The sequence below is a fragment of the Chionomys nivalis genome, chromosome 25 (genome assembly GCF_950005125.1).
Source record: "Chionomys nivalis chromosome 25, mChiNiv1.1, whole genome shotgun sequence".
Taxonomy (NCBI): Eukaryota; Metazoa; Chordata; class Mammalia; order Rodentia; family Cricetidae; genus Chionomys; species Chionomys nivalis.
Window position 1 is genome coordinate 33,456,896 of NC_080110.1, and position 122,982 is coordinate 33,579,877.

General features: G+C 38.1%; 1 protein-coding gene across 2 annotated transcripts; it reads left to right on the forward strand.

Moving 5' to 3' along the window:
- Nucleotides 1-12,332: 12,332 nt before the first annotated feature.
- Usp15 (ubiquitin specific peptidase 15) lies at nucleotides 12,333-104,343 on the forward strand. 2 transcript variants are annotated; one of them, XM_057757530.1, is made up of 22 exons: nucleotides 12,333-12,452; nucleotides 26,499-26,626; nucleotides 32,398-32,528; nucleotides 38,911-39,037; nucleotides 42,606-42,751; nucleotides 47,757-47,818; nucleotides 58,957-59,043; nucleotides 65,727-65,871; nucleotides 83,674-83,847; nucleotides 87,189-87,347; nucleotides 87,482-87,706; nucleotides 89,770-89,853; nucleotides 89,943-90,037; nucleotides 90,130-90,321; nucleotides 91,938-92,053; nucleotides 92,225-92,497; nucleotides 92,884-92,954; nucleotides 93,429-93,544; nucleotides 93,993-94,142; nucleotides 94,875-94,978; nucleotides 97,021-97,109; nucleotides 102,386-104,343. In XM_057757530.1, the coding sequence occupies exons 1-22, from the start codon at nucleotides 12,364-12,366 to the stop codon at nucleotides 102,566-102,568; spliced, it is 2,946 nt and encodes a 981-aa protein (XP_057613513.1). In that variant the 5' UTR covers nucleotides 12,333-12,363; the 3' UTR covers nucleotides 102,569-104,343. The 2 variants fall into 2 exon arrangements, with proteins under 2 accessions (XP_057613513.1, XP_057613514.1); XM_057757531.1 differs by lacking the exon at nucleotides 58,957-59,043 and having other exon boundaries at nucleotides 12,339-12,452.
- The last annotated feature ends 18,639 nt before the right edge of the window (nucleotides 104,344-122,982 follow it).

Consider the following 122,982-nt stretch of genomic DNA (forward strand, 5'->3'; position numbering starts at 1 on the left):
TCCTTCTATTTCCTTGTCTTGCTGAATTCCATTGTGTTGATTTCTATTGTAATATAATCAATTATATTGTATTTTTATACTCCCCTAGAAGCTTATCTGTTTTCTAAAGGGACACAGAGAATGGATGTGAATAGGAAGTTAGGTGGAGGAGGATCTGGGAGAAGAGGAAAGGGAAACCATAATCAGGATATATGATGTCAGAAAAAAATTTTTTTCAATAAAAAAGAAGAGTGTTAAACTTCTTTCAAAACCTGAAAGAAACTGTATTCCTATTTATTTAACTTCTGTCTGTGTCTGCACCCTGCCCATAGGCACCCTGCCCCACACTTTTCTGAAAAGGAAGACACCACAGAGAACTCCTGCACACTTCCATCCCCACCCCCACCCCAGGACTCTCCCAAGGGTGCAGGCAGGGGAAAATCCTTCACACCGCAGCCTCCAAACAGCAGTGCAAACAAGCAAGACTGTTTAGAAACTACATCTAATCTCTGTGAGTTCGAGACCAGCCCGGTCTACAAGAGCTAGTTCCAGGACAGGCTCCAAAACCACAGAGAAACCCTGTCTCGAAAAAACCAAAAAAAAAAAAAAAAAAAAAAAAAAAAAAAAAGAAACTACATCTAGCCTCTGAGACTTGCTGCTTCAGAGACCTCTCAGAAAAGGGAAACCTGCTGCTCCTGTACTCTTTTCAGAAGCCTGCCTTCTGCAAACTTCCTCTGCAAGCAAGGGCTCTCAGTTGGCACCCAAGGCCCTGGAGAGCCTTCAAACTGTAACCCTACTACTGACCTCTTCGCTGGCACCCCAAAGCCTGCCGAGAACACAGAGCTGTAATGCTCACAACCTCTGTAGGTTGGCATCATACTACCACAGAGGGGTTCAGATGAATTTTTTTCTTTTTTTACTCTCTAGCCCATTGTGTTTCTGTTTCCGAAAGGAGAGCGAGAGAACCCCCTAGGTGGGAACAAGGCATTTCAAAACGGCCCCTTGCTGGCTGGCCTGGAATTCACTCTGAAACCTAAGCTGGCTTCACACTTGCAGTCCTCCAGCATAGCCTCCTCAATGCTGGGATTACAAACCACCAAGTTCAGTTCCTGTTTCTTCTCAAAATTGATTTATACAGCGTGAAATTAGTGTTTGCAAACACAAAGCATGCTAACAGTAGAAAATTGGGGGAGGTATTTATTTATTTTGAGAGCCTGACAGTTCTTAACTGCCTTAATTTTGCAGCTAGACTGTCTTCTCATGAAAAAGTTTGACATTTATTTTTCTCTGCAGAGATTTCGAGAAATTCACTGTACAGCATCATTTAGATGAGACAGTCAAAAGCAATGTTGGCACTGTAGTCTAAAGTAGTGATTCTCAACCCTCCTAACGCTGTGACCCTTTAAATACAGTTCCTCATGCTGTGGTGACCTCACCATAAAATTATTCTTGTTGCTACTTCATAACTGTACTTTTGGTACTGTGATGAATTGTAGTGTAAATGTCTGTGTTTTCTGATTGTCATAGATAAGCCCCGTGAAAGCATTATTCTAACCCCAAAGGGTCAGGGCCCCACGGGTTGAGAATCACTGATCTAGAGGGCATTTATTACTCAACCTTTGCTCCAGTAAAAGCACAGAGATGTGGGTGTGACTTTTTTCTTATGTGGTGTAGCAACTTCCTCCAAACTGAAACACTGCATCCTAGAGGAAGCTCATTGAAACTCAAGAAGTTCTTTAAGATTCGGGAAGTAAACAAGTCTCAAGAAGTCTGAAAACTGAATTTAGCACATGTGCCAAAGTTTTATAAAGAGTAAGGGCTGCTGAGGAGAGGACATTGCCCAGCTTGAAGAGCTAGCTACCTGTAAGATGGTAGAAGCTCTAGGCTTCTGCTTTCGTGTGCGGCTGGGCCTTTGCTGATGCAACTGCCTTTGTATCATCCGTGTTCCTGAAAGTAACCCCTAACCTCTACTCCTGTAAGTACTCCAATAGGTCATTTCTTCACACAGTTGGTCTCTGGTGGTACTGTAACTTCGGTTTGCGTCAGTGGCCTGTCTAGGGACGACATTTGCTCATGCGTCTGCGCCAGTGTCAGAAACACTTCGATCCCCTCCCACCTTCCACTAACTGCAGTAGATGTAACTTCCTTTTGCTTTTAATTTCCCTGAAAAACCATTCACTCAATAAGTACTTTCCAAGGGACCACGGTCCATATAAAATTGTATCAAATGCCTTTGGAGATAGGATTAAAGGGAGGCAGGGAGGAACAGAGGAGAGAGGAAGGAAAGAGAAAATGAGACTGAAGTATGTTCTTTGATTTCTAGCCTCGTTTTGCTGAGAGTGGTATGACATCCTGGTCTGTGTGTATTTACGGATCTGCCTCTCATAAGTCACCTGACTCAGTTTTCTCTCTGACTGTAACACATGACCGTGATCGTCGGTTTAAGCGGTATTTGACTGCGCTGTGGGTGCCTGTGTGGTTACCAGAATCTTGTTTCTGTGTCTGTGAAGATGCTACCAGAATAGATTAGCATTTGAATCTACAGACTTAGTTAAAATTACATTCACCAATGAAGGTGGACGTTATCCAAAACTTTAATGGACAGACAAGAACAAGAAGGTGGAAGAGGTGCTAAGTCTCTGAGATAGGCTGTCCATCTTCTGTTGTCTCCAAGTCTTTAAGCCTTCAGGGCTGCACGTTCAAATAGAACTACACCACATTTTCCAGTTTAGAGACAGTAGAAATGGGTATCTTAGTCCCCAGTCCTTCATAATAAACATCTTTCTCTATATCCAAATAGGCCATGTCTATAACCTATTGATTCTTTTTTTTTTTTTTTTTTTTTGGTTTTTCGAGACAGGGTTTCTCTGTGGCTTTGGAGCCTGTCCTGGAACTAGCTCTGTAGACCAGGCTGGTCTCGAACTCACAGAGATCCACCTGCCTCTGCCTCCCGAGTGCTGGGATTAAAGGCGTGCGCCACCACATCGCCCGGCCTATTGATTCTTTTGACCGGGTGAACCCTAATATAATGAGATTCACTGGGTGACTATCCTAACTCCCTTCAGCTGCTTCAGAGATTTTACCGCAGGCCTTAGACTTTCTTCTGCATGGTGGATGGCTTTCTGCTGAAGCCTGTCTAGAAACGGTATAGTTACCAACTGTCACTTCTCCCTGGCTTCTTTGGGCACGGCTGAAATACATAACTCATAAACTCTAGGTGTCACTGTGAATGGGCATTTAGTAAAATTCGATGTTAGGATTTGGATGATATTGCCTCTGAAAATTAAAATAATCTCATAATCACCAAAGACTTCCATGTACCTGTAACTTTTCACATTGTCGTCTCCAGAGCTCAATGCTAAAGAGATAAACCTTTTGCATTTTTCCAACTTGTGAGCCCAGAGAACATCAATCAAATTTCTTATTATTACCATCACAGATAATAATAAGATATCGGTGTCTGCTCTGTACCATGGAAGGGGATACAATGACTAATCTCCGGCCTGAATAGACTTAGTTTTGACCCGTTACGTAGTCTGTTCTACTGTTTGTGTTAGTTTTCTACTGGTGCCGTGATAAATTGCCAGGCACCTGTGACTAGAGCCAGCAAAGTGTTTGTCACATGGGTTAGGCTTCTGACATGACTCCTGTGAGGCTAAAATCACAGTGAAGCTGCGTCCCTCGCTGGTGGCTTTAGAAAGGAATTCATATTTCATTGCCCTTTCCAGCTTCTCAAAGGCACCCACATAACTCACCCATAGCTCTTTATCCCTTCTACTACGCTTTTTCCCACAGTCCTCTCACCCTGTGGTTACCCTGGACTCGGTTAGATGGTTAGATAATGCAGGATAACAGCAATTCAAGGTCTTTAACCCTAACCATACCTACAAAGTCCCTTTAGCCGTGAAGACAGAATAGTCACTGCTTCTGAGATTAGAACACGGGAGTCAGTGTTCTGTCCTCCCCATCATAAATTCATAGGCAAAACAACTCCAAATCATGACTTTCAGCTGTCATTCTTATGGCTTCAAGATTATTCATAAACATATAAAGCATGCTTTATCATTTATTCTAGTACAGCTTCTAAGTACACTGTTTCATCCCTAAGCAATCTTCGTTCAGAGCTGGTGTTGTAACACAGGTTGACAATCCCAGCACTCAAGAAGTGGAGGCACAGGGATCATTGGGCATGGTAAGTCTTGGCTATCTGGTGCGTTCCAGCCACGCTAACTTTATAGCAAGAACCTGTCTCCAAAAAACAAAAACAAAGCCAAACAAAAAGAAGTCTTCATGGTAAACACTATGAGTAAAGTCAGACTTACTATCCTTCTTAACCCTTTCAGTAGCTGGGTATCTTTGGTAGGTAACCCAATTTTAACTAAATTGTTTGCTGTTACGTAACAGTTTTGTCATCTTAATGAATACGAATTGAACATTCACATTTAGTAGCAATGTCTAGAGCAGTGTAATTGAGACTTCAAATAGCTTCACATTTATTGAATTCACTGCTTGAAGAAACACGAAATTATCTTTATTTTTTATTTATTTATTTTATTTATTTGTTTATTTATTTATTTATTTATTTTTTGGTTTTTCGAGACAGGGTTTCTCTGTGGTTTTGGAACCTGTCCTGGAACTAGCTCTTGTAGACCAGGCTGGTCTCGAACTCACAGAGATCCGCCTGCCTCTGCCTCCCAAGTGCTGGGATTAAAGGCGTGCGCCACCACCGCCCGGCTGAAATTATCTTTATTTTAAAAGCAGTTAAACTAAATCTTCCAGTATTACAGGACTCGTACTTACACGTGTTCCCCTCTTGCATGATTAAGGAAGGTGGATTAGCTATAGAAGCATACAATGATGTCTTGCCCTTCCCATGAATCCCTTCTGTTGTAGAAATCCTATCCGGTATTTATGTTGCAGTCTTGGACCATTACAAAATTATAAAACATAATTAACATAATCCAAAAGATCCTCATCACTTTGTTTAGGTAGCCAGAATACTACCAAAACAAAGTGATGAGGAATGTTTTTATGATATCGTCAAGCGTGCCTTTCTCCATCAGTGTTTTCTGACTTTCCCCAAGCCTACTACATAGTCAGTAGTGTCTTGCTGCAGAGCCACGACGGGAAGGCATCATTCTGAAGAGTGCCTTGTCACTGTTCCACCAGGACTGGAGCACGGATAGTCTTTAATAATTACTGTTATAGTCTTCTAAAGCTCTTTGTAAGCAGTTTAGATCTTTTTTGCTCCTCCGGCCAAATGAAGAGGAGCACAGTCCAAAGAGAAAAGCTGAATAATTCGCTTTCTCCTGGGAGGAGCCAATGTTAATGTCTCTGGACAGAACCTGAGCGTCACGACTTTCTCTGCTTCACTTTGGTTGTGCAGGTTTCGCAGTTTCACCAGCATAAAAATGGCTTCAGACCTTTGAGTGACATGAGAAAAAGTACAAATGATGAAATACCTAATGCCAAGATCATTGTTTTGTTCAAGACAAGCATCTTCTAAATCACTTAGCTCTCTGCGCCCTGTCTGCTGGGAGGCTCGGGAAAGGAGAAAGGACCCTGCTACTTAAACATTTCTAGGTTTTTTTTGTTTTTTTTTGTTTTTTTTATTCCATGGTTCTGTAACAACCTTCAAGTCTGTCCATAAAGATAAATAACAAATAAAACATATATAAAACAGGGTTTGGAAAGAAGGTGCAGTGGTTAAGAGCCTTTGCTGCACTTACAGAGGACCCAAGTCCAGTTTGGTAACTCACATGGTAACTCACACACCCATTTGTAATTCCAGTTCCGAAGGATACAACATCCTCTTTTGACTCTCCCAGGCACAGGCGTGCATATAGAGAACAAACATACATACATGCAGACCAAACACTCACACATAAATGAAAATAAATGCATCTTTAAAAACATAAAAATGATTTTTCCTAATACTAGCTTTGGTTTGGTTTATATCACTCTTGGTTGGATAGTGTAAGTTATTTCTCTTTGGGAAAAGTTTCCTGCCGTACACAAATACTTCACTTAAGAAAGCTCAAGAACCCAGAGACTATACTTACTCTCTATCAAAGGTCTTTTGTGATGGGTTCTAGACCTATTAGACTATGTCTAACTTGTCCATTGAAATCAGGCTAATTTTCTCATCATATAGCGAGATGTACAGGGAAGTCTATTCTGTACTTCTGGTACAGTACAACCTTTCAAAGCATCCTGTCTGTGTGTGCTTCTGAGGAAGAGGGGACAAATAGCAGTCTACATTAATCCACAGCCCTCATGCTCATGTCCAAGTTAAACTCTCCTGATCCTAGAGAGCAGGAGATAAAATATCATTTGCTCTGGTTCCATTCATTTTAATGCCTTTAGCTGGGGTGTACAGAGCTCAGTGGAGCCCCCCCCAATTCCGTATTATCCCAATGCAGATTTGCTTCGCCCTTTTACTTTAGGCATATCTGAGCCCTGCAAGCACTTGTGTTTTAGCCAATACTGTTTAATCACCTTATGATACTACGAGAAGGCGAATGCTCACGGAGATTAAACAACTTGGCAAAAGTATTTTGTCAGTGAGTGGCACCAAGCCAGACTCAAAATTCAAGTAGTCTGGCTTCCTGGAAGACGTACTGTATTCATTTCACTACGTTTTCATTCTTTTTATCAGAAGCTAACATTTGTCTGGGGCGCTGGTGTGTTTCTTAAGCTTTAAAAGCTGCATCGCGGTGCTTAAAACTTTTCTCCGCGCTCCAAGTTTCAAAACACCGTTAAGAGATTCAGCGTTTTACTACGAGCTATTTTGGTGTTTGTGCTACTCCTCCGCCTTCTCGCTGCCTTCGAGCTGTTCAGGGAGCTGATGGGGAGAGGGGAAATAACAATATTACATAACAGGAAAAAGAACCTGAAAGATGAATAAGAATGAGTGGGTGGTGGGGTTACAAGAGGGGACAACTCATAGAGGAACAGAGAAGGGACACCTGGGACATTAGGTGGATTCTCGCTGATGTTCATCACACCAATGCTACAGAACCATGAAGTTGGGAAAAGTTATCTTAGAGCTGGCTCCTGCTTCCATTCAATCTTCTTAATAAACACAGCATTTTATATTCTCTCTCTGTTCACCCCAGACTGAAAATAACTCACCAGACATTATAAGTTTGGATTTCTTTTTTCCTTTTTATACTCTGACAATTTCACAGGGGTACAAAAACCCAAATGAGTGGATAACACTTCTACTAGAAGCCAAAGATTATGAAATAAAAATTTCAGGACCATGTATAGGAGACCTCCTTATAAGTCTTGGTCAGGTAACCTCAGAGGCCACCATTATAGGCTAATGCTAGGGCCCTTGGTTTGCAAGGTTCTATTGCTTGAAGACAACACATACTTGGGTTGCAGGACACTGAGAAGTGATACCAGATCAGTGCTGGGCGTTTCTCAGTGCCTGCAGGCTAGCTATCACGGTGCTGGGGAATGCAATACAAGCAACTGGGGGGGGTGGACAGTCATCACTGTTCCTATCCAGCTAGAGACCCCAGGAGCCACAATAATTACTTATCTGATAAGATATACCCATTGGTGCAATAGTAGCATGCTAATTATGGGAGTAATGAAGCACTCTCTGATTAGATTTAATAGGTCAAAGAGTCCTCCCTAGAATAGCTCTAATTTCAAAACCGGCACATTTTATGTATGATCCGCTTCACTTATACTAAGTCTTATTTCTAAAGTGCCCAACATTACTCCCTTTCCCTACTCGTACCTGTAGGTTTCTTAATGATCGAGAACAGTACAACAAGTCTAAGAAAGTAACAAGATGGCGTTCTTGCTGTTCAATGATGAGGGCTGGAGTGCAATCAACAGGCACACGCCTGTAATTCCAGCATGCCTGCTCCAAGAGGGGCAAGACAGGAGGATTACTGTGACTCCAGTCTACCCAAGCACATTCGAGTTTCAAATTCAGGGAGAGACCCTGCCTCAAACAAATGGGTGGGGAGTGATAGAAGACACTGACACCCTCTTCTGACTTCTGTTTGCACACACACACACACACACACACACACACACACAGACATGCACATACACAATAAAGGAATAAAAAATATCAATCACCAACCAAAGATTACAATTGGAGAAACTCAACTCAAGGAAGCAACAGTGAAGACAATAATTCTATATAAACAGTGGCAATCCCTCATTTATAGTAAAAATTTCTGTGACTTAACACAATGCAGTTGTTCCTTTATCTACTATACAGGAGGGATGTTAATAGAAGCCATTTTAATTCCTAGAAACTGATTTGTGGCACTTGCTGGTTGCTAATCCCAGCTGAAATAAGGCAAATCCTAGATTCAAAGAGACACCCCATCTCAGAGGAATAAGGCAGAGAGCAATGATGATATTTCGTGTGTTTATTAAATAAACACTTTATTGACTGGCGCCAACTTGTTAGGTCTCTGAGATGATCTCCTAAGCCTGGTATATAATGTGAATGGGCGCATCTTTATCAGGGACCCACTCCCTTGAGCACAGTATAGGTGAAGATTGCTGGGGATTTTGTTTGATTTTTGTTTTTGTTTTTTTTTTCTGCATGACTATAGGTCTCAACTATTCTGTTTGAAGGGAAACTAGAAGAAAGGGTGTAAATAATGCATTACTTATTGTCTCTACTATGCTTATAAAATAGCAGACACACAGCTCTGTCTTTAAAGTCCCGAACACTTTATTGAGATATGATACACAAGCTATACAGTTTATCCTGTCATCGGTACAATTCTTTTCCACTAACATTTATTGATTTGCTATTAACTCCCAAGCAACAAACACACATTGTTTCATTTAACCTTCATTAAAAAAAAAAAAATCCTAAACAGGGGCCAGAGATGGAACTCAGGTGGTAGAGTGCTTATATAGCAAGCATGAAGTCCTGGGCTTGAACCTCAGCACAGATAAACATCCCAGCACTGGGGAGATGGAAGCCGGAGGACTGAAGCAGTTCAGAGTCATCCTCGGGTACATGGCTAACCTGAAATACATGATATCCCCTGTGTTTTAAAAACTCTAGGCTGGCGATTTGGCTTAGCAGGTGTAATCATGATTACCTGAGTTTGATCTCCTGGTGTGGTGATATTTTGTTTGTGCTTTAATGAATACAGGTTGCCTGATGATCAGAGTGTGAATCTAGCCACTAGTTAGCCATAGAGGACAGGCAGTGGTGGCACACACCTTTAATCCAGTAAGTACTAGGGAGTAGGAGGCAGACAGATCTCTGCGAGTTCAAGGCCACTCTGGGCTACACTAGATTGATCCAGTCTCAAAGAGAAACAGAGCCAGGTGGTGGTGCCTCATACCTTTAATCCCAGTACTCAGGAGTCCTATGCCTTTATCCCCAGCACTAGGGAGATGGAGACAGGGCACAGTGAGGAATATAAGGTGGGAGGAGACAGGCGCTCATGGCATTCAGCCTGAGAATTTGTAGAGACAGGATACCCTATTCAGTCTGAGGATTTTGTAGAGGTAAAAACTAGTGGCTGATTTCTTTGCTTCTCTGATCTTTTGGCTTTCACTCTTTAATATCTAACTCTGGGTTTTTATTATTAAGAGCCATTAGAAATCGAGCTAAACCCTGGGACCACATAGTGGAGAGAACTGATTCCTGCAAGTTGACCTGTGATCTCCATGGCAGGCTGCTGCATGAACACACTCAACTCATATACAGAAAGTAAATGCAATACAAATTTTAAGTATCTGTAGAAGGAGCTGCGGACCGGCTCCCAGCTAGCTTTACCCGAAATAACAACACACAAACTGTATTCTTTTAAACATTGCCTGGCCCATTAGTTTCAGCCTCTTATTGGCTAATTCTCACATCTTGCTATAACCCATTTCTAATAATCTGTGTAGCACCACGAGGTGGTGGCTTACAGGGAAAGATCTTAACCTGTGTCCATTTCAGGAGAGCTATGGGGTCTACCTCACTGCCTTCTTCCTCCCAGAATTCTGTTTTGTCTACTCCACCCACCTATGTTCTGACCTAACAGGCCAAGCAGTTTCTTTATTAATTAACCAATGAAAGTAACATATAGAAAGAAGACACACCTACATCAAATATCCTTTAAGATAGGTATTATAGCCGGGCGGTGGTGGCGCACGCCTTTAATCCCAGCACTTGGGAGGCAGAGGCAGGCGGATCTCTGTGAGTTCGAGACCAGCCTGGTCTACAAGAGCTAGTTCCAGGACAGGCTCCAAAACCACAGAGAAACCCTGTCTCGAAAAACAAAAACAAAAAACAAAACAAAACAAACAAAAAGATAGGTATTATACAACTTAAATTTGCAAAGTGAAGTTGTGTGTTTGTGGATACAGTATATTCTTTTCATATCACGTTGCCTCTCTTTGGAAATGTAACTTTGTTCAATTTCATAGAGTGGAGGTGGTGGTGGTTGGGGGTGTCCTTAAGAATGTCCATAGTTAGAAAAATTCAGTTTTATCAAGAGTGGCCAAATAACATAAGAAATGGCAGTAAATGGAAATTACTTTTAGACTGTCAATGAGGTTGAAGTAATACAAAAAAGAACCGTGCAGAAGCAAGCAGTCATAATACTGACACCCACAAAGCAGGACATCAAAATACACTTGGCTTAGTTTGCTTTCTCTTGCTGGGATGAAATCTTGTGACCAGAAGCAACTTGGGAAGGAAAAGTTTGGGTGGCTCACACTGGGAACCCAAGGCCAGAACCTGGAAGACAGAAACTGAGCAGAAACCATGGACTAATGCTGCTTACTGGCTTGCTTTGATGGCCTTGTTCAGCTTGTTTTATTATACAATTCAGGACCACCCGCCCACAGGAAGCTTCTCACTTCCATCATTAAACAGGAAAATGTCCCTGTATTAAGGGGCGCAGAGGCGAGCGGATTGGATCTCTGTGAGTTCAAGGCCAGCCTGGTCTACTGCGTGAGTTCCAGGACAGTCAGAGATACACAGAGAACCCTGTCTCTAAAAACCAAAACCAACCAAGCAAACAAAATCAAACCCTCCCCAGAAATATAAAAATGCCCCATTGACTCGCCCATACGCTGTTGTGATGGAGGCAATTCCTTAAGGTTTCCCTCCTCCCAAGTGACTTTAGTTTCTGTCAACAGTACAACCCTACTTTCCCTGGAAGGATTCAAAACTTTCTGCTAATGCAGCCACGCCCATCTTTACAGCATTCCCACCAACTAGGAGACATTAAAAATGGAGGGACCATTGCCCATCTTTTAAGTTCTCACATACCGCTATACTGGGGTGGCTAGCTTCATTCTTGGAAACGGAAGTTTTGTCACAATTAATTTTGAAACATTTGTCTCTTTATATTTGGAGAATGGTAATACACACAAATACAGAATTTAAAACCCACATACATACACACAAAAAAAATTATTTAAAAAAATACTTAAGCCTTTACGGAGTTTATATCTTAATTCAGTCTTTCATGGAGGTATTTGGAACCTTGCATTCCCAGTTGTCATGTGACCTTGGCATGTGATTTTTAAGAAACTCAATTTCCTCATTTGTAATTTTTGGCTTCAAATGCAGCTTATATTATCTAGTCTTAACTTCGGGAATATACACCATGAAAATTATACTAAGGAAATGCGAATTTAACTGATGAGGCTTTTCCCACTTTTTTAAAAAAAATCCCCTTCAATACCTGGCCTTATTTAATACATCTTCCACTGCCTGTTCACCTAGAAAGTGGGACATGTTTTGCACTGCAGCTACGGGGTGTGGGTGTGTGTGTTTGCGCGCACCACACACAGGAGGAGTCACAAAGAGCCTATGGAAGGTATGAAAAGGTATGCAAGATCCCCACGGGCTGCAAGAAAGGGAGAACTGGGAGGAACCTAGGAAGAGCACTGCGTCCAAACCTTGGTTTCAGAGCGTTCTTTGTGCAAATATTCAGTGTGCTTGGGCTCTGCGGCTGGAAAGGAAAAGCCCCAAGTCACGGAACTGCGCGCTCTCTGCCGTCTCAGTCGGCCCCGCCCTCCGGCGGCAGTGAACCCGCAAAAATGGGTCTGGAGGCGGCTGCCTCCCGAGAGTGGCCAGCCGGACTACGAGGGCCTGGCCATGGCCCGGCCAGGGAGAGAAAGCGCCGTGTCCGGCGAGAACCGTGCAAACGCAGAGCTCCAGGGCGGCTGCGGCCACACCAGGGCAAGCGGACAGCAGCGCGCAGGCGCGCCCAGCCCGCGCTCCCCGCGCCTGGGCGCCGGGCCACGCCCCCCCGCCCCCCGCCCTCGCGTGCCATTTGGTACGGACCTGCCGGCGGGGCGGGGCCGCGGACGCCATTCCCACAATGCTCCGGGGCGTGCCGCCGCTGTCGCTGCCGCCTCCGCTACCGCTAGTGGAAGAAGATGGCGGAAGGCGGAGCGGCGGACCTAGACACCCAGCGATCTGACATCGCGACGCTGCTCAAAACCTCGCTCCGGAAAGGGGACACCTGGTAAGGGAACGGGGTCGCGGTGGCCGCGGTGGCCCGAGGCGGGCGGAGAGCTGGGCGGGAGCCGCGGGGCTGGTGTCTCCCGACTGGGTGACAGGTGCGGACAGGTCCGGCGGCGGCCGCCCGGGCAGCAGATTTTTGGGGGCAAAGGTTGGAGCGGCGCGGAGGGCCGGGGCTCGCGGTGGGCGGTGCGCGCCCGGAGCTGTGCGGAAGCGGCGGCTGAGGCTCGTGCGCCTCCCGGTCCTCCTCCCTCCGGCAGAGCCGCTCCCACCTCGGGCCTTCCTTCCCAGAGATGGGTGCAGTCGGTCCGGCGAGAGTCCGCCACTGGTTTTTTGACAGATCCCGGTCCCGCCGCTCCACCTCTCTGGCCGCGCTCCTCCGGTCGTCCCTTTGCCGGCATCGTCGGCACCCCAAGTTCCCCATTATTCCGATCCTTGTCTTCCGGGACTCGGGCTTTCAGGATGTTTGCGGCGGGTACCACACAGGTGGTCCGTGTCAGGGGGCCACTGGGAAAGGAAACCCCTGATTTCCACTTCCTTGTCAAAAGGAGGGAGCGTTGTAGGGACCTTGGGTTTCTCAGAGACACCACGTGGTCCTGTGCTTTGCCCCTGGCTTGATAGAAGCTCCGGCCGCGGTTCTGTTGAGAAGTGCAGCCCTCCGCCCGGGGTTGAGGGATAGCGCTGGCCTGCAAAAAGTAGATAAGTCCGCTTGAAGCTTAAGAAGCTTGCTATATTCAAACTTGTAAAATACCGAAAGACGCACTGTGCTTACACAGTAGAGGAAGCGTGTGGAAGTGTTAATACTTGTCAGCCAAAGCACTTGGCTTACAGAATTATTTAAATACTTGGATATGTCATATGAAGGGAAAGTACTGTTTTAGGGGGAAGGGCAGTAGTGTGCCTGTTTGTTATTTTTGAAAAGTTTCTTTCCTTTCCTTCTGTCGCCATCCCAGTGGTTTATAGCTTCCCCAAGTGTGTGTTCGGGCACTCCAGTGTGGCTTAGTGGAAGGAGTCTTAGACCTGACTGACTTCACAGTTCCACCTTTTACTTCGCAGAGTAACTTTGAGTCAAATTCGTTTACGCCATTGCCCCTCCGTACCCATCTGTTAAATGGGCAGTAACAATTTTATTGTATTCGTTCTCTATTGCTTGATTTAAATATTCTGAAATATCTGATACGAAATACTACAGCTTAGTAATCTTTTCGTTTCTGCCATTCATTCCTAACGAGTGCTGTGGGAATGGAAGCATTTCCAAGTAAATCAGTAGGTGACCCAAATTTACATATTGATCGAAGTTTGTAAGGCTGCATAGAGTTTCTATAATTAAGACCCTAATGATTTAAAACACTTGTTAAATTACAGCAAACGGTATGATCTTTCAGTGGGTTAAGCCATTATTGCTTATATTCTAGTGTTTCTATCATGTTTATTATTGAGTAGAAATTGGGTATTCCCAGAAACATCAATGTTTTACTTGGCCTATGGAGTCTTCTTCTTCTTTTTTTTAATTTTCGAGACAGGGTTTCTCCGTACCTTTTTTGGTTCCGGTCCTGGAATTAGCTCTTGTATACCAGGCTGGCCTCGAACTCACAGAGATACGCCTGCCTCTGCCTCCCGAGTGCTGGGATTAAAGGCGTGTGCTACCACCTCCCGGCTGCCTGTGGAGTCTTAAAGATAAATTCAAGCTTGTTCTTGTGTATATTGAAGAACATTTTCTAGAAAAGAGATTTTCTCATTTATTGCTCCATACAAATACAGATGTGACTATAAAATAAAATTCTCCATGTTTAAAGTGTGGGTATTTTTCTCTTTAATGTTTTTGTGTGCTGAGTAATACCCCATATAATTGGTGTTGATGTTGCAGTATGATTTAAGAAATAAGTATACTGTGTACATTAAACATTTTATAAAATTGGGTACCTTTTAAGCAAGTATTTTTACTGTAAGCTGTGTTAAAACATAGAAGTTAAGTTCATATTGAGCTATTGTAGTGCTTTGCTTTCATTTTGAAAAGGAAACTGAAGGCCAGTTTTTGGGCAGCAGCTGAATGTGGAAGTTTTACCTTTCTGTTAATTTTCTCTTTTGTGTAAATCAGTAGTTCTCAAACTTCTTAATGTGTTGACCCTGAATATAGTTCCTCATGTTGTGGTGACACCAAGCCATGCAATTATTTTTGCTGCTACTTCATAACTGTAATTTTACTTCTGTTATGAATTATAATGTAAATATGTTTTCCTATAGTCTTAGATGACTGACCTCTTTAAAAGGGTCAGTCTACCCTGGGGGTCATGACCCACAGTTTGAGAACTATTGTTGTAAATGAAGGGCGAAAAGGCAGGCACAACATATTAGGAATTTGCAGAAACCATTCTGATGGTTCATCAAATCAGTTCATGTGTAAATGCGGAGGTGAACCTCTCCCTCTCCCCAAGAAAATGGAACAAACGTGTGGTTCAGAATCTTAGGGAGAGTAATTTGGAAAGTATAATTTGATAATGAACGTACGAATTTTAAATTGGTAGGAACATTTAATGATAATTAGTTGTTGAACTTGTTTGAAATGTAATAGTTTTCTTTTAAATACTTAAAAAACAACCCTTCAGATTGGTGATTACCTTTTATGGATTATTTAGGCAAATCCTGTCATTTTATAGCTGGCCATAGGCAAATAGGACATTGTTTTGGCATGTGCGTATGAGCGTCTCTGAAAACCTGGTTACTGATTGGACTACTAAGAAAGAAAAAAAGAGATAATTCATAATCTTGAATTTAGTACAGATTCTTGAAATTGTGATCAGTTGTGTTAAACTTCACCAATTAGCTCTTGGGTATTTTGAAAATAGGAGTTTCTTATAATGCTAACTAACTCAAATACCTAGGCAAATAAAACCATTTGATTCTGCTTGGATACTGGTTTATGTTTATTTGTAAAGTGAATAATTTTTTTTACCACATATGGAGTACACAAGTCTGAGATGAAGAGAAAAAATTCTTTATAATTGGTACTAGATTTGTAATAAGTTTGTTAACATTGATACAAGAATTATACCTATAAAAAGTGAAGCAAAGGAAGTTTGCTACATAAGGAATAAAACAAACGTCTCATAATATTTGTTAATTTCTGTTTCAGTTCTGACTAGACATTCAGAAAGCCATAAACAAAGTTGAATTAGAATTTAGCAATTACAGAAAAGAGTTGGAAAACTAAAGTTTTGTTTAGGATGGATTAAAGACAACTTTACCCGTGGTGGCTAGTTTCCTGGTAAGACAAAAGGGCTTAATTTTCTTGATTAATCATCTGGTAGCTCTTTAGGACCCTAAGGAATGGTAGTTGGATGAAGTACAAGGAAAGGTATGGGTTGTAAAATTTTCCTTTTTGAGATTTTTCTCACATGAACCCATTATGAATAGAAGTGAAAAGTTTTTCTAAACTTTCTGCCAATCATTTTCAGTATTTCTGTGTTGTATTTATTAGTAATGTGTAGTTAACCACATTAGCTGTGTTGCTTGGTCTTTATATAATTCCTAGTAAATCTAGTAGGTTTAAGATAACTTTGGAGAGTAACCTTATTTTGTGCTTATTTAGCATGCTCATATTTTTGTTTCAATACATTTTCAAAGCATCTGATCAGTGAGGTTTGGACAGGAGACATTGGTTTCCATGTTTAGAGCTTCCCTTCCTCCCTTGCCCCCTCTCTCCCTGCCGTCTCACCTAGGAACCTTTGAGGCTTTCTTTTATTGTTTAGGTTTATAGAACTTTGACTCCAACAAGATAATCTGACAGTCACTAAAAGAAATGTGCTCAGTTACCAAAAGGACACCATTGACATAAATTCCAAAGTCTATACTCACAAAAGAAGCATGGTGTTTGCCTCCAAGTAGGGCATATATTGTATCACTTACAGGAAATGAAAATAGAAAGCAAGACCTTTGAAATAGTGGCATATTAGTAAAAATTAAATAGAAAGTAGTCACATTAAAGCATATTCTTACTTTATATGCTAAGGTAGTAGAGAAGCCAGTTCACTTAGTTTAACCCTTCCTTATGAGCTTGCTAGTGAGTCAAGGGTTAATAAGTTCTTTTTGACTAAGATCTAGAGGTATTCACTGATTTATTTCATAACAGACTTTTTGTTTCCTCCAAATTATGCAGTCTCTCCATTAATATGTTTAAAACATGGTATTTTTACAAAGTGGTTTTGTGACAGTTATTATTCTTGCTTGTATAAGAAAATAGCAGCTTGTGAAAATGTAACCTACCGTTTCACATTTCACAACATGAACTGCCCAGGTGCTATATGTTGACTTAACTGTTCATTTCTAAAATTGAAAGAACTGCTGCTGCTGTTCACATTTGACCAATCAGGAAAGCCTAAACTCAGAGAACTTCATACCGCAGCTGGAATTTGACCATAAGTAGTTTAGATCTTAGGTTCATGACCTTAGATCACTGTACTAGACTGCCTCTTTTAAAGACTCATTTAAAATAGTTCTACTTGATGGAGAAAAAAAGACTTCTTTTCCTCTTTAGAGCTAGGCCATTTTATATTTAGCAACAATTCTAGCATTTATCCCACACTTGTCTCTTGCGTTTGTATGTGGTGGAGTATGTAGGAAGTCTTAGCGTCTTGCTTCTGGAAGGTAAATCCTGGTTAAAGACCAGTAGGCAAATAACTGGATATATGGAGTAACTGTCGTTTTGATTGAAAAGTCTTAAGATTAACTATGATCATTACTGATACAGAATTTAATTATCAGTAATCATAAATTTATATTAGAGATGACAAGGCCCATTCTCATTGCTTCACAAAAACAGTACAACAAACATGATAATAAAGTCTTGTATAGGGTATTTTATTTTAGTATTCTATCCATATTTTAAAAGCATTTGTTTATTGTCGCACACGCACATTAAGTTCTTATGAACAGCCTAGCATTTTAAAAACATAGTTTATAATCCATGTTTGCCAACTGAAAATTTTTGGGGGGTACTGTTTTAATGAATTTGTAAAGTCAAAAAACATTTTTAAGAGAATGGAACCATAACCATGTTGACACCTCATGGGTATTGTAAAAGTCTGTCAGACCTTATGGAGCCACAGTTACTAAACAGTCAGCTGTGCTGTCTCCATCATTGCTTAAGTCTGTTTCCTTATGAATTTACAATGGTTCTTTTCTCACTTGGAGAACCACCTTACTACTAACCATTGGGTAAAGAAGTAAGAGCTTCCTAAAAACAACTAATAAAGGCTGAATGTGAACGTCTGAATTGACCCTAAAAGAAAGTTCTAGAAAATGTATTTGTTTCTCTCCTATAGGTGAGGAATTTGAGAGGAATTATTTGGCTTTCCAGTGGTTCATGATAACGCTGCTGCACATGAACATTATTGACTTGCTCAGTTTGTGCCAGCCTCTGATGTCAATGCCTTCACATGCATGCCCTCAAAGTGCATGTCCTTAACTCCATTGGATTTCTGAGCTTGCTTAGGTACCTCATTATAATTCTAAAATCATAGGTAAGATTAGTAATTTGATGCTGTTACTGCTTGACTGTGACTCAGACAGTGGCTAGTGTACTTTCTTCTTAGTTCTCATATAGAAATTTTCAAAGTGCTAGGGTGTTTTATTTTTTGTTTTCTCTGAGTAGTGTCATTCCATATTGTCCCCTTATTTTCATTCTCTGGGTTATCATTTAGTTCACAATCTATGTCTTATTTATTCCCGTGCAGTTATTCTTTAGACTTTGTCTTATGTAGTCTTTAGATGGGAAGATGACTACATCTTTAAATTTGAATTTCTTTTAATTTTATCATCTAGTTCAATGCCCCCCCCCCAAAAAAATTACTACTAAACAAGGCTCAAATAAGTTTCTAGTAAAACTAGTAATTGGCCTCAGCTCTTAATACGCACTATAGTATGTAAGGAAGGCATCGACAATTTCAGATCTTAATACACATTTTAGTATGTAAGAAAGCGTCAAGAATCTCAATTCTTAGTACACATTACAGTATGTAAGGAAGGCATCGAGAATCTCAGTTCTTTGTGCACATTACAGTATGTAAGGAAGGCATCGAGAATCTCGATTCTTAGTACACATTACAGTATGTAAGGAAGGCATTGAGAATTGCTCTTTAGTAAATTCACATTGTGAAGTAAGGTAGAAAACCCTTTTAGGAGTAATTTGTATTTGATCACTGTTTGTAATCACTAAGGTTCCACATGGACATGTTTATTTTTTAATCAGGAGAGTGGATGCAGGCATGTGCATGCCCTGAGTGCCTGTGAGTTCCGAGAACAACCTTGGCAACTGGTCCTCGTTTCTGTGTGTTGTTCATCCCTGTATGCCATGCTGGCTAGCCTGTGAGCCTGCAGGGATTCCTGTTTGCCTGCTGTCTCCAGTAGGGTTCCAGGGACTTAGTGCAGTTCCTCATGCCCATGTGAGTTATCCCCCAGCCTCCTACAGGGTTCCTTATCACTTTGCAAACAGAAGGAGAGTGCTGAAAGTTCTCCCACAAAAGAACTGAAAATACCAACTGCCCCTTCCACCAGGGTGGACTCTGTGACTTACAGACCCAGTCTGGGGGGGGGGGGGTGTAAAGAAAATTGTTTAGCAGAAGTACCACAAAAAAGGCTTACTTTGTGGGGAAAAAAATTCCAAAGACGCTCACAGACACCCCAAGAGTGTCTTTGAGGCCAGACTGTTCTTAGTTGTGGGGATGGTTCAATCAAAGCCTGAGGATATTCAAGACATAATATATTGCTTTCATGAAAAAGAGCATCAGGGTCTTTTATTTTGGCAAAGATAATTTATTTGATAATTTGATTATTTTCTGTTACTGTCAAGCTATGCTTTTACAGCTTGGCAAAGTAACAAATTAGTCAAGAAATTTACCTTTGATAAAGATAGAAAAATCAAATTCATATTGAATAAATACTGAGCTTTCTGATTCTAAGAGGATATATAAATCTGTGACAATGGTTTACAAAAACATTGCTTGTGTATTAAGAACTTTCTTATATGTTTGAAATAATAAGCATTATTTTATAGAGTGTCTACAGGCGTATAGTGGATAAATAGAGGGGTGATTCTAACTCAGGCAGTCCAGCCCCTAGAAGACTCTAGCTATACCTTCCTGTGAGTAACCGAGCTGTACTCATGAACTCTTTAAAAGTAGATACTTAACAGTATTAAAATCAAGAGGCGCCAGCATTGTCATGCTAGGGAAAGACCATTTTCAACTGTTGTCTATTCAGGGGAACCTTTTGAATTTTCTGTCCTCACTCTGTGCCTTATACCCACAGACATGATGCGCATGGGTTTGGCATTTCTTTTAAGTTATTTACTATTTCCTGTATTCTCGGACTTCAAGTTACACTTTATTTCAAATACATCTTCCTGATTCTTTTCTTAAATGCCATCATATTTACTGTGTAAGTGTGTTTGGGCACGTGTGCTAGGGTACAAATGTAGAGAGTGGAGATCAGAGGACAACTTGCTGGAGTCTACTCATGTTGGTCCAGGGATCAAACTCAGGTCATCAGGTTTGGCAGCAAGTGGCTGTAACTGTTGGGCCATCTTGCCCCTTTCCTTGATTATTGATATTTACTTATTTCAAGAACTCAAAATTTATTCCTGTAAAGGCTTTTGCAAATATAGATGTATATATAATCCCTTCACACATTGTTTTATAAAAACAAATACAACAGCTTTATTTTGATATAATTTATGTACTACACAATATTCCCACTAAGCGGGGGCAATTCTCTGGGTATACATATCATAATCCACTTTAGAATAGTTCCATCGTCCAAAAAGAAACTCCAAATAATTTGCAGTCACCTCCCGATTTTGCCCAGACTCCTTCAGCAACTTTGTTTTGTTTTGTCCTTCCTACTTCAGTGTGATATATTGAAATAATAGTTTAAGTATATGTCAGTATTTCTGTACACGTTATTGTTGTTAATATCTGTTCGCAGGTTTCCTCCCACCCTGAATTTCTTAGAGATGTGAGACAGTATTCACACAGTGAATATTGTATGTCTTTTTACCCTGAGATCTCTCCTGAATTTTAACCTTGTATACCTAAAGGTACAAACACCATTTACTGTGTAAGGAACCTATAAGTAAGAGCTCATATAAGGGCCAGGAAGATGACTGAACAGGAAAGGGGGCTTGCAGCCGACCCTAGTGACGTAAGTTTGAGTCTCAGGATCTACATGGAGGAAAGAGAGCCAGCTCCTGCAAGTTTTCCTCCTACCACCGCATTATGGCATGAGTACACCAACCATATGGGACCGTGAAGAATGCTGGATGCTCGGATGGGTGGACGTGCTGACTATCAAAAAGACACTTTCATTATTTTTATCTAATAAGGTCGAACAAACACTACAACACTCTCAGCAACTGGAAACTGAGTGATGTCCTGAAAAGGTGCTTAAGCCACACTACTTCTCTGGTGAAAAAGCAGTTATCCACACTTAAAGTTCGCAAACATTCAAGAATGTATATTTGGTTTGGAAATACCATTATGTTAAAAAATAAACATTTATGGAATAATAAATGCTAAATTCAGGGCAAGAGTATGCAAATAGTTATCCTCAAGATTATGTGTGCCTGCATATGATGTCATTTTCTAAGAGAGGCTGGTTGTAAGGACTTTCTGTTTATGGGCTGTCCTAATACTTCTTAGTGCTCTTTTCTTTATTCCTTTCCTCCATACTTCCCTCTTTCCCTAGTTCTCCTTCTGATAGAAAAAAGTTATTATACAAAGTTAGATCAGAGAATTTATATACTAAAGGTCAAACATTACTAATTACTGTTTCTCATGTCAGGTAGAGTTGTGGAGTCCTTTTAATTGTGGCTTCTGTGTTTGAGGTGTCAGTGAGTGTATACTTAACTTTCTGGATGAACAGAACAACAATCATACTTGGCCTCCTTCTTGAATTCCTTATTTGTCTTAGCTTAGGTTTAAAAATGGGTCATAAAAATTAGTTCTTTCTCACTAATGGAGTTAAAATGCATAGCAGAAAATAGGTTAGAAATGCCTGAAATCTGAAAGCTATAAAGAAGCAGTAAACCGGGCCATTGGTTTACTTGAAAACTGCATCATAGTTGTCTTTAGTTTTTACTAAAACACTGGAAGTCTGCGTTCTAGAAACAAAATACTTGATTTAATAAAGGACCAGATACTCTGCATGCACACTCGTTCACACGCCACAGAGCTTGTTGGCAGTATCAGATACATCTGAAATGCTCCATTAGTTTAAAAAAAAATGTTCTGACTATTAAGAGTATTAAAAATGACCTAAATTTGACACTCAGGACCCCGTGGTGTAAAGGGAGAACCAGCTCCTGCTTGTGGTCATCTGACTGCCATACACACGAGTTCTATGTTGCTAAATATTTTGCCAGCCCCAAGAAAGTATGGTGTTGTGGTCTGGACAGTAATTTCCAGTGACTCTGGAGTGTAGTCGGTTTTAATTACAATGATGCTGTAGTAGCAACAACAATAACAACCAAATCCTCAGGTTTGTTTTTGTAGGAGTGTGAGGAGGTAAAACTGGAGAATTCCATTTTTAAGTATTTTTATACATATTCAGAAGCAAATTTTAAAAAGCTTTATAGGGCCCAATAAGTGATTTAGCAGTAGTCCCAGATACAACACAGGTAAACAGAAATACGGGGACGCCCCAGGAGGAAGATTAGGAAACTAGAGCAGTGGGCGATGTTTATTTAGTATTTTTGATTTGTATGTATTTATGGTAACAACTTTCAGGTAAAGATTCTTGCTGAATTACTTAAAAGTATAATCTTATTTTAAAAAATCCTGTTTCTCTTCACATACAGTCTTTCTATAACAAGTAAATATATAATAATAAGCTATTATAAAATTACTATAAAATAATAATAAATAAAAATTATAACCTAATTCAGTGAAGCCTAGTTAACCCTAGAAAATGTTTAATTTCCCTTTCAGTTATATGAAAAGAAGAAAAAAAACTGTGAAAACACTGTATGTGAAGCTTTGTAATTCCCTTCATACTTTACTACATATCCATGAATCTGTGTAACAGGATCTGTAGCATGTCCTAAATTTTCCTATGATTATACTGTGTGTGCATATATACATCCCCTTATATGTCATATAGAAAGTATCCTTTTGTGCCCTTTTTCATATAACATTGTAATTTTGAGATTTATTCATCTTATTACATGTACTTGTAGTTTTTGTTTAGATTTTTGTGTAATATTTCCATATGAATGGTATATATCAGGATTTCCCCCAGTTTTCATCATGTTATATTGCCATTAATATTCTTCCCAGTTTATTCTTGTAAATACGAGCCAAGAGTCTTTGTAGGGTAGAATTTAACAGTCTCCCTGTATAATTGTATGATACATCTTCATCTTTAATAGATATTGTCAAGTTATTTTTGAAGTTAGAGTTATTGCTTATTCCTGCATGCTCCTTCTAGCAGCATAAAAATTCTTAATTTACTATACGTAGTCTTCATGTTTAATATTGGCATCTGTATATATTTGCTCGTTTGTTCAGTTTCAGTGAAATGATCAAGAGTTTCTTTGTGGTTAATTTGCACTCCCCTCTTACCATGTTGAGTATCTATCTTATGAATTGTAGAGACCATTTCAATTTTCTGTTCTAGATACTACCTATTTTTCTTTTCCTTTTTTCACTTAATCTTTTTTAATATAACCTGAACCTTTGTTGGCTAAATGCAGTATAAATATCTTCCCTGGTCTATAGCTGATCCCTTTATTTTTGGTGTCTTTGTTAAACAGAAAGTTCCAGGCCTGCAAGATGGCTTAGCATACAAAAGCACTTGCTTCTCAAACTTGATGTCCTGAGTTCCATTCCTGTATCCCACAGGAAAGGGGGGAAATCAACCCCTGAAAGTTGTTCTCTGACCTTCATGCGCTCCACGTGTCCATTGATGTGTGTGTCTCTTTATCCCCTGCTCCCGTGTGTGTGTGTGTGTGTGTGTGTGTGTGTGTGTGCGCGCGCGCGCGCACGATGGTGAACCAAAGACTTATCAGGCAGGTATTCTAAGACTTAGCTGTATTCCCAGACCCTCACATTTATTCTTCATCCATCTATAATTTTTATACCAGCTCTGCTGTAACACAGATTGTGTTTTTATAAACCACATTGCTATGCAAAAGATCCCAGTTAAAAATGACCAGGGATGGGGCTGGAGAAATGATGCCGCAGTGCAGAGCACCAGCTGCTCTTCCAGAGGACTCAGGTTTGATTCCCAGGAACCACATAGCATCTCACAAACATCTGTAACTCAGTTCCAGTGGATCTGGTACCCTCCTTAGGCCCTGCTTGCATGTGTTACACAGACATGAATGAAGGCAAACTACCCATACACATTAAATAATAAAAAAAAATTTAAAAATTATAAGACATATACAACACTCAAAACTCTGTTAGTGATACTTATAAGCCTTGTAAAAGTGATACCACAATTTTAATGTTAAGTAAATATATAAATGCCAAAATAAATATGAAATTTTATTGTGAAAGATGAGATTTGCTTATGGTGGAACTGAGAAGTATTACAACTTGTGGGTTACTATAAATTGGTGCTAGGTGGATTTCCCAGCATGTACCAGGAGATTTTAATAGCAGGTGAGAAGTATTTGGTTTATAACACATAGTAAATTAAGATAGATGTTTGAACCGTGTGTACTTGTACATTTCTGTAGACTAAGTACAGGCAAGTCGTTTTCTCTGTTTACATGTCTCTTACCTCTAGAACACCAGATTTAAGAGCCACTCATTTTCCAGGTCCAATGGTATTTCCCTTGCCTCACCCTCATTCTGCCTGGTTTTATATAAAATACTACTTAAGTGTACAATGCAGTTTGTATTGTATTCAATTTAATTTTATATGGTGATAAGGACTTTATAAGATGCATATGTTGCATTCATATTCACTTGGAGTGGCGTGTGGGCATCCCTACAGCACTCATGTTCCACTTCCGTCAGAGGACAGCTTCTCTTCTTACGTCGTGCGTGTGTGTTAGGAGTGGAACTCAGGTGGTCAGGCGTGGCAGTGTGTGTCTACCCACTTAACTCTCTCATGCTAAGAACTCTTGACATGAGATCTGTCCTGCAGTACAGTATTGCAGCTGTCAGCACAACATACAGCTCATCTGAACTCGGCCCTCATGCGTAACTGAGACTGGATGGGTACCCAACAGCAAGTTCTTTCTCCTCTCCTGTCCCAACATCTACATCTACTCCCTTTACTGTGAGTATTTTACACACCTCATGTCAGCTAAAACTGGTTTATTTCATCTAGCTCAGCCCTCCTGGTTTGTCTGTGTTAGTACATATAGCAGGAATTCCTTCCCATTGGAAGCTGAATAGTGTTTTGTGAGTATGTTCCACATTTTCTATATCGGCTCGTCTGTCTGTGGACATTTAAGTTGTTTCTATGTCTTAAACTAATGCTGCAGTGAACATGGAAATGCATATGTGTTTTCAACATCTTGATATTATCTATCTCAGGAAGTGGGTGGCTGAATCATATATATTTACTCTATTTTTTTAATATTTTGTTTCCCACAATGACACTATTTTGCATTCCTACCGAAAGCGCAAGCGTCGCACTTTCTCCGCCTTCTCCCAGTCTTGAGTGACAGCTGTCCTAGTAGGCGGGAGACCCGGTCTTCCTGCTTGAGTCTCCTGGGTGCTGGGGGTGCGGACACGAGCCGCCGTCGGACATGAGCCGCCGTGCATGGCAGGGAAGTAAAATGTTCGTGGAGAAACCGAAATCCCTGTGACTGAGTTTTTTCAGGTTTTGCTTGATTGACAGGGGTTTTCTTGAATTTTATCATTTGAATTTTTTTATAAAATACTACAGGGGTTATTTTATCCTTTTTTTAATACCAGTACATGACCTTAAGTAGTAACTACTTATTTAATAATGAAAATATTTTGTTAACATTTATTTAAAAGATATTAAATAATACTTAAGTAATTGAGAAAAATTCCATCCCTGTGAATCAGAATTTAAAGCCACAGTTCTCCCAAATTATTCTATTAAGTTCAGTGCAATTCCAATCATAATCTTCATTTTTTTGTGAAACCTGATAAGATTATTTAAAATTCTTTTGAAAACACAAATGACCACATGCAGTTGAAACAATTAGAACAATAAGCTGAAGGATATGTTCTAAACAGTCTCACAATTGAAGTAATTAAAACACTATTGAATTGGGACAATGATAAATGCATAAATGAGTGAAATAGGGAAAATGTCTCTTAGGGTGACATATATCTACAGAGAAAGCAAGTCACATGTTTTAGAATCTTAAATTGCAAAGAAAGAGAAGTCCAAAATTCACTGAGTGACTTTTTTATGTATTTATTGGCTTTTAAAAATGAATTTAGGTGGGGAGGATCATATTTTCAATGGAAAAATGGTCAAAATATATTTTTTGGTTTTTTTAATCAAGGAAAATGAGTTTACTTAAGAATTACTACCTCAAACCCTTGTGCAGTGTGAGAGCTTTGCGTTGCATAACCGGCAGTGGGATTGGGGCACTGCAGGATTCTTTAGATCCCTTTAGGAAGGAAAGTGCTCATGAATATTCTCTAAGAATTAGAAGCATTTGTTAGGTTGGTGCCTTTGCTTTAGCTATTTTCAGACAGAACTGTGGGTTTTTATTTCTCTGGTGATGTATGTGGTAAGCTCAAAAACGTTAGAATGGTGATCCCTGAAAATGTGCATTACACACAGTGATAACACTGTCTCTGGAGCCTCTGTGGTTAGTTCCTATTTTTATGTCAGTACTTGTCTCAAGTAATAACTTCTTATTTAACAATGAAAATCTTTTGTACAAATGAACTCTTTCCTTCCAGGTGACAGTGTGGCTGTAATTTCAAACTGTTCTTGTTCTCAGTGATTCTTTGGGGACATTCTTAATACAAAATGAAATAACAAAAGTAGAGTGATCTGTTCCTATTCTTATGTTTCCAGGTGTTTTAATTAACCATTTTCTTTTTCTTTGTAGGTACTTAGTAGATAGTCGCTGGTTCAAACAGTGGAAGAAATATGTTGGCTTTGACAGTTGGGATAAATACCAGATGGGAGATCAAAATGTCTATCCTGGACCCATTGATAACTCTGGACTACTCAAAGGTATTATTTTCTTCAGTCAAGTTGTAAATGTGTTAAACTTAATGGGTATCTGTGGGTGTAACATGGGAAATGTTAATGTAATACATGTACAGATAGACATTCATTGCAAGTGTGGTTGGTAGGCAGCACACCTCTGTAGCCCTGAACAGCCGGCCAGAACAGGAGAATCACCATGTTGAGTCTGCCTTGGATACATAAGGAGATTCTTTCATAAAAGCAAAAGGAAAAGATACTTGTTGCAGATCATTCTGTAATTATTTGTTACGTATAGGACATATTTTTCTTTTGTCATTTATAATGTGTTCGTGATTTAGGATTTAAAGGTTGAAATGAAGAATGTAAATTATAAAGCGCTGTTTTACGGTTTTGGAGAAATGCCGTAGCACATTGTTTTCCAATGGTTGTGTGATATATTTTCAAAGTAAGTTATCACCAGTATTTGTTTACGTTCTTGACTTTTTGCACTGCCTTACAACCCTCACTACTTGCCAGCGCTTCTCTACCTCAAAATAATTTGTAAGTTCCATCACTCCCACTTAAGTTGGAGTCAGAGGGACTAGATTCATAGACCTGAAATAACTAAAACCCTGACAAGGACTTAGTACATCGTTTCTAGCTTGATCCAAGAACCCACATAAAAGTAGAAAGAGATACTCGACTCCACAATGTTAGTCTCAAAAGTCCATACATGATCCACACTGTGTTTACACATGATGACAACCACAATAATATATGTTTAAATTATTTTTCAGAAAGATTATATAACCATGAAATGTCTCCATTTAAGCAAAAGACAATAAAGAGTGTGCATTTAAGTTCCCAGGTTTCAGTGTGGTTATTAACACCACACATGGCCAAGTTGCTGGTGTTTTACTTCGCATGAAGCCCTGAATGGAACACGCTAGTTCTGATGTCTGAGAGCTGTTAATAGGAAAATACGTGTTGACTGCTGTGATAAAACTGCTTTGCGAGATTAAGAGTAGTGAAAATCTGAGACTCTCTGCCAGGGAGGCTAGTGAAGAGTGAGGCAGCTCCCAGCATAGCTCCTGGCTTGTTGGCAACAGCTGGAGGACTGGGCTTTGTGTCGGCTCTTTCTGTGTCTGAACTGGCTGCTTTGGGTGCCTAGAAGTAAAGAAGGAAGGAAAGTGAGTAAGGAGCTTGCTTTAGTTGTGACAGCTCTGCAGTATTAGGAGGTACTGCTGAACTGCATGCTTGTTCCCACAGTAGAGGAGCAGAGGAAGCCCGTTTCCATGTGCCTGAGTGAAGGGCTGGTTTCTACCATATCTCACTGGGGTGTTCCCAGGGCCAGCCTAGTTGGATAGGGAATTTGAAATAAAAGAGGCTGTGACTTGCTGCACCTATATGTGAAGAAAGGCTCAGACCATGATGTTTTCCACAGAAGGAACAGGTGGAGTAGAGCCTGCCTACAGGTTTCTGACATGTGGTGTGTAAATTAGAAATTAGAGGAAGAATTGATAGATCCTGCACAAAATTAAAAAAGGAATAAAATGAGTCCTTGCAGTTGATGATCTACATGTGAGGGACAGAAAAGCCACAGTCAGAAAACATTTGAAAGACTCATAATCTCTAGTCAGGCTGATGGGTATATATGGACAACATTTACCTAAATGGACCATTTTCTGGGTCATAAAACCTGTCTCAAATCATAAAAAGTTTTTTTTCTTTTACCACAGAAGAGTAAAACCTATCTTTAAGAAAACATTAAGCCCAGTGAAAAAGTAGGCAAAACAATTTTGAATAAATCTTTGCTTTACCAAAAGAGGGGTTGGGGAAGTACCACAATAAAGTTCTTACTGGACAGCCAGGCTTGGTGTTGTACTCTCGTAATTCCTGCACTGGGAACTACAGACCTCGGCCTGCATTTATCCATAAGAAAAGTTCCGCATTAATATTCACATAGTGTTATTTGTAAGAGAAAAACTTGCCAGCAACCCAAATACCTGTCAACATCTGAATGAATAAGCAATGATAGTATATTCATATAAATGAAACCTTACTTAGCACTTAAAAAAACAAATAAGTTGCTGATTGATAAAATATCTATAAATCTCAGACTAGTACAATTAAAACCAAACAGAAAGAGGGCATATTATTTTATGTACATTTATAGAAAATGTAATTTGTTACAGTAACAAAAAGCAGGTAATATTTTTATAAAATTCTAGGAAATGCAAATTAATTATAAACCATAAGTGATAATTATCATAACAGTAGAATCCAGTCAGGCAGAGCGAAGAGATTACATATAGAGAGCCACAGGGGAACTTTTAGGGTGATAGATGGATTATCATTTTGCTAATAGTGATAATTTTATAGTTAGTAGATAGGAGAGAACTTACCCACCTCTCTTTGCCCATATAGCTCATGGCATGGGACACAGCTTTCTTTGCGACAGCACCAGCACTTGAGGACTCTGAAAGCCCCCACAACAGAAGAGAACCAGGAGCTGGAGAGGAAAATACCAGAATGGAAGATTTAGTGAACTGAAAGGAAAAACAAGATAGTCTTGACTATAGTCCTAGCAGCTAGAACAGAGACTGTGTTTGTTATATTTGTGTTGAACAAGGAGGATCATGCTAGGAAATTATCTCCTACACAGTAATGAAGAACCTAAAAGTGGAATTTTCTGGTTCTATTACTACCTATCCTTAGAACAAAATTAATTTGTACATTCAGACCAGAGATGCTCTTTGGACTGTTCAACTATTTTTCCTGTTCAGCCATTTTTGAAAGGCCTGAAAGAGCGAGCTAATGAATATTATCTAGTCCATGCTTGACAAATGTGAGGCCAGCATACAGACTAAACATCAAAGGGCAAATAGAAATGAATCTACATTCTAGTTCATCATGCAAGGTGCAAGAGGGACTGTCTTCATAAATATGCACAACCGAAACTTAGACTCTGTGACTACAGCATATTCTGTTCTATAAAAGGATATGATTTTAGCTGTTAGCCCATTACAGCTGTTGGAATCCCTGCAAGTGTACTAGCCTAATAAATTTCCTCTTCTGTTTAAAAAGTTACCAGTTTGTTTGATTTAAGTAGGTACAGTTTATTGTTTAGAAGTTACATCATTAAGCGGGGCGGTGGTGGCACATGCCTTTAATCCCAGCACTTGGGAGGCAGAGGCAGGCTGATCTCTGTGAGTTCGAGGCCAGCCTGGTCTACCACAGCTAGTTCCAGGACAGGAACCAAAAGCTATGGAGAAACCCTGTCTCGAAAAATCCCCCCCCCCAAAAAAAAAAAGTTACATCATTAGATACAGAAGTGACAAATCAAAACCAAATCCCTTCTCTTTAATTTGAAGGTGTTCTCCACACACAAAGATAAACTTACTTTATTGTAAATTATATTATAATATTATTTATAAAAATGTTACAAATATTTATAATATGTGAGTTCTGTCACATAATCAGACTATATGAGCTCCATTATTGTAAAAAATAACATGTATGTCTTGATTTAAAAATTTTCCCAAGTGTTCTTCCGGCTAGATTGCACTATATGGCAAAGCACAGGGAGTTAGAATAAACATATTCAGGTTTGAATTCAGTCTTTGCAGATTTTTGTATATGGAACCTTGAGCAAGTTATCATCTCTCAGTCTATTTACTAATGAAAATGGAGCTACCTACTTCTTAATGTTACTCGGAAAAAAAAAAAAAACAACCTAGAATAAAATACCAAGGATTTTATTTCTCCCTCTCTGCTTCCCTCCCAGCTCAGATTGTCCTTTGAACAGAACATACTGTGTAGCTGATGGCCTTCATTTCCACCTTCCCAGTGCTGGGGTTAAAGGTGTGCACCACTACCATACCCAACTACCCAACTAATAACATGGTTTTCTTAGAAAAAAAAAAAAGAAAGAAAGAAAGAAAGTTTTTTATTGCCCTTAATTTTATGTGATTACCTGGGGCAAGTTACTCACTGTTTCTGAATACATATATTTTAAGAATTATTTTTGTCTGAATGTACACCTTTATACCAGCAGAGGGCATCAGATCCCACTATTCATGGTTGTGAACCACCATGTGGTTGTTGGGAATTGAACTCAAGACCTCTGGAAGAGCAGCCAGTGGTCTTAACAGCTGAGCCATCTCTCCAGCCCTTCAGATATATTCTTATATTAAAGACACCATTTGACTAGAGAACTTAACAGTAGTGTGTTTGCCATAGTTATCTGCTGTGTGATAGGCCACAGTATATTTTGCTTACTTTGTATATATAATTGTCTTGATCTTTGTAGTTTCTGAAAACAATTTACACTTTACAACCAGTCTAAAAACCTGTGTTTAAAGTTAATACTTAGGGCTGGTAAGATGGCCCAGCTGGTAAAGGTAATTGTCACCTTTGTTATCCTTCCTCTATAGGTGTGCGCTGACACATGTGTGAATATTCCATGCACATACAATAAATGTAGTAATTTTTCGCTACATGTAGTACATGTAGTACTCGTTTTACTTCTTCTATTGAAGATCAGGTAAAATTCAAACTCCAATTTTGTTTCTATATAAAACATTACTTTCTCAAAGTTCAGAAATTCACAGGTGAATTCTAAAAGAATAATTCTGTTACCTTCTTGAGCCTCTTTCCTGCAGGAATAGTACATTCTTATCATAGAAATACCACAGAGAACGGTGTTCCTTCCTTTGATGATTGACATCACCTCAGGTCACGAAAACCTCCTTCAGGTTAGCTGTGAGTCATGGAGCTAGTTCTCTTTCAAAGCATTTAGGAACTCAAGGGACCAAGTAATAAACGAGTCCCAGAATGGGACAGTGACATTGCCCTGACTCAGGAAATTATTCCTAGGCCTCTGCCCTGGATTAAACTGAAGTTCTGAGTTTGGACATTTTTAAAGTACTTCAGAATTCAAATTACTTCTACAAAACCACCATTTCAGATTTGGGGCTGAATCCCAATTGTGGGTTTTCCAGAATAAAATAGATGCTTTACAAAATAAAAAAAAAAAAAATACTTTTCCGTAGGTTTCAAGCTTATGTACATTTGAGTCATTTGATATGTTGTTGGTTTAGTGCTGTAACTGGTTGACATTTGACCAGCTTGTAACATGCCTGTACTAACATGGGACAGAAGGTTTGCAAATTCTAGGCCAGCCTGGGCCTCATCATGAGACTCTGTCGCAAAAAAAGAAAAGAACTATCGATTTGTTCATGAATTTTCTACTTATTCTTTGATCCCCCCCACTCTTGTGTGAGGGATCACTGACACTTAGAATATTTAAAGATTCTCTTCTGAGGGGGGCTGGAGAGATGGCTCAGCCGTTACGAGCACTATCTGTTCTTTCAGAGGACCTGGGTTCAATTCCCAGCACCCACATGGCAGCTCACAACTGTCTGTAACTCCAGTTTCTGGGAATCTGACATCTTCACACCAATCCACATAAAATAGTTAAATAAATTATAAAAAAATTATTTAAAAAAAGATCATCTTCTGATAGTGTTTTAGCTGATATTAATGTATTGGTTTTTTAGGAACCTAAGAAAAATAATGTCATTTTAACACTACTGGTTGACTAATAGCACTTTGAAAATTTTTCAGACAGTGACTTATTTTGAAGAATATTGATTTGAACCTTTTTGGTGTTTTTTTTCCCACCCAGAATTCATTATTGCAAATACTTCAGATTACCTTCATGAGTTTCATTAGTTTGTAGTGTATGTAACAGTGTATATTTAGAGATGTGTGCTGTTTCCTGTTCTGTACTGAGTTTATTTTTTCCTTTGTAGATGGCGATGCCCAGTCACTTAAAGAGCACCTTATTGATGAGCTGGATTACATACTGCTGCCAACCGAGGGCTGGAATAAACTTGTCAGCTGGTACACATTGATGGAGGGCCAAGAGCCAATAGCAAGAAAGGTATATTTGAGAATAACTGAGTATAAATATATTTTGTTAAGTAGCTCACGTTGGTAATTCGATGTATTCTGAAGCCTTCTTAACTTACCATAGGAGAAAAGTGAGGAAAACATTCCTGTGCACTGGATAGTAACAGCTGATAGTGTAGTATAGAAACTTAGCTGCATTCTCACCTCCTAAGGACAGCACTCATGATTGACTGGTTAACACAGAATTAGTATCTTTATTTAACAGTTGAGGACATGAGGACAAAAAGAGGGAGGGACCACTTTTCTATATGGTGCATTGGCTTCTTTCCAATTTAAAAACTAAACTAAACGTTGAAGAAATGTTTTTAACAACATAAAATACTTTAAAAATAAAAATGTAATTTTTTTCAATCTTTTAAAGTTTTACACTTTAGAAATACTAAAAATGAACTTTTTTGGAACTAAAGTGGGTATTACTCTGGTAGAATACCAGATTTAAGGTAAATAAACTGACCTCATATCTATTGAATGATTGATTCTGATTTGTGTAATGTTAATATATGTCATTGGTTTTGTCATTCTTGGAGAATTTAGTGCTCTGACTTGCTGAAGGATAGCCTTTTAAATATGAAATGGCACTGAAAAAGAAATCTCATTGTTTTAAAAACAGATTTTCCTTTAAAATATTTTATATGAATGAATATACAGTGTATTGTTACCCTCTCTTATATCCCCAAACTCACTTTTTAATTGTTTTTTATTGCACTATATATTTCTATATATTTTTCTCCACTCTCTTCCCTTCTTCTCGTCTCTCCTACCCTCCTCAGTGACCCCCATGCTCTCAATTTACTCAGGAGATCTTGTCTTTTTCACCTTCCTATGTAGATTCATGTATGTCTCTCTTAGGGTCCTCTCTGATATCTATGTTGTCTGGGGTTGTGGCCTGTAGGCTGTTTTTTTTTTTTGTTTTGTTGTTGTTGTTTTTTGTTTTTTGTTTGCTTTATGTCTAAAATTCACTTATGAATAAATATATATTTGTCTTTCTGGGTCTGGGTTACCTCATTCAATATAGTTTTTTTCTAGATCCATCTGTTTGCCTGCAAATTTCAAGATGTCATTGTTTTTAGCACTAGTAGTACTCCATCATGTAAATGTACCACATTTTCTTTATCCATTCTTCGGTTGAGGGGGATATAGGTTGTTTCCAGGTTCTGGCTATTACAAATAATGTTGCTATAAACATAGTTGAGCACATGTCTTCGTGGTATGATTGAGCGTCTTTTGGGTATAAACCCAAAAGTAGTTTTGCTAGATCTTAAGGTAGATTGTTTCCTAATATTCCATACTAATCCGTATGAAAGTCGCCATATTGATTTTTAAAAGCAGTTGTACCAACTTGCATTCCCACCAGCAATGCAGAAGTGTTTCCTTTACCCCACAACCTCTCCAGCATGAGATGTCATCCGTGTTTTTGATTTTGGCCATTCTTACAGGTGTAAGATGGAATCTCAGAGTTGTTTTGATTTGCATTTCTCTGATGACTAAGGACTTTGAATACTTCCTTAAGTGTCTTTCAGCCCTTTGAGACATTTTCCTTTCATCTGTGGAGAGTTCTCTGTTTAGGTCTGTACCCCGTTTTTTTTTAGTGGATTATTTGTTCTTTAGATGAACAGTTTCTTGAGTTCTTTGTATATTTTGGAGATGAGTCCTCTTTTCAATGTGGGGTTGGTGAAGATCTTTTCCCATTCTGTAGGCTGCTGTTTTGTCTTGTTGACCGTGTCCTTTGCTTTACAGAAGGTTCTCAGTTTCAGGAAGTCCCATTTATTGTTTCTCTCAGTGTCTGTGCTGCAGGAGTTATATTAAGGAAATGGTCTCCTGTGCCAATGTGTTCAAGTGTATTTCCCACTTTCTCTTCTATGAGGTTCTGTGTGGTTGGTTTTATATTTGAAGTCTTTGATCCATTTGGCCTTGACAAAACTCACTTCTTAAAGAAAAGTGTAGGGCTGGAGAGATGGCTCAGTGGTTAAGAGCACTGTCTGCTCTTCCAGAGGTCCTGAGTTCAATTCCCAGCAACCACATGGTGGCTCCAAACCATCTGTAATGAGATCTGGAACTCTCCTCTGGCATGTGGGTATACATGGAGGCAGAAAGTTGTATACATAATAAATAAATAAATCTAAATTTATAAAAAAAAAAGAAAAGTGTATATGTGTATTAAATTCTTTTCCTTATGCCTGGAGTACATTGTACACTACAAGTTTCAGTATTGCTACTAGATCTACCAACAAATGCATTGCCTTTTTAAAATTCTTAGTCTTTTTTAAAGGACTTATTGAAGTTTGGTTTTTGGAAACTAAGGAAATGAAAATGAAAAGAATGAATCATGGAAAGTTCACACAAAGAAAAGTTTGAGAAGTCTGTTAGAAGTTTATACGTTTGTTCTTAATAGGGTGAATTCAAATTTTTCAACATGTACTTTTTAAACTTTAATATACATAAAATTGTCTGGAATTCTTATAGAAATTTATCTTCCCAGTGTTGGCACACACCTTTCATCCCAGCACTTGGCAGGTGGATCTCTGAGTTCGATGCTAGCCTGGTCTAGAAGAGCTAGTTCTAGGACAGCTAGGATTGTTACACAGAGAAACCCTATCTCAAAAAACAAAAAAACAAACAGAGCAATGCATCTTCCCTCCAAATTGATTCAGTAGGTCTAAGAAGTTGCATTTTACTCTACCCTGAGATAGAGAGAAATAAGCACAGTAACTGTTCTTGTAGAGTCTGGTGTCCAGCTCTGAATTGTATCAATCTCTGGTTACATTAAAGAATCTATGATACATAAACAAAAGTAACTATGTTTTGGAGACTAAGTTTTTAAACTTTTCAACTAAAGTTAGTGTCAGGCACTCTGCCTTAAAATCAAGCTAACCAGAAAACAAGGAAATAAGCAAGAGATGCAGTAAGTGAGCCAAACTGGAAAAGTGACAGTAGACATAGACTGTAAGGGACAGTTCATGGTGACTGTAGACATAGACTGTAAGGGACAGTTCATGGTGACTGTAGACATAGACTGTAAGGGACAGTTCATGGTGACTGTAGACATAGACTGTAAGGGACAGTTCATGGTGACTGTAGACATAGACTGTAAGGGACAGTTCATGGTGACTGTAGACATAGACTGTAAGGGACAGTTCATGGTGACTGTAGACATAGACTGTAAGGGACAGTTCATGGTGACTGTAGACATAGACTGTAAGGGACAGTTAATGGTGACAGACTTAGTAAGCTCAAAAATAAATAACTGGGAAGTAGCACAAAACTATTAAATAAGATCCCGACACTTCTGAAACTAATAATATAAACAATATACTTTTGAGTGTAGTAAAGAGAGCTGAAAAGTGAATTTTTAAACCAGTTGATGTTAGTAGAAAATATGCAATGTAGAAATTATACCAAGAAACAGAATATCTTTAAAAAGTGAAGTTGTACTTGGTATAGTGACTAAGTTTAGTCACTATAAGTACCTATCATTGGAATCTTAGGGCAGGTAGGGCTAATACCTGAAGAGGAAATAGCTGAAGTAGTTCCCAAACTGAGAAAGTACCAAATTACAGTCAGGAAACACTGTTTCTCAGACTGAAATAATATAAACACATAATCAAAAGTTAACAAAACAAAATGATATTCCTCAATATTGTTAGACAAAAGGATACATTGTCCTACAAAAGAGTAAGTCAAAGAAATGATTTCCTAGCGAACAGTGGAAACCAGGAAGCAGTGCACTATTTTTAGCACTGTAAGAAATAATTGGGGCCGGGCAGTGGTGGCGCACGCCTTTAATCCCAGCACTTGGGAGGCAGAGGCAGGCGGATCTCTGTGAGTTCGAGACCAGCCTGGTCTACAAGAGCTAGTTCCAGGACAGGCTCCAAAACTACAGAGAAACCCTGTCTCGAAAAACTAAAATAATAATAATAATAATAATAATAATAATAATAATAATAATAATAATAATTGGCAATCAAGGATTCTATGTCCAAGGGAAGGATTTTTCAAAAAGGAGTAGTTCTTTATCTTCCTGTGTATTTCCTGATGCTGATCACCTAGTTTGGGAATACTGGTGTCTTCTACGCCTGCTGTGACATATTTTAAGATTGAGATGGGAGATCATACAGTGTTTATCCCAGGTGTCTGTTAAGGACATGTATGTATTCTAGGAAGCGCCCCCCCCGGCCCCCCCACCCCAGCCAGTAAAATGAGTTCTAAGTGAGTCTTATGAAGCCATAGCCTAAAACTCGACAGAAACTTTTTGAGAAATCTTAACCCAGATCGCCTAGCTAAACTGCCCACAGATTTTTGGCCCTCAGAAATGATGTGAGATTTTTGTGGTTAGTGAAGCCTTAAGATAATTCATCATGTGTCAGTAGGTTGTTCAAACTAGTTTAGGAACCTGGTACTGGAGTATTAACAAACAGGAACTATGGTGGCTTTGGCTGTTCAGTGATCAGAAAATATGAGTATCAAAAAAAAAAAAAAAAAAAGCCTAAAAGGCTGTGAGCAGACTGAGAATTTGCCGTTTGAGGAGGGTTCCAGTGAAGACTTAGAGGAAGAGTAGGAAGACCTTGGAAACTATGAGGAATATGATCCTTCTTGCAAATCTCTCTACTACAAACTGAAAGATTTTTTAAAAAGTATAATGAATTCAGTGATTTGCCAAAGTGGTGCCTAATATCTGCTTGTACTGCCTATTGTCTGCATAGAAAGATAATTAGCAATTGATCAAATCCTGGGTCATCAGACAAACTCCTGAAATGACAAATGAGAGAAGGTATCCTGTGTGTTTCCAGTTCCTAGTGGAAGTAAGCTAGAAATTAGTAACAAAGAGACACTTGATCCCCCAGCTATTTACAACATTTTAAATGATCATTTTAATTAATCAAAATATTTAAATAATTTGATCATTTTAAATAATCAAAATCAGAAAAGAGATAAAAATCAAAGTTTAAACTAAATGATAATAAAATACAACGTAAACAAATGGTTAAGCCACATGGTTCCTGCTGGCGTGTGCCCGTGATCTCACTTATTCAGTGTTTGGGGGTGGACATGAGCTGCTTAGGTCACATAGTGAAACTGTTGGCATTTCTGCATAGGAGAACCTTTACAACTAAATGCAAAAAGTGGGAGAAATGAAACCGAAAATCAGTTTCTCAGGTCAAGAAAAGGAAATTTCATTTTAGTGGAGAAATATTGTAATGTGGACTTTAGTGAAGCTAAACAAAGTTACAGTTTATAGTATTTTAGGATTTTACTCAGATATGAGTCTCAGTCCCAAGGTTTCTGTTGGTAAGAATATTTGATTCCTAGTTTTTTTTATTATCAAGTAGCTATGAGAAAATCTTAGAGAAACTCAGTAAATTGTTACATTCTTAAATAGTGTGACTCTGTAAGAGGGCTAAATCATCTTGGTTAGAACTTAAAAGTTTTGCCCTGGGAGTTAACTTATTAAACTGTGAGACCTGTGGTCTACAAAACTGTTGTAAAGATTTGCAGCAGACATGATGAAGAGAGCACACCTGAGAAAGCAGTTATGTTGGGTTATCTAAGAAACGCAAGGTAAACTATTTAAAAACCCTGGGCTGGAACAGTTTTCCCTGAAAGTGAAAGAGGAGTTTTGTGATTCCCATATTGACTTTGACGTGAGCCTGCTGTTTCATGTGCGTCTTTGAGCCTCTCTTTTGCCATATCTGTCTAATGTATCACATATCAGGCCAATGACTATTTTCAGAAACAGTGTTCATGACTGAAATCCTACAGTTAACCTTTAGAAGAGCAAAAGGAAATATACTTATTTCAAAGGTGAACCTAATATAAAGTACTTTATTGTCTTATATTTTATTTCTTGCATGCTTGACAGCTTTTCTTTGTTTGTGTGCTACATAGACTTACTAAGTACCCATTTAGAGGTCAGACTAAGTCATTTTAGAGAGTGAAACAAATATATCTATTACAGGGACAGAGTGGTCATTTTAAAAGACATGTTTTAACGTAAATAATAATAACCGACCTTGTAGATACAATTACATAAAGCTTTGTAAGTTTTCCGTGTTAGAACACTGTTAAAAAGGTAGGCATCTGTCTGTATCTTTATTCATAGCTGTATATGAAAATCATATATAGGAAATTGGTTTACAGTCATTTTGATTTAACTTAGGTAAATTTATTGTTTATGGCATACCAAAATCTTAACAAATTAGTAGAATGCCTTTCTAAACTGTTAATGTTTAAAATTGTTTATAATAGCTAATTATATTTTATTGAATATCTAGTTTTTCTGAGGCTTTGTTAAAGATATGTATTACTGTGAGAACTACATTGAGAGAATGCATACTAACTTGTTTTTGTTTTTTTAGGTGGTCGAACAGGGTATGTTTGTAAAGCACTGCAAAGTGGAAGTGTATCTCACAGAACTGAAGCTCTGTGAGAATGGAAACATGAACAATGTTGTCACTCGGCGATTTAGCAAAGCTGACACAATAGGTAATGCACAGTCCTGTCCCAAGTCACTGTTTTTAGAGACCTAGTCGTGGTTCTTGGTTGTAGTCTGCTGTGGTACTAATCTGCTTACAGGTAGATTCATACACACTGTACAGTCTTAGCTTCCGTGCATATCTCCTAGCTTATAGTGGACTAGCTTGTTTCTTACTTTTTTATTAAATGAGTTGAATGTTTGGTCATTTTTAATTTAAGAGAATCAAATTTTAAAATTAGCATTTGAACATTGCATGCCTTGTTTGTAACAACAAAATATAAATTTAAGTAGAACTTTATACCATGTTTCAATAAAATTGGCCAAGAATGGGGAATAAAAAGTCAATTGGTATTTTTTTCATTCCAGGTAAGTAGCCAAGATGGCAGGCTTGATGTTAACTACAGCATATTGAGGGGTTTTTGTTTAATGAGTAAGCTTGAAAAATGTAGTCTCGGGACTGGGGATGGTGGTGGTGCTCACCTTTAATCCCAGCACTCGGGAGGCAGAGGCAGGCAGATCTCCGTGTGTTTGAGGCCCGCCTGGTCTACAAAGCAAGTTCAAGTTCCAGAACAGCTAGGACTGTTACTCAGTGAAACCCTGTCTCAAAAAAAAAAAAAAACTTTAAAAAAAAAAGAGAGAGGAAAAATAAAAAGAAAAACATAGTTTCAACTATCAGTGGACCTAGTTCTCTATATAGCTTTGTATAAAAATTGACATTGAATTGAGCACATTAAAATTTTAATTATACATATTATACATGTTAATAGCTTTAATTATGAAATGTTCATACATGTGTGTGATAGAATGACATTCACCCCCATTGGCCTCTCTTCTGATACCTTTATAATGCACAGTGCTAACAAATATGAACATATTTATCTTCAAATAAAATATTTATTTAAAAGATAAATGATCTTATTGGAAAATACAAATAATAGAGAAACGTGACATGCAGAACTCAGCATGCCAGAGAAATTAGTGTATTGTGAAGTTGGGCACTGACTGAAAGAAAATGAGGGGTGATAGCTGCACTGTATTCGTGGTTTTATAGAAGGCCGCTGGACCAGTTTAGCAAAATAGTAAATCATCATGTATGGTCTGTGACCTCTCCTGCCATAGGCTCTAAGCCAGGTTTACAGCACCAAGCATGAATTTGCTCAACTCTAACAGCCCTTAAGTCAAGTGGGATGGCTGTTGGTCACCTGTAACTGAAAGATGTTCTTATGCTATTGCTCTCAAGGGCTTACCATGGCCGGGTAAGGCTGTTGGACAGTTCTCCCTCAGCAACCTACATATCACCTTGTGGATCTTTAAAAGCCAACTGGAATATAAATAACTACATGTTAGTATAATTAGTAATCATCAGATCTCTAGCAAGTTATAAATTTTGATTTTAACAGAAATGTCATAGAAAATCTGAGTCCATCAGATACCTTTTTTTGATAATTATTTGACTTAAAAAAAACTCATGAAACCAGCAATTGATTTTAATTTCTGCATTGAAAAGAACCATTAGGAAGTTTTTGCATTAAGTACTAAACAAAAATTTATAGAGGATAAATGTAATTTATACAGAATATCTGTTCAAAAAGTTTGATCTTACATTGATTTTAACCCATATACTTTAGATATTCTAATACTTTTTAAGGCTACAGGCATGGAATATATGTCTTAATATTGTAAATGAACTGAATTTTTGGTAACTTGAAATTTCTTATTGTCAAATAGATGTTTTTCAAACTGCTTGGAATTAGAATAATAAGCAAAAGATTTTGTGTGTGTGTGTGTGTTTTCCCTTTGGTCTTTAAAAACCTTAATTGAAACTAATTTTTTTTAAAAGTCTGTTGTCTACCTAGAATTAGGAAATTAAATTCCAATTTTGTGTTTCTAAGTTAATAAAATAGTCTGTTTTCTACCCACACTACCCACATGATAGTAAAATGATAGCAGTAGACAGTTTGAAATAGTTTAGAATATTAGGGCTTAAATACTTGCCTTTGACTCTTTTACTCTCAAAAACTGCTGTAATTGGGTGCTGAGTGTCCAATTAAATTCAACTTCATATGTTTCAGGGCTAATCACTAAATACACAATTTGTTCTAAAGCTACTAAAAACTGTTTTTTAAATAAAAATTAATAAAATTGGTTGAATTCATAAGTAAATATTCCTACAAGAAATGTTCTCCACAATTTTCTGATTTTTGTATTTTAAAAAAAATGTTGACTTCATGAGTAATAGGGTCAGAGTGATATGTGGAAAATACATGCTTAGTGCCTCAGTTTGTCTCCAGTGTTTGACACACACACAATCCCAGCCATTAACTCCCTGTTGTCTTTCGCTGTCATTGTTTTTATTATTTATTTATTTAGAAATCGATTACTGCAGATAGGCAGGGCAGCAGGCTAAGGAGCATCAAGAGCAATGCCTGCCGTTATCTTTAGCTGTACCTGCCCCCTCGGTTAGCACGTGTTGTTTGCAGCTTCTACTTGTTCATTCTCGGACACACTGCATCAGGGCTAACTCTCTTTTTACTCTTTCTCTCGTGGTCTCTGGTGAGTTCCTCACTGCCAAGTTGAGTGATGATTTAAAAGTCTCCCATTTTCTTAACCAGCCAGCAAAATTGAACATCGTGCACTACTTGTCTAGAAACACCACTAGTTCCTTAATTGGGAAGTATTGGTATCTCCATACTTGGCCTCCTCTCCCTTGGTCCATCTCTGTTTTGTTTTTTGTTGTTTTTTTTTTTTTAAATTAACTTCATCTGATTTCCTGGCATAAAATAATTAATGTTCAAATGAACACTGTTGATTTCAGTTTCAGCCACCTTGTATCTTCATTCATGTATGTTAAGAGTTTTAGTTATACATGAAGTTAGACTCTTCCCTAGCCCGCAACCCTCTACTTCACATTCTTCCTGTCTTGGTAATCAGTTGCCTTCTCTTGCAGTTTCTCAGGTAGAAAGTATGGTTGTATCAGGCCAACAATATGGCTCATCAGCTATAGTTGTACTTGCAGCCATGCCTGACAATCTCATAATTCCATCCCTGGAGCTCACATGGTGGAAAGAGAGAACCAACTCATTCAAGTTATCCTCTGATGATGACACCCAGGCATGCACATGCTTCCTCACATACCAATAAATATGCACACACTAGATAAATGTAAAAATCGTCTTTATTTAAAAAGAAATCTCTAAGAAAAATGGAATGTTTGGATTGTTTTCTGCCATCCTACACATAATCTCATAGCATATCTTGGGAATATATTCTCATTCTTTGATGTAAGATGCATTATGAATATGAATATATTCTAATTTTGGTCTTTTTATCATTCTTTTGTTTCTGCTTTCTTTTGCAGTCTAATTCCTCAAATAATCATCTATCAGTGTTAAAATTGCCATTTCCCTTTAAAAACACATAGCTGGTCTATGTATTTGCTTATCTGATTTTGCTATTTTATCATTATTTTATAAATTTATAATGTTTAGACTGGTAAGCATTTACCTCTTTGTAATTAATATACCTATTTTTTTTAAAATATATTGTATTTACATATCTTCCCTTCTTATGTCTTAGATACAATTGAAAAGGAAATAAGAAAAATCTTCAATATTCCAGATGAGAAGGAGACTAGATTGTGGAACAAGTATATGAGTAATACATTTGAGCCGCTGAATAAACCAGACAGCACCATTCAGGATGCTGGCTTATATCAAGGACAGGTATTTTTGGCAATAATTTTTTAAAGATTTATTTATTTATATTTTATTTGTATGTGTGAGTACCTGCGAGTATGTCTGAACCATGTACATGTCTGGTGCTCATGGAGACCAGAAGAGAGCATTGGATCCCTTAAAATTGGAACTGGAGTTACAGGTGGTTGTAAGCTGCCTAATTTGGGTGCTGGGAACTGAACGTAGGTCCTCTGCAAGAGCAACAGATGTTCTAACTGCTGAGCCATTTCTCCAGCCCAATAGGAAGGCTTATTTTAAATGCAGCTTTTAAATTATTTGTGCCTTTAAAAACTTTGTAAATATTGTGTGATACATGATGAGTCTGTCTCTGGCTACCTCTTTCTAACTCTTCTCTGTCCTCACTGGTCAATAATTGTAATTTCTAGTTTCCTTGTTGAGCTTGGAAACACTCTACTTCTTAGGAATGTTTTCACTGAAAATAGCTAATTTTGTAAGATAGATCAGCAGACTACATAAGGATCAAATAGTCTTTTGTCTCTACTGGCCATCTGGAAGTCTGTTGCAACTGTGACTCTCCCATTGTAATGGTATAAAGCAGCCATAGGTGTTGCACAAAGAAGCAGAGACAGCTGTATCACAGTTAAACTGGTTTAACAGAGCTGTAAGCTTAGGGAACCTTAGCTTGTCTATTGCTGTTGGGCCTATCAGCTCCCAATTCGATCTTCCCTTTTGGTATTGTCTAAAATAATTAAATATAATGAGAAATTACGTATACATATATAGTGTTTCATCACAATTAGCAACAGAATCTACCTTGTAGCTATCTCTTCAACTAATTTCTATTTCTTTCCCAGCCCTTGTCTTTCATAATCAACAAGCCTTGTTACCTCCAGTTTCTTACATATTTGTGTAGTCTTACTTCACTAGAATATTCATTCTAAGATGTAAATCTGACTCTTTGCCTCTCATAAACTTGTCCTGGCTCCGTAAAGGTTATGAAGTTTAGACTCCTTAACCAATGTACAAGTCATGGTTTAGCCCTTTGTCTGGTTGTCTTATCTTTAGACTATCCTTGTCTTTTGGTTGCCATAGTATTCCTACAGTGAGCTTTTGAATTCATTGTTCATGTACCTGGTGTACCATTCTTCCCATTTCCCTGCATCTATCCCGTAAAAAATAATTTTAACTGTCAGGTTGCATCAATTTATCCTTCAAATTTCAGCCCCAAAACACAGCTCTTTACCTGTCCTTATTTTTATCAGTATCCATTTATCTTTATTTAAGAAAAATTTCTCCCCTACTTTCTGTGTTGATTTATTAGTATCTTTTAAAAATATAGTAAGTCTAAGGTTCATATTTTGATTAGAGTTTGTTGTTTTAATTACTAGTACCTATTACAATGACTGGTGATTCAATGTGTAGATAACTTTTTTCTGTGAGTTTATTTGAAAATTACTATTAACATCAATAATATAGTTATTTTTAAAAACTCAGAGAAACTGAGATTAATTGTTAGTAAATATCTGCTATATATCAAGTATTATACTAGACTGTCAAAGACAATTTGATTAGCTGGGGAACTAGTCAGGTGTTCCAAGTCTTACTACGCAAGCCTAAGGACCTGAGTTTGATCCCCAGCTGGGGAACTAGTCCATTGTGCTGAGTGCTTGCTATGCTAGCGATGGAGACAAGCAAATCCTGGGGTTCCTAGTTGAAGCAGCCTCATGTAATGGGCAAACCTAGGTTCCGGTGAGACCCCGTCATCAGAGAGCAGGTAACTCACTGTGGTGACTCAGTGATACCTGACACTGACCTTGGCTGCACAGGCTTGTGCCTACACACACGCTCACCTGTACACTTCATTAAAATCTTTTAAAGAAAGAAAGAAATGATGACATTAACCATATAATTCCCTCCAGAATCTCAAAAACATTAAAGTAATGATTTTCAAACTTATTTTTAGCCTTTCTTAAGTGAAACTGAAATTCATTATTCGCAGTAGGAGAGTTGCTTGACTGAAGATCATATAAGACATAATCTCCTTGACAGCTAATGGTTCCCTTCACTTCCACTGGATACAAACCTCTGCCCAGATTACCATCTATTGGTACTTGCAGTAGGAACATAATTTGAAATTGTGTAGAGTTAATTCAGTCAATAGTTTAGGGGTCTTACGAAATGGACATTATTTTCCCCGCACATAGAGAAAATGTAGTCTTATAAAGTTAAAGAATTTGATATTCTTGATGATATACATTTGTCCAGTTGAAGATTAGACTTGGATGAGAGAATTAAGCTAGTTTAATAAGATTAAATATTTGTGAGGACTTGTTCATTTGGGAGGAGGTACGTTTCAAAGAATATAAATTAAGATTTTCAGATAAAGAAAACTGTGTGTGTTCTATGTGTACAGAGACCAGAGGAGAATGTCAGTGTCAGCTTCTCAGTATATACCTTCTTTCTTTGATAGGACTCTCACTGAACACAAAGCTCGCTGTTTCAAGTTCCCAAGAGCCCACCCCACCCAGTGCTGAGTTATAGGCATATGTACCATGGCCAGCTTTTGTGTGTGCATACCAAGCACGCACAGAAGGCACTCTTGGCTACTGAGCCATCTCCCAAACCCAAGAAACACTCTCCTGCCCTCTCCACCTTTACTGTATGTTAAAGAACCCTAATTAGAAAGTGAGCATGGAATTGGAAAGATGGCTCAGTGCTTAATAGCGCGTGTTGCTCTTGAAGAGGACCTGAGTTTGGTTCTCAACAACTATGTGGGTGACTTGCAATCACCTGTACCTCCAGTTCCAGAGGGTTCAATGCCTTGTCTGGCCTCTATAGGTTCCTGGACTTGTGTGCATGTCCCAGTACATACACAAAACTGTACATTACTCAAAAATAAACAGTTTAAAAAATTTTAAGAGAGAAATACAGTACAAAAGCATTTACCTCCCCATGCTGGTGTATTTTTCCCTGTCTCCCTTTGATGTGTGTATAATTTAAATTTGAAATTTTTCTTAAATTTTAGCAATAAGCAAAACATTATTTAGAAAATGATCTGAATACAGAAAATTATTTAAATAAAGGAGTGAATTTTATTCTTGTGGTTTATTAATACTATCTGTAGCTATAAAATGTTGAATTTTAAGTAAAAATGCTATTAAATATTAAAATGTTATTGCTAAATGATAATGCATAACTTTGAGAGTTTTTATAGCTGAAATTCCTTGTTTTAAAATTTCTCCAGAAGTCCCTAATATTTATGAATATGTGGATATGGTTTATGTATGTCACTATAGTTGCAAGTTGTAGTAAAGAAAATCTTTTAAGCTAAGAATCACTCAATAAGTTCTACTTAATAAATCTTTGAAAATAAATACTTCCTATTAAGGTGATAATTAGAAAATTGAAATAATGGATAAACTGGTAGGTAAGGAGAAGAACATCAAAGGGGTCAGGATGGTAGGTGCTTGGTGCAACACACATTGAGTGTATGAAATCCATTAGTCAAAGACAACTTTAGTATTTATTCAACATGAATGCTGTCTCAACAAGTACGTGAATTTTTTGAATGAGTATTTCAAAGTCAATTACATTTCACACTTTATTTTATCCGTTATATTTTATCTATTGCATTCTTTGTGATTATGGTCAAAAGCTAATTTATAAATGGTCTGGAAACACATAGTCCTCCAAGGAGAGTTGCTGTGAGGATGTAGGAAAGCATGCAAAATTGCAGCTATTCATTTGTGGTATACTGTATTTCAGTTCATGTTCTCTTGCATTGTAGATTTACCATGAAAATTAAGATTTTTAATCTCTCCTTAGTAATATCACAAATTAATAAGTATTTTTAAATTAAGATTTTCTTCCTTACATGATTCATCCCTAACAAAAAAATAGAAGAAAAGACCTCTTTTTTTAACCTGGATCATAAAAGGGAATGGCGTTAGGGATTTTTTTTTTTTTTTAAGATTTTTTTATTTATTATGTATACAACATTCTGCCTCGATGTATGCCCGCACGCCAGAAGAGGGCGCCAGATCTCATTACAGATGGTTGTGAGCCACCATGTGGTTGCTGGGAATTGAACTCAGGACCTCTGGAAGAGCAGCCAGTGCTCTTAACCTCTGAGCCATCTCTCCAGCCCAGGGATGTTTTGAGAAAATAAAAAAAGTATGGTTTCTGGTGTGCAGGCATACAGGCAGGCAGAACACTGTATATGTAATAAATCTCTTTTTAAAAAGTATAGCTTTATCTTGGCATGGATCTTTTATTGACCTAGATGATTTTTGTCTATCTGAGACAAGCTACAGCAGGGTACTTGAGTTACTGTAATTTGATTATGGATTCTTATCAGTGTGACTATCAGTTATGTACTTTCATAATTTAAGGCTGGCAAGATGGATAAGTGGGTAAGGGCACTTGTTGCTAAGTCTGACTGAGGCCCATGCACACTGGAGGAAAAGAAATGACTCGCGTAAGTTGTCCTCGCATCTCCATGTGTGATCAAGGCACATACATGCCGATAGAGCATGGGTGCCTACACATATAGGCAGCCATCCATTCTATAAACAAATACATAAAGATAAAAACTATTTCTAATAAAGATTTCAGAATTTACAAAAATAATGTAAATGAATACTAACTTTAAATTATAAGTAATCTATAGTTTGGAATTTTTTGCTACTGTTTATCAATAATATTTGCATAATAATAATTAAATCATGATAGCGCCACTGATAGAACATCTGTATCCTATGTTACAACTGTAGACACAATTTGAAAGCAAATATGTTAAAAACATAAACAACTTATGACCAGTCTATTATTTGACTTACTTACACTTTCTTGAAGTTACAGAAACTGATTTTTTTCTTCTTTTCTTTCCTATCAACACTGGCTTTTATTTCAAGACCATTTTGTCTGTTGCATCCTTAAATAATCAGTTACTTTAGTTCCTTATCAGCTTATCTCCTGAAACTGTCTGACTTGATAGCTGTGCACAAACACCTTTATTGTGTCGTGTTTGCAGGTGTTAGTGATAGAACAAAAAAATGAAGATGGAACGTGGCCAAGGGGTCCTTCTGCTCCTAAGTAAGTGCTTCTCTTGGGGTTTGTTGCATGGTGTTGAAATGTGGATTCAGACACTGAAGTCCAAAATGAGAGCAAAGCCTAATGAATGTTGCAATACATATCCTTTATCTTTTATACTTTGTTCTTGGAGAATGTTTCTAAGTTTACACTTAGATTAATATGGTACAAATTTAAAACCTTCAAGGTAAAATCACTTTTAGAATAAATGATAGTGTAATAAATGTTGTGTATAATATAGTCAGATCCTTAAGTATTTTGTTTTGTTCTCTTGAAGTATTTTTGTGATGTTGAAGTACACCTGTTAGTGAAATGCTTCTTTTATGAAAGACAGCCTGGAGTGAGAGCAGTATTTCCATCATAGAAGTGTCTAAGTGGACAGTGTCTGGAGTATTGTGTTGCTTTTGATGGTAAATGAAGGAAGAGTTGAGAATCTTTTCCATATTGTAAGATCTATCAAAAACACTTAAACCTACTTATATTACAATACATAAACTTCAAATCTCTGAGAAGTAATACATGTGTCTATAGTTGTTCTATTTCTGTAGCCTACAGAGACCCTTTATATCACACCAGGTTCGCTCTGCAAATACTGTGCTACGTGAGATAAATGAGAACTATAGATAGCTTCATATCTACTCACATTTGCTTGATGCCAAATAAGTTCGAGGAAAATTTAATTTTCTGTAACTCAGAATTTCAGGTTCTCTGAGGGATTGTAGATCTGAATTTTGAAAAATTTCAAAAATAATGATGTAATTAAATTACTAATATGTTAAGTGCAGACATAGCAAATTTGTAAAAGCAAACAGCCTTGCCACTTGACTACAGATTTTCTTCCTAAGGAAATGCATCTTCAGTAAGAATGTGCAGTTTTCATCTTCTATGCAGTGTTTATTGGTGTTGTTATTGTTCTGATTGTTTATGAGTTGTTGCCTAAATATATTAATTATGTAAAGGTGTGTATTGCTCAATGCCCTGCTTAGTTGGTTATAAGGGTAGACTTTTGAGTAAAACCAAACTTTTGATAGGAAAAAGTGAAAGCGTGTGAATTGGATCATGGATTTCTTAACAGGTAGAGATTTGGAAATTATGGACTTTTGAGAATATTCACTTTAGTGTTTAATCAAAATCACTGTTTTTGTTTTTCTCACTTACGTTTAGATTGCTATACATTTGCTGAATCTTGAAACAGTTTTTGAAACAATAAAATTGAGTTACATACTCAAATATCATGAGTTCTAAAGTTTGAGAAACCTTTTCTGTATAGAATTGACGGCTTCACCTGGCTCTCTCCTTTTTCCATTCCTTCTTTTGTTATTAAAAAACAACAACAAGGTGTTGCCTGTTGCCTAGACTGACCTTGAACTCCGGGGCTCTGGTAAAGCTCTTGTCTCAGTTCCCTGAAGTTAGGACTATATGCTATAGACCAAGTCTATTTTCAGTCCAAATCGATTTCCCCATTTTAATTTGTTCAGATAGCTGAAATACTATTATGTCAGAGTAAAAAACAATTTTTCAATGCCTAATACACCATACTGATGTATATATTGGTGAATGCAAGTGTAGTACTGGAGTTGCATGGAAGTAAGCTAGAGGACCTACCAGGTTAGTAAGAGTACTGGCAAAAGACGGTTAAGTATCATTTCATCTAAAACAGAAATACACAATAATGTATCTCTGTTGTTACACCGTGATTTACCAGAATATTTTCACTTGTGTATGAAAAGATTCCTAAAAAGCTAATGATAAAAGAAAATTCTCCTAGTTTAAGAAAGCCTATGTAGCAAAACTGAGTAGCAGTAAACATTGTTGTCCATTGTGAAATTTAAACACCCTTCAATTAAGACAGAAGATAGATAAATTCACTATCGACACATAATACAAAAGGACCTTAGCACTAATGATCAAATAATCTTCTTGAAAATCTAGATGGGAAGAGCAAACCAAATGGTTGTTCAGTGCCAAATGATCTGCCAGGAAAACATACATCTAAGTGACATATCTAATGTATGTATATACATATATAGTAACAATTAATGAAAGATGAGGCCGTAAATTTAAAGGAAAAAAGGGGACAGCATATGAGCGGGTTTGAAGTGAGGAAAGAGAAGGGGAAAATGTTGTAATTACATGATAATCTCAAAAAAAAAAAGTCTAGATCAGCAAACTGCTGAAAGCTGTGAGAACTGAGCCGATTGGCGCAGGCCTTTTTTCTTGCCAGGGGCCAGTGATCTTTTCTCAGTAGGATAACTGATGGAGACCTCCAGTGTTGTGGGCCGTGTGATCTCTGAGGCTCTGCTGATGTGGTACACTGCCTTATCCTTGTTAGCACAGAGATGTGATTGTATTGAGGGAGTTTTATTTATATGAAAGCGAAAAGCTTGTATTTATTTTACGAGCCATACATCCGTGAACTCTGGTGTATATTAGTACTGAACTGTGTAGAAAATTAAACAGCATAAATGTGAATAAAGATGCACAAATTTATTTGGTAGACTACTGAGAATTAGTACAATGCTAAGTAAAAGTCCCCTGATGTCACACTAGCAGAAACAAAAAACGCAAATGAGTGAGCTGAGAAAGACATGTCCAACTCAGGATGTGACCCATAGTAGTGTGTTACCTACCACTTGGCAGTTAGGTTGTTCAAACATCTGGATGTGTTCTCTGGAGAATAATCTGCAATATAATACTTTGAATGTAGAATGAATGCATTTATTAGACCCGTAGTGGGCAAGAGTAAAAGAACAAATAGCAGGTAAGTAACATGAAATGGACACAATGACGTCCAGCAGAAGCCAATGAGTAGGGAAGCCAACTGTTATGAAACAGTCTACTGGAGTTCGCTGTAGACAGGTTTTCAAACAGGGCATCTCTGTGCGTGAGCTTCCGGGTTCTCATTCCCACCACAGGCATCTTTGCAGAGATTGCAATCGTAACCCCTGTAGGAAATGTTTTCACTCCCTTTAGCTGTTTGCCTTTCTCCCTTTTCACAGTTACAGAGGCAGAGGGCCAGCCTGACCCATGATGGGGATTTAGAGGACACTTGAAACAGACAAGGGGGTCTCCTTATTCCTAAAGATTGCTCTCAACAAACTCACACGACAGTCTGCAAGTTTAGTTTATAATACATATGAGCAGTCAGGTTTGCTTTGCTTTGGTTTTACAGGTTTTGTTTGGGGTTTTTTAGAGATGTCTTGGGGTTTTTATTGGTCTGATAAAACACTGTGACCAAAAGCAGCTTGAGGAGGAACTCAAAAAAGGAACCAGGAGGCAGGAAGTGGAGCAGAAGCCATGCAGAGGGGCTGTTCACTGACGTGTCCTGCAAGGCTTGTTCAGCTTTCGTTCATGCTGTCTGACCACCTCACCTGCTCAGGGTTGGCACCACCCCCAGTAAACAGAGCCTGCACACATCAATCATGAATGCAGTATAGATTTGACTGCCGTCAAGTTTTATCAGTCCCATTTTGATCATATTGAAACCATTATTAACATTTATGTTAAACCTTAAATTTTAGGGGCCACTTGAAGAAATGTTAAATACTATAAATATTAATAGTAAATATAATTTTACTTAAAACATCTAAATATATTTTAATTAACAGGGAAAGCAACCTAAAATCTGTTAGAAACCACTCAAAAGCCAGGTAGTAGTGATACACACCTTTAGTCTCAGCACTTGGAAGGCAAAAGCATGTGGATCTCAGTGAAATTGAGGCCAGCCTAGTCTACAAACTGAGTTCCAGGACAACCAGGAGTGTTACACAGAGAAACCCTGTCTCGAAAAACCAAAAAAGGAAAAAAGCCAAACCACTAAAAAGCTATTTTAATTAATTTCCTGCTAAATATCAACATGCAATTTGATGTTTTTACTTGTGTGCACATGCGTACACACATGCACATATATATTTCAAATGTTCTGTGCTTATTAGTTGGTTTATTGCATGTATAATCCAGTTTTGAGTATCCAGTTTCTTAAACCTCACAAAACAGTATTTTCAGTTTTACCTTTAAAAAGGTTTATTCTCTTTTAAAAGAAAAATTGGTACTTTTGTCTGCTTTGCAAAGGCAGGAGTGTTAGGGACTGATCCTAATTGATCTAAATGATTGGAAATGCATGGATGTCTATGTTACCTTAACATTTTAAGGTAAAATAATTGTGGAAGCCTTGGGGTTCCTAAAAAGAAGAGAAAGCTACATCAATAAGTTAATGCTTACTTAACAAAAAGGAAGGGAGGGAGGGAGGGAGGGAGGGAGGGAGGGAGGGAGGGAGGGAGGGAGGGAGGGAGGGAGGGAGGGAAAGAAATGGAAGTTAGTGCTTTATTCCTGAGCTGTGGCTCTGGAATGTGAGCGCCCTAGATTTTGACTATATTGTACTATTGTATCTTTTTCTCTGTTGCTTCATTTAGGTGTAATAATTTAAAGCATTTTGAAATAATTGCAGTTATATAACAAGAAAGCTAAATTGGTTTTCTGGAATAATAAAAATTCCTTTTTGTGAAGATAACATTTGAATTCAGTTCATTCATTTCCATTATTACTTAATAATGCTGATAAAAGAACATGTGAGAAGATAGTGGAAAGAGGTCCAAAGCCATTGATAGTTTTGTGTTTCTGTGGACAAGTAATATCAGGAGTTTATCATTAACCAGTTAAAGCATGTGTGACTGAAGATGACCATGCCAGTAATTCTTTTTGTGACTGATTTGCTTGCATGTTCATATATGCATTACGTGTTTGCCTGGTGCCTGCAGAAGTCAGAAGAGGGCATTGGATCCCCTTGGCATGGAAGTAAGGCATGGTAGTGAGCCCTGATGTAGGTGTTAGTAGGAGCCTGTGTCCTGTACTCGTAACTTCTGAGCCATCATTCCATGCCAATGATTCTTACACTTTCCTGCTCTTTGGGATGCTCTGACTAACAGAAATTTAAATTGACAGTTAAAACTATAAAACATAAACTTAATCCAGTGTTATGATATTTTTACAGAGTTCTGCTAGAAAAGAAGAAACATTCTGAGTTATAAAATTGTCACTTTTTGGAAGAATCTATATTAAGCATGTAGGTGGTTGTTTTCTATACCAACTGTATCAAGATCTTCTTTGAAGATTATTAGAGAATAAATCCATTGTATAGCCAGAAGGATAAATAGATAAAGAACTAGTGCATAGAGTTAACTGGCTTAAAATTAAGGACCCATTAGGAAACATACCACACAGCGTATCCATTTTATTTTAACAAATTGTATTGAGATCCTAAGGTTCATTGCACTTTCCTTACTCTTCATATAATTTTCATAAAAAATCAGCTGTGGACCGGGTGGTGGTGACTCACGCCTTTAATCCCAGCACTCGGGAAGCAGAGGCAGGTGGATCTCCATGAGTTCCAGGACAGCCAGGGCTACACAAAGAAACCCTGTCTCAAAAAAAAAAAAGAAAAAAGAAAAAAAAAAGAAAAGAAAATTACAAAAAAAAAAAAATCAGCTGTGGGATGGGTTTTGCTCAGACTTCTAATGTGTAAGATAAGGAGAAAACCAAACCAAAAATGTTGTGGATATAATTTCATAAAAGGAGCCAGAGTGTGAGCATGATGAGAACTGTGGATTTGTGTAGTAAATTATCTTGGCTAATAGGAGACACACAGCAGAAATGTTTCTAAATAGGAACAATCACAAAGTAAAAGTATTTAGTATTTGAAGAGTTGCAAGTTTTCCTTTAAGAACTTGTCTTAGAATAATTGATAGAAATGTAGTTTATGGTTGGTCTTGTTTTAGTTTTGCTAACTTTGTCATTAGATTTATAAAGTTAAGATGACTGTTTTGCCTTGTCAAACTTAGCTGCCTTTTAGCTGCTCAATATTTTGGTGTAGATTTTAATGTATATTAAATATTTAGTTTATTTAACAACAAGTTTAGAAACTATATTTTCATTTTGAAGGAAGACATTCAGGTGTACTAAATTGCATACATTTAATTGAAACATCACATTGAACATAAAATTCAGACACTACAAATGTTGGAATGTTGAATAAGGTTTATTCAAACCACTTCAGCTAAATTGACATTTTACCTTTTTGATTTTTCAAAGAGAGGAATATACTGCCTTATATTGCACCTAGCCTGCCCTGATCAAAATTATTTTTCAGCAAGGTAAATAGCTTGCTCTCTAGTCAATCAATATGTAGAGCTTTAGACATTTCCTTTCTCTTCCGTAGAAAGCCATTAGAAAATGAAGAGTGTGATTTTTAAATTGAGAACAAAGTGTCGCTGCTCACCTTCAGTGAACTAGTTGACTTATAAATAATGTGGCATTAACTCTAAATTTTAGCTAGAATGAGCTGTGTGAAATATGGTTCAGAAGTCTAAATCAGAAACCAGGAACCATATTCATTTAATCAGTAATTCTTTATCTGTAGCCTACATCCATCACTCTTGTTCTAATTTCCTTGGTATTTAAGGAAAACATTTACCTGTGTTTTGTATCAATGCACCCTAGACTTTTCATTGTTGTTTCTTCTGTTAATTCCTCTTTCTTATGCATATAGTAGGCACTAATTTGTTTCCTTTCTAATGTCATTTTCTCATGAACATAAGAAAATTCACCACATTAGGAAACAAACCATCAGTATTCTCCTATGCCTCTTTGAGTTTTTCATTTTTGTTTTCTTGTTTTGATGCACTACCGTCACCCTCTGCCTGCCCTCCAGACATCTACCTTTTTCCCCAAAACTGTCCTTAGTACCATTCACAGTTTAATCAAGTTCTTATTTCTCTGGGAGAAATATTCACATGAAATGTATGAGGTTCTCCCTGACTTCACCGAGTCTGTGCAGCTGCTATGCTTATGTCTTAACTGCACCAGTAATCTTCTGCCATCCGTAGTAGACACCCAAAGTCAGGAAACAGTTCAAAGTGCTATGGTAATGTCAACTTTCCCTTGACACGAGCAGATATTAGTAAGTCATCTGTATTAAGATTTCTAGCTTCATCTAAATTCCTGTTCTTCTTGAATATCATGCATGACACCACATCACTTTGAACCTGATATTTGTTCTTTGCTTTGCATACATAAATATATACATTTTCTGTATTGGTTTTACCAGGTACCATTCAGGCTTCCCAATCCCTCAATCACTTTTCTCATCTAACTAGCACATCTCAGAGCTAGCACCCGTGAAATGGTGTTTCCTAAGCAGTGTACTAGTTGCCTGCTACAGTCTTCAGAGTCTCTAGCCACCTAGAGGACTTCTTTTCACCCCCTCCCTTTCAGGCAGGGTTTCTCTGTGGAGCCTGGCTGTCCTGGAACTTGCACTGTAGATCAACTGTGGCCTCGAACACTGCCTGGCTCAAAGAACTTGTTTTTGTGCGGATTTTATCAGTGTATCATCATACATTAATATGTAAAATACTTAAGAGTAACAATATTGAACAATTATATTTTAACGTCAGTAACATGTTTATAAAGTTAACTGTTTTAAAAATGAAGACATTCAGAAAGTAGCATTAAAACACTTTTGCCAGGCAAACACACATAAGACCGCAAAAGCAGTTAAAGTAGAAACCGTAATATACAAGCAAAAGATCAACAAAACAGAAAAAAAAGTGTTAAAACAGAGCAAAATGAGACAAAAAGTCTACAAAATACCATTGCATTCATTTTCTGTTGGTCATCTACTGCTGGGCATGGCACCTGCCCTGAAGTGTGCTTGATGTACTCAGTGAGAAAATCTGGTTAAGTAGAGACAGCTAAACTCCTACACTTCTGCGTGTAGATACACTGGGTGAAGTGCAGGAAGAATTCAACTATGTATAAACATGTAGTAGATGGAACTTTCAGATGAATCAAAACTTGACATGGGGTATATGTTTTAAATGAGTGATTATAAAATGGGAATCTGAAGTATATCAGTGACTTACAGCCTTACACTAACATCTGTAACGGTCACTTGACACATAGTCACTAAGTTCTTCAGACCTTCAGAACACTGGTATGTTTCATAATGCAACTTTCTTGCAAACTCACATTTTAAAAAAGGAATTTTATGAGAAAAGTTTGAACTTAACATGGTTGGAAAGTCGAAATTCACAGAATTTGCTTGAAAGTTGAGATTTTTGTCACTGTCAGTTCAGTTCTCAGTTGTCAGACTTCTTTTACCTGATTGTAAGTATCTCCAGGTGTCCACGGCTCAGGAACTACAAGTCACACGACAGAGAGTGAAGTTAAGCTTGCAGTTCAGATCTGTGTTCACATTAGCATGTAGCTTATGCAGGCTTCCGTTTTCCAGACAGTATTTAAAGGAAGTGTAGTAGACTGGAGAGATGGTGGCAGACTGGAGCCATTGTGCTTCCAGATACCAAGTTTGGTTCCGAGCACCCACTGAAGTCTTCCCCCAGGTGCTTGTAACTCCAGTTTCAAGGAATTCGACACCTCTGCCTTCTGCTTCTACAGGACCTGCAGTCTCGTGCACACATCCACACACCTATACCTTATTAAAAATATAGAAGTTTTTTCAGAGTCAAGATTTAATAAAAGGTCTTACTGAAATTGTTCTTCACTCTTAGATTGTGCTGTGGCTACTGCTTTCCCATTCATGCGTGTGGGCCAGTAGTTTGACCTGCCATTGACTTTGAATATCCATTCAGCAAAAGCTACCAAATGACATTTTAATAAGGTCTCGGTATTATGAAAATCATTTTAACCTCATAGATGCCTTGAAAGGGTCTTGATACAAATGTGTTGCCCTGTTCACTCTACTTTTTTGTTTTGTTTTGTTTTGTTTGGTTTTGTTTGGTTTTGTTTTGTTTTTCGAGACAGGGTTTCTCTGTAGCTTTGGAGCCTGTCCTGGAGCTAGCTCTTGTAGACCAGGCTGGTCTCAAATTCACAGACATCTGCCTGCCTCTGCCTCCCGAGTGCTGGGATTAAAGGTGTGTGCCACCACCGCTTGGCTCACTCTTACTTTCTTAATTTCACCCTTTATTGAATTCCCCTTTTGTTGTCTTGATAGTTCCCTAATCTATATTCTATTTATTACTGTATTTCTCTCCCCCAGTCAGTAATCATCCTGGAATATAAATCTGATTATGCTGCTGCTCCTTATTAAATTTGTATTACGTTCCATCAGTTGTGTAAAATTCTGATTTCTTCGTAGGACACTAAAGGCCGTCTGCCTTCCCTTGTCCTGTCATCACTGTGTGCCTCCTTTTCAGCCAGGGCACAATTGTTTCTGCAATCCATACAACTGCATGTATTATTCTTTCTACTTAGTTCCTACATATACCTCTAAATGTTTATCATTTTTTTCAAGTTACTTCATGTCACACATCACAGAATTTTATATTAAAAGTTGTTAAGCCCTTAGTGCTTTACATCTGTTTTGCTTATGACATTTCTCCCCACCTGATTGCAAACCTGTTGGAGTCCAGGAACTGGGTCATCTCACACTGTTAGATACACTGAAAACGGAGCATATAGTAATCACTTGATTAGTGAACTTCATAAGAAGTACTACCAAGTACAAATGCGCTCCATGATATTGTATTCCTTTTTAGTATAACCTGTAAGTCCAGTTACTCCTCAATAATAAAAGCTTTGGGCAGGCAGGAAATGCATATGTAAACATATGTCTCTGCTTTATTAAATGAAGCTTACCTTTATTTCCATACTTTTGACTGAAAATAAAATAGGCATTTCTGAAAAAAATATGCTGAATGAAGTTTTGAAAAATTAACATATCCATTTTATTGCTGCAACTCAGATTTTAATCCCGTTAGATTGTTTTCCCCTACTTAAAAGCTCTTACCATGGCCAGCATAGTGGTGTGCATCTTCAACCCAAAACTCAGGAAGAGAAACAGGTGGACCTCTGAGCTTGAGGCCAGCCTGGCGGAGGCACCATGTTGAGACCCTATTTCAAAAACAAACAAAAGAACTTCAGTTATCAAAAGGCAAAGAGTTCTTTCTACTAGTGTTTGAAAGTACTAGGTATTATATCAGCAGCATTCAAGCCTTCAAGTGTGCCCTCCACTGTGTGTGCTCTTACAACCTAGCTGACTGCAGTTTCTGTTTTAGCTTAGTACAGTAGAATGCTTGAAGGCACCTAATTCAAGGACCCCGTCAATGTGCAGTGTTCAGTAGCAAAAACAACTTTCTTCACAAACAAAGGTGTTTTTACTAGGATTTTTGAATTTGAAGTTGAATTTTTCTTATATTTAAGAAATTTCATTGTCCAGCATTTATTTCATATAGCATGTATGTCTGTATATAAGAATAAATGCAAATTAAGTAATTTTGTAGATTAGATTGTCCGGCCTGTTGACCAAATCACTGTGTATTAGCACCCATGTGGAGGAGATTAGTTTTTAGAAGCACGTCCATCACTTAGAATCTACTGTGACTGAGCTAGGACCGCATGGCTTTCACATCCCAGCTAGATAGATAGTCCATAGGCAGTGTAATGTTTACACAACTCATGAGAATTGAATCTTCTAGACACCTATATGTACTTTAATTATTTCTTCACAATAGATTTATTGACTTTTCTCTCTGCCTTTAGCATATGTTTACTATCTAAAAGCCAGTCCTCATGGAGATTCCCCCACCCCAAAAGATGCTGAATTAATGAAGTGTGTATCATAGTCATATATAAATTCTTTAGTTTTTCCAGAGATACTTTTGGCCAGATACTGTTTCTTGGAATTTTCTTTTGTTCTTTCCCCGCACTGACTTCAAGATTTATGAATGGTTAACATTCTCTGAGCCCTGTGTCAGTCTGTGTATAATTACGATGCCCTGCTACCTACTAAGGAAGAAAAGTAGCCTCAGCCCATTAAACATACAGAAAGTGATTGTAAAATGTTAGTAATTGTTACCCTCAGAAATGGATATATTGAGTCATAGATTTATAAGAATAATAGCAAATTTTATAACTTCATAAATTTTATTTGAAAAGGTTCCCTTTTGTACCAATTGTACTTCAAAGGAAAAATATATTGAAAATTAAAAACCAAATGATATATAATTATTTTGACCATAAAATCTGTTTTCCAGCATTCATTTACTACAAACATTGTCATGTTTCTTTTCTTTATTTCATAATTTTGTAATTCATTTTTTATCTAATTTGACATTTTCATATTTTTAAAGGTCCCCAGGTGCATCCAATTTTTCAGCTTTACCAAAGATCTCTCCTTCATCTCTATCAAATAATTATAACAACATCAACAACAGAAAGTAAGCACTGAATCTTAAAAACTCTTTCTTTAATTGGTTAGCCCTATTGTGGTTGCAAAAAGATCTCTTTTATCTAAAATTTAGGATAAAAGTCTTCATGAATCAAAATTTGCTTTCTCTTAAATTACTGGTCAGTTCTTTCACGAGTCACTTCACAAGAAATAAAACACATTTAAAAAACTACCTGACTTAATACAGAATAGTATGTAATCGCTGAAAAGTAAAAAGAACTTTGAACATTTTCTATTCTAAAATTTGGATTCTATTTATTGAAATTTTTTTATAGGACTTGGTTGCAACACAAGCTCATAGGACTACAAATCTCACATGTCATCTTAGTCTGACCCACAATAAAGCATGTGTCAGTGATTCTTAGTTGGAGAGCAGATACTATAGAAAAAGCAATTTTTCTTAATAGTTTCTTTTCCCCATAATACATGGTATTTAAAATTATGTAGTTTGTGAAAATGTGCTTGATTGCTTTTTTCAAAAGGCTAAATATCACTAGGACCTTCCTATAACATCTGACTGTGTATTTACTGCCTTAAAAATTGCGGTTTTGTTTAGTCAGTCTACCCCTTCCACCTTAAATGGGTTTCAGAGATTGAAATCAGGTCACCAGGCTTACCTGCCAAGTATTTTACCTGCTGAGCTATCTCACTAGCAAAACATGCCATTTTTATCTTGCTGGAAAAAAGAAAAAGAAATCCATTTTAATTATAATTTGCTCAGCTACTGTATGAGAACCTTTATCCCAATGGATTGTCCATCTTTATTAATGGGTATGATCTATGTGCACTGTGGTTATGGCTTACACATTAGTGCACTTCACAGATGGCTGCTAATTTATAAACTCAGAAACTTAAACACTAAAGCAGTTTGGGAAATAATCATAAATCTAGCTGTAGTTACATTTATGAGTTTAATTTCCCTATTAAAATCCTCATGTTTTGCTGGGCAGTGGTGGCGCACGCCTTTAATCCCAGCACTCGGGAGGCAGAGGCAGGCGGATCTCTGTGAGTTCGAGGCCAGCCTGGTCTAGAAGAGCTAGTTCCAGGACAGGAACCAAAAGCTACGGAGGAACCCTGTCTTGAAAAATCAAAAAAAAAAAAAAAAAAAAAAAAAATTCCTCATGTTCTGTAGGAACATGGTAAAGTGATTCTGATATGTCTGGATTTTAAGTATATGATAATAGCTAAGAAAATGTTAAAGGAAAAAAATAATGAGAAAGGTTTGTTCTTTAGCATACTACAAAAATACGCAATGTAAACAGCACAATTTCATCTAAGAAGACACATACAGTTATGTGGAATCAGACAACCCAAAACATCTTTCCATGTAAGAATTTGATGCCATCGCAAAGCATTCTAAACAATGAAAAAAATGTTACAGTTATCCAAGAAATACCATCCAAAAGATTGGGTAGCTTTTCTGGATGTTTTTTCTTTAGAACTTTCAATCCAAGATTATTATTAAGCATTTAAAAGAAGGTAAAGAAATGGGGGGAAAAAAAGAAAAAAAAACACTTTAAAATCAAGTTCATAAAGGTTAGAGATTTCCTGAAACAGAAAACTAAATAATACAACCAGGTAATAAAAAGAATTAACTATAAATATTTGCATGTCAAGTTCTCATTAATTGCTTTTGTAAGTTACAACCATAAAAAATTAAACTATGATATCTATTCTTGTAAGGCTTTCTTCTGAGTAGCTGTAATAGTGACACTTTTAGTGAAAAGTTTCCCAGTTCAGATCCAACAAACTTAAAACATATCTTCTTTTCATAATTCATGGAAGCAAACACACCGTATATTAGCACTGCACCGTAGTGTAGTGCAGCATGGAAGGTGTGAATATCCAGGTGCCATATTTCTTTCTCTTCTACACAAAAGCACGTGCCAGCAGGAAAAGCTTCTTGAGAAGAAATATTTTTTAGCCCAGTTTGTATTTTATGTTTTTTAATTCATCAAAATTGCTTTTTTAGGCGATAATGTTATGTTTGTAGTGTTGCTAATGGCTCCCACATCTACAATAAAATAAGTAAATATGCCCTTACACTCATTTTTAAAGCAATTTTAACATTATGTCTAAGTGGTATTGACTAGAAACTGTATTTTGACTGGGGTCATTGTGTTGGTATATGTGGTTTCTTGTTTTTCTGTCTTTGTCTTGTGTTTTTCCTTTATATAATAAAAATATCAAAGTGCACTCTAGTCTCAGAACCTCTGGAGAGAGACACTCCTGAGGGAAAGGGAAGTTGTTTAGGGAATTGTGACAGGAACTACCTTCTAAGGAACTCCACCGTGGTCATTTGTGAGCTTGGAAGTAAGTTGTGTGTATGACTTATCTTTCTGAGTAATGAACAGAATTTAGGAATTTTGTTTTGTGTTGCCTTAATTTTTAATATATGAATTTAATGTATTTAAGCAACTATTTTATATAAGGTTTTTTTTTTTCAATTTGATTTGTAGAAATAAGTAGTAGCCAAATACTTGAGGTGAAAATAGTGTAGTTTCAATAAAAGTAGGTCAACAAGTTAGTGACCTTTCTAGGTAACGTAGTTTTAAACTTCATGTATGTGGAAGTAGTCTCCAGAATTAAATTGTATATTAAAATCTATAGTTATACTGTAGACCTAATTATATAGTAAGAAGAGTAGATACACAAGATTATATGAAACGTAATTACAAGTCCAAGACTTAAATTATTATATCCTAAGAAGTAAAATTTCACTTTCAGAAATAATTGTAACTGATAATGTACAATTACAATTATTCAATTTAAGTTAATAAAATTTGAAACATTGTGAAAAGTCTACTTTTAGAATACATTTTATTTATCCTTTCCAGTAATGTTACTTCTTAGGTCATAAAATATTTTTGCCTCAGTTACAATTTATGAGTACTTTTTAAATATGCCAATTTTTAACTATTAATGTTTTCATTACCTTTATTTTTCTGCCTATGTATTTCATAATATTACTAACATTGCTATTAAAGCTGTTTTAATGATCTGTTGTCTGGATTTTAATTTCATATCAAAGTAGGTGTTTTTTTTAAAATTTGTCTCAGTCTCTTGAAATGAAAATGATGCCCTGTGTGAGAGTAAGTCATATCAGTAACTATAGACTGTGGTCTTCTAGAACTTGCCATCTGTGTTTGCTAAATAACCTAGGTGAAAACGTATCATTAACTGCAATGTTAGCATGATTAAGTATGTGTTTATAATGTCAGATATCAATACTAAATGAAAAGTCAATCAGAAAGCTAAATAAAAGGCATATAAAACGTTCCATTTTTACATAATCACCATTAAAGAAGATTTACAAACAGTATTAACACAGTACAGTATTACAATGCCTACTAACACTTGTGTAAATTTTATCTTTCAAAATCATTAGCAGGAAAGAGAAGCAGAAGCTTCGTGGGCCTTAGGAAAACTTTTCAGGCTTCCATGTGCTCTGTTGAGTGTACAGATAGCTGATAGCTTCTGTCCTTGCCGGGAAGAGCTTTCCTGTGCAGTTAAAATATGTAACATGGAATGTGAATGACCAGGAGAGCTTAATTCATTGTCTTCAGTATCATCATTGTGCTTGTAGACTGTCTTAATCTTTGGGTGAGCATTATACTCATCCCATCATTTAAACCAAAGTATAGACACATCTTAAAAGATTCAGATTTTCTAAAACAACCAGAAAACTGCTTTGCACATAGGTTTTCCCATTTCAGGGTCAATAAAAAGTCTAGAACATCAAAACAGTGTTTTACTTTTAGCATAAGACCTTGATTCTCATTCATGTTCGTGCTGATGAATTATAAACATTTCAGTATCTGTTTGTGTTCCATGTAAGGAAAGACAGCTGAACATATACTTCAGGGATAAGCATGTAAGTGTACTTTCACTGGTTTGATATGTGTGGACACCCATGCACATACATACACGGGTACACTCATGAGTGTGTAGTTAGGGTACTTTGCTCTTTTGCTTTAGCTACTTAAATTTCACAGTCAAGCTATATCTGTTTTTTCTCCTCTGTCAGACCTTTTTAAACACTGTATAGGAGAACTTGGTTTTAATTACATTCTGAGTGATGATACATTAAAGTCCAACAGGTTCTTAGTAAGTTTTTACTTACTAGGACTATAAAATAAAATAAGATATATTATACCACTAGTAATTTAAAAGAGAAGAAACTTGAGTTCTGTCTGTCTTTTTTATAATTAAGTTTAAGACAAAAGCCATAAGTCCAGCAGTTGTTACATTTCTCTGGGCCTTAGAGTGGATTCTTTTTGGAAAATCAGGGAGTTGGTATTTTTGAAGAGAATGAATTTTTTAAGCACTAAAAATATTTATAGTCTTATTAAAAACACTTAGGAGAACTCTGAAGGGGAGTTTTATGGGGTCGTATTAGAGTGGAAGAGAAAAGCAAGAGGGTAACCAGGCTTCAGCTCCAGCTGGGGAATGCAACTGCGGCAGGGAAGAGAGAAAGCCTTGCTTTTCTGAGTTGGAGGTAAGCCTGCAAATGAGCAGCAAGAGGTATGGAGTCCTTCCAGAAAGAATGAGGCGGCCCTGTGGTTGTGGGTGTGCAGGCGTGGGGAGGTGCAGTGACAGGTCAGGAAAACGGACAGGCTTGACAGTGAAGAACCGTAAGCAAATGCATCAAAGCTGGGCTTCTGGAGTCTATAGGACTGTCTGATTAGAGAAGCATTTCAGCATTTGTTCTTGACCACAGTCTTCCTCTTCAAGTGACAGGCCCACTCTCCCTGACTCTGGAGGAAAGGGGCAGCAATGCTTTGTAGTCCTGTAGCCCCTATGCAGTGGCTCTCACCTTCCATCACATCGACCCTGTAGCACAGACCGTCCCGTCCCGCTGTGCTGATGCCAGCCGTACAGTTATTTGGTGCTACTTTATAACTGTGATTTTGCTACTGTTATGAATTGGAATGTAAATATTTTTGGAGATAGAGGTTTGTCAAAGGGGTAACAACCCAGGGGTTGAGAACCACTACCTTTAGGGAAATTTAGAATATTGTATCTCCACTCAGGGCCAGAGATAAAACATCTGTTGATGAATTTCACTAACAAAGTAGATTGCAAAGTGAGTAAAGAAAAAATTTTAAATAAAAACATAAAAATAGCTATGCTTTACAAGGAGGAAGTAGCTGTCCTAGAATGTACCTCAGCCGAGCTCCGAGGTGTTTCTAATCCTAAAAACAAGAATTGGGGTATTGTCCTTTCTTAAAAATTAGTATATGGCCTCCAAGCAGTAGTGCTTCCCAGCTCTCGGGAGTCAGAGGCAGGCAGATCTCTGTGAGTTCGAGGCCAGCCTAGTCTACAAAAGCTAGTTCCAGGGCAGGCTCCAAAGCTACAGAGAACCCTTATCTCGAAAAACAAACAAACAAAAAACTGTATTGCCATGAAAGTTCTCCAAAGGCTGACCCGTGAGTTAAAGGGTCTGACCATGACCTCTGGCCTGTTGATTGTCTGACAAGCCACCTAACAGCTGTGTTTAATCTTGGGTTTACTGTTTTCTGTTGTCTGTTTGGTATGGTGTACATATGTTTACTAAAATCTATTTTAGAATAAGCAATACTGTAATTCATATAAACCATTGTAATCTAGTGAGAGTATAATGTCTAGAGTAACTAAATATTTGAAGCCATGAGAAAATTAAATATCAGGAATAAAGTATAGCCAGGAAGTATTGGTGGAGTTACTAACTTACTGTGTTTATTTGTAAAACTACATTTTATTTGTATCATCATTTACTTCTATCTTATGACCTTGAATTGCATCCAGCTTCATCCTAATGAATAAAAAGGGCGAAAAATATGATTTTGAACTGTTTGCAGAGTATCTCTTAAATAGTCTCATAAAAAGCTATCATAAAAATTAAGAATTCCTCCTTTTCATAAAATTATCTTATATAAAAATAAGAGATTTAACTTATTGACCTAAATCTAAAATTATGCTGATTTCCTAAATTTTAGATTATAGAGTTTTTCAACATATATTGATAGAGGTTTTTTTTGTTTATAAAGTTAAAGTGAGTATTGCAGCAAAGAGAAGCAAAGGTGAGTGAGTGGTCCTGCCTGAATCTGCTTGTACGCAATCCTTTCTGCATTGCTGATCAGAGGCTGCTCTCTGCACTTCCGTGCTAGAGTTTGCTAGTCCAGCTTAGAAGCTATAAATAGAATCTTCCCTGCATCTCTACGTGATGTCACAGTGGCCTTGGGCCTCTTGGTGTTCATCTGTAACTGAAGCCCAACTCTTCCCGTCCCTGCACTTGTCGTCTTACCATAGCAGACTGACTCAAAGCGGACTTTAATGAGATGATTAATTGCTGCGGATGGTGTTTAAAATCTGAGTGTTTTCATTTTGATGGAGCGATGCAGAATGGAGCAAGCCACGATGCTGCTCCCGTTAACCCAGGGTAGAATGATATAACAGTGGGTTCTGTTGAGTGATGTGGCTTCTGATATGGTGCTTTGTTGCTTGGATAAAAAAACACCTTAATTAAGGAGGTTACTTTAGTAGAAAGTGGTATCTCAAGATGTTCCACTTGAGTGTTTAGCAAAATATCCTTAATGATTACCCAGATATTCCCTGCGTATGCTTAAAGTACTCTTTATTGTAACCATATTGTGATGCAATTGGCTACATTTGTATAATTTTTTCTTCCAGTGTGAAAAACTCAAATTACTGTCTCCCATCATATACTGCTTATAAGAACTATGATTATTCAGAACCTGGAAGAAACAATGAACAGCCAGGCCTCTGTGGCTTAAGTAACTTGGGAAATACATGTTTCATGAACTCAGCCATTCAGGTAGGTCTTTCCAAACAGAGTGAAAATTGTGCTTCATGAATTCATTACTGCAAAAAGGATGGCGTTGTTCTGTCTTTATTTTTTTCATGTTGAAGAACTTTATGTTTTGACAGTTTGTAATTCGTGGGATATTTAGGCGTGTACATGTAGCTCATGCTGCTGGTAGTAGGATTTCGACCTGCTTCCCAGTTAGGTAGCATGGTCTATTGCTATATTCAGACTAAATGTTACCTCATGCGAAACATATAATTCTAAGCAGGAAACTTAAATTCCCAAAGGAGAAGCAGACAGTCCAACTCTGAGACAGGCTTTCACTGTGTATCCATGGGTGTCCTGGAACTCACTCTGTAGACCAGGATGGTCTCAATCTCATAGAGGCCCATCTGCCTCTGCCTCCCCAGTGCTGGAGTTAAAGGCATGTGCTACCACTGCCTGACACTTAATCTCTTTTTATAAATAAAATTTCTGTGTTTTTAAATTCCCAAAATAGGGTAGACTATTCTTGATATTTTAACTTAATAACATTTTTGCTTTTTCTGTGAATTGTTAATTTTAAGTCTAATATTTTTGTTCATATTTTAAAATTCAGTCTCCTCTACACAGGAGGTAACCTCCAAAGATAACAGAGTGTGGATTGGTGAAAATACCCACAAATCTTTTAGACTAAGGATAAGTGTTTATAAAGTACATTGTCATTGATCCAGCTGACTAATATTTATAACTTCTTGCACAGTTAAAGTTTAGCTGAACTATCTAGACCAAGAGTTGGCAATAGTTTTAGAACTAGAGGATTCAGGGAACATAGTCAATTTCTGATTTAGTGGGGCCATTTCAGAAATTGCTTGTCTGTCAAGCAGAGGCTGACTAGCTTAGTGAACTCTTCCTGAGTCCTCTGTATGAGCATTGGGTTGACAGGCAAGTCATTGCACCTGCTAAGTCAATCTAAGTGAGACTGCCTTGTTCAGCTAGAATTGGGGTTAGTTAATTTTTGTTTTCTTCTGATTGCAATTAATTGGTAGCTCCTGGTCACTTCTTTTAACATAGTTCAGTCTGACCGTGAGGATACTGGTTTGTAAACTTTGAGTGTTCACCAAACACTCCAGCAGCGGCTGTGTGAAGTAGTGGATATTATTTCATACTTGTGTCTTATTGTAGCTGAAAATTATACTTTCTCTAGCTGAAAATTATACTTTCTCTAAAACAAAGTTCTCTAAAATAAGCTGGAAAAGGGGAAAAACCATGTTTTTTTCTTTCTTTATTCTTATGAGTATCGATGTTTTGCCTGCTTATATGTCTGTGCACCATGTTTCTGCCTGGTGCCCACTAGAAAAGGGCATTGAGCCCCATGGGACTGAAAGAGCAGCCAGTGTGCTTCACTGAGCCGTGTTCCCAGCCCCAATTATTCTATTTATTTTTTAATATAAATGCAGAATCTCAAAGGTAGGGCTTTACTTTGTTCTTTTCAGGGTTTACTCAGGTATTTTTTTCTTTGTAACCTTAAAATCGAAGCCCACTCATGAGCTTCCAAACATTGAAAAATTTCTGCTGCTGCTGCTGATTTTTAATATAACGTCTTCTAGTAATTCAGTAATCTAAAAAAACAGTGATCATTATATAAAATGTTGTAACTATTAATAACTTACAGAAGTGTGTGAAAATTAGACTTTCTTATGAGAATGAGTTATGCTTAGCAGTGAGTGACATACTCGATCACCAATGCCTAAAAACAATCTTCCAAATTACTCAGTGCAGTTACTCGGTCCTTCTACAGACCTGGAAAGCAACTATTAACAGAAGCCCCTGTGATAAGCCTGTTTGCATCAGAGGCACTCACCTTGCAGACACTGGATAGGATTGTTTTCTGTGCTTTCCTCCTTTCTATTTGAGCAAAGGAGATGATGTGTCTCTTCTTGTAGAGACAGGACAGTGAAGAAGGAGAACCTGTGGTCCCACACAGCTGATTTTAGGAAACACTGTATCTGTAGTATACTTGTGAGAATTTAATATTTACAGCTGGAGAAGGAATATATCTCTAATAAAAGAATGTCCTGCAGTGTGTGGCTTCACTAACAGGGATTTTTTTTTGTCATGAAAACATGTCTTCATCTCAGCTGAGGAGAAAGTGTGTAACATGTCTGTTCTTCAGTCTCTGCTAATGAGGAAATTTCTCTATAACCAGTGTTCTTATTAACTGATGCAGACTTTAATGTCTTGTCTATTCTTAACTCATGTCATAATAGAAGGATGATACATGGTTATAGATCATAGGGACATTGTTTTAAGGATCATAAATTAGTGCATCAGATTCTAAAATACAGACTTACTGTGTATTACAGGGGCTAACACCAGCACTGATTTCCAGGTACAGTCAGCTCTCTGTACCCATGGGTTCCAATCAGCCTACTGCATATGTATTTAGCATGTATTTTTTTGTCATTATTCCTGAAACAGTGCAGTGTAAAGGAGCTGAACAGCATTTGCATTGTATTGCTGTGTATGAGGATAGAAAATTACAAAGTATGCCAGAGAATACATAGTTACATGCAAAATCTCATTTTATATAAAAATTTTATATAAAAGATTTGAGCCTCCACAGGTTTTAGTATCCATGGATATTTAAGAACTACTATATACTTCTTACTTACTGAGTGCTACCATAATGGTTATGTCTCTATTAACAGCAGTTAGCAGTAGAATTAAACTGCAGTATCTTGAATTTTTTTTTATTTACTTTAATGTAAGAAAAGTTTGTCTCTAAATATTTTTCCACTTTAACTTGTGTGCATGTGCACATGTGTGTTAGAGAACAACGTCAGAATCCGTTCTCTCCTTCCACCACATGGATTCCAGAGATCAAGCTGAACTGTCAGGCTTGGCGGCAGGTGCTCTCACTTGCTGGGCCATCTCACCAGCTCCTAGTCTATAATTTATATTGGGAACTAGAGAATCTGTACCTATAAAAATAAAATGAGCAAAAACTGGCTCCAACATTCCTCTGTTAATATAACTTATTTGCTTAATATAAAAAGGTTTAAGCTGAATTCCTTTACCAACGCATTTCAACATCAGTCAACATGGTTTTCAGGAAGATTTAAGTTCCAAACTTAGATTCTCTTTTTTTCTGAAAGTAAATTATGGTTACAACATTTCTTCCCTTTCCTCCTCCCAATCCTTCTTATGTGCAACCCCCACTCCCTCTTTCTTTGTTGCTGTTAGTGAATTATGTGTGGGTGTAAACAAGTATAAAAATACAACCTGCTCAGTCCATTCAGTGTTACTTGTTTGTGTATGATTTCAGGCTAACAGGCTGAGAGCTCATCCTTGGCTGAGACTATTTCCCCACTCTCAGCGTTCCTTAGTTGCCTGAGCTCTTTAGCTAGGAGTGGGGCCCCATGAAATTTCACCCTGCCCTGCTAGCTTGTCTATTGGTCATTGTCCAAGTCATATTTAGGCAGCCATGTTGTTAAGGTGTCATGGATAAAGCTTCCTTGTTATTTCTGAGAGACACATTCTCAGCAGTTTCCGAGGTCCTCTGCTCTCAGAATCTTTCTGTCCCCTCTTCCATAATCAGCCCTATATTCTAAATTGCATGTTGGTATTATCAGATAATAAAAATGTTATAGATTTGGGTTGGCAAATTCTCGAGAGAGTGAAAACCGTAATACTTTGTCTTTTGCCAATTTCTTTTAACTGGATACTTTTAAATTCTAGTCCAGGCTATGCTTGTTGATAATTTTTTCTCTTTTAATCCCTGGCTCTCTCCTCCTCCCCCTCTCCATCCCTCCCTTTGTTCTTGAGACCTTTTTTGTTTACTACAAGAAATAGTTTGTGATTATGCTTTTATATGTAATCAATTGAGTTCAGTATTTATGTATAGTTTATGTAGAAACCATTTACAAAATAATATCACTATTTTACAGTGACCTCTAAACTGTAAATTTGGAGCAGGAAAAAGATTAATGAATTGATTACTAGAATCCTTGTTCAGTGAATCATATCTACAAATAAGTTACTAGCTCTCAAATAAACCCATAGTAAGACAGTCTGAGGTTGAATTAGGTCTTCAAATAATAATAACAAGTTTTATCTGTGTGCTCCAGGCTATTTTTATACCATTTTTATTTTCTTAACTTCTCCCTAGAAGTCAATAAGGTATACCTAAGTATCTCTTTTGATTAATAAGGAAATAGAGACAAGGGACGTTTACATGACTGAGGTAGACAGACAGACAGACAAGGGATGTTTATGTAACATAGGTAGATGGATAAGTAAAGTTGAGCTGAGTTCTTATTCAGAACATTCTGTGAAAACCTGTTTTGTTTGGGGTTTTTGTTTTTGTTTTTTTTAAGTGTGCTCTAATCAGAAACTGAAGAAATGCCTAAGCAGTTAAATGCACTGTAGAGGTCTAAATCCTCCAGAAGGTGGTGCCCAGGACCTACGTGGAGGCTCACAGTCATCCTTTACTCTAGTTCAGGGAACCTGGCACCTACTTGTTGTCCTCCATGAACATGAGGCCTTCCCAGTACACATGTATACTTGTAGGCAAAATACTCATGCAGATAAAATAAAAATAATTTGTTAAGATTATGCTAATCAGATGACAGGAAATTCTGTTAGCACCTTCCATTTTGTTGCAGTAAATTACATGTAACAAACTTGACCTTTTTAAGAATGGAGTGTAAAGCTCAGTGGCATTAAGCGTCTTCACACAATTGTGTAATCATATTGCACACATATCCGTGACGCTTGAAAGACTGTAAAATTCACAGGAGTTCCCTAAAATAACACTCTTGTTTTAAGTCATCATAGCAGTTTCCTTGAAAGTTATGTCTACACATAATCATTTGATCATAAGCATGGTCAGTTAACAAACTCAGTAGTTATTTCAGGTAAGCTACATTTGTGATGTCATTTATTAATACTCTGCAAATATTTAAGTCCTGTTTAGTATGCTTTACTCTGGTAGGTACTAATTATTCCGTGACAAACAAAACGGTTTGTTCTGTCAGGTGGATAGTCTAGTAGAGGGAGATGAGTACTAAAGTCCATCATAAGTTATAACGCACATCATGAGGAGGAGAAATGAAATGTTATTGTAACAAGAGTCCTGATAGCTCTTAATTTATCCTGAGTGTCGTGTTTCTCAGGCATTCACATTTGAACTATGACTGAAGAGTAGATGTGACATAGGCAGATGTGAGTTGAAGTTAGAGGGAATAAAGTCCCTGAGATGCACCAGGTTTGAGGAACCAGAAGAGTGCTGTGAGGTGTGTGGCGAGGACAGGTGTACGTGTAAAAAAGACCAAGCCAGATGAAGGAGAGTTCTGTGAACAGAATTGTCTGTGAACGAGTTACAAAGATACTAACAGTTTCCGGCTTCCAAGTCTCATTTCTTAGCTGTTTTCTTTGTTTCTACCCTCAATCCTGCCTGTGAAGTTTCCTTAAACCTGAGGAAACTCTTTCCTGTTCCTCTGACCATTAACACTACGTTTTCATTTGGCTTCACCCTGGGCACAGGGAAGGTGGCTCCTTGAGTAAACTGTTTGCCATGCAGGCTTGAGGACTTGAGTTGGTATTCCCCAGCACCTAAGTGAGATGCTGGGCGTGTAATCCCATTGCTGGGAAGCAGGGAGATGAGGATCCCGAAGGTGAGCTCCAAGTTCAGTGAGAGTCTCTGTCTAAAAAGATAAGATGGAAAGCAACTGGGGGGATATCCATGGTGATCTTGGGCCTCCACTGATATGTGTGTGGCTGGTTGTGCACATACATACACACACACACAACATAGTTTGTCCTTAAAACCATGCAGAGTCCTTTATCATGTAGGCCTGATGCATTATATCCCACCATTTTTCATCAAGTTTACTTTATCTGTAATGATTCACTGGACCAAACATGCTTCTGCTTTATGTCTGTGATAATCTTCTTGTAAGTGTCTGCGTCTTTCCCGTCTGACTTCGCTAGGTCGTTCATGGTCTATTAAGTGTAATAGACTTAGGAATACCAAAGGTATCTCAGAATACATGATCTGCATAATATTTTGAGTATAAAAAAGCCATCAGAAAACAAGTAGTGCTTTACTAAGAAGTGGATATTTTATTTTATTTTACTGCTGTTAGTGCTGTTGATCAGACTCAGTGCCATGCACATGTTAGGCAGGTCTCTACCACACTTCAGCGCCTTTTAAGTTAGCTTTTGAATTTATTTTGTAGAGAACATTACTATTCATCTTGTTTCAGGTTATCTATCCTGCGGACCATAGCAGGATATTACCAGAGCTACAAACATTACCTCATGTCTTATTCCTGTTTTATTTCTTTCATAAAAATCAAATCTACTTTACCACAGCCAAAGCACGCCATTCATGTCCTCAGTGTGTTAGAATCCCGTCCATCCTATTGATACTTTTTCACATGTTGAAATGCTTAAAAAAAAAAAAAAGTCACATGAAATATTTAGCATAATATATACCGGTTATTTATAGTATCTCTGTTATATGCCTGATTTTGTGTTTACTAAATTTGACTGCCTCAGTTTTGCTGACATTGATGTAATAGAAGGGTTATGAGTAATTGCTAAGAGTTTTTCTAAATAATACATATTTTGTCAGGAGAATTATTTCAGTGTTTTTCAAAGAAAACATTATTACTTCGTAGGAAAAGCCTTCTGAGAGAAATAAAATGTAATTCCAGATTCCTTTTATTCTTAACTGTATTATCATTGAATGCCATACTAAAAATAGTAATGCATGTGTTGTAATTACCCTGCCACCTTCCTGAAGTCTGCACACTTTCCCAGCCTATGTCTCCATTGTCCTATACTTAAACTTTCTTTCTTCACTATTTTTTTTCAGCTTTATATACAGGTCTTTAAAATTTTTTAAATGGAGGATAGGACTAGGAGGACCCATGACCTTGAAAAGAATAGTCTGCTCCTTTCACTTTGTCATTGCTGTTTCGGAGTTCTCATTATACTGTGAGCTGTCAGCTAAGTTGCATGGGTAAACACATGGTTTTTCAAACCATACTGCCAGGATTCAAACTGTAGCTCTGCCCCCTTTTAATTGTATCACCCTGGATAAAGAAACTTCATAGTTTCTTCATCTGAGAGAAAGAGCTTAAGACATGCTTGACACATGAATAGTCTGTGTCAGCTGATAATAGTCGGATACTCCTTCACAGAAATTACCTTTTGTTCTTTATTGCCCCTTTACCTTTGAAATTTCAATATCTATTTATATACTGTCCCAAGTATAATTCTTCCTCCTGAGTTTCAACCTTAACATAGAATGTTCAGTGAATATTTATGCCAAAGTAGCTTACAAATGACTCAGATGCAACATGTCTATTGACTCTGGCCCTGACCCTTTATTGGTTGGTTGATTGTCGTGTGACTGACCTAGAACTTTCTGTTTAGACCAAGATGACTCTGAGCTCACAGCAGTCCTGTCTGTCTGCTGGGTTCTGGGATACATTGGATTTTCTTATACTTTGTAATTGCTAACCATTCATCCACTAACCCAAGACAAAACCTGAGACCCACAGTCCCAAGCCCTGTTGACTACATCTTACATGCACTTACATTGGCCGTTTCCTCTACATGTGCATTATTTCAGTACTCAGCTGCTCTTATGATGGGAAACACCAAAATATATCTGCAGGTCATCGCTCATGCGCCACTTCTCATCTTCAAGGCCATTCAGTGTACTGCTTCAAAAAATTCATTGTTTGAAGAAGCAAATAGGATTATTATATGCTTAATTTTTTTAGACAACCTAAGAATAAGATTTAAATTGTAACCAGCTTATCTCTTTAGCCAGATCAATCTAAAGGTCTTTGAGTTCTTAGAATTTATGTCGTGTCAGATTTCTTTGTCTACACTCTGAGCACTCCCCCTCCATCTGTCCCTTATACTGAACGACCTACACTGGTCATTGTGAAAGCAGAGGCTGTTGTTAATCTCTTTTATGTCTTCAATATTTAGTATGGTACCAGATAATAATAATAATAATAATAATAATAATAATAATAATGCTAGCACAGTGTTGCTCTCAGCTTATATCTTGTCTGTGGTGTCACTGAACTGGTCGGTAATGAAAGAGTTTCAGAAATTATAAGAGATCAAAGTCTTCTGTGTCAATTTAATAGAGTAATTTTATACTTTTGTAATAATCAGACGTAGTTTTTTATATGGTGTTTTTAATTTTGTTTGACAAAAGTGCCAATCTTTAGTGATTTGGAAGGTGTTTTTTTCAATTGATCACTCCACAAATTGGTTTGAGAAATACTGCATTAGAAAAAAGTCATTTACCAGACATGTACTTGACTTGTACCTGAGTAGTAGTATTTCTAGAGCTGCAAAAGAGCTACAAAAGAGCTCAGTAATTTAAATAGAACTCTCACATACAATAGTTAACGTCTTGCAGTTGAAAGATAAAAGCATTATAAACAAATATTATGTAAACATTGTAGTTTGTGCCCCACAAATGTAACCAATGTGATTACAAATGGGTTGGACTGCCTTGTTGGTCACAACATGACAGGCTGGACCATCACTGCGTTGCAAGGAATCTCCCTAAGAATGTCACTCTTCCAGAATATTAGTCCTACCATTACAGTTCTCTTGAAATTCTGGTTTTCAGTGATAATACTTGTGGAATAATTGCTTAAATTTTTTTCTTACAAAAGCAATCTAATGCTTCATAATTCATGTTATCACATAATACTTCTGTTTATTGTCAGTGCAGACGTCTTGTAATGAGTTGAGACAAAGAAGTGCATGACTTCATTGTTTCTCTTAACGAGTATAATAAATTAATGTTTTTTCCCATCCCATGCCGTTGAAAGTTAAAACAGTTAACAAATCACACAATTCTTAATATTTATCTAAAAATGTTTCTGTACTGAACAGTATGGAATTATAAATACTGAAAAAAATAAGAAACCATTTTCTTAATTCCTTTTTCTATTCTTAACTCCTTTTTCTATCTTGCTTACAAAAAAAACCCCGACATTTAGTGTCTCAGTGTTAATGAGTTAAGAGGTCATTTCACATTAGAATGAATTAGTCGGCTTTGAAATTAAGTAGAGCTTACATTTTGTTAAAATTATTTGAACCATATGGTTTTTACTTGTTTTCATAAAATATATAAATAGAAATCACTAATGAAGAGCCTATTGCTAAGAATGTTTTTAATTAGCTAATTGCTGTGGAGGCCTAGTAGTGTTAAAACTTGATTAAAATACTCTATACCTAAAGTCTGTAATAGCCTTATGGCCTTGTTGGTAGTGTAGTTTATCACAGACTTGTACATATTCATTCAGAAGTAATCCTCTATTCAATTTCATGTGCTCTTCAGTATGAATGTTCAGTTTCTTGTGCTGTTCAAAAGAATTATGACAACTTTTTTAGATAGAGACATCCATAGTTAAAGGATGTACTTGCTATAAATAATCTGTAGGGTAAATACATACTTTAAAGTAAGGAAGGGGCATACTTACTTAAGTAATATTTTTGATAAATTTAAGATTATCCTTTCTAAATCTTATAGATGAAAGAGGAGGAAAGGGATTAATATTTCTTTGCTACCCAACAAAATGTATGTTATGAATTGTCATACTTCCAGAACTTTGATGATAATTTTTTATTGGATTTGATACAACGTGAAGAAACACCATGAGGAAGGAATAAAGTGAGACATTCAGTGAAGTTTGGTTTCATCCCTATCACAACCTAGGAGTCGCACTAACAGTGATGGTGTAAAAACAGCATCCTTACCTGACCAGAACACTCCCTTTGAGTATGTGTTCACTAGGCTGGATGTGGTAGCAGGCTCTTGTCATCATGTAGGAAGCTGATATCCAGGCCACCCTGAATCATAGCCAGACCCCACCTCGAAAAGATGAGAGACAGCGTGAAGTAGGGCAGCAGGCAGAGGAGGGGGTTACTTGATATAAGATCCCAGTGTTTTCAGTAGAGGTAGCCCATACCATATTGACTACTTGAAGGGGGGGATAATTAGAGCAAGAAATAAATGAAGAAAAGTATATCTGCTTTTATTTGCCCAAATTTGTTCTCTTTTGAAAAGCTTGGAAAATATAAATATAAAGCTAAAAGAGCCATAATTGTATTTGCTTCACAAAGTAAGTTTGTAGGGATCCTTAGAATTTATCTCAAAGGTGTTGAGATCTTGCTTTTCTAGAAGAAATTTAAAAAAAAATAAAAGTATCAAGTTATGAAAAGACTCATTTTTTAATCACCTTGACAAAGCCCTATGTGTGTAGCTCATCTCATGGATGCTTGCCTTAGGCTTCCCAGTGGCTGCTGTCTGGGTGAAGAGCTGGAGGCAGGTATTTTGGTAAGAACAGAGTGTCATTCAAAATGCTCATAATGTTGTCACAGCAAGGAGGACAACAGTTGACACAAAAATCAATTGAAGTAAAAAAGGAGTCTTCAGTCACTCTACTTAAAATTTAGAAAACGTTACCTGAGAATATTCTAAAATGGTTGTAAGCATATATTACTTTGGGTTTTATTTTAAAATCATAAGAAAAAAATAAAAGCAAGTCCCTTATTGGGATTAGGTTTTTATTTTCAGTTTGAAGGAGTAGCTGTTTTTTAAAAAGTGTTGAGTGACATTCATTTTGATCAGTTACAGAATAAGTTGCAAAACTCAAAAGCTTTAGGTAATGAAAAATTAAGTGTGTTTTCTTTCCTGTTCTAGTTACCGGTTTACTAAAGTAGTGAGCATACATGAGCACTTGAGAATTGGGCTACTGGAGCACCTGAGCAGAGAGGGAGTGGTTCACACTCAGCTTTACAAAAGACAACTTTCTCTTTTTGAAGGGGATTACTTTGACTATTTTCCAGGTACTGGGGAAATTCCAGATTCATTGCAAGTTATGGGATGGCTATTAATTATTCATATGTTGTTTTCAGACTTGGTTTTGGTTGTATAGTAAGATTTTGAGTTCTTCAGTTTAATGAAAAAATAAATAAAATAGAAGTTTATTAAGACTCAACATACGTCACCTAAAAGTTTTTTCAGAGAATTAGCCAGAACATAAGTTAGTGAAAGATTAAGTCTTTTACTTTCAAATACTAGTGTATTTATGAAAGGATATGCGTATGCATATAGCAAGAAATATTAGGTGCAGTGCATCCATCATTTAAGTAACTAAACATTTCACATAGTATTCTAGTTTTTAGGATGTTGGGCTAAGTTTTAGATAATTCTTTATAAAATACCTGGTGTTCTGTATTTATTTTACTGTTCTTGAGGGTTGCAGTGGATAAAGTTCTATTTACATTGAACTATATAGCAGAGTGCCCAATAGGTGAGACATTTGAGTATTTAGAATGCCAGTAGAATTTTTGCTTGGTTCCTGGCTAAAGATTTAGAAAAATAGTTTTAACTTATATAGATGTAGTTTTGTAGATATTGAGGCTTTGACAGTCATCATTTTCTTTCATTCTGAAGCTTACATAATGCCTCTTTAAGCCTTAAGAGGACTTTTTGAGCTGGGCTGTGGTGATGCACAGCTTTGATCACAGCCGTCAGGAGGCAGAGGCAAGCGGATCTCTGAGATCAAAGCCTAGCCTGACCTACAGAGTAAGTTCCAGGACATCCAGAGCTACACAGAGGAAACCCTGTCTCAAAAAAAAAAACAACAACAACAAAAAAAAAAAAAACCAGGACTTTTTGGACATATCTAACTTTTGGATAAATATTATTATAAGCAGGTGTAAGTTGTGTCCTTTTGTGTCTCTTCCTCTCCCAATGTTCTAAGGACCATTTCTGGTCTCTACTTGATACTGTTATTCAGCTAACACTTTCTTGGGCTGTTCAGCCAGCGTTGTGCTAGATCTACAATGGTGACTAACACATTGATGCTGTCAGCGAATTGGAAGTACAAAGTTCTCCCTGAGGAAGGAATAAATACTAATTACCCCTTGGTAGACTAAGGTGGGGCACTGTGTGTGAGAGAGCTCTCCAAGGAGTGCACGCAAAGGCTCGTTCACTACATTAAACTAAGGGGTTATAGTAAGACTCCTAATTTAAATTGAATAATAATAAATTTGCAGTTTCCAGTATAAAATATACAAGGACATATAGCCCCTTTGAGAAACAGATATTGAGCAGTCATTTCTCATTGTCATTTCTTTTTCTCCCCCTTATCATGTATTTATTTCTAATTAGTTCTTTGGGAATTTTGTGCAGTGTGTTTTGATCACGTTCACTCTGCTCAGCCAACTCTTCCAGATCCAGGGAACTTTGTGTCGTTTCTTTTTTCATTGTTTGTTGGTTAAACTCATTCAGTTCAATTTATGTTGCCCTTATATTTCTGAATGTGTGGCCTGCCACTTGTCAGGGACTCTCACTTAGAGAAGACTGTCTCTCCTTCCCTAACAGTTATCAGTTGTCAATAGCTCCTTGGCTAGGGGTGACACTTACTGTCCACCTCCATCTCCATGCTGAGTCTTGTGCGTGTTGTCCTGTGTCCATCATCTTTCTGACTGTTTCTCCTCATCAGGAACTTGCTATAATAGCTTTTATACTCAGCCATGAGTTGTCTCCCATCACTCTGTCATGAAAGCTAAATTAGTAAAGGCAAAAAGATTACCATATATACACCAAATATGAAATTTAATTATTCATCCTCAAATTTCTGTTGCTCTTGACAATATGTTACACTGTTACCTTGCATGGAATCAGTTTTTAATATTTAAATATAGAAATATGTAACCTGGTTGCCAAGTACCTTACCTATTCATTAACATAAGTTGTTTACTTTTTCCTCTTTTGCATTGAGTTAAAGATACTATTAAGAATCTCTTTTGTGCCAGGTGGTGGTGCACACCTTTAATCCTAGCACTCGGGAAGCAGAGGCAGGCAGAACCCTGTGAGTTCGAGGCTAGCCTGTTCTATAATAGCTAGTTCTGGGACAGTCTCCAAAGCTACAGAAAAACCCTGTCTCGAAAAACAATCAAACAAAAAACTCTTTTGTCTAGTTTCTGCTTTATTACTTTATTTTTAATTAGTATAGATATTTGTACATGATAGTAATTTCATAATGACATTATCAAGCATGGTATTACTTTATCTTTAATATCATCTTCAAAAAATTTCACCTTCGTTTGAGGAACAAACTCTAAACCCAATTATAATTAAAACAAAACATGGCTTAAGATTTTTATGATTTTTTTTTCCCATACTGGGAAAGCTGAGGGAGGAGGATCAGGGTTTTATATTCAGTTTGGCTATATAATAGAACCATATCTCGGGAAATTTTATATGCATGTGTCTTAATATCAAATCATTTTCTCATATTTGGGCCCCATTTTATTATAAATAATGAGAAGATCTAACTTTCTTGATTTTGATGTTTGACAGTGTCAGTTGGCTGAATGTAAGGAAATTAGTGCATTTACTAATACATACATCTGGTTTTTCTTATAATGTGCTCATATATGCTTTGGTTTTGCTAACAACGACCATATATGTTAAGAAATTAAAGTTTTACTTAATTGTACAGTCAAGGACGTGTTTAGGTTACATACGATACGAAAGACTGTTAGTCCATATTCTATTATCTAGTATTCCTAGCATCTTTTAAGTCTAAGAGGGTAATTTCCTCACTTAAATATAGAGAAACATGCACACACACATTAAAAAGGAGTTATTCTTTAGAACATTATGTGCAGTGGCAGCCAGTCTAAGCATCCTATTTCAATCATCAAAGACTTTTCTCATTTTAAGATAAGATCGTATGAAAACACTAAATGATACAATAATTTCACATCAAACAGCAACACAACCTAGCTTGACAAACTGGCTGCTGCTTTTCTCCCCAAATGATGCTTTCACATGGTTGAACGGCACCTGTGACACAGAGACACTTGGATGCTTGACCTTAATTCTGTCTTGAAATTTGTACCCAAAGTTATAGTAACTGGTCCTTACTTGATTTAAAGAACACAACTTGTAAATGTACCGATACTTGGAAGATTAGAGAAATTTCTGACATCGCTTAGAATTTAAGCTAATGTTATTTGTGTAATTAGTAACATGGTTGGCTAGCTGTTGGATCTCTGTATTCATGTGATTTTATAAGTTGTTAGAGAAACAGAACTATGACATCTCCATAAGTAGTCCAGGCCCCTACGTATTAAGAGTATTTGTATTTCATTCTTTAGTGTGGCAGTACTGTTCAAACTGACTTGTGTCCCTGTGAAAGTAAGAACTGGTCTAGAGGATCAGAACAGGTTCACTGCAAAGCCAAGAGAAAGCTCAGACATAAAGGTGAAATGGGTTCAGTACATATTGTCCTTTTGCTTTCATCCTTGGGTTTTAGGGCGCTTTTGAAGTCATTCATTATAAGCAAATATATACTTACCACATGTGCTAAGATTTTATTAGACAAAAATTGCGTGCTCTGTGTTAAATAATGAGAGAAAGGAATAAAAACTGAGAGAATAAATAAATTAGTAAATACAGGCAAAACATTTTATTAAACATATGTATTTATTATGTATGACCAGTGCCAAGTGATATATTCAGTGCTGAAGATTACAGATATGGAAGTTACAGCCCATGTGACTTAGATTAGCAACGATGTTACAATATATGTAAAACCAGTGCTATAGGGAAAGTGAACTGAGCAGTGTGCAAGCCCAGCAGGAAACATTGTTGAGGATCTGAAAACACATTCCTGGCAGGACACCCAGATCTCATTTAGATGATGGAGCTAATAAGGCATGAAGATAGGTTTTCAGATAGGTGAAGTTGTGCACGTTAGGTATTGAGAGGAAGCATAGAAGTTAAGAGACTGTCAGTGAACAAAGTAATTAAAGGCATTGTCAAGGACATAGATGAATAAGAGACTTGTCTACGAATTGGTGTTCTAGTATGACTGTAAGAAGTTATTAAAGGGTTTTTTGTTTGTTTTTTATTTTTCAAGACAGAGTTTCTCTGTGTAACAGACCTAGCTGTCTTGGGACTTACTTTGTAGGCCACACTGGCCTCGAACTCACAGATATTATCCTGCCTCTACCTTCCAAGTGCTGGATTAAGGGTGTGTGCCGCTACTGCCAAGCCTTTTTTTTTTTTAAGATTTATTTTTTATAAGTACTCTACTCATACAACTTTATGTCAGAAGAGGACATCAAATCTCACTATAGATGGTTTTGAACCACCATGTGGTTGCTGGGAACTGAACTCAGGCCCTCTAGAAGAACAACAGCCAATGCTCTAAATCACTGAGCCCTCTCTCTTACCTGTTAAAGGTTTTATAGCAAGGCAGTAACATAATTAAACATAGATAAAAGACCACTGGTAGAGAGTTAACATTTTTTTTTCAGTTGTATTTGGAAGGTCTTATAAGTTAAGAATACACATGAGCCGGGCAGTGGTGGTGCACACCTTTAATCCCAGCACTGAGGAGTCAGAAGCAGGCAAATCTCTTTGAGTTCGAGGGCAGCATGGTCTACAAGAGCTAGTTCCAGGACAGACTCCAAAGCTACACAGAGAGACCCTGTCTCAAAAAGACAAAACAAAACAAACCATGAATAACTTAGTAAAAATAAAGTTCAGAAATTATTCATGTTTGCACCACTTACTTTTTAGCAATTTAGAAACGCTATAAATTTGGATTTTTGTATAATAATTATCGTAACCCTGACCAAGTCAAATATGAAGATTTGGAACTGGTGCTAGTTGTTATATGTTGCTGTGACTGCCTCTTAGCCTAATTTTCTGTTTTGTGTTTTTCCTACTTATGGTAAATCAGAGGATGCTGCAAGGTGGCCACATCTGTGTTCTGATGTGTTCTCTATTGCCTGACCCTTCCTCCATTGCGGGGTTTATAATTGAAAGTAAAATGTCCTACAAAAGAAGAAAATGAAACTCAAGTGGAGTATAAGATTGTTGAAGCATAAAAGGACTTCAGAACAAGCAGGCAGTATTCTTTCCCTTCCTTACCCTATGTATTTCTCTCTTACTACAAAACCTGTTTCTATACTGTAGGCAAACGTAAAGGACTCTAAAGACCTGCAGAGCCCAACCCGAACCATAAAATAATGACTAAACCTAGTAGTGGTCAGTAATCATAGTTGTTCTAGAGACCAAGGCAAGAAATGAGAAGTTCAAGGCCTGTTTGTGATACAGAATGAGTTCAAGGCCAGCCTCACAGATCTTGTCTCACAACCAGAAGTGCAATGAGAGCACGGGTGGAGCTCAGCCATGGCAGGTGTCCATATTCTCAAGCCTCTTAGATGAGCTAGGAAGAGGGGAGGATCTGATAGTCAGCTCCAGCCGGGATACTAATACATTTCCATCTTCATCTTGAGGGGTGGGGCTAGACTACCAATTTAGACTACATTCAGATTTTATAGATAATTATGATTACTTAGCAAACATAAGTTGATTTAAAAAAAAACGAGTATCGTAATTTACTTGAAAGAACTAAAAGTAGAATATGCCTATTTAGTCTTTTGACCAGACTACGTAATATGCTCTTAATTTAAATTACCTGTATGAGCCCAGCAAGCTGAACCTTTCAGAGCTCCAAAGCTGATTTAACTTAGTTGCACATTATTTCTCCAAAGCTTTGATTTCCATGAATATTGATTGAGACTCTGAACAAAGTGGTGTTTTTAAAGAGTTACATGCAAGCAGCGGTTTCTTATGTAGCACTTTTGTCACTGGACTCCAAGACAAACAGATATATATGGCCGTTTGTATGACTTATGTGATTGTATGCGTATGTGACACATTGCATATTCAAACATTCCTTAATAAAGTAACTTGGCTCTTACTGAGGTCAGATTATATACATCATCAGTTTAAAATGATTCCATCATAAGGTAAAATATTGGGGGGAGTTGTGTTTCTACCATCTTTTAAAATTTTTTTCTTCAGGAATTAATTCAGATTAAGAGTAGAGAACTTTTGCAGCTTTTCTTTTTTTCATGAAAGAAAATTGGATTGTTATTAGAGCTATCAAAAGAACACACCCAGGGTCTGCCTAAAGTTTGTCTTCCTAGGTTACTGGTCAGTACTACCCTTTCTAAACACTGCTGCCAGCCACAGACAGGTTTGAAAACAGTTCCTTTATGGTAAGGCACTACCTGCAAAAGCAGTGAGTACAGTTGTCGTCCTGGTATCCATGAGGTATTGGTCTGAAAACCCACAGACACACAGAGTGTTTTCTGTTATGTGGCTTATATTACCACGTACCCTGAGTATGTCCTCCTGTAGATTTCCAGTCATCTCTGGCTTGCTTATAATGCCTTTACATTGTCCTGGCTAAAGAGTGATGACAAGAAACAACTTTGGTCAGTGTGAATGTGGTTCCCCCCCCCCAAATGTTTTCCTATTTTTAATTGATTTGAGCCCATGGATACCACGAACCATCTGTACCTCTTTTAAGTGATTTTTTTTTTCCGCGTGCACACTATCTCAGTTTTTACCTACTCAGGCTAATTTGCAGGTGCCTGGATGATTAGACAATCCATAATTTCTACCAATCAAGTAAAAGAAGGAAAGAAAACTCTGAGCTTCTCTCCCAGTTAACAGGTAGTTTGCTGTGGTTAAAATTAATGCAGATTTTGCAGCAACAAACATTAGTATTTTTATTTACTTTAAGTAAATGATTGAAAGCTTGGGAAATGAATAATATGAGTGCCTCATTTGAGTGTTTGACAGTTACCATTGATTTTTTTTCTGTATGTGTTATGGTAAATTGATGTTTTTAATTGTGTATGTGGTTACTTTTACTTTAAAATATATTTTGTTCATTGCAGTGTTTGAGCAACACACCTCCACTTACTGAATATTTCCTCAATGATAAGTACCAAGAAGAACTGAATTTTGACAATCCCTTAGGAATGAGAGGTGAAATAGCTAAATCATATGCTGAGCTGATCAAACAGATGTGGTCTGGAAAATTTAGCTACGTCACTCCTAGAGCATTTAAGGTTAGTATGGTAAACTTATTCTCAGCATGTCTGCTCCTGTCCCTGGGGCGAGGGCAGGTGGGATCCTCAGGTGAAAGGGATGAAGTCCCATTCCATCGTCTCCCATTTGATACAGAACTTCAGGACATAGCACAGGATGGGTGGTTAGGACTTTTTGTTCGGCTTTTGTTTTCTTAATGTCTAGAAATGGGCTGGAGAGGGATGTCTCAGAGGTTAAGAGCACTTCTACTTTTCCAGAGAACCCAAGTTTTTAGCACACGAGTTGCCAGCACTAACATCAGGTCATTCGGAAATGTCTGTAACTCAAGCTGGAGAGGATTTGATGCCCTCTTCTAACCTCCACAGGTGTTTGCACTCACATGCAAACTCACACACTCATAATTAAAATTAAATCTTTATGAATAAGGCTATCAATAGAGGGAAGGAATAATAAGACGAGCAAATAAAGAGACATTATGGTTTAAAAGGGTTCAGACTCTGGAAACCCTACATGAATATTTTATGTGATGCAAAGAATTTCTCTCAGGCATGCCATTAAGTCTCAGTAATCTAGCTTATCCTTATGGTTATTGTAGATTGTTCTAAAAAATCAGAATGAAACTAATCTGCAAATTATATTTTCAATGGTTCTTACACTTGGATGTGTGTATGTATGAGGTAGTTACTTCTTAGATCTCACACTCAGTTATTGTAAGCCATAGTCTTTACAGGTAAGTGGCATTAGTAGACCATCTACTAGAGAATATCTTGTTAATTATCTACCAGTTCTTAACAAATGAGTCTGAACTGGAGATGGCTATGCATTCAAGAGTACTGGCAGCTCTTCCAGAGTACCAGGGTTTAGTTCCTAGCACCCACATAGTAGCTACCCACTGTAAATGGAGACTGCATTTGCGTTTCCTGGCTGCCCTGACCCAATCACACAGAAACTATATTAATTATAACCGTTTGGCCAATGGCTTAGGCGTGTTTCTAACTAGCTCTTACATCTTAAATTAACCCATTTCTATTAGTCTATGTATCACTATGTAAGGCTCTGGCATCTTTCTCCTTTGGCAGCTACATGGCGTCTCTTCGACTCTGCCTACTCTCTCTATCTGTCTCTGCTCAGATTTCCCACATGGCTTTACTCTGCTAAGCCATTGGCCAAAACAACTCTATTCATTAACCAATAAAAGCAACACATATACAGAAAGACATCCCACATCAACCTACCATCTGTAACTCCATTTTCAGGGAGGTCTCCACAGGCACAAAGAAAATGCAAGCAAAATTTTCGTATAAGACTTAAAAAATTAAATATAAGGCCGGGCGGTGGTGGCGCACGCCTTTAATCCCAGCACTCGGGAGGCAGAGGCAGGCGGATCTCTGTGAGTTCGAGACCAGCCTGGTCTACAAGAGCTAGTTCCAGGACAGGCTCCAAAACCACAGAGAAACCCTGTCTCGAAAAACCAAAAAAAAAAAAAAAAATTAAATATATGATTAAGAAAATAAATGAGTCCTTTGAGCACTATGTGTGTGCACATAAACAATAAATGTAATTAAGAACAAATTCAAGTAAAAATATGAAGCAGTTAAAAAATCGGACTGTTTCTGCATTTATTCTTTCCCATTCTAAACTTTGGGCAGACTTCTCTAGATTAACCAACCCTCAACAGTTTCATTTTGCTAGATTTTTTTTCTCTTTAAATTTTATGTACATGTACACCTATTAATTATCAGACCTTATTCGTTCTATGATTTAGATTGTATTCCTTTTAAAAATTCTCGTACTGTAAAGACTAAAGAAAATTGTAGATGAACTGTAATGTGCCTTTTGACCCTCAGACCTGTTCTCTTTTTTCATTTGTTTGGTAGGGTTTTTGTTTTGTTTTATTTGTTTTTGGTTTTTTGGTTTTTTTAGATAGGGTATTTTAGTAGCTATAGAGCCAGTCCTGGAACTTACTCTATAGACCAGGTTGGCTTCAAACTCACAGAGATCCACCAGCCTGTGCCTCCTGACTGCTGGGATTAAAGGCTTGTGCCACCACCACCCAACTGTCCTTTTTAAAAAATGGCCAAATGAGAAATTTATAGTTTTTCTTTAGTGACTTAGTAAAATGTTACTAGCTTTTAAGTCTCCAGTGTTTCACAATGTCTTATATAAAATTTTACCATATTTTCATTTTATTTCTCAAGTCAATGTTTTCTAAAACTTAGTTGTTTCAGAATGCTTTTAGAGATATACTTCTATGTATATAATGCTTACACTATTAATATAGCTAGGATGAAAGCCTGTCCCTTGTTATCTGTCTGCCAGTCATTACAGGAAGATCTATATAAGTGATGCCAAATTCCGTAAATAGTGAAGTGCTGATTAATAACAAGTCAATGATCAATATATTTAGAGAGAGTTCTTTTATGTATGTATATATTTTTTTCATTTTATTTTGTTTTACAATGGATTCTTGCTATATTGCCCAGGCTGGTCTCAAATTTCTGGACTCCAGCATCCTCTGTGTTAGCTTCCTAAGTTTTGGTACCACAGGCTTGTTACCATGTCCAGCTCTATTTTTAGAAAGCCCATGTGTTGGTCTGTTTTGTCCCAGATAAAGACTTATCACATGTTTACTGGAAATACAAAAACAAATAAACTGTGTTTGTATGTCTGTGGAGAGTGGGTATATTTGTCTTTATTCCTATTCTATATAAATACAATCATTTTTCATTCTTCACAAAAGTTATTTTTCATAATGTTAAATTAACAAATACAAAACCACATTCCTAGGGAAAATCCAGGATTTGATTCCGTCAAGCCTTTGGTCACGTTTTCATTAACTAATCAATGCATTCTTCATCTTCTGTCTGTATCTGTGTGAAAAGTCCCTATTTTGTACGGTTGACACATTAGCACTGTTTTCATAACCAACACTATAACTCATTGCTTAACAAAATTCATCTAATTGTGTTTTCCCATAAAGTACACTACCACTCACTGTGTTTATGAACTCTAGCCAACACCTTAGCATTCTCCTTGAGGAATGTTTTATACACTAGTAGCCTACCTGGAAAGCACAAAGTATAAAGAATAAAACATAATTATAAGACAAAAATTACAAAACGATGCTGAAACTAAAAGGCAGTATAGCCTCTCCCCCACCAGAGGGGGTTGCATACATCAGGTAACCGATTTTTAAATGGAACATATCTTCAGATTATTAAAATGTGTCACAAATTTGACTGGAGGCATATAAGTAATAAATAGGTAATTTCTCATGCATAAACATATGAATGATGAGAATAACTGTGTGCTTTTTAAGGAATCCTGTCTATCTGATTTTGTGGTTTTGTTTTTCTTTCAGACACAGGTAGGACGATTTGCACCTCAGTTCTCTGGATATCAGCAGCAAGACTGCCAAGAACTATTAGCTTTCCTGTTAGATGGATTACATGAGGATTTGAATAGAATTAGGAAAAAACCATATATACAGTTAAAAGATGCTGATGGCAGGCCGGATAAGGTGAGTAAACTCCATGCTATTAATGTCGCCATTGTGAGTTTTCTCAGATCTTAGTGAACTTCTTGCTATTGTTGTCGTCATTGTTACAAACTTTTCTCACACCTCTTAGTGACTTGTGTTCCTTTTCCTTGTAGGTGGTTGCTGAAGAAGCCTGGGAAAACCATTTGAAAAGAAATGATTCTATCATAGTAGATATATTTCATGGCCTTTTCAAATCTACTTTAGTGTGTCCTGAGTGTGCTAAGATCTCAGTAACCTTTGACCCTTTTTGCTACTTGACACTTCCATTGCCCATGAAAAAAGAACGTAGCTTGGAAGTTTATTTAGTTAGAATGGATCCACTTATTAAACCTATGCAAGTAAGTAATGACCTTTTATTTGTTAATTTTACTTAACTAGTGATATGACTAACATAAAACCTGTTGGTTTCTCCAGCACAATCTAATAATAAAGTTTATTGTGTAATAGATTTTATAAGCCAAATCCTCTGGAAGTTATACCTTTTTAGAGTCATGGAAAGTTGAAGGATGTCATAGGAAAAATAAACTTTGAAATTTCTCACATAAAAGACAACCAAGATGTTTGTTTTATAATTTGAGGTATTTGCTTAAAAGATTAATAGCAATATTAATATCTCTATTTTTCTATCAATTTTTAAATTTATGTATATATGTATCTGCTTGCATATATGTCTGTATACCACATGTGTTCTTGGTACTGGTGAGGCCTAAAGAGGACATTGGCTCCCCTAGCCTAGAGTTACAGATTGTTTGTCAACTACCATGTGGGTGCTGGAATGAAACCTACCTTTGTCCCTAAACAGAGTAGATTTGGTTCCTGCTTTATATTGTTTGCTATAAATTCCTAAGTTAGGGTTCTAGCCAGATATCTCAAATTTGTTGGTACATAATAGAAGTAGAACTGTATGAAAGGTGTCCTTTGAACAGAGTTCTCTTGCCATTGATGCTCGAAGTGTTGGAGTTTATTTTACTCTTAGTAAGAATAGTGTCTACGCAGTGTTCTTAAAACTACCAGCTCCTTCTTTCAAAGTGATGGAAGGATTGAGGCACACCTGCACTTGTGTTCAGAGTTGCACCGTTTAGGGCACATGAGGAAATTCTAGATGGAGATACTCAGTATTCGTTAAACTTACATTCTTAAACTGAAGTGAGAGCGCTCGAGTTTTCAGTGACACAGGGAGCGCCAGGAAGTGGGGAATTGGTAGGGAAAGACAGTAAAGGACTATTTTGGTTTAGGGATTTGTTTGTTAATTTTTTAAGACTTGTGTATATTTTGGTACTCACATGAAGTTAAAGTAAATGGAGAAGGAGTTTAGGTGTCAAAAAAGAAAAAAAGCAAAAGATAGCATTCTTAGGTGTTAGGGTCAGGTGTGCATGGGAAGAAAGATCTCTATCTTCCCGTAGTCTCAGAGACAGGACCAAAACGACCTCTGGACTTGAGGTTTGTAAAGGACAGGAAGCCAGACTTTCCTACTTAAAGAGGCTTCAGTTTTCTAGGTGAAGTGTTCTTCAGGGAGTGAAAGGAGAAAGGAAACAAAATGCTAAGAAATGGGGCAGATTTCAAATAGCTACTGCGTGCTGAGCAAGGGAGTGACCCACAGAAGCAACTGGCAACTGTTGAACTGAACTCTGATTTGTAGCCCACCAATGCTGAGGTTTGAGAAGCTCTCTTAGCATATACAAACTCTATGAGAAAGTTAATATCTCTCTGTTGCTGTGGAGACACCATGGCCACGGCAACTCTTTAAAGGAAACAGTCCATTGACACTAGCTTACAGTCCAGAGGTTTATTTAGTCCATTGTCATCATGGCGGAAAGCATGGCAGCATGCAGGCAGACATGGTGCTGGAGAAGGAGCTGAGAGCCCTACATCCAGATCCATAGGCAGCAGGAAGAGAGGCACAATGGGACTGGCTTGGACTTTTGAAACCCATCCCCAGTGACACAACTCCTAATCCTTTCAAATAACATCATTCTCTGATGACTAAGCATTCAAACATATAAGCATATGGGAGTCATTCTTAATTCAAATCACAGTTCAACGAAAATAGAACTGAGCGGTAAAAACATAAAGATTTTGTTGCAGGGTGGTTAAAATAATAAGAGGGTGGAGTCTAGGTGAATGATATCATGACAGTAGAGAGAAAAGCATCCTAAGGACTAGAAATCTGTACAATAATCAAAAAGAGGTAAGAAGTAACCTATTGAGTGTAAGACCCCAGAAACAGCTTTGTGGTGACAGGTCCAGGAGGTGGGCTAAGGTAGGTCTTTGATTCAGTGAACCAGCGTACAGTACAGCTAGGAAGTCCTCGTGATGGACATTATCATCCAGGAGCTGACACTTGAATGTTGAGTATTTTCCCAGTGCCATAGATTCATTACAATTTCTGTTTGTTTTTTAGTACAAAGTTATTGTGCCCAAAATTGGAAATATACTAGATCTTTGTACAGCGTTGTCTGCTTTGTCAGGAGTGCCTGCAGATAAGGTGAGATGTTTCTGAGATTGAAGTATGGAAATCGGGGTTTGGTTCTCAGTATTGTAAAACCAGCTTAATAGACATTTATTTCCTTCTAGATGATCGTCACTGACATATACAATCACAGATTTCACAGGATATTTGCCATGGATGAGAACCTCAGTAGTATTATGGAGCGGGATGACATTTACGTGTAAGTATAATATCCATTTACAGTCTGTTGTTGGGGGGGATAAAAAATTTAAAGAACTAACGTAAAACTTATGGTCATTCCCGCCCTTGTAGGTTTGAAATTAACATCAACAGGACAGAAGACACAGAACATGTGGTTATTCCTGTTTGCCTAAGAGAAAAATTCAGACACTCAAGCTATACCCACCATACTGGCTCTTCACTGTTTGGTCAGCCTTTTCTTATGGCTGTACCACGAAACAACACTGAAGATAAACTCTATAATCTTCTACTCTTGAGAATGTGGTGAGTGCCGAACAAGCTGAACTATGCAAAATAAACATGAGAATAAAATATAAAATAGCTAACGAATGTCGTTGTGCAAGTACTACAGAGTGTTACACACATCTCTGTTACTCTTAGACACCAAACCAAACTGATAGGAAGTTGATGGCAGCCAGGTATAGCAGTGATGAACACCTGTGACCTCAGTCCAGCATGGACCCCGCAGCATGGGCCCCGCAGCATGGGCCCCGCAGCATGGGCGGGGGTTGGATGTGTACTTATAATTTCAGCACTTGATGTGGAGGCCGGAAAATCAAGAATTCTAATCCTGTTTCTTTTATATTGTATATCTGAGGCCATTCTGGACTACATCAAAGAGTGCCTCAACTATCACCCCCAATAATGAAGTAAAAATAAAATCACAATTTAGTCCCTTGACTTGCTCACATAAAATACACAACTGAGATTATTTCAAATCCAGAAACATGAATTCTTAGCTGTTTTACACCAAAAGTTTACTGTTGGAACTTTTAGTTGGCAAATAAATGTAATACAAGAACAAACTAGAAATCATAATAAATGTCAAATGGTCCTTATTTTTAATGCATGTGGATTTAAAAGAATAAGCTTTTGTGGCAGATGGTGAGATAGTACTCCACATACTCTGGTTTTTTTTTTTTTCTTTTATGAATTTTTTTTTTTTTGGCGGGGGGGCGTTGAGACAGAGTTTCTCTGTAGCTTTAGAGCCTGTCCTGGAACTAGCTCTTGTAGACCAGGCTAGCCTCAAACTCACAGAGATCCGCCTGCCTCTGCCTCCCGAGTGCTGGGATTAAAGGCGTGCGCCACCACCGCCCAGCTGATTTTTTTTTTATAGTCTTCAAGTAAATAAGGTATGACGAATACAATTAAAGACCTTTATTTTATCCTTATGGCTGACATTCTTTTTATTTTCTATAAACCAAATCATTATAAATTCATGATCCATTTATGAAAATCACATTGCACAAATATAAAAGTGTTCCTAGCAACAATAGACAGCATGGTAATGAGCATCATTTATAAAATTCTAACTTTTAAGTTCAGAAATGATCTACTGTGCTGTATTTTTAACATATAAAACATGGAAAAACGAGAACTGATGAGATGATTCAGTAGGTAAGGATGCTTGCCATCATGCCCAAAAACCTAAATTCAATCCCTGAAGCCCATGAGGTAGAAGGAAAGAGCCAGAAGCTACAAGTTTGTCCTCTAATCTATATCTGCACACAGATAAACAAAAATGTAATTAAATTAAAAAAAAAATTGAAAAGAACATGCAACCGGGTGTAGTGGCACATTCCTTTAATTCCAGAACTGAGGAGGCAGAGACAGGAGAGCTAGTTCAGGGCCAGCCTGGTCTACATAGAGAGTTCCAAGCCGACTGCAGGTACACAGTGATACTCTTTCTCAAAAACAACAGCAGTAAAAAGCAAAAATTCTAGAAGTAAATCACTTTGTTATATTAAAAGCAACCCAGATATAAATTATTATCCAGCTTTACTATATGAGTGCTAAGTTAGAGTTTGAATTAAAATTGTTTATTAAGTAAAATGGAAAGTTAATTTTACAAGCTTATTGGCTGCCTGATTTTACTGCAGCCGGTATGTGAAGATGTCTACTGAAACCGAGGAAACTGATGGACCCCTGCGTTGCTGTGAGGACCAGAATATTAATGGGAATGGCCCAAATGGCATACATGAAGAGGGCTCACCAAGTAAGACTTTCTTGTCATATTCTAAACACTTCTGACCTAGACAATATTGCCCCAAAGAAAAGGTTGAGATCTGAATTAATAAGCTAAAACACAAGAGTCGATATGGAAAAGTAATACCTACTTTGAAATGTAATGTATGGCTAATGTAAAGACTCTTATCTAAACGCTAAGGTGAGATGGAGACGGATGAACCAGATGACGAGTCCAGCCAGGATCAAGAGCTCCCTTCCGAGAACGACAACAGTCAGTCTGAAGATTCGGTTGGGGGTGACAACGACTCTGAGAACGGACTGTGTGCTGAAGAAACTTGCAAAGGTCAACTCACGGGACACAAAAAGCGACTGTTTACATTCCAGTTCATCAATTTAGGCAACACTGATATCAACTACATCAAAGATGACACCAGACATATAAGATTTGATGATAGGCAGCTTCGGCTAGATGGTGAGTGTCTGTGAGAAATAGTTTGAACACTGAACTTCAGCATAACAAAGTATTTTTAGGTGTAGACATGAAATTTAGACCTGTCATGAAAATAAATACTTGTCTATAAGGAATAAAAGCCTTAATGTCTTCATATAATAAATGATACTAAAATGAGGTTACTGTATGTATGTTTTAGCTTTCTATTATTTTTTTAATGCTGAGATTATTCAATGACTTGGAAATAGCTGTTAGTGTTTGCCCTGATCACCTAGTGCAAGTAGAAAATAGTCCTTTAAAGAAATTGCTCTTTCTTTTCTGTAGTATATATGTTGGCATTGAGATTTTATTTATTTTAAAACTAAAGCTTACAGCATTTTTCATGAAAAAATATTTTTCCACCTTAGAAAGATCTTTTCTGGCTTTGGACTGGGATCCTGATTTGAAAAAGAGATACTTTGATGAGAATGCTGCCGAGGTGAGCCCTCGTTCCTTCCGGGCCGTCTTTGCCTTTTTCGCATGACTGTTGAGAGCTGGCCTTACTTTTCTCTTTGCATGACTGTTGAGAGCTGGCCTTACTTTTCTCTTTGCATGACTGTTGAGAGCTGGCCTTACTTTTCTCTTTGCATGACTGTTAAGAGCTGGCCTTACTTTTCTCTTTGCGTGACTGTTGACAGCTGGCCTTACTTTTCTCTTTGCGTGACTGTTGACAGCTGGCCCTTACTCCTCTCTTCTCCCTTGCTTCTACAAATATGTTTATTTTTAACCATTAAAAAAAAGGAAATCATGAACCTGTTTACTTTTTAAGGCAAAAAGTTGGTTTTAAACATGCTTTCTGTGTGCTTATTTGTTCATAAGCTGGTATATTTTCAGTATTCTTAGTAAGATAAGTCACCAAATGCTTGAGTTCTGTTTCGTTTGTTCTCTGAACTCGAGAAATGCTTCTCTTTAGGATTTTGAAAAACATGAAAGTGTGGAATATAAACCTCCAAAAAAACCCTTCGTGAAATTGAAAGACTGCATTGAGCTCTTTACAACAAAAGAAAAACTCGGTGCTGAAGACCCCTGGTGAGAAAAGACGTTAGATGGTTGTGTCTAGTTCCTTTTCTTTAAAGATTTACTCTGGTCATGTTGGCAAAATATTAAATAAGCTTCCTTAAATTTTTAGTAAGATCATTAGATAGTAAGTTCTAGTCTAAAGAGGAGTGCTGATACCCCTTTTAAAGTATTACAATGGTTACCTTTGCTCTCATGACTGCCTTTTCTTTAATAACCACTTTCATCATTTCTTTGAGTATTTATCTATATATTTATAATGATTAAGCTTATCTGAAAAATGTATGAGGTAAAAATAACGAGGGATTGTTTTCATGTTCACATATATTAAGTGTACAGTAATTACTCACTGATAAAATGTAAAACTTAGTAAACATTGATTTTTGATTTGTAGTTTTCATTAATACAGATCTTTTGTTTGTGCTTCTGTCAAGCTTTATTACTTTTTTCTTCTCTATAGGTATTGTCCAAATTGTAAAGAACATCAGCAAGCCACAAAGAAGTTAGATTTATGGTCCTTGCCTCCAGTACTTGTGGTGCATCTCAAACGATTTTCCTATAGTCGATACATGAGAGACAAGTTAGATACGTTAGTTGATTTTCCCATCAGGTAAGTTTAAACTGTATTCAGTAAGCATTGGATCTTCTTTTTTCAAACTGATGTGATGATAGTCCTGTTTTATCGTAGTAAATGTCAGATATAATCGGACCAGTTTAAGCCTTGAAGCTTCAACTAGTTCTAATAATTTGTCAGGATCGCTATTTCACAATTTGTTGTGACTGTATTCATTGGAAACAAGCGCCCCCACAGACCTTCTGTCTCTACATGTTGACCAGTTTCGACTGAAAGTGATCTCCTTCTGCAGCAAAAGATGCTTCTTTGTTGAGGGTGGGAGCCACACCCATCTGTGGAGAGCACAGTTAGCGAGTGTACGTGCTGAGGAAAGCGGCAGCAGTGGGCTCTCCAGGCTGTTAGCTCTTGAGTGTTCATGAAGAAGTTGCTTTTCACTTTTCATCTTGAAAAAATGCTGGCACACTATAAATTAAATGTGTTAGCATGAAGACATTAATCAGAATAACATTTATTGTCAAGTTATCACTTTGAGACAAGGATTTCCAAACACTCAAATCTCAGTATATAATTTGCTTGGTAGGTTATCTCTAGGTAATTTCTTGTATGAGGGGTGTCTGCGTGTGTGAGATGCTGTATTAATGATTGTGTGTGTATGTGCATATGTGAGAGTCAGTACTAACAGAAGACACTAGAATTTATTGTTTTAAAAGAAAAAGATTTTCATTAGTTCTAACGAAAGCATAACTTAACTGAATTCTTTCTTAACAGTGACTTGGATATGTCAGAATTTCTAATTAATCCAAACGCAGGCCCTTGCCGCTATAACTTGATTGCTGTTTCCAACCACTATGGAGGGATGGGAGGTGGACATTGTAAGTTGTTTTATCATTTTTCCCATCTGTAGTTTTTCCTGTAAGATAGTTCATACTTTTTAAAGTAAATAAAATGTCAGGTGTATCTTGCATGTAATCATTGTTCAATACCTTGTAAATGAATGAATCAGTTTTATTTTAAAACCCAGTTCTAAAGGAATTAATTAATCCTCCTCAACTGAAAGCCCAGGTCTGTTCAGGTGCTTCCCTCCCCATTCTTCATTCTCTTCCTGCTAACATATCTGTGCTGTGTTCTTGTAGACTATGCACATGTGTTAACATAAGCAATGATTTTAATAACTTTCTAATGATTTTTAGTAACTTTCCTGAGACTTTAGACTTAATCTTGTCGGTGCATGCCTGTTTATTCTGTTGCTTTGACCACTGGTGATTTAAATTGGTTCCACTGTATCTTGCCACTTAAATCACATTTAACTCCTTACTACTCTAAGACTGTGAAATGTCACTTTTGATGATGTTAGCTGTGGATTCCTTTGAACTACCCAGAAGGGACATTCTTAACAAAAGTGCCAGATCGTCCTTCAGGTTGACTGTGGCAGATTTTCATTCTTGAATTTGTCTTTTTGTCATTTTTAATGCAAAGTTGACTCATAAGGACTGTTAACAATTTCATTCATGAGTCTTTTATTATTATTATTTCATTTTGATCGAACTTATGGTTATAAATAAGCTAGATTGGATTTTTTATTTCCTGCAATCATCAGAACAATGTGGGGAGTAATTATCCATCAGGCATACTAGAATTCTCTGTCAAACTATGGACTTTACCCCATAAAATTTTCTACTTATGTCACTGTTGGACTATTATAATATTACTGGGCAGTTTTCTTTTTCTTATTTGTATATTTGAACATTTTTCCATTTCTCTAAAAGTATATTCATTTCACCCAAATTCCAATTTATTTGAGACTATTTATAGTTACTGTCAGGCTATATTTTTTTATTGTTTTCTCACCATGACTTTTTAATAATCCTCCCTAAAGACTTATCTTGCTACTATTTTCAAAGACTTATTTATTATTTATTTAATCTGAGATTATATATTTTCTTTAAGACTGAGAATATGTTTTTTCTGTAAGTGCATTGTCTATACTGTAGTTGTCTTGAGTTCAGGTAGCAAACTCACCACACACAGCAGACTTCCCTCAAATGAGTTCAGCAGGTTTAAGAAGGTAGACAGAACAAAGTCATAATACTGTTGAGTTGGTGGATCCTCGAAAGAGTACCGAACGAGGACATGCACAGCTCTTCAGTACTGAGTCCTAGTGGGTGGAAGGAGGAGCAGAAGACAGGTTTGAGGGATGCACAGAGGAAGCTCATTAAAGCCAGCGCAAGTGAATGACCTTGTTGACAAGTGCTCTGTCAGCACACAGGAGTTTTAAGTAGATGGTCTGTACAGATAATGAAGTCGCTGTATTTTTTATCTTTCTCTTGTTCTGTCGTTAAAGACAGAAGAAATTCTAATGTGTAAAAAGTACAGATTAAGTAGAGTTCTTAGAAAAGAAAATATCATAGAAAACTTAAATAAATAGAAATTCTCGATGCAGAAGCAGTCTTGGTTTTAAGTTCTAGCTCTGCTGCATATCAGCTACAGTGCCTTAACAAAGTCTGCTTCTGGAAGCCTTGGTCTCTCTATTTCCAGTGTGAAGAGTAATGGGAACACCTTAGTGTGGGCACAGTACATAGCACTGCTCCTGGTCACATAGTTACTGCAGCATGGTAATTACCATTAGCTGTCATCAGGTTTTGTCCTGTTAATTAAAAAAAAATAATGCTATTTTTCCTCTTCTGAAAAAAATCACAAGTTTCATCTTAGGAAAAAAGTATGTCTTAGCCTTTCAATTGCTAGAAACTATTCTAAAAGCCTTTGTCAAATAAAGTGAATATATATTATGCCTGATATAGATGATTATCATGTCATTTAGTAGATATTTCTTATGTAGGTGATTATAGAGTTTTGAGAATTCCCCCCCAAAGCCATAGATACTCCAGTCATAGAAGTAATTATATTTTTTCATTAGATACTGCTTTTGCAAAAAATAAAGATGATGGAAAGTGGTACTATTTTGATGACAGTAGTGTCTCCACTGCGTCTGAAGACCAAATTGTGGTAAGTATGCCTTTACTTTCTGAGCTCATGGGCCAGCAGCTTACAGGGTAATACAAATTTAACAGATGCCAGCCTGCTCTACAGAGTTCCAGGACAACCAGGGCTACACAGAGAAACCCTGTCTCAAAAACAGGAAAGAAAAAGGGCCCTTTGGAACACTAGTCCACACTCCAGCAGCTGCTCTGACTAAAGGCTCATGTGCTGATTTCAGTATGTAGAAGATGGTTGGTTGGAAATTTATCTTCAGAATTTTCTCTTTATCAGAACCATAAGTTGTAGTGTGAAAATTTGTCTTGTCATTTTCAGATGAAACAAGTTTCTGATGGGAACTTGTTTTCATCTGGAGAAGTCGGCACAGCTCTGGGCTACTGAGACACTGGCTGCTGGTGGTCAGGCTTTTAGACACATGAGGATGCACAGGATTTATAGATTTTTAAAAGGCCGGCTCTGCTGCAGCTGTCACTCTGCATCTTCTCGTTAGTAGAAGAGTGAGGGGGTTCTCTCTGCACAATAGTGTTTGTTTTGTTTCACAACAGAGTACATTTTTATTTCCAAATATTAATTGATGAAAGAAGATTATAGTGTGGTTTTTTTTTTAAAGAAAAAAAAACTGAGTCGTTCCATAGAAGCTTGTTTTTCTCTAAGCTGCACTTATTAGTTACAATATTAAGAGTAAGAGATCTAAGGGAGCGGGAGAGAGGAATCAGAAGTCTCTCTTCTCTGACTGCTCTTCCAGAGGACGCAGGTTCCATTCCCAGCAGCCGACACAACCATAACTCCTGTTGCAGGAGATCTGTTGCCCTCTTGGCCTCCACAACACCAGACCTGCACATGCTACACAGACGTATATCCCGACAGAACACCTAGACACATAAAATTTTAGAAGTTTGGTTTTTTATTTGTTTGTTTGTTTTTGGTTAAAGAGAAAAGTAGCAGTATTTTCTTGTGGTATTTTCTGTATAGGTCTCAGTTGATGTTAGAAACACTGACTCCTTTGTTCCCAGATTAAATACTACTTAGAATAGACATTAGGTTTTAGTTTATGTTTTTTTATTGTTGTTCATTTGTTTATTTCAAGAGTTCAGCTTCTTAGAGCAAATTAGTAAACTTCTGAGCCCATTTATTGGTGTTGATGTAATCTGTCATTTTATATATAGGTCCAAAATAACTTTTTGTATCTTTTCCTTTCTCTTTCATCCCCATGTGCGTTTATGTGTATGTTATGCAGTCTTATAGCTTGTATGTGTTCTGAGAACATGTTCATAAGCAGTGTTGCTATTGTACCAATACCAAAGAATGTTCTTACACAAACCTCTATGGTATATCTTTCTGCATACCTAGGCAATATTATATATAGCTTATGAGATGACATCTGTAACAAAGACATGCTTGAATCCTATATTATTTTTAGAAATAGTTATATGTGTCTATTTTTTCTAATATTTCAGCCCAAACATCCTAAAATGAACTGCCCTAATACTGCCTTCAAATAAAAATTTATCTTGCTTATAAAACAGTTTTGGAACTGGAGGCCATGAGTTTGATTCCACACACAATCCTGTATTCCCAGAACCCAGACAGTGGAGGCAAGAACATCAGGATCTCAGGGACATTCTTTGTGATATAATGAGTTTGAAACAAGCCTAACCTATGTTGAGACTAACCCCAAAAAATAAAACGTGGATTTGATGCTGCTATATATTTTAACCGAGATTCTTCATTTAGTCAACTAGAATCTGAATACCTTTGTGTATGTGTCCAGGATGGCATAGTGAGAACTCCATTCTAAAGAGCTGTGTGTATTTTGCTCTCTCTATCCCTGACCAGCCGGGAACGGAAGATTAACATCATAACATGACAATTACTTTTAAGTATGTGTCTGAGAAACAGAAAGGGGACTGCTGTGCTTGAGCAAACAAGAGTATAGAAGCCTGTGTCGCCAAGGTGCCGTGTGACCTGACTCTGCTAGTATAGATAAGTGTAAATTACATAGGCTCATCACAGGTGTTCTAGACAAGGAGGAGTGGCAAAGTGTGGCATTTTGACGGAACAGAAAATCACTTGACATAACTGAAAAGGAAAGTTTATATAGGGTTTTTGGGAAGAAATCAGAAATCAGGCAGTGAAATGAGACAAAATCAGATTAGTGCTCAGGTAAAGAAAACTGACATCCTAGATGTTAAACTCTGGGCAGCTAGGTAATGGATTGGTAAGTCATCCGACATCACTGTGTGCGTGTGCACTTCTCTCAGAGAACAGTAAACAAGGGAGATTGAAGGAACCGAGTAAAAGAGCAGAAAGGCTATCCAGCAGGCTGACGGGTCACTTCAGCACTTAAAATAATCTGGACATGAAGAAGATGAGCTTGTGAAATAGTTACTGGATGGAATTGGTAAAACCTGACTGGAGTTGCTTATGAAGATGAGAAATGCAAGATTTACCAAAACTGGAAGAAAGTTTGCCAGTGACATTTGGAGTGCATGATACCTAGTTGTGGGAATGTTCTTGTAGTGGGGTGCTAATACTTAACTCAAGTTCAGGGTGAGAAGTAGATTCTCTCCTAAGCCAGGGTCTCACTGTGTAGTCCAGGCTGGCCTCGGCCTCATGATAGTCCTACTGTCTGGGTGCTAGGATGCCTAATGCGGGAATCAGATTGAGAAAGATGGGTTCTGAGGGTAGGATATGGTGTTTTAAAGGACTTAGTGAGGGAACTGGCAGAGAGTGGGCTCAAGGAGAAGTGGTGTCACCGAAGATGTAGGTTACTGAACAGAAGACACGGTGAGATGTTAATGCTCCTGAGAGATGGAGCAGTATTACTTTGAAAGGTCACTAGTTGACTAAGACATTGTCACCCCGCGGAAAGCCGTTCCATTAGGATGCTTAGGACTGTTGGTGAGATGGTGGCCACTCCACCAGCCCAAGGAGAAGAAGAGAGGGATTGTGGGGAATGGAGAATGGAAGTTTTCTTGGGAGTGGTTTTTGATGCAGAAAAACTTAAAAGTATTGATTAAGCCGGAGAGAGATGTCTGGCATAGTACATAAGGAATCAGAGGGATTGACCAGCTCTGGTGGCACATGTCTGTGATCTTAGCATTTCAGAGACTCAGGCAGGGGGATTACAAGTTCAGAGCATCTTGCACTATGTTACAAGTTCCAGCTCAGCCTGGACTATCTTTTGTTGTTGTTAGCTTACAGAATATTAGGTTTCATTATGACATTTCATGCACATTTTTTTGTTGATTTCTTTTCCTCCCCTTTTCCCTTGCACCCGTCAACCCCCACAGCCTCTTGACCACTTGTGTGTCATGTGTTCTTTCATGCACTCCTTTTCCTCAAAACCTCTTGTTCCTTTCTCGTGGTTTGCTATGATTTCATTGCCTGTACCCACTCTCAAAACCACTTAAATACACACATATGTTAAATACGTGCGTACATACATACATACATACATACATAAAAATACATGTGTGCCTAAAATATTAAATACATACATGCATAAAACATTGAAAAGTTGAAATTTGCTTATGAGAAAATATGATTTTTGTATTTTTGAGCCTAAGTCATCCCACTAGATCATTTATTTTCCTGAAAATGTATTATTTCATTTTTCTTGACTGTTAAATAAAATCCCATGTGTATGTATTTTTTATATATATACACACACAGATACATATACACATACATCTTATTTTCAGCATCCAGTCATCTGTTAATAAATATATAGACTGGTTGTGATTCACTGTTGTGTGAATGTAGCAGCAATATAAAGGGCTGTGTGTACTAGTTCACACTCCCACCAGCAGTTAATGAAGGTCTGCTTTCCCTACGTCCTCAAGAGCACCTATCATTTGTTTCTTGATCTTAGCCACGCTGATTGCAGTGAGATGGACACTCTGAATTTGCATTTTCTTATGGCTAAACACGATTAATATTTTTTAAACTATTGGCTATTTGAGTTTAAGAACTGTATATTTAGCTGGGCGGTGGTGGCGCACGCCTTTAATCCCAGCACTTGGGAGGCAGAGGCAGGCGGATCTCTATGAGTTCGAGACCAGCCTGGTCTACAAGAGCTAGTTCCAGGACAGGCTCCAAAACCACAGAGAAACTCTGTCTTGAAAAACCAAAAAAAAAAAAAAAAAAAAAAAAAAAAAAAGAACTGTATATTTCATTGGCTCCATTTTTGATTGGGAGGGTGTTTAATCTTTTTAGTTCTTTATATATTTAATGTAGATTTAACTGTCTGAGATGTAGCTAGCATCTCAGATTTTTCTGTCATTATGTGGACTGTCAATTTACTTTGCTGATTGTTTCATTTGCTCGGCAGAAATATTTTAATTTCCTGTAAATTCATATATTCAGCCTGACTTTTTTTTTTTATGATATAAGAGCAAGAAAGATGACTCAGTGGTTAAGAGCCTGATTTTGATTCCCAGCACCCACATGGAAGTTCACGACTGTCTCTAACTCTGGTTCCAGGGGATCCAGTGTTCTCTTCTGACTTCTTCACGCATTGGGTTTCTAAGTGATGTTCAGACATACATGCAGACAAAAACTAATACAAATTTTTAGAAATTAATAAATTTTAAAATCTGTAGTTATGGTTGATGGAAAATATTCTTTTAAGATAATTTTTTCAAGCTGGGAGTTGTAGCTGCACACCTAGTCCCAGCTCTCAGGAGGCAGAGGCAGGTGGATCTCTGGGTTCTGCAGAGCTACTAGGTCTACAGAATGAGTTCCAGGACAGCCAGGGCTACACAAGGAAAATGTGTCTCTCAAAAAGGAAAAACTTTTATTCTCTTGTCTTTCTTCCTCTCTTCTCCTTTTTTAATCCTTAGTCATCTTCTTATGCTTTCATGTCGTTTTTTAAAAATTAGTATTTTCCTGATAAATACTGGGTACAATGTTCAACATTTTCATCCATGAGGGAAATGTTAATACAGTAAGAGGACATTGCGCTGGAGGTCAAGGCTGAGCTGAAACATGTAGTCTTGGCTAGAAAGACACGTTAAAAGAAAGCAAAACAATTGTATTTCATATTATAGTGAATAAGTTCATCGTGTTTCAGCTGTATATATTTCTTAGTCCAATTTATATTGAATGAAAATACTTATTTTTAAGTATAGAAATAATTACATTTAGCCAATTTTATAAAGTTCCATTTGGTCATGCATAGTTTTTCTGTTTTATTTTTTGTCACTAAAATTGGTTGTTAGCTAAAAATCCATACTGTATCAAATATGATCTTTGTGTGTTGACATCCTTTGCTTGTTTGACAGTCCAAAGCAGCATACGTACTCTTCTACCAGAGACAAGACACTTTCAGCGGAACTGGCTTCTTCCCTCTTGACCGAGAAACTAAAGGTGCTTCAGCTGCCACAGGTATCCCCCTGGAAAGTGATGAAGACAGCAATGATAATGACAATGACATAGAAAATGAAAACTGTATGCACACTAATTAATGAAAGTCCGAGAAGCCATAAAGAGAGACTTTCCTGCTGGTGGTGTCTATGGAAATGAAGTGATCCACCACATTAAAACAGAGTCTGAGATGAGGCGTTTCAGATAACCGAATGTAAATCCTTTATCAGATTTTAACTTGTGCAGTACTTGAAGTGAAACACAATGAAAACTTTAACAGAAATTGTCTCTGAATACATCTACGGTCTTGTATTTACAAGCTAAATATATATAGGAAATCACAAATAAATCCCTTTTAAGTTTGCTGCTGTTTTGACGAATTATGTTTTCTTTAATTTTTTTGGATGTGACTTAATTGATGACAAATGTTAAATTTGTGGATGTTGGTCATTAATTTTGCTCTAATAATACTGCAAGAAAACTATGGCTGAACTTAGTTCTTGGGTAATGTAGTTGGTGTGTGTCAGGCTGCTGTCTGCACCACTCCGGTACTCCGATGCAGTGTCCGTGCGGCACACTTACTGCAGTGTGTCTTTGGAAAGCCAGATTTTCAAATCTGTCCCTAGTAATCAATGTGGGTCTGTTTTGTTTTTTTTTTTTTTTAATCGTAACATGAGAAATAATCTTGGCATAATTTCCTTTTGTTGTATCATTAAAATACAAAGCATTGCATTTACCTCACTGTGGGAGCAGGCTCTAGATTTCACAGTCCATCACAAGTCATTTTTCAGCCACATGTAAGTATTTTTCACTACGATTGGAATCTGTTCTTCAAAATTTCAGATTTGTTTTGGTTTTAAATGCTTATCTCTCATCCACTGTTGGTCCAAATTCAGTTTTTTGCTATCTGTTGTTCTCTGCCCCGTTTTTGGTGATTTAGCCCAACTCTTTAGCTCTCCCAGACTGTAACGTAAGGACAGACTGAGTAGTATTCTGTATCTGAAGTAAAAGTGGCATCAGTCTTAGGTGAGGGAACTTTGTCCATGTACTAGCCTTTGACTCCTGATAACTTGGCTCTAGAGGTAGGTCTGTTCACTTTCTCTGTGTGTTCCTGATGGAAATCACCATAGCCTTACAGCTTTCTCAGAAGGGCACGTGTATAAGAGAGAGGGCGTTTGCATGTTCCCAGAGTCAGACCTGTGCAGCATAGGAAGCTACAAACCTTGGGTTTTCTTTTAGTTTCTTACATTCAAGGATCCAGGATGCCAAATACATATGTGAGCATTTGAAACATTTTCATTTACTGCTTTCTTTCCCTATGATCCAGTTGAAAGAATGTATCATTGATTGGCATACATACTGCCTTTAATAGGAAACTAAACGCTGGGGCACTTTTCACGTATGACTACCTGAGAAACCGCTTCGTGTCCCACTGTTATTAAAGCAAAAAGTATAGTGTTCTTCACTTGAACTAATCAAATACAATAGATTATAAATTGTGTATTGTAAATAAAAGTTCACTCTGTGAGTGCACATTTTGGTAAATTATTTATTTATGTTAGCATTTTAAAAGAAAAGGGAGAAAAGTGCATTTGACCAGGATAAGTAAGGTATGTTGATCATGGCTTTGCTTTATATCTTGATATTAAAGCGGGTTTTTCATCCTGGTCTTTTAAAAGCTGCTTTGGGTGTTTATTTTTTTCTTTTCTTTCTTTTTTTTGTTTTTTTTTTTTCTTTTCTTTGTTCTTTTTTTATGTAAACTAACCTCCTGCATGACAGAGGTTAATATTTTGTCAGCACTTGGGTTCACTTGAGTTTACATTTGAAATGTGCATGTTTATTTATACAGATTTCAATAAAGCTGTTGAAGGCCTTATTTAGTCTTTTATTTCTTACCCTGGAACCGTTAAAGTCAATTCCCTGTTCTCTGCATAGATGTCTTTACAGTACATTGCAGTTAGTACAAGGTACAGAGTGAGTCACCTCCTACCAGGATGTTTTAGACTTGGGCTGTTTTTGTCTGTTTTAATGCACATATTCAATGAGCAAGCTGCATAGCCTTCTGCCTGCCTTTTGAGCATGCATTCATTCTGCCCATGAGCTATTTCTTTCTTTCTTTTGTTCTTTTTCCTTTTTTTCTCTCCCTCTCTCTTTTTCTCTCGGTTTTTTTGTAAGTTGTAGAAGTCATTGTTAACCTCATATACCTAGATTATAGTCTCCATCCTGATTTTCCAAAGAGACTAGTTTCTTTTGTTTATTTACTTGGTGATTCATTTGTTTAGTTTTTGAGTGGATCTGAAACTGGCCTATATCCCAGGCCAGGTTCCAAGTCTTTGATCTTCCTGCCTAGGCCTCTCAAGTACTGGGATTACAGATGGACAACACCATCCCCCTGACTAAGACCACATCCTTTTAATGCCTGCCATTAATTTCCTTCCTACTGAAAAGAAAAATTTTAAATCAAGAGTGCTGTCAGTGCTGTTGAATCTGAAATGATAGCTTCATTTACAAAAATAAGCTTTGTAGCATAAAAAGAATTAAAAGAAGATATTCATATGGTAATACAGGGTAGTAGGAATATATTTAGATTAGAATTCTATTTCTAACTTGCCTGTTAGTAATCATGACTTTGAGCTTAATCTTTTTAGTCTGTTTCTTCACCTATACAATAATAATGACAATAATAGCCTTTGTTTATTGAGAGGCTTCCTCTAAACCAGCCACTGTATTCAAGCCTTTATGTGCATCAGCACATTGTGTCCCACAAAAGCTGTGTGGTAGGAGCGGTCATCATCCTCACCTCCCATACATATGTTGTAGGCAAAGTCCTCATTTCACAGTTCCTATGTCAGCATTCAGCCCTCAAAGCATGCCGCCTCCTATGTCACAGTGGCGCGCGCAGCCTCATCGCTGTGTCACCGTGGTATATACCCGCCTCGCTGTATTACAGTGACATGCGCCAGCTCGCTGTGTCACCGTGGTACATACCCGCCTCACTGTGTCACAGTGGCGCACAGCCTCACTGTGTCACAGTGCCTTTCTCACCAGAGAACTCCAGTGAGATAATCTTGTCTTCCATCAGGAAGAGTTTCATGAGCAAGGTGGTACTTGTTACTGATCTCTCTATCTGCATGGGAAGTGGCGCTAGATCATTTTGCCTCCCAAAACCCCTTCTTCTCCTCTAGTTAGAAGAGTATCATTTGGTATACTTAACTTTTCTTTCCAAAATGAACTTTATCAACTTATTTACATTATTGACTATTTTGATTAAATGTTAAATATTCTGTGATATAGAACGTAAACCATTTCACCAAATCCAATCCTGAATGTCAAGTCCTTTTTTTTAAACTTCACCTGTAATTTTTTTATTATGTCTCATTTGGGAAGGAGAGTGCTTGTGCGTGTGTCATGGCGCATGTGTGGAGGTCAGAGGACAGCCTGAGCAGAACTACGTTCTCTTCTCTACCATGTGGCTCCCCAAGATGGACGGAAGTGCCTTTACCTGCTGAGCCGCCTCACCTTAGTGTGTTTTACTAGTTGGGTGAAGGGCACCATGTACCATGGTGAGCGAGCACAGGGTGGCTAGCGGATAGCGGAACCATTTCTCTCCCCCCAGAGGTCCATCTGTGTCTTCAGGGATTCACAGAAAGTCCCTTTACCCACTGAGCTAGCTCACTGGCCCGTATATTTATATTTAAATGATCTCCATGAAGAAACTGCAGCCTGGTGCTTTATGTGATTCTGGCTTTTGCTTATCATCTGATTTTAGTGATTCTGTGTTTATCCTTACTTTCCAGATAACCAGGTATTAAGAACCACACAAAACATTGATCTCAGCATAAAGAAAACCAGCTAAGACCAAAATTCCAGCATACAGTCAGCTAACACCAAAATAGGTATTCCATGAGGGCAGTGCTTTTCTTACGAGCTGAGGTGAGGTGAAGCTGTCAAAGAAGGAGGAAGCCAGACTATCAGAGACAGTGAGGGAGTGGCCGCCTGAGGAGGGATTTGTGGTCACTACTGATACTGTTAGTACTGGTACACAGCTGGCTTTTAGGCCGTTTCCCTGCTTTCCAGCCTTCTCCGGGCTGTTGTTTCATGGCTGCCTGCCTACTTGTTCTGGCACACAGGTGCAGATGAAATGGACATTCTCTTGCCAGTTTAGCTAGGGTAGTACTGTAAGGAGATCCTGTGTCCCATTCAGGAGTCAGATCCTCCGGAAGGTCAGGAAAGTGGTCAAATGAAAACTTAGTTCTGAAGCCAAAGAACAGGACAGTCTTTATATTTTTTACTTTATAGCAAAATTTATTTTTTTTCTTACTGAATAATTTGTCCTGTCAGAAGTTTGAAATAGCTTCTCTTGAAAATCTCCTGATGCTTTCAGGTAATTCTCTTAAGTACTACTTGACCAGAAGATAGGGAATAAATGGGCCCTTGGTTCTGCAGCTGCAGATGGGTGTTATATATTGTGTCATGGCCAGATTTTCCTAAAGGGAAAACTATTTTTCTTAAGCATTCTAGATTTGGGACATTTTAATTCAGTATGTGTATGTTTTGTGTTTAATTCATATCTACTATAAATTAGAGGAGAAATTGCTATATAGTTTAGATGACATGGTCGTATAAAGCTGGATATATTGTTTTTATCTTTAAAGAAAGGCTAATAAACACAATCCAAGTATTATTTTTGGTAATTATAAGCATTGAAAACATAACCTCTATCGTACCATGATCTAATTATTTCTCAGCTCTGCTTCAGGGCATTTCAGCTAGGCAGAGTAGTTGAAACATCCTATAGTGTGGAATTAAAAAGTAGAATAAACTACTCAAAAATTGAGTTATAATATTTTGGACAAGAGTTTTGAAGGTAGAGAGAAAATTCAGGTGGGTTTTAGCATTGGCTTGTTGAGGTTTAGTCCTCTTGCCAAAATTTTAGTTTAATGTCATTCTACAAAGGTGCTAAAAATAGAACTGTCTCTTCGGAAATGATTTTTTTAAAATAGTATAACACTGTAAGATTAGACTGCATTTTTAAATAATTTTTATCTTCGTGTATGTGAGTGTATGCCACATACGAGGGTGCCCTTGGATACCAGAAGAGGCGTGTGGTGCCCTGGGGCTAGAGTTATAGATGCTTGGGATCTGCCTGGTGTGACTCCTGGGAACGAATGAGTTGGTCTTTGGGAAGAGCAGGAGGTGCTCTGTTAACTGCTGAGCCAGCTCTCCAGCCCCAAGACTGCATTTTTAATATGCACAAAATCAAATATTCTAACTGTTTACATTGTTTGAACAGCTGACTGTTCTGCATTAAGCAAGTATTTATTTTTGACCCCCGCCATACCATATAACTTCATCTATGTAATCTGGTGGAAAACATCATGAATTTCATCTGTTATGACCTTCATTCAGATTTGTTGCTACAGTTATGTCCACATACATTAAAGTGAAACAGTAAATCTGGGAACAAGACAACAATCTTTTCTAAAATGTACATATCCTAATCTTATCTCAGTGATGGCAACTTCCTCTGTATTCATCTCAAGTGTGCTCATTTTTAATAAAGACTCCTCCTATGGCGAAGAGAGTAGGGAACAGACCATCTGGTGTCTTTTTATAAAGTCCTAGCCTTATCATTAACGCTTCACCACTGTAGCGTAACCATTCCTGAATGGCAGCCTCTAATATAAACTGCATTTTTGGAAAGGTCTGCTCACTCGGATGGTATGACTCAGCCCAATCCCTAGCACTTCATTGTAATCTCTATTCTTAACAGTCTCTCTTCACCCCTGTATTAGTCTCCAGAGAAGCCAATCCAATAGGATGTACATGTAGGAAGTCATAAGGAATTGGCTCGTGTGAAGGAAACTGAGAATTTTTTAAAGACCCACAATCATCAAGCTAGACTCAAGAATGGTGATAGTTCCAGTCACTATCCAAAAGCATGACAGCCAGGAAAACCAGCCTAAAAGCCAGCACGCTTGAGATCCAGAAGAGTCTGTCTCCATTTGAATCCAGAGGCAAGCGAAGGCCAGGGAGACAGCTCAGGGCAACCAAGCAGGAGTTCTTCAGATGAAACAGGAAGTGTTAACATCTTCGTTCCATTCTGACCTTCAGTTGGGGCGAGACCCAACAGGGAGGTGCAGGGGAGGGGGGTAGTTACTCACTGCATGTTTTACTATTCATTCCCAAAAACATACCCAGAAGCAGCCAAAAATATTGAGGTGCTCGGCAGCTCAGTCTATTAGATACAAACTTGATCATTAAACCTCTTCATGTTTAAGTGTGGTTTAGACGGGGTTAGACTGCCAGAGTTCCGGGCCTATCACTTCGTGTGATTCTCACCTCTATCACTTTCTTGATTTGTAAAGTAGAGCAAGACCAGAATTTCCATCAAAGAATACTTAGACCGAGAAGTTAGTTACAGTTTGCTTAGCCAATCAGCGATTTCTCATAGGGTGGACAGTTTGGTTGGTGAAGATTGGTGTGGAATCCACATCCCCCATGCTCCTAAGTCATCAGTCCCAGCATGAATGAAGTCCCCTAAGAATGATAACAAGATTTAGATTGTCTTAAGCTTTGTGAAGAGTGCAAGGGGTGTCATTACTAAGGAAACAGCAAAGACATGGGATGATCATTGCTGGAGCCATGTCATCTGCTAAAATGGTGCTTGAGGGAAAAGGTAAGAATCGCCCCCATCTCATTCCTTACCTTCTCTCAAATGCATTCCACCATTTTACCATCTAGGGCTTGTCCCTGCATTCTCTTTGCATGGTCTGCTTTATCTGCTACCAGGTGAACTTTTATACCTCTTCCTTAAGACATAGCTACCCCAAACTTCATCTGTTGAATCATTTGCCACTCTGGTTATATATCATGAGTCTGTCTTCCCCCACTACACCTGATAGGATATAGTGCTATAGGATATAGAGTTTCTGTACAAAACTGTTACAAGGAGACATTTTCTCAAGGCAAGCCTGTACTCCCATCTCAGGAAGCCGCGGCAGGGGCAAAAGGGTCGGTCATACAGACCCTTGAATTCATACGATTGAATTCAAGGCCAGACTGAGCACTTTGGAAAGAACCTGTCTCAGAACAGAAAATGCAGCCTGGGGATGTCGCTCAGTGGTGGAGCACTTGGCCTAAGTCCCCAGCATGCACAAAGTTTCTCAAGCATCAGTGTCCTTCTGATCTTATTTTTGGTACTACTGAGTACATGTTTTAAGTTTTAAAAGTAGATACCCTTTTGAGTGTGCATTAAAAAATAGTATATGGTTAGGAATGCCTTGTGTCCCCTGTGTGTGTGTCGGGAGGGGAGGAAGGCTTAAATGCTAGATGCAGCAACATTCTAAATTCAGAACGTCTATGAAACATGTATGTTGATTTTCACTTGAATTAACTTTTCTAGAGTCAGAAGCCCTGTGTCTGTAATCTTTTCATATAATAACACTTAGGCTTTCATTTGTATTTTAATGGGTTTGCAGCTCTGTGACTCCTGAGTTCTTATAAAATGCTATCGTATTGTATGTTTTTCAGGAAGGGGTATGTTGAACTCACAGTAAAATAGAGCATATAGTCAGTGATTATTAAATGGTTCTTACTTCGTGTGGATTGTCTAGGAATTTTTACTGTAAGGAATTCTTTGTTCCAATAAAGACGACATTGCTGCTATCTTTTGTTTCTATCAGAGAGCAACCTGAATTTCCGTTTGTGTGCTGGCCCTCGTTTCTAGGAATAATAGACACCCCTGGCTGTAAATAGCCAAGAATAGCCCTTTAATCTGAGGGAGGGATACCCCAAACATTTCTTTGCTTGGAATAGCTACCTAAAGAGGAGAAAGTGGCTTACTTGATTCTGGTTTCTGGTTTCAGTTTTGGAGACTTTGTTGTGGCTTGTTTGCCCCAATCAATCTAGATGTGACCTTAGAAAACTTTTAGATGACGGAGGAAAATTGTCACCTAGGACTGGTGAGATGGCTAGTGAGGAAGGCTAGTGGCCTGATGACCCAAATTCCATCCTTGGGCCCACATGGTGGATGGAGGGAAACTTCTGTCAAGCTGTATTGCAAGTCCTTCGTAAGTTGCAATATTCATGCCGGTGTTTCACATAGTTAGACTCATGACCTATGCCTGGAGCCAGTGTCCAGACAAGCAGTTAGCTGCGTACTTTGAGGAAAAAAACCTTTGTTTCTTAGAAAATGAAGAGTCCTTCTTTAACAAAAGTTCTGTTCATTTTTCTCCCAAAATTCCAAAGCGGCATCTTGAAACTGGGATGAGAATGGAAGGCGTGTGACATTAACCTTGATCATACGCTCATTCTTTATGAGCAATGTCAAAGATTATACTCCTCGGAGCCAAGAATAACCCTTCCATCCCCAAAGTCACAAGCTTTGTCTCGTGAAGTTTAAACTTGAAAAGCAACAACAAAAAAAAAAAAAAAAAAATGGAAATTTTAACTTGAGCACATAGCTCTTGTTCATGAAATTCATGATTTGGGGACCTTCTCTTTTCAGGTGCTATGACTCTTCTCCAGGGCCTCACACACGGTAGGCAAGCACTCACCCGCTCAGCTGCACCCTCAGTCTCTGACACTTATCATTTCAGTGACATGGTTCACAATATAGATGAATGTATAGTGTATAAACAGATACTGCATTTACAATGTATGATGCCATTTGTAATATCAATAAATGTAATAAAACATGTTTTGGTCAATTTAATCTATCTGTACAGTTAATTTTCTTGCCACCTTTCCAAGCCGTGCATCATCCCTATACTTTTCAGTTCTCTTCCTCAGCTATCTTATGAGGGAAGATATGGACCATACAAGTAGCATAGTAATGATGTGGAAATCCATTGTTTTTATTTGCTAATATAAAGAACAAAGGTATGGGGTACAGTGACACTGGCCTTTCCTTTTAATCTAGGCACTTGGGAGGCAGGTGCAGGCAGATCTCTGTGAGTTTAATGTCAGCTTGGTCTACGTAGTGAAGTTTCAGGCCAGCTGGAACAATACAGTGAAACCCCGTCTTTTAAAAAGTTTAATTTATATTTTAAGTAAATAAATTTGTCAAGCACAGTGATTGATGCCTGTAATCCCAATTGGGATGGAGACAGAAGGATCAGAAGTTCATAATGCTGCTTGCTATAGACTGAGTTCCAGACTGACCTCAGCTGCATGAAACCCTGTCTCAAAAAAAGTAAAACAGAAAAAAGAAAAACTCACTGTAAAACCTCTCAAAATCACTGTAACAAAGTATCAAGGTATAAAATAGAAACAACTGGAGGCACTCAGATCTTCGGTTGTGGTCATAATAATCTCCATGTTCAGAGGGTTTACGTGGAGGTGCTGGTTCATGATAAGGAGTCTCATAGTTTAGGGAAGGCCGAGTAGCTAATTACCAAGGGAGGAAATTTTTAAAATGATAGTTTCATTGTAGGTAGCCACAAAATCTATGTTTAAATGCCAAGGTCTCGGCTTACTCCTAAACTCTACACAGAGCAGGTACTATGGCGAAAATAACTGTTAAGCGTCAAGTATTTTCAGCAGCAGCTCAGCACAAAGGAGACAGTTTGGAGTTCATCTGACCAAACAGGAACTTTACAAAGAACTCAGCTTTCCACCGAAACTCCTAAATGCCTGGGCATTAGGAGCAGAAACCATCAACAGGGCCTGTGCTACATCTTAAGAAAAACAGCCTTAATAAAGATCAAGGAACTAGTTAGTAACTAACCTGCCTACTAAGAAGAATTGATGTTATTTAGGGAAAGAAATCAAGGTTTGAAGAAAGTTAAGTGTTGAGAGCACCTGCCTCTGTTATTGCGAGGAGACAGTCTCACAGCATACTGCTGATGGGCAAGCATGCACTGGCACAGATACACGTGCCAAAGTGGGTGGAGCAAAGCCCTTGAGGACTCAACCCTACACAAAGAACTGTAGGCAGCTGAGGGAAGCTGGGAGGAGGAGAGGTGGTCCCCAGAGAAGAGCACACCAACTGGTTTTCCAGTGCCAATGGCCAGTCCTGAGAACATACAAATAACAACATATGGACTAAATGAGTTATATTTAATAATATATACATACATGCATGCAATAGCAATGGGAAACAAGCCGTGAATTTGAAGGAGAGTAAGAAAGGGTATATGGTAAGGTTTGGGGAAGGAAAAGAAAAGAAATGTAATTCAATTAAAATCTTTAAAAATCCTTGCTATTCCAGAGGACCCCGGAGTAATTCCAAGGACCTCACAGTGCCTCACAGTGGTCTATAACTCCAGCTAGGATCCAATCCCCTATTATAACCTCCTCGTGCACCAGGCACACAAGTGGTGCGCAGTCAATCACACATGCAAGCAAAACATCCCCACACGTTAATTAGCATGTTGTTTGTGAGCCACCTTTCCTGGATAACTGTAGCTACCAACTGTCATCAAAAAAGTCTCCCCACAGCAAATGAAAACCACAAGTGGACATGATACAGAGGTAATATATCATGGGAAGCCCAGCACCAGTGGATATATCTACATCACAGCTCTTGCATCTGTGGTTCAGAGAAAATCATTGAAGAGGAGACAATTCTGCTGTGAAGTATCTCCTAGAAATGGGTACATGAACAGACTGGAACAATATCAATATTGATGACACATTAATGGGGAAGGAGGAAATTTTGTGGGGTTCCACTCTAGACAAAGAACTACAGGCAACCAATGACTGTAATGATTGCTGCAAGTAGGAAAATTAACCTCCCCCAGGGATGAGCCTCCTATTTGTTGTCCAGTGCAAAGTAGTGGTCAGCCCTGTATTGGCCAGCAATGCACTCAGCAGCAATATGAATATATATAAATACACATACGTAAATATAATTTGTAATGGTCAATTTGAGGTGAGCATGAGAAGGGTGCAGGGGAAGGCAGATGGGAGGAACTAAAGGAAAAAGGGAGGAGGGAAAGTGATATAATTCTATTTTAACTAAAAACATTATAAAAACTACAACTAGTAGGAATATAGAGTAGAAATCATAATGTATGGTCAGTAGGAAACAACATGCTAGCATTGAATAAGAAAGACTTGCAAATTAAAGATATACGTTAAAATAACCTGGAGGAAAAGATAATGAGTAAAACAAGATTCAAGAAGGATATGAACTAAAATAGCAAAGCTAAAGAGTATAATAGCTGGAGTCAAAAGAAATGTACTGGTGGAGTCAATAGCAAGAAAAAGAGGAATGGAGAAATGGCTCATATGTGAATATGTTTGTCTCACAAGGATGAGGAGCTAAATTCAACAAGGAAGCAGAGTCTAGAGGAGCCCTGGGACTTGTTGGCCATCTGGTCAACCCAGTATTCGCTGTTTCTTAAAAGTAAAATGGAGGACAATTAAAGACACCAACATCAACCTGTGGTCTCTGCATGTACACACATACACACACACACACACGCACAAAATCACATATTCAAAACCAAACACAATAGTGATTTTGTTTTTATAGTTTTGTAGATGAAAACACTGAACTACATCTTCATCATTTGCTTTGCTTTCAACAATAAGGGATCTCTATTAGCTGACATGGCTCTTGAACTTTCTGTGCAGCCCAGGATTGACTCAAACTCTAAATACACATCTATCAAGCCTGAGTTCCTGAATTACAAGGAAGTGTGACCATAACCAACTTTTTTTCTGACTGGATAGGATCTTGAAGACTTATAAAACACAGCCAAACACATAGAGAAGGAACACCAAAATATATTTAAGAAAATATAGGTGTTGCAATTTATAACAAAATTATAACACACTAGTCCAGAATGGAGTATAATAAAGGTTTATTTATTTAGGGGTAGACTCACAGAAAAAGCACTGATCATCAGCCCTCGGCATGAGCAAGGAAGTGGAACTGAATCCAGCCACCAAGAGGCCTGTATATACTTTATGTCTGCATTTATAGTATATGAGACCATGCCCAAAGTAGGCTGGTATCTTCAAGGCTATTGGCTGAAGGAATTCCAACAGCATATAGGTGAAGTTTTTCCTATTCTTTTTGTTTGTTTGTTTCGTTTTGTTTTTCAAGACAGGGTTTCTTTGTGTAACAGCCCTGGCCATTCTGGAACTCACTCTGTAGACCAGATTGACCCCGAACTCACAGAGATACATCTGTCTCTGCTCTCTGAGTGCAGATTAGAGGCACGCACCACCATCAGCCCTAATTTGATTTCTTTTTTTTTTTTTAAATAATCAACTGATGGAGAAAGTCAACAGACCCTAAGTAAAATAAACAGAAAGAAAAACACAGACATAATTAAAACAAAATCTGCACCATGAAAAAGAAGGCTGAAAAAGAGACATGGGGAGGGGGTGGGGGAATCTCATTATAAGGAAGTCTTTTGACCACTGACATCTCATTAAAAAATGAGGATGGTCACAAGAAAATGAATGCCACAGCCCTTGAGGTTCTAAAATCTAGGTGGTTAGATAGAAAGGAAAGCGGGATTCTATATGCAAGAAAATAGCTTCAATATTAAAAGAAAATTCAAATAATTTCACATTTTCAAAAACCAGAATTAAAGCTGGGCAGTGTTTGCACACTTGGTAGGCAGAGGAAGGTAGATCTCTATGAGTTCGAGACCAGCGTGGTCTACAGAGTGAGTTCCAAGACAGCTAAGGCTGTTACACAGAGAAAACCTTTCTCAAGAAACAAAACGTTATCAGAATTTATCCACTTTAACCTATGGTACAGGAATTCTGGGGGAAATGCCAGAAGAATTTACATTTGGGGAATTCATAGCTATAGAAAAGTGAAAACTACAGGACCTGTGGATACATATCTTAGTAAGGCAAGTTTTATTTCTGAAAAATAAAGTGACTGTCCAAAAGATTAGAATAGTTCCTTTTTTAGCCAGTTTTTACATTTACTTTTTTACCAAAGACATTGCACATAATACAAAGAGTATGTTCAGCACTGGCCTCCCATAGCCACACTGATGAATATCTTGCATATCACCATAGAACCTTCATCTGGCGATGGATGGAGATAGAGACAGAGACCCACATTGGAGCACTGGACTGAGCTCCGAAGATCCAGATGAAGAGCAGAAGGAGGGAGAACGTGAGCAAGTAAGTCAGGACCGCGAGGGTGCGTCCACTCACTGAGACGGTGGGGCTGATCTAATGGGAGCTCACCAAGGCCGGCTGGACTGGGACTGAACAAGCATGTGATCAAACCAGACTCTCTGAATGTGGTGGACAATGAGGGCTGACTGAGAAGTCAAGGACAATGGCACTGGGTTTTGATCCTACTGCATGTACTGGCTTTGTGGGAGCCTAGCCTGTTTGGATGCTCACCTTCCTAGACTTGGATGGAGGGGAGAGGACCTTGGACTTCCCACAGGGCAGGGAACCCTGACTGCTCTTTGGACTGGAGAGGGAGGGGGAAGGGGAGGGGGAGTGGAAGGTAAATGGGAGGAGGGGAGGAAGTGGAAACTTTTAATTAATAAATAAATGAAGAGTCTGTTCAGCACCCATCCTTTAGTGATAAAACAGTTGACGAACCAAGAATGACATTCTCCCATCAGACAGAGGGTATCTGTGGAAAATCCACAGGAAACACTCTAATTCGTGGGGAAGCACTCAAAGGTTTTTCACTCAAAATTGTTGTCCACCAGAAACTGGGTATGATGTGAAAATATTTCCTGGCGTTACCTCTCCTACACATTGTACTGAGGTTCCAGACAGACACAAAAAGGTGTCTGGTTTGCGATAGAAATGGTAAAGACAGTGACATTGCATCATGTTGGCTTTGAAGTTGAGCATGACCTACTTTGGTGTGCTTTCTGTGGTATTTCCACTCTTTGCCCATAGCTGATGTGGGTTTATCATTAACTTCGTGGAGTTTAGAGGACTTTTAGTCTTTATTTCTTTTATTTTATCCACTTTCTTCTTTTCTCTGTGCAAGAATCGACTTCCAAACAACCCTAGTGGCTGACTTGAAGTTCATTGAGGGTGTTTTCATGTTTCCAAAGCATCCTTCTGAGTAATTTCTCCAACACTGTGTTAAAGCTCCCAGATTCTTCCTCTGCTTTATAATCTAGTGCTAATCTCATATACTGCACTTTAAAATCTTGTGTCTTATCGTTTTCTTGCCCTCGGATATCTCGCATCCTCTGTGTCTCTAATCTTGGGATATTTAGGATATGGTTCTATTATTTTAATGTGTTTTTTTTCTGATAATTGTAATGTCTATCTATATCAGTTCAAAATTGGTTTTAATAGTGTGACCATTCTCTCCTACTTTGGATCTTGTTCTCTGCAACTGTATATGTTTGATATTTATTCAGTCCTTTTTGGATGCCAGACTGGTGAATTGTAGCCTGTTGAATCATGGATATTTTTCTGTATTTCTATACAGGTCCTGGAGCTTCGTTCTGGGATGAGGTTAAATTACTTGGAAACCATTTCAGATCTTTGTATGATTTGCTTGGCAGGTTCCAAACAGTTTCCAGCCTAGTGCCTCCAGGGTAATTATCACCCTCTGTGAAGCAATTTCCCACAAACATTCTTCCCAGTGTCGTATGCTTGCATTTTGCCCATAGCTGATGTGATCAAGCCTTCCTCCAACCCTGTGTGAACTCGTCATTGTTGTTGCTACTTTTTCTCTATGATCCCCCAAATAGTGCTATTCTAAACAAACAAAAAGGGTAGCAATAAAATAACACCCAATGGCATTCTGATGTGCTCGTAGGTCAGCGTCTTGCCCAGCTATGTGAGAGAATCTTAAGCAGTTACAATGCAAGCTTAGTTTCCCCTAAGGGAGTCTCACTGGGGAAACAAACTTTTCTTAAGGATTCCTTGTGTATATATTTGGCATCCAGTATAATGTTTTTTTGAGATTCCAAAGCGTAGGAACAAGTGGGTCTCTATTTCTTGTACCTTGGCTTCTCTTGGTCTCTTTTCTTTCCACTTGTTTTGCTCAATCCTAATGTGTTAGTTTTTCTCTTATCCATATTATATTATTATCATCCCCTAGAAGCCTGTTTGTTTTCTAATGAGAGACAGAAAAGGTGTGGATCTGAATGGGAGGGAAGGAAAGGTGAGGAGGGACTGGGCGGAGCAGAGTTAGGAGGAATCAAAATCAGGATACACTGTATAGAAAAAAATCTATTTTCAGTAAAAGAGAAGTATTTGAAGGCATTTCTAAGTCTGACCCTTAGAGTCCTCTGCGACGATCTGTAACTGGGAGTTAGAAGGCTACCGAGCTTTCAACACCACTGCTTTTTCTTCAGTATATCTGGAGGTTTGGGCAGCTTTTGTATTGAAGATTAAACAAAGAAAAGATTGTATCTGTGCTTCTTCCACAATGGGATGAGCACCATGACAGAGCCACGAGACGTGTGTCCTGCAGATCCTTGAATATCAGTTTAACTCAGTGGTATTTTTGAATATTCTATAGCAAAACAACAGGGTGGATGGAAAGAGAATGGGGTGTTAAGCTATAAGAGCGAACTGCTAAGGTCTTTGTCTCTGAAAACCACCCATGTATGCTTTTCCTCTTCCATAGTTCTTTTGTCTTAGTTTGTGAAGCAAGTGGATGAAGTTGGGTCTCTGTCATAGTGACATCATTTGTGACATGTTAATGCTCCAGCCGGCAGGCAACTTTCATGGGTAAATGTGTACAATGCTTTTTACTATAGTTTATCCCATCTCTGCGCTCCTGGTCTTTATAACCTGTGGAGAGAGAATGTGTGCTCCCTACTGTGGATTCAAATTCGGTTCAACTCCCAGCACAACCACTTAGGGTTTTAACATTGGAAGAACTTGACTGAGTCTCTTCCAGTTTGAATCTCCTCATGTAGAAAAGACATGTGACCTTATGAGGTCCTTTGTAGTAAAAGGAGCAGCGGGCTGCATCCTGTCAACTGGCTTACACCCGGGTTGGTAGGCTGCTTGTCGTCCCGGCCACCCAGCTAGCTCATGCCCAAAATAATCACAAGGAAATCTGTATTAATTAAGTTGCTGCCTGGCCCATTAGGTCTAGCCTCTTATTGGCTAACTTCCACATCTTGATTCAACCCATTTCTAATAATCTGTATGTCACCATGAGGCCGTGGCTTACCGGGAAAGATTTAGCATGTCTGACCTGGCAGCAGGCTCCATTGCAGCTCTCTCTGCCTCTGCCTTCTTCCTCCCAGCATTCAGTTCTGTCTCCCCGTCTAAGTTTTGCCCTATCAAAAGGCCAAGGCAGCTTCTTTATTTAACCAATGAAAGCAACACATAGACAGAAGGACCTCCCACACCAGTCTTTATTAGCATAGGACCGTGCAAGATATCTGTAATGAGGGGTTGGAGACATGACTCAGCAGTTGAGAGCACACGATGCTCTTCTAAAGGACCTGGGTTCAAGTGTCAGCATACATATAGCAACTCACAGTCATCTGTAACTCCAGCCCCAGGTGATCTGATACCCTGTTCTAGCTTCTATGGGCATTGCATGCAAGTTGTACACAGAGATGTATGCTGGCAAAACACACATATGCATAAAATAAAAATTAAGGTAAAAAATCTTATAAGAATATGAGTCTTAAGGTTTCTATTGTGGTGGCGAAACACAATGACCAAAAAGCAAGTTGGAGACAAAAGTGTTTACTTGGCTCACACTTCAACACTGCTGTTCGTCACTGAAGGAAGTCAGGATAGGAGCTCAAGCAGGGCGGGATCCTGGAGGCAGCAGCTGACGCAGAGGCCATGGAGTGCACTGCTTGCTGACTTGCTCCCCATGGCTTGCTCAGCCTGCTTTCTTGTAGAACCCAGGACCATCAGCTCAGGGATGGCATCGCCCACCTTGGGCTGGGCCCTCCCACATTGACCACTAAATGAGAAAATGCCTTACAGCTGGATCTCACAGAGGCATTTCCTTAGCTGAGGCTCCTTCCTCTGATGGCTCTAGCTTGTGTCAAGTTGACGCACAAAACCAGCCTGTGCAATCTGAGAAGTCCTTAAGACAATGCCAGCTTGTGTGGACTTGATTGCCTATTTACTCTGCCTAGCACCTCATCTCCTGAGCAGAAGAGGGAAGTTTAGCTTCTCTTTCTGCTTCCTCCTGACCCCTCACAGCTGTCTCTGTCTGCCTGCCTTCCGGTGGCTTAACAAACATTTCCTGAGTGCCGCCTGTGTACAGGACACTAATTTAGGATGATTCTATTTGAAATGTAAAAGTCCTGACCTTCTATTCTTCCCATATAATGAAATGAATCAATACTTAAGCAGTCTGCTGCAAGAGATGAGCTAAGAGAGAGGAAGGCAGAAAAGCAAGGTATTCCGTTGGTCTGTTCCCTCTCCCTCCTGCTCTCATCTGCCTCCTGAAGAAAATATAATAAGAAATGATTAGTGGGGCTACTGGAGGGTATAGCTTTTTTTTTAAAAAATTGAGAAAGTTTAAGGGTTGTTATATATGGCTATCTGGCTGTCATTAGCTCTGACCAGTAGGGGGCAGTTAATGTCCAGCTATAGAAACATTCACTGTTAATGGCCCCTTGAAAGAGTGCACAGAGGAGTGGAGGAGTGAGGCATATTTCTTGTTTATTTATTTGTCTTAAATTAATTTAGGGGCATGCTGCAGGGGTATGGGGCAGGTATGGAGGGGCTGGGACGTGAACAGTATGATGTGAAATTTCCAGAGTCAATAAAGAATTAGGCAATAATAATAACAATAATGACAATAGAGTATACAGAAGAACTTACTTTTCGCTTGATTACTGTAGGATCTTCAGATTCTTAAACTGTGCTGTTCTGTGCATGGAAGAAGAAAAGAGACTACTGGTATTGTCCTGTTAAAACTGGGGACTGCGGTAAGTTTCTAATGAGGCTGGTGTTACCAATGAAGATCTTCCACTTTGCCTCAGATTCATTAAGAAACTAAAGAAGAAGCTAAAAAAATTGTTATGTTTGTTTGTTCATTTGTTTGGAGAGCAGGGAAAGAGTAACATTCTCTCTTTTTTTTTTTTTTTTTTTTTTTTTGGTTTTTCGAGACAGGGTTTCTCTGTGGTTTTGGAGCCTGTCCTGGAACTAGCTCTTGTAGACCAGGCTGGTCTCGAACTCACAGAGATCCGCCTGCCTCTGCCTCCCGAGTGCTGGGATTAAAGGCGTGCGCCACCATCGCCCGGCTGAGTAACATTCTCTTAAGGAAGGTCGTGAACACCAGCTGGACCACCTGACTTCTACTTAACTCTGCTGCTTAAGAAGTTTGCAGAGAGTAGACTAAAGGTGGGTGGGGCTAGTCAGGAAACTACTTTTTCAGAACTGTGATAAGGGATATCCAGCGTGACAGAGAAGGACTAATCCGAGAACACCACCCTGTTCTCCGAGCTCTTGCTTTCTGCTCCCACCAGTGTCCAGCAGAGGGAATGCATCGCTCAAGCAAAGCCCAGCTCAGGTCTTTGTCTAGAAGTTGTTTGTCTTGTCCAGTGTGCCAGTACTCTGGAGAAAGCAGGGCCTGTATAGCAAGCTCCAGATCGGTCACTGTCTGCCAGTTTCTCTCCACACCTGTTAAGGAGACATACCCATCCCCTACCCTAAATTCTCCTGTCCCAGGAACTGTGCCGGGACTCAACTGCAAGCTGCTCTCCCCTATGTAACCCAGCCATTTTGGCTATACCTGTTTCTTGGTCTCCTGGTCCCTCTCTTCACTTCCTCTCTCGCCCCCTCCCTGCCCCGCCACGGCTCCGCCTCATATCTACAATAAACTTATCATACCTAGGAACAGTTCTTTCTTTCTTTCTTTCTTTCTTTCTTTCTTTCTTTCTTTCTTTCTTTCTTTCTTTCTTTCTTCTTTCCTCTCTCTGTCTCTGTCTCTCTCTGTCTCTCTGTCTCTCTCTCTGTCTCTCTCTCTGTCTCTCTCCCTCCCTCTCTCTTCTTCATTCAACAGCAGTGTCCCTGCTTTCCCACTTACCTTTCTGGCCAGGGGTCGGGGTAGGGATGGGAGGGAACAACCTTGCCCCGATTGTTCTTTGCTTGCTTCCCAAGTCTTTGGCACCTGACAGTCTTCGCTGGTAATGCGCTTCAAGCCTTTGCCAGCAAGTACTGCAAACTCCTTTTAAGAGGGGGCATCCCCTTCCTTCCCATTTCCTGTAGACAGGGAAATGTCATGGCAGAGCCATAACCCAGAAGGACTTTGTGTTTCTGATAAGCTGAACATGGCTGGATGAGACCTATTTGAGCTGTTGGGGTAAAGGTTAAGGTTAGGATTCAAACAGTCTAATTTTTTTTCTTGTGTATAAAATAAAAAATATACTGTAGGGTTTTTCACTTAACATTACTGCATGTACCCCCATACATATGAGAACATGGCCTTTAGTGGGGATGTCCTGTTCTATTAGGTGGCCCAGTCTTCTATCCCCCCCATATGTTACTTTCATTTTGTTAGATTCGTTGCCACGGAAGGTCTTCCCGAGGTGGATTCCTAGCTCCGTTCCTGCTGATAGTCCCTTAGCATCTATGGCTAGCCAACAGACTGAACTGTATACCCCACTGGCTCACCTTGTGTGTTGTCTGCTCAGCCTTAAAAGTGAGCATCAGAGATGGTTCAGTGGTTAAGAGCACTGGTTGCTCTTTCAGGGGCCCATGGTTCAGTTGCCAGCAACCACATGGCTATGCACAACCATCCGATCCCCATACCTTAATTATAGTGTCGTCATTCACACTGTTCTCTCTCTCTCTCTCTCTCTCTCTCTCTCTCTCTCTCTCTCTCTCACACACACACACACACACACACACACACACACAGACATGTGTAAATGAACATGTTTGCTCTTTTTATTATAAATGTATATTTATATAAATGTACAGATATGCCTTTGGACTCTTGTTAGCATGTCTTTAGGTTAACTTTCTATAAATTTCTATGATTGCTGAATTGAAAGATATTCCTAACTGAAGGTTTAATGCTTACTCTAATCTTACATTGTAGTTTGAAAACACATAACAAAAGCTGAGTGGGGTGGCAGCAGATCTCTGAGTTTGAGCCCTGATTGATCTACATAGAGAACTCCAGGCCAGCTCAGGCTACAAAGTGAGACCCTGACTGAAAAATAAAATTATAAGGCGTCTGGAGACATGGCCAGCAGGTAAGTGCATCACTTTTGCAGAGGACTCGGATTGGGCACACTCGTAATATCAGCTCAGGGATAGGGCACATATGGTAAGTATTTTCTTGCCAAAAGACCTCTCCACCGATGCAAATAATCCAATCAGAAACTGAATTAAAAGAAATCCAGGTTTAATTGAATGCTTGTGTTCTCGGGTGGTCCCGGGAAAATGGGGGGCAGGGGAAGAAAAGTCAAAACAACTACCGGAGAGGAAAAGGGGAGACCACATGTTTATTCTCTGGGGATCAGTTTAAATAGTCTGTGGGAGTGGTCTTGACCTTCCCTGGGGAGGGGTCACCATTTGGCGGGCTTTCTCAGAGGTGGAGTTTGGACTGAGGCAACTCCGGGGAGGGGGAGCTTATGCCAGGAGCTTGGGTGAAGCCCCCAGCCAA

Excerpts from the sequence above, each read along its gene's own strand:
- Usp15 (XM_057757530.1), top strand. The coding sequence starts at position 12,364 with ATGGCGGAAGGCGGAGCGGCGGACCTAGACACCCAGCGATCTGACATC. Across the intron at positions 92,054-92,224 it reads ACATGAAGAGGGCTCACCAA|GTGAGATGGAGACGGATGAA; the intron begins GTAAGACTTTCT and ends CTAAACGCTAAG. Across the intron at positions 97,110-102,385 it reads CGTCTGAAGACCAAATTGTG|TCCAAAGCAGCATACGTACT; the intron begins GTAAGTATGCCT and ends CTTGTTTGACAG.